This window comes from Elaeis guineensis, chromosome 15, assembly GCF_000442705.2.
Source record: "Elaeis guineensis isolate ETL-2024a chromosome 15, EG11, whole genome shotgun sequence".
Taxonomy (NCBI): Eukaryota; Viridiplantae; Streptophyta; class Magnoliopsida; order Arecales; family Arecaceae; genus Elaeis; species Elaeis guineensis.
The window spans coordinates 58160617-58304795 of NC_026007.2; the positions used below are offsets into that span (position 1 = coordinate 58160617).

A 144179-nucleotide genomic window follows, 5' to 3' on the forward strand; every position below is an offset into this window, starting at 1 on the left:
AAGTTGGACCTTCTTCTTCTACTCTGCCTTCAGTTCTGTCTTCAGCTCTTTCCTCAGCTCTCTCCTCAGCTCTTTCTTCAGAGCCCTTGATCCAACCACCAACAGTCTTTGTAATTCCCATTCGGTGTAGGCTGTGTTGGTTGAAAGTGTCCACATGTGAGAGCTTGGTAGGTGTCTCCCCTTCACAGCTAACTCCAAACCTCCTAAAAACTCTAGTAAGGGCCATACCATAAGGCAAGTGTGCCTTGGATCTGTTCAAAGTTTCTCTCATGGCCTCTATCATAAGTGTAGGGAGGTTTAAGGGGGTCTGAGTGATGATATGAAACATGACATATACATCTCTGCCAGATAGTAAGTCATGTCTACCACTCCTAGGAAAGAATAGTTTTGTCACAATCTGATGCAGGACCCTCATCTCAATGGACAGTAGCTTTGCTTCCAATCTGTTTAAACTTCCTGAAAAATCTTCTCCTAAGATAATTCTGATCCCTTCTTCTTTAATTGGGAGTTCCATATATGAGTATCCTTCACTAGGCAACTGAAGTATCTCTCCCAATATCCTAGAATCCAAACAGATGTCAATCCCCTTTACAGTTGAAGTCACAGATCCGTTTCCATAATTTAGGTTCTGGTAGAACTCTCTGACTAGATCAACATAGGTGACTTCCTTAAGAGAGCAATAAAGTTCCCATCCTTGATTTTTGATCTTGGTAGCAAAAGTAAAGCCTTCTTTCTCAAAGAACCGAAAATCTATATTTTTCCCGGTTTCTACTTTTCTATCAGAAAGAAGATTTACATTGGGGCTTATGGAGGGTTGAGAGGGACCTTGAGCAGGTACTGAAACTGGATTGGGAACAGTGGAAGACTGAGCATGCCTTTTCTTTCGGACAATTTCCTCAGGTTCTCGGATTGATTTCCTTCTTTGGGGAAGTTTCATCTTTGGAGCCATATCCAATAAGGTAGCAGACAAGAAGACTTGAATTCAGTGGAGGAGGGATCACTAAAGAGTAAAGAAGAATTTTGGTGGAAAAAAGAAGTGGATTTTGAATGAACGGTGAAGTTCTAGGGCACGTTCCACCCGCGCCAAACACTGCGAGAATGCACAGAAAAATCCTTTTCAAGGAGGCGATTTTTGGTGGAGAGAAGGAGGGAGAATTGCCTCGAAATTAATCTTTGAATTTGGAGCAAAACAGAAGTTTGGAGAGGACGGCTTTCGGAAGGAAGACGACGAGAAGATGAGTCGTCTCATAAACAGGTTTCCCGTTTTAAAAACAATGAACCCGATGGAAGTTGGTGGGATTTACAAGTTTGCCATTGAGTCGACTCATGGGGGTCGACTCATGAAGTTCAGAAAATCAGGAAAAATACAAATAAATTCCAGAAAAATTTAAAATTTTGGGAGAAAGAATTTTGCTCAATGATAAATTTTTAGAGTGATAAAACTGAGCTTTTGGAACCAGGATAGATGTTGAAAATTGAGCTCTAAGAGATTTTGACATCTATTCTTTGGAAATTGAGAAATTTCAGACAAATGGATCTAGAATTCCTAGATTTCTCCTAATTTCACAGAATCTTTCCTCACTAAGAACCTTTGTAAAGATATCAGCTAATTGATTTTCAGTGCAAACATATTCAAGAATTATATTTTTGTTTTGAACATGTTCTCTTATAAAATGATGTCTTATCTCAATATGTTTAGATCTTGAGTGTTGTATTGGATTTTTAGATAGATTTATAGCACTTGTATTATCACATTTTATTGGTGTTTCATTAAGTTTGATTCCAAAATCTTCGAGTTGTTGCTTAATCCACAAGATTTGAGCACAACAACTTCCGGCTGCAATGTATTCGGCCTCAGCCGTAGACAGTGCTACCGAATTTTGTTTCTTGCTAAACCATGAGATTAGGTTAACTCCAAGAAATTGGCAAGTTCCACTTGTGCTTTTTCTATCTAGTTTACATCCAGCAAAATCAGCATCAGAATATCCTAACAAATTAATTTGTGAGTCCTTAGAGTACCATAACCCTATAGTTTGTGTACCATTTAAGTATCTAAGGATTCTTTTAACAGCATTCAAATGAGATTCCTTAGGATTAGATTGATATCTTGCACATAAGCAAACACTAAACATGATATCAGGCCTACTTGCAGTTAAATATAATAATGAGCCAATCATACCTCTATAGTATTTTAAGTCTACGCTTTTACCTTCATCATCCTTGTCAAGCTTACATGAGGGACTCATTGGTGTGCCAATTGGTTTGCAGTTCTCCATTCCAAATCTTTTGAGTAGTTCCTTGGTGTACTTGCTTTGGGTGATGGAGATTCCCTCTTTTGATTGTTTGATTTGGAGTCCGAGGAAGAAGGTGAGTTCTCCCATCATGCTCATCTCGAACTCTCCCTGCATAAGCTTAGCAAAGTCTTGACAAAGGGATTCATTAGTAGACCCAAAAATTATATCATCAACATAAATTTGTATAATTAGCATATCATTTTGGTTTCTTTTAATAAATAGAGTTGTATCCACATTGCCTCTTGAGAAACCATTATTTAGTAGAAATTTGCTTAGCCTTTCATACCATGCTCTAGGTGCTTGTTTTAGACCATATAAAGCTTTATTTAATCTGAAGACATGATTGGGAAAAGCATGATTTTCAAATCCAGGGGGTTGTTCTACATATACTTCTTCAGAAATATATCCATTTAAAAATGCACTTTTAACATCCATTTGAAATAGTTTGAATTTCATAAAGCAAGCATAAGCAAGTAGAAGTCTAATGGCTTCTAATCTAGCAACAGGTGCAAAGGTTTCATCAAAATCAATTCCTTCTTCTTGATTATATCCCTTAGCAACCAGTCTTGCTTTATTTCTAATTACATTTTCATGCTCATCTAATTTGTTTCTAAAGACCCATTTTGTGCCAATTATTGAATAATCTTTAGGTCTTTTCACCAAGGTCCAAACATTATTTCTTTCAAATTGACTGAGTTCTTCTTGCATAGCATTAATCCAGTTATGATCATTTTCAGCTTCTTCAAAAGTTTTAGGTTCAAGTTGAGATACAAAAGCACAATGATTAAGTTCATCTCTAAGTGAAGAACGTATTTTTACCCCATGCATAGGATCTCCGATAATTAATTCCTTAGGGTGGTTGTGAACATACCTCCATTCCTTGGGTAAGTCATTTGTACCTTGAGGTTGTTCTTGAATTTCTTCACCTTTCTCATTTTGTTCATCTTCTTGATCCTTGTCTTCTGGAGTTGCTGAATCTTTTAGAGTGATCTCCTTCATACCTTCTATTAGTGGATCTGCATCATCAACACCCTTATTCTTCCTTGAAGGAAGATCGTTAGATTCATCAAAGACAACATGTATGGACTCCTCAACTACTAAGGTTCTTTTGTTGAACACTCTAAATGCTTTACTAGTGGAGGAGTAGCCTAGAAGGATTGCTTCATCTGATTTTGCATCAAATTTACCAAGTTTTTCTTTGCCATTATTTAATACAAAACATCGGCAACCAAAAACATGAAAATAGGCAATATTTGGTTTTCTTCCTTTCCAAAGTTCATAGGGGGTTTTCTTTAAAAATTGTCTTATTAAAGCACGATTTAAAATGTAACATGCTGTGTTAATAGCTTCCGCCCAAAAATATTTTGGAAGGTTGCTTTCACAGAGCATGGTACGGGCCATTTCTTCTAAGGTTCTATTTTTCCTTTCAACTACCCCATTTTGTTGGGGTGTCCTAGGAGCAGAGAAGTTGTGGCCAATTCCATTTTCATCACAAAAATTTTCAAAGTCATGATTTTCAAATTCTGTTCCATGATCACTTCTAATATTTTGAATTGAAAACCCTTTTTCATTAGTGACTTTTCGATGAAATTTCGTGAAAATTTGAAAAGTTTCATTTTTGAGAGCTAAAAAGAAAACCCAAGTAAAACGAGAGTAATCATCAATTATTACAAATCCATATCGTTTTCCTCCTAGACTAGTGGTTTTAGTTGGTCCAAATAAATCCATATGTAAGAGCTCTAAAGGTCTAGAAGTTGAAATAGTGTTTTTGGATTTAAATGATATTCTAGTTTGTTTACCTAATTGGCATGCATCACAAATTCTATCCTTTTCAAAATTTAATTTTGGCAAACCGAGAACTAAATCCTTTTTGATTAATTTTGAAAGAGAATGCATGCTAATATGTGCAAGTCTACGATGCCACAGCCAACTAGTCTCATTTATTTTAGCATTTAAGGAAACTAGGCATTGCATGTCTAATTTAGTTAAATCATTCAAGTCTACCATATAAACATTGCCATGCCTATGTCCTATAAATTTAATGCCATCGTTAATAGGACTCGTCACAATGCATACAGATGATTCAAAACTTACTTTATACCCTTTATCACAGAATTGACTAATGCTAAGTAAGTTATGCTTTAAACCTTTAACAAGTAAAACATTCTCAATGTATTTGGAGGGAGTGATACCAATGTTACCTATCCCGATGATCTTTCCTTTGCCATTATCTCCAAAGGTGACCATCCCTCCATCCTTAGCATCAAGCGTGATGAATTGTGATTCATCACCAGTCATGTGTCTCGAGCATCCGCTGTCAAGATACCATTTCCTGTTTCCTTCTTGGGATGCTAGACACACCTGCAAGCACAGATCAAGTTTCTGTCTTAGGTACCCAAGCTTTCTTGGGTCCTTTCAGGTTAGTCAGAATGGTTCCTTTTGGAACCCATATTTTCTTTGTGTTTGCATATTTGTTAATAAGACATGTGTATGATTTATGTCCTATTCTTCCACATTTAAAACAAGTAATATTTGTAGGCTTTTTGCTTGAATAATTTGCATAAATATCCTTCAAAAATTTTTGTTTCTTCAGGGGTTTATAACCAAGTCCAGCCTTATCATATATAGCTTTCTGATTATCAAGGATCATATTTAGCTTGTTTGAACTTAAGGTGAACTTATCTACTATAGATTTCAGTTTGTTAATTTCATCCTTAAAGTTTTGATTTTCTTGAATCAATGTGAATTTTTCAATTGAAAGAATTTCAGCTTGTTTCACTAAGGACTGATTTTCCAATTTCAGCTCTTTGTTTTTCTTCCCTAGTTTCTTTAATTCATCAATTGAATCATAGAAAGCTTCATGCAATTCTTCAAAAGTAAATTCACTAGTGGATTCAGAAGTTACCTCATTTTCATGTGCCATCAGGCACAGATTGGCTTGTTCGGTTGAGGTTTCCTCGTCGGAGCTTGAGTCATCACTCGCACTCCAGGTCGCCATCATTGCCTTCTTTTTGAATTTCTTTGGACCTTTCTTCAATTGAGGACATTCGGATCTGAAATGTCCTGGCTTCTTGCACTCGTAGCATATAGGGGTTTGATCTTTCTCCTTTTCTATGCTTTGATCCCCTTTTGTAAATTTCTTTCTCATCCCCTGTTTCCTTTTTCTTAGAAACTTCTTGAATTTCCGGGTGATGAGAGCCATCTCCTCATCCTGATCTTCATCTTCAGAGTCATCTGTTTCATAATCAGGTGAAGTTGTGGATTTGAGGGCAATGGTTCTTTTCTTTTTGATTTCATCCTCTTGATGTTGCATCATGCTAAGTTCATGAGTCATCAAGGATCCAAGAAGCTCTTCTAGAGGTAGAGTGTTCAAGTCCTTTGCTTCTTGGATGGCAGTCACCTTGGCTTCCCAAGTTCTTGGCAGTGACCTGAGAATCTTCCTTACAAGTTCACTGTTAGTATAAGATTTGCCAAGACTCTTTAAGCCATTGATTATATCAGTAAAACGAGTAAACATAGCAGTTATGGACTCATCATGCTCTATTTTGAACAATTCATATTTATGTACAAGCATGTTTATTTTAGACTCTTTTACTTGATTTGTTCCCTCATGGGTGACTTCTAACCTATTCCATATTTCTTTAGCAGATGCACAAGTAGAAATGCGATTAAATTCACTAGCATCTAGTGCACAATAAAGAACATTCATAGCTTTGGCATTTAATTGTGCTAATTTCTTGTCAACCTCATCCCATTCTTTCTCGGGTTTGGTTGACTCCTCACCATCTATAATCTTGGTGGGTGTGTGAGGACCATTCACTATGATACTCCACATATCATAGTCGAGTGCTTGTATGAAAATCTTTATCCGAGCTTTCCAATAGGTGTAATTAGACCCATTGAAAAGTGGAGGTCGGTTTGTTGATTGCCCCTCGGCTAGAGAAGTTCCAACATGGGTTGCCATAGATCTTTGGCTCTTTGATTGTTAGATCAAAGAAGGGCTAGAGCACTGGCTCTGATACCACTTGTTGCCCAGCTATGCAACCCAAGAGGGGGGGTGAATTGGGTTTCTAAAAATTTTAAGCCCAACAGATAACTTATGAAGAACAAAATAATGGCTTTAAATCAATATTAATTAACTAAAGCAGTATTGCAAGGATATAAATAAGATAAAGCGATAAAGCACACCACAAACACAAGGATTTATAGTGGTTCGGTGCTAACCTTGCACCTACGTCCACTCCCCAAGATCCCACTTGGAAATTTTAATCCACTATCCTTTGTATTCAACCCGAATACAAAACGTCGGAAACTCCGACACTAGCTATCCCAAGCTAGAATACAGGACGTCGGAAACTCCGACCCTAGCTATCCCAAGCTAGAACACTTGTTTCCCGGGTACAAGCCAACCCACAACACTCCGATTTCAGGTTCGGATCAACCTTTCCTTGTTTTGGAAATCCTCCAAAAACAAGAGCAAAAACTCACAAAGAGTAAGAATATTTAGAGCACAGATGAATACAAAAACAGCTCCTTAAATGAGCAAATATAACAATAAAAGCTTTACTCAAATGAAGAACCCCTTTTTCAGATTTTCTCAAGATGAATGAACGGTTGAACGCTTGAGAAGAGGTTGATTGTTGATTGAAGATCTCTTGAAAGCTTTGAACGATCTCTAGATCAAGGTTGAAACGATAGGCGTGAAGAATTCTCTCCTTGAAAGATCTTCTTTTTCTCTTTCACAATCTCTCTGGTATATTGTGGATCCTCTCTCTTTTTCTCTATGGATATTTCTTTGATCTCAGGCTTTTTCTTGCAAATTTCGGATCCTCTCTTCTGTTCTTCTCTTTTTCCTCTCTTTTCTTCTCTTCATTTGATTTCACGTTTGATCCGCTATTTAATCTGCAATTTCTTTCATCATTTAAAGCATTTTGTAGCATTAGAAGCAAGAGAAAATAATTTAGGCAGATAAAGAGCCGTTAGAGGATTTTTAGGAAGCATAAATGGCAATTAAAACGGGCAAAAAAATAGCCGTTGCTGACATTTCCCGTCGCAGGGGTCGACTCATGAGTCGACTCATGCTTCAGGAGTCGACTCATGAGTCGACTTCTGTTGCAACAGACCAGAAGATCTGATTTCTGAATTTTTCGGTTCAAATCAGCAGGGATCGACTCATGAGTCGACTCATGCCTTGTGGGTCGACTCATGAGTCGACTCACAGGTCGTGCCAAGCCAAAAAATCCAGCGTGCCATGGGAATTTTTTCGTGCCATTCAGCTCATAGTGCCATGAGTTGACTCATGAGTCGACTCATGCACTTCAAACCTTCATAACTTCAGAAATATTAGTCCAAACACAATGAAATTTTCATCAATAGATTTCAAATCATTTGTTCTACCAAATGATATTATCAAATCAGGATTTTAGCAAAATTATGATTTTGCCCTTGAAGAGCATAAGGACTTTTTCAATTGTTTGTATCCCTTCAATCTGCTTTGTAATCATCAAAATCAATCTAGGAGCAACAGAAGTTTTAATCTTCTATTCCACTGTGTTGTTTAGAAAAATTTTTTTAAAATATACATGCATGCCCCGACACAAAAGTTTAATGCTATTTTCAATAAATAAAGAAAGATTTATCTAATAGTTCTTAAACTAATTTGTGATCAAATAATATTTTATTAACAAAAATGATAATGTTTATCAAGTATAGGTCATTGTGTGCCATATGGGTTGGCTGTCCTAATAACCAAGGAGTATGGAGGTACTGAAATGGCATGCAGGTGTAATATAAAAGTACATTTGCACTGTACTTGATCCAACTGTGGAGCACTCTATTGTTAAGAGTAGCTTGCGAAGGATATGGGTATAAGTGTCTCTCCGACCTAAGATCACCATGGTGACTTACAAGTAACTCACTGTGTTTTGGTGTCAGACTATCTGTATTTCTAATATGATGACAAAAGATTTTTGGGTATAGTACAGTATTCGCAAAATCTGTGTAGGAGTCAAGATGGGATTGACCACTCCAGATTTTGGAGATGATGCCTTATTGTGTTTCAATTAAGCAAAATCTTGGTCAGGATAATCCTTATGAGCAGTCACAGAATTTATGAGGTTGTGACACAATGTGGCTGAAATGATTAAGAGTTGATAGTTTAACTTTGAAGTTATTCTGAGCATTGAGGATCAAAGAGATGAATTATATGATAATCATATGCCACAGGTTCTTGAATATTGCTTTGTAATGATTCGACACTATCCAAACATCGAATATCATTACTAGATGGTCACTTCGATTAGTATAAAAATTAATTTTGGTGCTACCGACTTAGTGTTCGAACCTATGGGATTAAGCATATAGAAGTTTCTGTCTGATCAGATGGTTGATCGATAATTATAAATCGTTGAAGGATATAATCATCAATGTGATTGATGATTAACCCTATGCAAAGATTACAATAAATAATTTACTAAGGGTTAATAAATTATAGGAAGACTGATTAGCAATTAGATTGCTGACTAGCTCAATTTAATTGAGCAATAAGGTCTGGATCAAGTCTAATTGAATTGGATTCATTTAGGTTTGATCCGATTAAGTTATGAGATAACCTAATTGCTAAGAGAGATTAGTTCCTAATTTGATCAAGATTTGGACTCAATTAATTTTTAATTTGATTAGAATTTAATTATTAAAATTTAGTGCCTAATTGGATTAGATTCACTCTTTTCTATTTAGGTCTAACCAAATGGATTTGGATGAAGACCAAAATAAATCAACTAAGAGTCCAAAAATTTTGGACTTCTCCCTAACGCCAACACCCTTGTGCCAACTTTCTTCTCCACATGATTCTCCATGCTAATTTGGTTTTAGTGTGAAGAAAATCAATGGTTCAACCCTTCACACATGCTCCCTCATCGCCCCACATGGATTAGGATAAGAAAAGTTCAAATTTGATTTAAACTATCCTTGTCTGGAAGTGATTTGATCTCTTCCAACCTCTTGATCACATGCCATAAAAGCCTTATGGTTTTGGCATGCAAAAGAAAGTTTTTTTCATGGTGATTTTTTGGGTTTTTGTGTGTGAATCACCATGCCTAGAGCTTACCTTATCACCCTCTTTGATATGGATTAAATTTGTTAGAGTTTAAATTTAAATGGGATTTGAATTCAAACTCCAACTTATTCCTATTTTTCCTTTTGTTGCCTAATATATGGATGCCTCTATTATGTGCAACAAATATGAGGGTCTTCACCATGGAAAAGAGAGAGCATTGACCATGAGTTCCATTAGAGAAAAATGGTGAGAAAAATTGAGGGGCGGTAGTCTTCTTTTGGGCATGCGAGACTTGAGGAGAGGCATCTCCTCTTAGGGTGAGATCCTTAGTGTTTCATCTAGGGCTTGGGTTTTCTGAGAGAAAAGTTCTCTTCTTCTTCTCAGATCAGTTATCAAGGGTCTCTGTAAGGAGCTAGCACTTTAGGAAGATCGATCAGATTAGACTTCGTATGGATATTCATATAGGTCGGATGCATGTGCGGCTAGAAGAACCAATAGTCCACATATATCAGTTGTGGTGATCTTCGATCTGCGCTCAGATATAGAGATCCGATCTCTATTTCTTTGTAGATATGATCTACTCCTTCAGATATGATTTGTTGCTATTTAGATTTAAATTATATGCATTATATCATGTCTTCGATCCTAGCAAAGGTGGTTTTTAGATTAGATTTAATGCATGTTAGATTAAATAGTTTAATCTCAGATTTTTCACTGCTAAAAATTTTAAGATATATGCATGAAACGGCCTACACTTTTCTTTCAAATAGTATCAGAGCCAGATTTCTTTTGACATAATCATATATGCATATAGATCTGAATTTTATGATTAAATTGATTGCATGTACTGACGCTAATATTGTCCTACTGTAAGGCTTATCCCTTATAGTGAAAAAGTTGTCCTAATTCATGCTGATCTATAATTAGATCTGAAAAGTGAAATCATAAAAATATTTAGATTAAATCTAAAAAGTGATTTATGATTTAATTTTCTGTTGGTTTTGATAATCTGAAATATGCAATTTGTTGCTGGTATGCCTGTCGAGTTGACTCAATTTTTGTTCGAGTTAACTCGAGTCCCTGACGAGTCGACTCATTTTTGTTGGAGTCGACTCGATAGACTCAATTGTGCAGGATGAGAATAATGGTTTCTATTCATCATTATGATGGGTCAACTCGGATCCAGGGAGAGTCGACTCAATTGTGGATAAAAAATTAATTCATATTTTATGCAATTATTTTATATACGAAATTATTTCATTTCTACACTTAATTGAGAATTAAAAGTAGAAACCAAGAGATCTAGAATTATGAATTCAAGATATAATGATATTGCATAAAATATGGAGCTATGGGATAGCTTGAATCAGATCATTTAACTGGATTAGACCTAGGGCTAAAATCAAATATGGACTAAATTATGAAATAGATTAAATCTAATCAAGAGTTGAATTAGATTAGATCAAGATGTCTGTAGATCAACCTCAATAGTTATAGCTTGATCAAGTCCATATTTTGATTTTAACAAATGGATCTTGATTACGGCTCAGTGGTTATGATTTGGATCGATAGATTAACCTGATCAATTCTTATTGACCAATTGGTGTCTATGATAAGTTTGACCATCTGATCGATGGTTTTAAATTGACAACCTACTTACTTGACTATTTTGATGGGGTCTAAGGCAAGTTTTGGCAGACCCTCCCACCGATCTTACTTATCTGGCTAACTAGGTCAATTAAGTTTGGAGTTTGGTTGGCTGATGATTTAAGCTAATCTATACCATTAAGGTTAATCAATTTGACTGATTTAGGTATCGCTGAACTAACTTTGTCTCTAATCCTCTTCAAAGACTTGGTGAAGTCAGTGGGAGGATTGTTGATTGTCAGTCTATCTCTTCTCTTGATTCTAAAATAAATAATTAAAATTTTTAAATTATTAGGTTCTTAAAATAAATAAGTTATAGGGATAACAAATTCATAGCCTTTCATTAAGGCGGATGGTAATGGGTCCAGTATTTCAAATTAACATTAGAGGCACTTTACACCTGGTGATTATCTGGATATTAGAATTATCATTTATTATATGATGATTCTATTGTACTATTTGATAAATGGTTGGATTGACCAGAGCTTTACTCAGATCTAATCATTCATTAGTTAGATTCACTGAGTATATTTATGTTAATGGTTGGATCTAACCAAGACTTTTAGTGGAGACACCTTATACCTGCTGAAGAGGTGCCTGGGACAAAATCATTGCTAGAAATTATTTGGAGAAATAATTTGTTAAGAACCTACCCATAGGCGCACATGGGTTTGCCAGAGCTTTACTCGGATCCATATACAGTCTATGTAGATTCTAGTACCTACTAAGAAATTAAGGTAATTCTTCGAATTGAAGGTAAAGACTATCAATTCGTATAAAATAGTAGAAGAATCTTTAAACTAAAGTTCAAATCTTTAAGATTAAATAATTTATATACTAATAGGTCATATGTTTTCTTTTTCTTTCAGTAATGACTGATAAATTATCGCTTCGCTTACTGTTAGACAATGACAAGCTTGTGGGACCCAACTTCAATAGTCGACATCAGAAGTTGAATATTATTCTTGAGCTCGAACTGGCCAAGAAGCCTAAAGCAAACCAAAATCAGGTAGAGTGCTTCTTTTATAAGAAAGTGGATCATTGAAAGAAGAATTATTCTTAATATCTTGCTTCCCTTAACCCTAACAGGCTAAGAAAAAGAAATAAGTAATTAGTTACTGATTAAGGTGCTTATATGATAACACCTTGTAATTTCTTTATTTATGATACTACTATCTGGATATTGGATATCGAAAGTCCAATTAATATTTACAATTCGTTGCAGAAACTTTAGGTAAGTAGAAAGTTTGAAAATGGTGAGATATTCCTAAATGTTGGAGATAGAAGTCATGTTTCAGTTCTAGCTTTAGAAATTATCGAGCTTGTTTTTAATTCAAATATCATCATTTAAGTGATTGTCACTATTATCAAACCTTTTTGATAAATGTAATCTGGCCAGAGATGATTATAATTTATCAATAAAAAAAATTATTGTGATATCATTATGAATGGTGTTACTGTAATGAGTGGATAACTGAGAAATAATATTTATATTTTATCACAGTCTGTTATTATAATATACACGTCTAACAAATGTCTTAAATTAGATAATGTCACTGATGCATATCTTTGGCATTGTCGGTTCGGTCATATAAATAAGAACAGGATAAACAGATTAATCAAAAAAAAAAATTTTGACATCAATGATTGTGAATCATTGCTGACCTGTGAGTCCTGTTTGCTTAGAAAGATGACTAAGTCACTCTTTACTGGAAAGGATGAGTTGGCCAGTAATGTTCTGAGTCTAGTACATACTGATGCATATGGACCCATGAACACGAGTGCTAGAGAAGGATATAAGTACTTGATTACTTTTACTGACGATCTATTTAGGTATGGGTACATCTATCTTATAAAGTATAAGTCTGAATCATTTAAAATATTCAAATGATTCCATAATGAAGTAAAAAAATAAATTGAGTAGAGCATTAAAACTCTTCGATCAAATCGAAGAGATGAATACCTTTTCAATGAGTTTTTGATATATTTAGAAGAGAATAGGATTCTCTCATAATGGACCTCTCCTAGGACACCACAACATAATGAGATGTCAGAAAGGAGGAATCAAACTCTGTTAGGCATGGTTCAATCCATGATGGGGTTTATAACTCTGTCAATTTTTTTTGGGGGTTATGCTTCAAAGACTGCTAGTTATGTTTTGAATAATATCCTAAGTAGATCCGTCACAAAAACTCCATATAAGATATGGATCGGACGAGGCTGACACTCTCTCACCTTAGGGTTTGGGATTGTCTGACTTATGTCAAATATTTGCAGACTGATAAGCTTGGATTCTGATTCGATAAATACTTATTTATGGGGTATCTTAAAGAAACTAAGAGATATTATTTCTATCTTGCTAACAAACAAAAGTGTTCATGGCTCTTAGGATAGTTTTTTTAGAAAAGAGTTCTTTAAGGAAGGAACTAATGCCACTAAGATCAAGCTTGATGAAATTTGACAGGTCAAAGAACCAACACAGATAAGTAGAAATACAGAACTAGATTTGATTAGATCAAACCTGGAGTCCATTGTAGAGGCATCTTTGAGGAGATCCGATAGAGTATTACATCAGTCAGACAGATACTATGATTTTTTGATCTAAGATGGTGATCCTATTGAACTAGATGAAAATAATGAGGATCCGACCACCTATATGGATGCCATGTAGAGAGCTAACTCTGATAAGTGGTTTGAAGCCATGAAGTTTGAAATAGAATTCATGAAGATCAATGATGTATGGATACTCGTTGATTCGCTTGAAGGGATAAAATCTATAGGGTGCAAATAGATTTTCAAAAAAAAAGAGACACAACAGAAAAGCTGGAGACCTATAAAGCCTATTTGATTGTTAAGGGATATCATCAACATTATGGCATTGACTATGACAAGATATTTTTTTTTGTGATATTGCTCAAATCCATTCGGATTATGCTTGCGATAGCGACGTATCTAGATCATGAAATCTAGCAAATAGATGTCAAGACAGCTTTTCTAAATGGAGAGCTGGATGAAGAGATATATATGATATAGTCTGAAGGGTTCACATCTACAGATGAATCTAAGGTATGCAAGCTTCAGAGATCTATTTATGGATTGAAGCAAGCATCTCAGAGTTGGAACATGCATTTTGATAAAATGATCAAAACATATGGCTTCATTAGGAATGGAGAAGAATTTTGTATATACAAATGGGCTAATAGCTCTGTTGTTATTTTTTTTTATACTTTATATAGATGATATTCTCTTAATTGAGAATGATATCCCAACTTTATAAAGTGTAAAGCTTTGGCTGCCTTCATAGTTCTCCATGAAGAATGTGGGAGAAGCATTCAACATCCTAAGGATGAAAATCTATAGAGACAAATCTAATAGGTTGCTTGGACTGTCCCAATCTACGTACATTGATATCGTACTGAAATGGCTCAGCATGATGAATTTCAAGAAGGAGCCGATAGGCCATAGAATTATTTTTTCTAAGAAAGATTGTCCGACAACTTCTAAAGAGAGAGCGTATGAGTAGAATTCTATATACCTCGATAGTAGAATCTTTTATGTATGCTATGACATGTACAAGACTAGATGTGGCCTACTCACTAGCTAGAGGTAGCAAGTAGATACCAGTCTAATCTAGATGAAAACCATTGAAAAGTTATAAAAACTATCTTTATGTATTTAAGAAATACTAAGAACCAATGGCTCATTTATGAAAAATCTAACTTAAAACTTATGGAATATACTGATTCTAATTTTCAGTCAGATCGTGATAACAGCAAAAGTATGTTAGGTTATATTTTTACCTTAAATGGAGGAGCAATTTGTTGAAAAAATTTCAAGCAGCATACTATAGCCGATTCTGTTTGTGAGGTGGAGTATACTGCGATATCTAATGCTGCTAAAAAAAATATTTGATTATGAAAGTTTATCAGCGAGCTTGGAGTGGCACCCTTCATCGATGGTCCAGTCTTTCTGTATTTGACAGCACTGAAGCCATAGCTCAAGCTAAAGAATCAAAGTCCCATTAGATAACCAAACACATTCTGCATTGCTATCACCTTGTTCGAGAGATCGTCGATTGAAGTGACGTCGAGCTTCAGAAGATTGATAGAAAAGAGAATTTGATCGATCCATTTACTAAAACCCTTGAAGTCAAGAAGTTTGATGAATACAAATGAAAGATGGGTATTCGATACTGTTTTGATTGGCTTTAGCTCAAGTAGGAGTTGTTGAGAAAAGTGTCCTAAAGCCAATTATCTATTTGTAGATGATTATGCTTATTATGTGAAAATTATATATGAATTAAAAATTAATAAAAGTTATTGGGTAATTCATCATAAATTTTGCATCTTTCTTGTTAAACTCCTTTTGTTATGACGAAGTCGTTAGAACTATTTTCAATCAATAAAGGAAGATTTATTGAGTAGTTCTTAAATTTATTCGTGATCAAATAATACGTTATTAATAAGGATGATAATATTTATCAAGTATAGATCATTGTGTGCCATATGGGTTAGTCGTCCTCATAATCAAGCAGTGTGGAGATACTGGTATGGCATGCAAGTATAATATAGGAGTATATTTATACTGAACTTGACCCAACTACGGAGCACTCTGTTGTCAAGAGTAGCTCACAAAAGATATGAATATAAATATCCCTCCGATCTGAAATTACTATAGTAACTTACAAGCAATTCACTATGCTTTAGTGTTAGACCATCCGTATTTCTAATACGATGATGGAAGATTTTTAGATACAGTCAAGTACTTGCAAAATCTGTGTGTGAGTCAAAATGAGATTGATCACTCCAGATTTTGAAAATAATGCTTCACTGTATTTCAACTGAGCAAAATCTTAACCAAGATAATCCTTATGAGGAGTCACAAGATTTATGAGGTTGAGATACAATGTGAATGAACTGATTAAGAGTTGACAATTTCACTCTGAAGTCATCTTGAGCATTGAGGGTCAAAGGGATAAATTATATGGTAACCATATGCCATAAATTTTTGAATGTTGTTTTGCAACGATTCGATACTATTCGGACGTTGGGTATCATTGCTAGATGGTCATTTTTATTAGTATAAAAATTAGTTTTTATGCTATCAATTTAGTGTTCGAACCTATGAAGTCACACACAAAAGTTTTTGTTTGATCAGATGGCTGATCGATGATTATGAATCATTGAAGTATATAATCATCAATATGATTGATGATTAACTCTATGCAAAAGTTATAATAAATAATTTTTTAAATGTTAGTGAATTATAGGAAGATTGATTAGCAATTAGATTACTGATTAGCTTAATTTAATTAAGCAATAAGGTCTGGATCAAGTCTAATTGAATTGGATTCAATTATGTTTGACCTGATTAGATTATGAGATAATCTAATCGTTAAGGGAGATTAGTTCCTGATTTGATTGAAACTTGAGCTCAATTAATTTTTGATTTGATTAGAATTTAATTGAGAAGGTTTAGTGTCTAATTAGATTAGGTTCACTTTTTTTCTATTTAGGTCTAACTAAATGGATTTGGATGAGGACCAAAATAGATCAACCAAGAGTCCAAAACTTTTGGACTTCTCCCTAGCGCCAACACCCTTGTGCCAACTCCCTTCTCCACGTGATTCTCCATGCTAATCTGGTTTTAACATGAAGAAAATCAGTGGTTCAACCCTTCACGTGCTCCCCCTCATCAACCCTCATGGATTATAAAGTTTAAATTTGATTTAAACTATCATTGTTTGGAAGTGATTTAATCTCTTCCAACCTCTTCATCACATGCCATAAAAGCCTTATGGTTTTGGTATGCAAAAGGAAGTTTTTTTCATGGTGATCTTTTGGGCTTTTATGCATGAATCACCACGCCCAGAGCTTACCTTGTCGCCCTCCTTGATAAGGATTAAATTGGTTAGAGTTTAAATACAAATGGGATTTGAATTCAAACTCTAACTTATTCCTATTTTTCCTTTTGTCACCCAATATATGGATGCCTCTATTTTGTGCAACAAATATGAGGGTCTTCACCATGGAAAACATAAAGCATTGACCATGAGTTCCATCAGAGAAAAACCATGAGAAAAATTGAGGGGCGGTAGTCTTCTTTTGGGCATGAGAAACTTGAGGAGAGGCATCTTCTCTTAGGGTGAGATCCTTAGGGTTTTATCTAGGGCTTGGATTTTGCGAGAGAAAAGTTCTTTTCTTCCTCTCAGATCAGCTATCAAGAGTCTTTGCAAGAAGCTAGCACTCCAGAGGGATCGATTAGATCAAGCTTCATATGGCTATCCGTAGAGGTCGGATGCATGTACAGCTAGAAGAACCAACAGTCCACGGATATCAACTACAGTGATCTTCGACCCACTCTCAGATATAGAGATCCAATCTCTATTTTTTTGTAGATATGATATACTCCTTTAGTTATGATTTGTTGCTGTTTAGATTCAAATTATATGCATTACATCATGTCTTCGATCCTAGCAAAGGTGGTTTTTAGATTAGATCTAATGTATGTTAGATTAAATGATTTAACCTAAGATTTTTCGCTGCTAAAAATTTTAAAATACATGCATGAAATTGTCTGCACTTTTCTTTCACGATGATTCTTATAGGACCTCCAATCTGATGGTGACTGAAAATCGAAATGCTTGATGGCAGACTGCTTAAGGCCGTAGAGGCCATCTCGAAGCCTCCATGTGGTCATCTCATCGAAGGTCCGACGGTCAACCTTCTCATCCTAGAAAGTCTCAAATCGGTAGTACTCTCGGAAGATAGAATCGAAGTATGTATGAATAAGTAGAATATAAATGTACCATGAATTTAAAAATTAAATATTTCTAACTTATCTAAAATATCTCTCAGGCTGCATCACGAGCTCCAGATGGCAAGCTAGAGAACTCATTCACCAGCCCTGACATCAAGCATCGGATGATGTCGATAACCACACGAGATATTCTAGGCTCTCTAAACATGCTGCAAAATTGATTTTAAAAAATAAATGTTAACTTTAGAATGGCTAAATTCTAAACATATTAATTGAAGTTATAGTACTTACGAACGACTCTGAACGTAGATGAGCTATCTATCCTCCGATCGAGTTAGAGGTACCGTGAGTCAGATGGATCCTTGATCATGGCTCTATGTCTAGGAGCCGATCGCTATTGCGTGTGACTGTAGAGTCACTGGTGACCCCCTATCATCCAAATCTGAGCATAAAATATCTAATATAAAGAATATTATATTAGTTAGTAAAGGATAAAATAATATAAACGAGAATATCTAAAGTGTTAGAGTTTACTGTCGGATGTGAGAGGTGCAAAATCATGCGAGTTGGATGCATGAGATCTCTCTCCTCCATAGCTCTCTCCTCAGCTGTGATGGCTCCGATCTCAGAAAGACATGATCTATAATCTCTGAAAATAAAAATAATTATGTATGATACTGAATTAATTATATATCAAAATAAAATAATTATGTATCATATTGGATTAACTGTGTAACAGAATAAAATAACTACATATTTTATTTATTTAATTGTATATCATGATACCTTGACTCTGTACCATGTTTATAAAAGTAACATCATATTTTTTATGCTTGGAGTAGGAAATAACATTATGATGGTTTGATTAGGAACTGTGGTTGACATAATTTATCTTGTTTTTAGAATAATTTTATATCAATTTATCTATATTTTGTTTTCATTCACGGGACCAGCAGACCAACATATTATCATGTACTACTGGATGAGAATCATTTTTCTGTGATATATTGTAGATGCTAACTAACAATCTTACATAATATCCGATCTCTTTGATGGAAGATCAATATCGATTGGTGGGTCTATGGATAGGTCTACTATGGTGCACCATCTACCGCAGATCATAGACAACATTAAAGAAGTTATATATAGATGGCAATGCAAGATTTAATTATACAATTATGAATGACAATGCAAGATTTAAAATGACATATTTGGTTGGCCAATAACCCAATGGTCTGTAACTAAGTTAATTAAAATTGAAAAACTAAAGAAATCGAAACACCTCAAGCCTAAATCGATACAGTGGGATATATTTTAATATACTCTTTTGATTCTCGAATGAATTATTTTGACATATTTTATTCGATAATACGGAGCTATAGAAACCTCCGACCCATCCATTGGATGATTAAATTGAATTTTAACCTCTTTGTACCAATCCCTTCCATCTCAAGTCTAAACCGACATAGAGGAGTATATTTCGATATACTTCTCTGATTCTCGAATGAATTATTCCTATACATTTCATTCATTGATATGGATGTATCTACACCTTCATCCCATCTATCAAATGGGAAGATTGACTTTTGACCCCTAGATTCCCTTCCTCCAACTCAAAATAGGGAGCGTAATATCCTAAATTTGAATCTTTCTTGTTTTTTGGCTTGATTCTGCCTTTCAAGTGCGCATTGAAAGAATGATGCCTTACAAGCTAATCAAATTTATATTTTGATGGGTTATTCTTTAATCTTCCTGACTCACGTAATGATATTTTATAAATAAATAAAAGATATTTATGTTTCATCATATGCTACATCTTAGAGCAATGATTTTAGAATTATGATGAGATCATACTTGTAAGACCTAAAACACTAAAATTTTAATCTAAAATATTCTTAATTGTTGGATCATTAAGTCAGAGATCAATATTTTCGAAAAGATTGGTACATCCTATGTATGCTCAATGGATATGATGATTAATCTCACAGTCATTTGTGTGAGACACTAATACAAGAATATGGGTGCTCATTAGTGAACGAGTCCACTGAATTGATCTGACTTGAAAATATCTTATAGAGTCTTACTTGTCAAAAGATGTTTCTTTTAATGGGAGTTGTGCAAGTAATCTTTTAATCTGAGACTATCATAGAACTTTATATACATGAGTCCACATTTTGGTTCATACTCATTCATGACTGAGTCATGTACAGGATGTTTTGGATATGATGGATTATATATATGGAGGTTGTGAGTAGGTCAATATGAAATTGATCACTCCTAATAAGTGGAGATCGCATCCTACTTACTCTAATCGAATAATGATTCAGAAAGTCTTTGATCAAAGTAGAATAAAAATTAAAAAAAAAATTTAATATTTTATTAATCAAATCATTATTATAAGATTGAGTGAGATATGAATATGATATTGGATTTGATATTTTTTCATGTCCAGAGTCATATTCAAGATGCAGGATGATTACATGATCGAATTGCATGGTAACTTACTACTAAAAGATATTTTTGATATTTCTATCAAAATTTTATATCTTCTGAATAGATATGATATATTGCTAGACGTCAATATTGTCTTGTAGCTTTGATCGAATTAAAGAGTTTAATTCAATTGTCAATTAGAAAGAGTTCTAATTATTAAAATTAGATGAGCTCTATTGGACCTAAACCGATTAGATTGAATTCTAATCAAATCAGATCAACTTATATCCAAACCTACTACTAGCTAGATGTGAAACCCAGGGTCATACACAAAGAGAATTGATCAAGGGTCTATTAGATTAGATCATATTTGCAGGATGAATATGCTAGCACATGTTGTAAATCCTAGCTCCTATGTTTGAATCGGATTCAAATTGGTTCCTAATTTGGGCTAATTAAATCCAATCTTCTTTTGGGTTTGATTTAGGTTGATCCTTGGCTGGTTGAGTCAAGGTGTTGATGCCACCTACCTGGCATCCCACGCACCAAAGATTCTCTATCTGGCGTGTGGAGATTTATTTTATGCAGTAAAGAAACATTGGCATCCCATGGGATGGGATGCCCCTTCCGAGCCTTTATCCAAGTTATTCCATGCTAATCTCTCTTGGGCATGGGTATTTGGTCAGCCATCAAATGGCTGGTTGAATGGATAAAGGAAGAAATCAAATTTTGATTTGTTTCTATCCTAGCCAAAACCCTAGCCGCCCATGTTAATCCATGCGCCACTTGGACTTAGAGTCCAAGCAGTTATGGACTCTCAATATTATTGCACGCCTATTTTTTCTTCATGCTTAATCTGAATTGGTGCCTCCTTTGTGGGCCATTGGATGGCTATAAGATGGATTTTCATCCATTAGATTTGGTTGGCGCTACTTATGAAGCCTTACAATGCATTAGAGAAATATCAAAGAATTATTTTTCGAAGAGTCCTTTTGCACGAAACGACTCTCAGATTCAATTCCTGATGCTTCCATGTATCACAGAGGCTTTAGATGGGCATGGGATTAAAAAGAGGGGCATGAGATATTGTGATGGGGTGTGAGACATCCATTGAATGGGGTGCGAGATGGTGCTGTATGTGTCCGGTCTCCATCTATAAAGGGAGATGCACCGAGGTTCTAATCCATCTAAGAATCCTATCTCTTCTTTTTTACATTAGTTCTCCTTATTGTCCAATTAGTCTCATCTTTCTCTTATTAAGATAAGTCCAAAATAGTAAGGACAGGTCTGATTTTAGAACAAGAGCCTAGGAAGAAAATTAAAGAAGACAAAGAGACAAGAAAGATAGGAAAAGGAAAGGCTAAGAGGAAGGAAGGAGAGGCTTAGGGGTTGTGCTGTCTGAAGAAATTTTTTGAAAAAGAATTCAGTATGAGGAACCAAGTTAAGGAGCGAGAGTCTTGATCAAGGTCTTATGTGGATCACTATTGGAGGGCGAACACTTGGATGCCTGGTAGAAGCTCTATAGAAATTCGGATATAGTGATTCAGATATTCTTCTATACCTTCCATAATATTATGCATATTTATATATATAATTATTAATCATCAAGGAGGTTCTGAATTAAGGTTTGATGGTTAGGATTTCATGGCAAAAATTTTGAAATCTGTGCTTAAGTTGTGCCATCATAACCCTACAGTGATATCAGAGCAAGCCTTGTTTTATTCCATCATATGTTTGTATGCTAATAATGTTCTATTGAAACATGCTATGATTTATGCCATGTCCATAATCATGTGATGATTATGTGTTCATATGATTTGATATGAATTGATGCATATATTATAGAATCATAAATTTAATTTATATGCAGTTAAATTTTATATGATTCATGTTAGAATGTGCATGAGATCGGTAAAGTCCTCATAAAAATTACATTAAGTTGTAGTGGTAGCAACTGTAGGTTAACCAATTCTTAATCAATTGATCAATTAGTATCTGAAAAAGTACCAAAGATAGTTATTTAATTAGGTCTGTTTGTTTATCTGGCCAACTTGTTGGAGTCTAAGAAAAGCTACAGGAAGCCTCCTATCTACTTACCTGGACAATTTGGTTAAAGCAATCTTAAAATTGAAAAATCCTAATATTGAAAATACTACTCGGGGTCTTTCTTCATGCTAGATCAATATTATGTTAAAAAATATAGTAGATTTGTTGTGCAACCATAAGACTTGCTATGGAGACAGATGTAATATAGTCCTGATATATATAAGATGCTTACGGCAATTTTGGATGTGCTGCTTTGTTGTGAAATCACAAGGATAATATTATTCAAATTTGATTGTATGAAAATAAAGGATCTAATTTAATAAAATATTATAGTTTGTTATGCAACCACAAGACTATGATTGTTTTAAAGATCAAGATAATGTTGAGAATTGCATGAGATGTAACTGAAAAAAAAAATTTATCTTTGAACTCATTGTTGTGCAACCACAAGTCTCTATGAGAAATTAGGATCTCAACCCCACTAAAAATTTTTTTTAAAATTTCTCGTTCATCATAGAAGAGCATTATGATGTCCGATAAAATAGTGAAAGACGTAATAAACAAAAATTTTTATTTAATTGTATATGTCATCATGAGTTGTCTGCTTATGTAATGTTCTTTAATTTATGTAGATTAGATTTTATATGGCATTTTTATTATCACTATGTGGGATCTTAGATTTTAATAAATTGATCGGTTTCAATTATGTGAACTGATTGAGAAATTTAAAAATTATACTCACTCAGAAAAAAATTTTCTATATCCTTGATGCCCCTAACCCTGAGCCTGTAAGAGAGGATGCTACAGAGGAAGAGATAGCCACATACAAGATGTGGCAAAATGATAGTCTTACTGTCAAGTGTATCATACTGGCCTTTATGAGTAATGAGTTATAGAGACAGAATGAAGGCATAGATTCTCAGTCCATACTGCTCAATCTTAAAGAGCTGTATGATGAACAAAATAGAACTGCTAGATATGAAATATCTAAGCAGTTATTTCATGCTAGGATGATAGAAGGCACATCCATACAAAACCATATTTTCATAGTAATTGACTTGATCACTCGATTAGGTCAATTGGATTTTCTGCTGAATTGGGAGTTAAGTCAGAATTCTGATCTGCAATCACTTCCAGAATCATTCTCTCAAATTGTAGTAAACCACCATATGAACAAATTGAATATCTCTTTGTCTGAGCTGTTGAATATGCTCAAAATAGCTGAGAGCCATATCAAGAAGGATAAGGCTTCACTTCTTCTTGTAGATGGGATCTCCAAGAAGAAAATAGGCAAAAAGAGTTCAAAGAAAAGGTTAAACCCTAAAAGTGGCATCGTAAAGAGGAAGAAGGAGAAGAAAGTCTCCAGACTAGATATCTGTTTTCGCTGTGGCAAGGCAAATCATTAGAAAAGGAATTGCAAGGCTTTCCTTGCAAGTGTAAGGCCTGGTGCAAGCATTTTATCAAGAAGCATGTATGTGATATATACTAATTTGTCATTAAGTTCTTCAATATCAAATTTTTGGGTATTGGATATTACCTGTGATTCTCATAAATGCAAGTCATTGTAGAGACTACAGGAAACTAAATCATTGAAGAAGTGTGACTTTGAGCTTTATGACGCTGGAAAAGAGACCCTCTAGGCTAAAGCTATTGGAACCTATCTCTTGAAGTTGCCTTCAAGAAAGATTTTCAAATTAGAGAACTACTATTATATGCCTAAGATCATTAGAAATATAATTTTAGTACCGCTATTATTGCAATAAGATTTTGAAATTAATGGAATGCGCAAGAGTTGCTTTATTTCTTTTTCTAATGAGCATTTCTGTGATGGTATTTTTGACAATAGTCTCTTAATTCTATCTCTTAATGACAATGTCTTTCATATCGATGAAAGTAAAAAGTGAAAGAGAGAAGAGGTTAACAATATCTTACTTTGGTATTGTCAGCTTGATCATATTAGTGAGACAAGAATTAACAAGTTATACAAAGAAGAGTTCTTTGATCCTTGTTGCTGCTCGATTCGGTCGAGGTTGGAGAGAAGGTGGTTGAGCCTTGTGCAGGGATGCTGGTGTTGGAGTGACCTACAAAATAAGTCCAAATCGAAGATTTTTACTCCGATGAAGACCCTGCGATGCTCAAGTCAGATTCAGAGAACAATAAGAACAGCACTGATTTCTCTAAGAGGGATTAATTGGCTTACCTTGATTTTCAGGACTTTGGTTGCTTATATAGAAGGTGTTGAATAGCTAGTCAAATAGCTGTGAAATCGTATGATTCCGAGATTGCAGGATCGTTGAGCATACTATTGTGGTTGAGATAATTCAATTCTTAATCGCTCTCATGAAATCAGAGAAGTTGGTTATGCATGAGTCTATCCACTCGGGATGGACAGCTATTGTGCATATCAAGAAGTGGGTCGGTCGTGATAACAGAGGCAACCCACGTACCAAGGCATTAGTCCTTGTTGAGGCAATGAAGGTAGCCAATGCATCGGACAAACCACACAGCAGATCAGATGCAAGCAGTTCTCCTTTGCATATGGCTCTATTGATCAGACGCTGGAGTGACCTGTAAAATAAGTCTAAATCAGAGGTTTTTATTTTGATGAGGATCCTTTGATGCTCAAGTCAGATTCAGAGAATAATAAGAGCACAAACGAGTTTTCTGAGGGAGATTGATTGGCTTACCTTGATCTTTGGGGCTTTGGTTGCTTATATAGAATATCATCGAATAGCTGCTTATGCAGCTGTGGGATCGTACAATCTTGAGATTGCAGGACCGTTGAGTTTGTCATTACGGGTGAGATATTTTAGCTCCTAATCACTCGCATGAAGTGAGGAGGCCGTTACTAACAATATACTGAATGAAGAATTTGAATATCCTTATTGAATATCTTCGAAGATCGTGCCTGATCTTTTGGCCTTCTTGAGTTGGGTGAGTGGTGTCACCTCATAGTATATGAGAGTTCCACCTATTAATTGCATAGGCTGTAGCTGAGAGTGTAGAAAGATTTTAGCCTTCATATGCTTCCATGTGGAGGTATTTATTATTTTTATCCTTTTTTGCATGGTGTGGATGGCTGCTATAGCATGAAGATGGCTAAGTATAGAAGGATAACTCAGCTTAGCAGGATAGCTCATCTCAGCATAGTATAGCTCAGGATAGCTCATCTCAGTATAGATATAGCTCTTCAGAGCAAGCATATGGCTCAGCATGCCTCTTCACAGCAAGCACATGGCTTGGCATGTCTCTAAATCTACATCTCAGATATGAATCTAAGTCATCCATGATACCACTATAATACTATCCCCCTACTTTTGAGTCTGAGAATCAGACAAAAAGAGTAGTACTAAAACAATACCTCAGACCTAGGAACGTCCATCCATGCATCCCATTACGGCATCTGTTCCTCATTTAATGCGGGCAGTGGAAGCAGCTAAGAAAAAGCTTGAATTTTGAGCTGATCTAAGGCCTTTTGAGCTTAGACCGATCTAAGCCCTTACGAATGACATGTTCACTCTGCTCTTCATACGAGGACATCTTGTGCTACTCTTCATATAAGCATATTGTGTTCTGCTCTTCTTCATGCGAAAGACAGCGTGTGCACTGTTCGTCTTCACACGAGAGGCAGCGTGTGCCTGTAGGTAGCATATGCACTTCTCGTCTTCATACGAAAGACAGCGTGTATCCGTAGGTAGCGTGTGTACTTCTTATTTTTATGCGAGAGGCAGTGTATGCTCGTAGACAGCATGTGTACTTCTTATCTTCATACGAGAGGCAGCATATGCATTTCTCATTTTTATGCAGGAGACAGCGTGTGTCTGTAGATAGTGTGTGCATTTTTTATCTTCTTGCGAGAGGCAGCGTATGCATGTAGGCAGCGTGCGCATTTCTCATCTTCATACGAGAGGCAACGTATACCCGTAGGTAGCATGTGCACTTCTTATTTTTATGTGAGAGACAGCATGTGTCTGTAGACAGCGTATGCACTTCTTGTCTTCACGCAAGAGGTAGCGTGTGTCTGTAGGCAGCGTGTACACTTCTCATTTTTATGCAAGAGATAGTGTGTGCCTGTAGACAGCATGTGTACTTCTCATCTTTATACGAGAGACAATATGTGCTCGTAGGCAACATATGCAGTTCTCATTTTTATATCATAAATGGTCCTTATCGATTAGCCCTCCAAAGGTCTCTTAGGGTCTCCCTCTACTTTCCATGCGACTTGGACTCTGATGGGATCTTGTAAGTTAGCCCGTCTCTAAGTCTCCGAGATTTGCTTGTTATATTGTAGATTGAGGGTCTTATAAGTTAGCCCTCTGAAGGTCTCTTAGGGTCTCCCTCTGCTTCTCGCATGACTCGAACTCTGATAGAGTCTTGTAAGTTAGCTCCACCTCTAAGTCGTCGAGATTTACTCGTCAAATTATAGATCGAGGATCATATAAGTTAGCCCTCTGGAGGTCCCTCAGGACCTCCCTCCGCTTCTCGTGTGACTTGGGCTCTAATGAGGTCTTGTAAGTTAGCCCGACCTCTAAATCATCAAGGTTTACTCATCAAATTATAGATCGAGGGTCTTATAAGTTAGTCCTCTGAAAGTTTCTTAGGGTCTCCCTCCACTTCTCTTGCGATTTAGATTATGATGGGCTCTTGTAAGTTAGCCCTGCCTCTAAGTCACCGAGATTTTCTCACCAAATTATTGATCGAGGATCTTATAAGTTAGTCCTTTGGAGGTCTCTTAAGGTCTCCCTCTACTTCTCGCATGACTTGGGCTCTGATGGGGTATTGTAAGTTAGCCCCACCTCTAAGTCGTCGAGGTTTGCTCACCATATTATAGATCGAGGGTCTTATAAGTTAGTCCTCCAGAGGTCCTTTAGGATCTCCCTCCGCTTCTCGTATGACTCGGACTCTGATGGAGTCTTGTAAGTTAGTCTCACCTCTAAGTCATTAAGGTTTGGTCCGGATAAAGATCGACAGACTTTGGGGGTCCTGAAGGTTAGCCCCCGCTTGATCCGACCTTTGCTTTGGTTCAATTTTGGCTTAGAGACTTATGGCCCTATAAAAAGAAGAGAACAACATAACGAACAAAGGATTTGAGAGCCTTTTACCGTGAGGGATTTCGTTTAAGAGTCCTCTGATTTTGCTTAGCTTTTTATTTGCCTCGGTTCGGCATACTCTCCACCTCAGCTTATCTTTGATTGGCTCAGATTGATCTTTCGATGACCCTTTGAGGCTAGTCTCTTGGAGGTCTTGAAGACCTATTGTTAAAAAAGAATAATACAAAATAATAGATAGGGTCTGAAAGCCATTTATCGTGAGAGTTATGAGCTCTATTCAGCAGCTTTTGGGTTTTTATTTGACTTCTGTTAATTATCTTAGTTTGGACTTATTTTTACTTTAGTCTGACCTGCATCTTTACCTCGGATCTGCATGCTTTGAACTTGAATTTGTATGATTTATCTTGAATCTGCATGCTTTAACCTTGGATTGACATGATTTACTTCAGATCTGCATGCTTTGATCTTGGATTTATATGATTTACCTCATATCTACATGCTTTTTACCTCGGATTGGCATGCTTTACCTTAGATCTACATGCTTTTACCTTGGATTGGCATGCTTTATCTCGATCTGCATGCTTTTACCTCGGATCTACATGCTTTGATCTTGGATTTGCATGATTTACCTCGGATCTATATGCTTTAACCATAGATTGGCATACTTTACTTTGGATCTACGTGCTTTTATCTTGGATTTACATATTTTTATCTTGGATTGACATACTTTACCTTGGATCTGCATGTTTTTAGCTTGACTCTGCATGCTTTTACCTTGGATTGGTATGCTTTACCTCGAATGGACCTTTATTTGGCCTTGGCTCGACTTTCCTTTTGGCAATCAGCTCCCTTGGGCCACTCCGAAAGACAGCAGCAGACTGCAACAGAAGCTTTCGATGAGCTTGGTGAGGCCATGGTCGAAGCAGTGCTTGGTTGGAGAAGCAGTGTCAGATCGGAGGTTGCAGAGAGCTCGGCTTATAGCTGCCTTAGCATGGCCACTGGCGCAGACCTCACCATCGCAAAGGAGGTTGGTGCCGCAGCCATGGCAGCACTTGAGGGGAAGCTTGGAGCCTTTCGCAGGGGAGGTCCTCGACACCATCGAGGGCTCGAACGAGTGAGGTGACCCCGTATCCACTCGATGCCAGTGCCATCAATGGTGAGATGCGAGCGGGGAGAGCGTGGAGGCTCGGATCCGACGAGCTCGATGCAAATAAAAGGGAGGCATGAGTGAGGGAACACCTCGAAAGCTCGGATCTTAGGGCATCGATACCAACAGGAGTTCTCAGGTCCATCCATTGGTGACCTGGATGCATCTACCAGCAAGATCGGTGGTGATGAGCTCGCAGCGGCCGCCAAATGCAGAAGGAATGGATAGGGGCTTCGAAACTGCTCGCGGGCGAGTTCTCTGGTGCTGTCGGAGGTGAGGGCAGACGTGGCAAGCTCGGAGGTGCTCGTGGGTGAGTTCCCCGACGCTGACGGAGGTGAGACATGGGGGAGGCTTTAGAGCCTCTGAAACATGTGGCTTCGACCGCACTGGGGGACTTCAAAAGCCCAAATCCGGTGAGCTCGATACCTCAACGCACCTTAGGAGCTTGGATCCGGCAAGCTCGGTGCAACTGAAAGCCAGGTGCATGTGGAGAAGACCTTGAGGCCGTGGATCCGGGGGACCTCAGCTCGTGTGGGGAGGAACTCAAGGCTGGAGCTCGAAGGGACCGACATCGTTGGTCAAAGGGAGCTGGGTGTGCAGAAGCGGCCACGGGGGCCGTCGTGACGGAGACCGACCATGCAGGGGACCTTAAACGCACCGGAGCGCAAGGGACACACGGGGGAGGCTCGCGGCCTCCCCTTCCTCCTCCTCCTTTGTCAGTGGGCCTCGAGGTTGGCCGAGCATGCGTTAGGCGCACCGGGGAGGCGTGAGGCCACTGGTGCCAGCATTGGCGCAGGCCAAAGAGGCTTGAGATCGCCAAGAGGAAGGTCGGCTGGGTGCATGATGGCTTGCGGCCGCCGCCTCCTACCCTTTTGCTTCTTTTCCTTTCTTCCCTGCTTCTCTCTCTCTCTTTTCTTTTTTTTCCTTTTGTTATATCATACTGAGTGATGGGACGAGCGTTATTGCGCATCGAGAGAGGCTTCGGCCCTCCTCTTCTCTTTTTTTTTTCCTTTGGGTCAGACATGATCTTTGACTTGGATGCTCATGGTCCCGTAGCCCCGATAGCAAGAAAGAAAATAAAATATGAAAACTCAAAAATCCCCAACCAAGAGAATAGGGATGGCAAAATTAATCCGATCCGATAGATATACATCCTACTCAAATCCGATCAAACCCGAAAAATAGAGTTTGACTGAGTTTGGGTAAAATCCGAAAACTATAGTATGGGTATGGGTAGGGTATGGATAGTGCTATTTTCTACCTGAATCCGATCCGAACCTATGAGTATGGATAATATCCGAACCCATATCCGAATACACACACACACACACACACACACATATATATATATATATATATATATATATATATATATATATATATATATATATATATATATACATATATACACACACACATATATGATCTCTCCCTCTTTCTCTCTCTCTCTCTCTCTATATATATATATATATAATTATATATATGTATGTATGTATATGTATGCATACATATATGTATGCATGTATGTATGTGTGTGTGTTAGAAGTGTGTATGTGCGTATGTATGTATTTATATATATATAATTGGTAATTCTATTTTTGATTGATAATATGCATAAAATTATTTTTCTTTTTTTTTGAGTATAGAATGGACGGGTATGGGTTGGGTATGGGGCGGGTATGAATTGGGTATGGGGAAATGGGTTACCCACGGGTATCCCCGAACCCGTTGGGTACGGGGATGGGTATCTCTTTTCTTATCCGATTGGGTATCGGGTAGGGTTTGGGTATAGGATATTAAGTTCGGGTTTGGGGATGGGTAGTATACTACCCGACCCAAACCCTACCCATTGCCATCCCTACAAGAGAATCTTGAGTTATGAAAAATTTCAACAATCTCCTCTTTTGCTGGATTTCAGTCTACTATAATTTTGGATATTACGATATTCTTTTTTATTTGAAGCCGCAATCTCCTTCTTTGCTTGAGCTGCTCAAGAAGTTTTTTAAAAATATAAATAAAAATAATTTAAGGATGAGAAATTTTCATATCTCCCTCCTCATTTTATTAATTTCTCCGCCTTCGTCATGGGCACGGGAGCAAGATGCATCTCCCATCGCACGTCATTATTCTATCATATTATTTGGATCGTAGTGATCCATGTGTATACTCACTGGATTGGCGCATTAAACTGATCCGCACTCATCTTCACGATCAACGGAGGTGGCGGTGCTGGTAGTGATGGCGATGCAGGGGCCTTGCTACCGACACGGGCTCCCTCATTTTTGGAAAGCATCATTGGAACGTCATAAAAAAATCTTGCGTGGCGCCATTGCATGCTCCCTTGGCTTCTCGAAAAATAGGCTTGAGCCCTCCTTCACGTGGAGGGGCCGGTTATTCTGATGCCAATGCATGATTTTCTCCAACATCGATGGTGGTTCGAGAGGCGGTAGATCACCCTGATTGCCTAGTGGTGATTTTCTTTAGTAGTATGTTACGAAAAGTAGGCTCTTCCTCTATCTGTTGCTGCTCGATTCGATCAAGATCAGAGAGAAGGCGGCTGAGTCTTGCATAGAGATACTGGTACTAGAGTGACCTATAAAACAAGTTTAAATCAAAAAATTTTACTCCGACGAGGATCCTCCAATGCTCAAATCAGATTCAGAAAATAATAAGAGCAGCAATAAGTTCTTTGAGAGGAATTGATTGGCTTATCTTGATCCTTGGGGCTTTGGTTGCTTTTATAGAATGTCATCGAATAGCTGGTTACACAGCCATGGGATCGTGCAATCTTGAAATTGCAGGACCATTGAGTTTGTCATTACGAGTAAGATATTTCAGCCCCTAATCACTCCCATGAAGTGAGGAGGCCGTTACTGGCAATATACTGAGTGAAAGATTTGTATATTCTCGAAAATTATGCCTGATCTTTTAGCCTTCTTGAGTTGGATGAGTGATGTCACCTCATGGTACATGAGGGTTCCACCTATTAATTGCATAAGCTATCAATTAGGAGCTAAGAGTGTGGAGAGATTTTAGCCTTCATATGCTCTCATGTGGGGGTATTTATTGTTTCTATCTTTTTCTGTATGGTGTGGGTAGCTGCCATGGCATGAAGATGGCTAAATATAGAAGGATAGCTTAGCTCAGCAGGATAGCTCATCTCAGCATAGTATAGCTTAGGATAGCTCAGCTCATATCAAGATAGCTCATATCAAGATAGCTCATCTCAGCATAGATATAGCTCTTCACAGCAAGCACATGGCCCGACATGCCTCCAAATCTATATTCTGAATATAAATCTGAGGTATCTATGATACCACCATAGCAATCCTTATGATTATGAATCATTAGAAACTTGTGAATCTTGTCTTATGAGTAAAATGATCAAGACTCCATTTATTGGACATGGAGAAAGCACAAATGAGTTATTAGGACTTATGCATATAGGTGTATATGGTCCTATGACAACTCAGACCAAAGGTGAATACTCTTATTTCATCACATTCACTGATATTTTATCAAGGTTCGGATATGTGTATCTTATGAAATATAAATCCAAAACCTTTGATAAATTTAAAGAGTGTCAAAGTATGGTCAAAAAATAAACTAAAAAGTGTATTTAATTCCTTCGATCAGATTGAGGAGATGAATACCTTTCTTGTGAGTTCTTGGATCATCTTAAGAAAAAAGAAATTCTCTCTGAGTGGATCCCTCCTTATATGCCACAGCTAAATCGTATAGCTGAAAGGAGGAATCGCACCTTATTGGTATGGTGCGCTCCATGATGTACTTTACAGAATTATTTATTTCCTTCTGAGATATGCCCTAGAGACTACAGTGTATATTTTGAATAGAGCACCTTTAAAATCTATGCCTAGTACTCTATATGAGATATGGAGAGGTAAGAAGCCCAATTTTAAGTATCTTAAGATTTGGGGTTATTCGACTTATGTAAAAAAAAAGTTTTGGATATAAGCTAAGTACCAGGATAGATAAATATTTATTTATAGGATATCCTAAAGTATGGGATACCTCTTCTACTATTCTACTGAACAAAAGATATTTGTTAGTAGGCATGCCACTTTTATAGAAAATGAGTTTATCCTACAAGGAGGCAGTGGGAGAAAAATTAAATTTGATAAAGTTCAAAACCTATAAATAGAAGCATAAAAAAATTTTCCACCAAAAGTATCCATTGATGAGGTACAATCACAAGACACACATCCTCTCCAAATGTCAGAAAGAGTGCGAAATACACCACTGAGGTATGGGTTCATTATTGAGAATAATGAAGCCCATATTATTGAGAATGATGAATCTTTGACCTATTCGGAAGCTATCATGAGTAGAGACTCAAACAAATGGCTAGAGATCATAAAATCTGAAATAGACTCCATGTACACCAATCAAGTATGGATTTGATTGATGCACCAGAGGGTGTTAACCCTATTCAATGCAAATAGGTCTATAAGAAAAAGATTAGAGTAGATAGCCAAGTTGAAACCTATAAAGTCAGATTGGTAGCTAAAGATTTTAGGCAAAAGTAGGGTGTTGATTATGATAAAATATTCTCACCTATTATCATGCTCAAGTTTATTCGGATTATGCTTGCTATAGCAGCATATCATAACTATGAAATCTGATAAATGAATGTAAAGACTGCCTTCCTTAATGGTTATCCTGAGAAAAAGATTTATATATCACAGCCAAAAGAATTTGCCTCAAGTGAGAGAGCAAATCAGGTCTGCAAGCTTAAAAAAATTATTTATAGATTAAAGCAGGCCTCAAAGAGTTGGAACATCTATTTTGATGTCACGGTCAAAGAGTTTGACTTCATCAAAAATATGGATAAACCTTATGTGTATAAGAAGATAAGTGGAAGTACCATTATCTTCTTAGTATTGTATGTAGATAAGATACTTCTCATTAGAAATGATATTTCAATATTACAATCGGTCAAGATATGGCTATCAAGTAAGTTTTTCATAAAGAATTTGGGAGAAGCATCCTATATACTCGGTATAAAGATATATAGGGATAAATCTAAAAAGATGCTAGGCTTATCCTAGTCTAAGTACATAGATTTTATGCTGAAGAGGTTCAGCATGGATGGGAGTAAAAGAGGTTACTTATCCATAAGTCAGGGCATGTATCTCTCTAAGAAGATATCTCCTAAGACACCTGAAGAGAGGAATAGAATGAGTTTTATTCCCTATCCTTTAACAGTAGGGTCAATTATGTATGCTATGCTATGTACCAGGCCTGATGTTGCTTATACTTTATGTATAGCTAGTAGATTTCAAGCTGATCTAAGAGAGAATCATTGAAAAGCAGTAAAAAAAATTCTTAAATATTTGAGAAGAGCTAAAAATATTTTTTTGGTATATGGTGGCTCTGATCTAAAATTAAAAGGGTATTCTAACTCTAGTTTTCAATCAGACTCAGATAATAGCAAATTTATTTCAAGATATATCTTTACTCTAAATGATGATGTAGTGAGTTAAAAAAATTTCAAGTAACAGACTGTAGCTGACTCAACTTCTGAGGTAGAGTATATAGTTGCAAGTAAAGTCGCTAAAGAAGCTATCTGGATAAAAAAATTTATCACTGAATTGAATATCTTCTTGAGATTGAGAACCCAGTACCACTTTATTGTGATAATACTGAAGGTGTTGCTCAAGCAATGAAACTGAGATCTCATCATAAGTCCAAGCACATTCTAAAATGCTTCCATCTCATTCGTGAAATTATCGAGAGATAAAATATAGTCATTAAATAAGTAGATATAAAGAATAATATAGTAGATCCATTCACTAAAGCTCTACCATAACAGTAGTTCGATTGCTATCTTGATTGTATGAGATTAAAATATAAAGACAATTGACTTTAGTGTAAGTGGAAGATTGAAAGAATGATGCCCTATAAGCCAATCAAAATTTATATTTTGATGGACTGTTTTTTAATCTTTCTGACTCATGTAATGATATTTTATAAATAAACAAAAAATATTTATGTTTCATTATATGCTGCATCTTATATTTTTTAAGATTATGATGAACCTTATAGATTAGGATAATGATTTTAGAACTATGATGAGATCATACCTGTAAGATCTAAAATCTTAAAATTTTAATTTAAAATATTTTCAATCGTTGGATCATTGAGTCGGAGATCAATATTTTCAAAAAGACTAGCACATCCTATATATACTCGATGGAGAGGGTGATTAATCTCACAGTTACTTGTGTGAGATACTAATACAAGAATATGAGAGCTCATTAAAAAATGAGTTCACTGAATCGATCCGACTTGAGAATATCTTATGGAGTCTTACTTACTTGTCAAAAGATATTTTTTTTACTAGGAGTTGTGCAAGTAATCTTTTGATCTGAAACTACTATAGAACCTTGTATATATGAATCCATATTTTAGTTCATACTCATTCATAACTAAGTCATGTATGAGATGTTCTGGATATGATGGATTATATATGGAGGTTGTAAGTAGGTCAACATAGAATCGATCACTGCTGGTAAGAGGAGATCACATATTACTTGCTCTAATTGAATGATGATTCAAGAAGTCTTTGATCAAAGCAGAATAAAAATTAGAAAGAGTTTCTAATATTTCATTAATTGATTCATCATGATAAGATTGAGAGAGATATGAATATGATATTGGATTTGACATTTTTTCATATCCAGAGTCATATTTGGCATACAGGATGATCGCAGAATTGAATTATACAGTAACTCATTATTGAAGGATATTTTTGATATTTCTATAAAAATTTTATATCTTTCGGATAGACATGATCAATTTTTAGATATCAATCTTGTCTTGTAAATTTGATCAAATTAAAGAGTTTAATTCGATCGTCAATTAGAAAAGATTTTAATTGTTGAAATTAGGTTAGCTCGATTGGACCTAAATCGGTTATATTGAATTCTAATCAAATCAAATCAATTTACATTTGGACCTACTGCTAGCTAGATGTAGAATCTAATGGGTCACATAAAAAAAATTGATCAAAGGTCTAATTGGATTAGATAATATTTGTAGGATGAACATGCTAGCACAGATTACAAACCCTAGCACCTGTGTTTGAATCAGATTTGAATTGGTTCCTAATTTGGGCTAATTAAATCTAACTAAATCCAATCTTGTTTTGGGTTTGGTTTGGGTGGACCCTTGGCTGATTGAGCTAGGGTGTTGGTGCAACCTACCTAGCATTCTATGCACCAGAGATTCTCTCTCTGGCGTGTGGAGATTTATTTTATGTGCTAAAGAAAAATTGGCATCCCATGGGATGGGATGCCCCTTTCGAGCCTTTATCCAATTCATTCCATGCGAATCTCTCTTTGGCGTGGGTATTTGGTTGGCCATCAGATGGCTGGTTGAATGGATAAAGGAAGAAATCAAATTTTGATTTGTTTCTATCCGAGCCAAAACCCTAGCCACCCATGTTAATCCATGCGCCACTTGGACTTAGAGTCCAAGTGGTTATGGACTCTCCATATTATTGCATGTCTAATTTTTCTCCATGCTTAATCTAAATTGGTGCCTCCTTTGTGGGCCATTGGATGGCCATAAGATGGATTTGCATCCATTAGATTTGGTTGGTGCCACTTATGAAGCATCGCGATGCATCAGAGAAACATCAGAGAATTATTTTTTGAAGAGTCCTTCTGTGCGAAGCGACTCTCAGATTTAATTCCTAATGCTTCCATGTGTCACAAAGGTTTCAGATGGGTGTGAGATTAAAAAGAGGGGCATGAGATATTGTGATGGGGTGTGAGCCATCCATTGGATGGGCCATGAGATAGTGCAGTATGCATCCGGTCTCCAACTATAAAAGGAGATGCACACCGAGGTTCTAATAAATCCAAGAATCCTATCTCTTCTTTCTTACATAAGTTCTTCCTATTGTCTAATTAGTCTCTTCCTTCTCTTATTGGGATAAGTTCAAAATAGTAAGAACAAGTCCGATTTAAGGATAAAGGCCTAAGAAGAGAATTAAGGAAGACAAGGAAGGTAGGGAAAGAAAAGGCTAGGAGGAAGGAAGGAGAGGCCTAGGGGTTGTGCTGTTCGAAAAAATTCTTTGGGAAAGAATTTAGTGAGAGGAACCAAGTTAAGGAGTGAAAGTATGTGTGGATCACTGTTGGAGGACGAACACTTGGACGCTTGGTGGAAGCTCTGTCGAAATTTGGATATAGCGATTCAGATATTTTTCTATACCTTCCATAATGTTATACATATTTATGTATATGATTGTTAATCATTAAGGAGGTTTTGGATTAGGATTTGATGGTTAGGATTTTATAGTAAAATTTTTGAAATCTGTGCTTCCACTGTACCATCATAAGTATGCAAAAGAGTTTGGAATCATGGTTAGAAATGAGCTTGTTGTAGTTAAAAAATAAAATAAAAACTTAAAAACAGTACTTAAATCAGAGACCAACAAAATAAATAAGAGAGAGAGGAAAAAAAGAAGGCTCAGATCTATCATTGAAAATAAAGCATTACAAGTTCCTCTGCACCTTTAATCATGAGGTGGCTGCAAGTGGTTGTCTGCAATGTAACAAACTATCCAAGCTTGCCTTGCAACTACAGCAACAAGAATAGAAATGCATCACCTCCATTGATCTCTCTTTAGACTCTTTCGGCACATCTCACACAGGCAGTCACCATAGCCTCCCTGAGCCTCCAATCGTCTCCTCGAGCCCCCTATCCCTATCCGAGCCCAATCCGAAAACTAGGAGTAAAATTTTTTTAAAAAAATAAAATAAAAACTTAAAAATAGTACTTAAATCAGAGAACAATAAAGTAAACAAAGGAAAGAAGAAAAGAAGATGACTCAGATCTGCCATTGAAAAATAAAGCATTGCAAGTTCCTCTACACCTTTAACCATGAGACTGCTGCAAGCGGTTATCTGTAATGTAACAAATCATCTAAGCTTATCCTACAACTACAACAACAAGAATAGAAATGTATCACCTCCATCAATCTCTCTCTAGACTCTTTAGGCACATCTCACGTAGGCAGTTATCGTAGCCTCCTCGAACCCCGACCGCTTCCCTGAGCCCCTCACCCCTACCCGAGCCCAGTCCAAAAACTAAGAGTAGAAATTTAAAAAAAAAATAAAATTAAAAATTAAAAATAGTACTTAAATCAAAGAACAACAAAGTAAATAAGGGAAGGAGGAAAAGAAGAAGGCTCAGATCTGTCATTGAAAAATAAAGCATTGCAGGTTTCTTTGACTAAATGGGTAGTATGGAATTACCCAATAACTCTTTTGACTGTAATCCAACCATATTATCACTATAATTCTTCACTCTATATGTTAACACTTGGATAATAAAAAATCACCAAACAAAATATCAAGAAACCACCAGAAATAAAGATCCAAAAGATTAAACCATTACATACTGATAATCGATGATCCGATCGGAGGGAGGTGGGCTGGGGGCTTGGGGAGGCGGCTAGGGCTTAAGGAGGTAAGAGGCAACCAAGGGGCTTAGGATCCGATAGATGGGGGTTCGGGGAGGTAGCCGTGAGGAGGGGGATCGGGGGCTCGGGGCTCAAGGAGGCGGCCGAGGGGAGGCGAGCCGGGGGCTCGGGGCTTGGGGAGGCATTTGGCAGCTCGAGGAAGTCGGATTCAGTGGCGGGGGAAAGAGGGGATCGAAGGCAGCTAGGAGGAGGTGAGTCGGGGGCTCAGGGAGGCGACCGCGACTCGAGGAGGCAGGAGGCAGTCGAGGAGCTCGGGATCCTACAGACGGGGGCTTAGGGCGATCGTGAGTTCATGTCGGGGACATCAGGGGTGGGGTAGGGGCTCGAGGGCCGACGGGGTGAGGTCACGGGCTGGGGGCGGCAGGATAGGGGCCGTGGGGCCGGGCAGTGGCTACGGGGCCGGCGAGGTCGACTCAGGGTTGGGTCGGGGCCATGGGGCCGACCGAGGCAGGGGTCACAGGGCTAGCTTGGGGTCGAGTCAGTGTGGGGATGAGGCCAATGGTGTCAGAGCGACCGCGGGATGCCAGAGAGACAGGAGGAAAGGGGGGTTGCAGGGTGAGGGCGTCGGCGAGAGGAGGATGAGGGATGGGAACGTGAGAGAATGAGCGGGTGAGCGAAATATTTTTTTTCTATGGTGGTTTATATGGCAGACTATTAGCGATGGCAAACATACCATCGCTAATGCCGTCAATAAAAATATTAGCGACGGCATATTTGCCGTCTCTAAAATCTGTCACTAATAACTATGACTCTATTCTTAAAAAATCATCTGAATATGATATAATTTTGAAATTTAAAGTTCATCTTCACCATTCATTATCTAAATAATTATCATTAGAGTATCGTCACAAAAAATTATCTCAATCTGATAGCCCTAGCTATATCGATCAATGAAATTTGATTTCGACGGTCACAAATGATCGTATGATGATCTGATAGATAAAAAATATCGATGGATCTAAAAATTTATCATGATGATTTTGGTGATATTTGTAGCAACTATCAAAATTTTATTTAAATTGGACATCACTATCATGGTCAATTTAGCACGAGATGATTTCGATTGTTAAATAAAAAATGAGTGATCAAAAGGCCAAATAGCATATGATTAAGGTAATTTTTTATATAAGTGATCTTTACTATTATTTTAATCATTTGTATGGTGATGATCATAAAATTCAAACTGCACATATATGAACCATCCACGTTATGCAGATCTTACAAAAGCACAAGTATAATTACTTAAGGATTTTAAGAATAAGTATCAAGAGATATAATTTTGGATTGTTTATATATACACGGTTTGAATTTTATGATCATCACCATATAAATAATCAAAGTAGTAGTAAAGATCATTTATCTAAAAAATTATATTATAATGGATGATGTTTGGCTTTTTGATCACTCGATTTTTATTTAATGATCCAAATCATTCCATACTAAATTAATCATCATAATGATGTCTGATTGAAGTAAAATTTTGATAGTATGCTATAAATATTATCAAGATCATCATTGTAAATTTTTGAATTTATCGATGATCTTTATCTATCAGATCATCATGCGGTCATTCGTGATCATTGAAATCAAATTTTAATGATCGACATATCAAGGGCTATCAGATCGAGGTGATCTTTTGTGATGATATTCTAACAATAATTATTTAGATAATGAACAGTGAATATGGATTTTAAATTTCAAAATTAAACCATATTTAGAGAAAAATAATTTTTTTTTCTTTTTACGATGGATGTTCCGTCGCTAATGATTATTAGTGATAGCATTTGTCGTCTCTAATATTTTTTGCACCATCTTTAATAATTATAATAAATAAATTTTTTTATTTTTTACGATGGACATGCCATCGCTAATAGTGCCATCGCTAATATTTTTCCACCATTGCTAATAATTTTAATAAATAAAATTTTTTTTCTGACGGCTAATAATATTAAAAATATTTTTTATTAGCGATGAGGAAGTGCCATCGCTAATAATTAAGAATCCATCTCTAATAATCTTGAAAAAACTTTTTTATTAGTGACAGTAAAATCACTATTGCTAATTACCATCGGTAAAAATATTTATTAGTACCAGCAAATTTGCCGTTGCTAATACTCATTTTTCTTATAGTGTTTATCCAATTCTATTAACAATGTTAGGATCTAAGTAGATAGTTGGGCTATATTACAATATATTTAAAATTTTGATGACTAATTGACACTTTTTAAACTTTCAGGGCCTAAGTATAAATAATCCAAACTTGAAAGGGTGTCTTTATATTTTTTTTCTTTTTTTTATGTATAATACTATATAGTTATGGGAAAAAAATGACTTTGAAATCCAACCTAAAAATCAAAACTATGCCACACAAGAGGATTAATCAGCATTATGCCCATTTAATACATTACAACAATTCGAGCTCTCGCCATCCAAAATTCAACATGAAGTTCGGTGATTTGGCAAATGAAGATTGATTGGTTCAAATAAAACTAGTCTACTTAGCAGTAGATTCGACCTACAAAACAAAAGAACTATTGAAGGTTGCTGGATCTACTCTGATGGGGGATTTTTTTGATATGTTGGTTAGGCAAAATTTTGATGCCACAGAGGAGATCTAAGAATACAAGCAATGAGTTAAGAGCAAGGTGAAGTTCTTTTACTTGGGGTCTCTTGGCTTGGTTTATGTGAAGAGGAGGGTGAGAGTCCATCATGATCTAGTTGCATGATCTTTAAAAGCATTGTTATACTCTTTTCTTATTGGCCACCCTAGAAGGTTAAATCCTTCTTTATCTAGTGTCCTGAGATCGCACTAAGTTGTAACCGCCCTCACCATTCAATTGGAGGTTTGCTCAGTCATTAATTATATACTTCATATGTTACTAAACCATAGGTTGATCGAGTTGATAGGTGTGATTTTAGTAGGTATCAAATCCAACCATATCAATTGCCCTTTATTTCTGAGCTTGAGCTACTCTCCTTGGCTCGAGTGAAGAAAGTAACAGGAGTCTTCTTCATCATATCTTTTTTTTTTCTGCTGATTGGGTTGTCTCATTCTACTTCTCTTAAAAGAGTTTCATCCTGAAAACTAAGAATCTTCATTCTCAAATAAGTGAGAATACTTAGTCTTCAAATTATCTTTACCATACTTTTACTATGCAATTCTAATCTAAACCCGTGCTTAACTAAAACTCAGTACTCTAAATCACTTTTTGTTAACCCTACAAATCGTAAATCTCAGCCTAATTTTCTATCCATGATCGAATTTATTACTCTAATATCATAAAATATCATACCCCAAATCCGTAATATAACACGTTTTCATGCTACCGAGGTGTACAGTCCATGATAATATGAAGCCTATCAATTATAATCAGTTAAAATTTATCACAAATAAAATATAAAAAAGATTCAATTCTATCACTCATCAAGCAGATAAATCAAGATTGATCTAGAGCATCTAAATCCAAAATCATATACCAAATCCATATATTAAAATTTATAAATAATTAACTATAAGCCCATGATCATCTAATAAACTAAGTTTCTACTATAAAACTCCTAAGCTTGCTATGCAAACCCCCAAGCCTAGATCCTTCGTTATTTTTAATCTTATTTCTCTATAAAATAAAAAAAATAAAGAAGTAGGAGCTACACCAGCTCAGTAAATAAAGCCTGTGCTTTTTTGTCAGATCAAGAATAAATTTTTCTATGATAATGTAATACTTAGAAAATAATAGATATTACAAAAATAAAATATTTCACAGAAACTTTACATTCAAAGATTCTCCTTTTCCCTTCCCAGTTGTTAAGCAAAAAAATCAAGTGGCCTTTAACCTTCCACACTTCCTCATTAATGGTGTGAGCCTTATTGTGGTGGTCACTATAAACATTTTGTAAAGAGGCAAGTCCGTTCTCTCACACTCTTGTCGTGGGAAAATGAGACTATGATAATGTTTAGGCCTCAAAAGGATAGTCAAAGTGAAAAATTTGAGCAGACATGTCTTGTAATATAGATGGAATTAGACAATGAAATAAAAAATAAAATTAATGTAGAAGTCAAGAACTAGTTTCATTAGGATTTTAGCTTTTTCATAATTATTTTTACTAGTTATGACTATTTAGAAAAATTCTAACCCTTTTTGACTAAAAGAGTATGGACTTCATTATCATAGATGGAGGACATGTTTCATGGTGGTAAAAAACTTAGAACCCCATTTTTGAAAATTCTTAACATTTTTACTTCTATTATTTCAAGGGATTCATGCTCAGCAGGTCAAGGAAATCCTTTTTTTACCTAAATTAAATTATACATACTCTTTAGACGATCTTGATGCCCCTCAAGCCTTGGGTTATACTAGAATTGTAGACTTAGATCTAATAACTACATCTATGTAATGCCGCATTTTTAGTTGTTTTTGATTTGAATACTTATATTTATTTTCCCTTAGAAAAAGAGTACATGCATGGATTATTTGTCACATAAAATTTCAGATATCTTTTAGTCTATATCTTTTAGGCAAGTGTTCTTGAAAATTTAAACCAAGTAACAAAACTTTTTAAAACTTTCCAAACCATTAAAGCAAAAAAAAAAAAGAAAAGAAGAAAAAGAAAAAGAAAAGAAAATTCTTTCACATTAATTAAAATTGATGGGAGTCTTCTTCTCGATTTCTCCAAAAGGCAGTTAATGCTGAGAGGGATTTGGGTCTTTCCTCCATTCTATTTAAGGACCCCCAACCTACCCTTTCCACCCTTCATTAGAGAATTCAAAGCTTACCATAGATTACCAAAGTTTTTCTTCTTTTCTCTTCTTCTACTTCTCGGAAGTCCATCACTGTGCCCACCAAAATTGTGGCCATAGCTCATCGAAAATAAGATGAAAAAATATTCAAATCCTCCTCCACATCCTCAGTTCATAGATATTGGGACTCTAGTCGGCTATCACCAAATTTTTTTTTGAAAATCGGGCATTTGATTTTTCTCCAATTTTTCATAGTTTTAATTGATCTTTTGATACCAATTGATGCCATTGACCACTGATTGGGGACCCCTAATTGCACTATCGTGGCCTGCATCACCAGCCAAAATCACCACTAGGGAGAGATTCACTTATTTTGGAGTGATTTAGGAATCCCCGTTTCACCATGGAACAAATAGTAGGAGACAAGGAGAGCATGTTGACGTAGGAAATGATTTTTATAAATACAAATATTGGAGTATATGAGTGTACTAATAGTTTGTTGAAGTGTATGTTGAGAAAATTTTAGGAGCTAAAATCATTTTCAAGAAGGTTCAAGCCATTACAAAGTTGGAAACTAAAGAAAGCAAGTTTTGGGAAGCTACGTTATGAGAAATAAGATGGTGGAAGCCAAGAGTCAACTCCCAATTTCAACAAGACCACTCTAGTATGTAAAACTCAAGTAGCATAGTTCTATGAGTCGACCCCAAAGATCCTCATGTTGACTCTTTTAGACAAGACAAAAAGCTATATTTTTTAGCTTGAAGCTCGAGTCAACCCTTAGTTTGTTGAGTCTATTTTCTCAGATAATAGAGAGCTATATTTCTCAACCTAGACATTAAGTCAACTCTAAGTTATCTCAAATCGGTTCCAAATCTAGTTTGAGTTAATCCAAGTTGATCTGAGTTGACTCGACTGCCTGACAACTCTAACTGCTAATTTTATAAAATTTGCAGAAACATGTAAAAGCTCTTCAATGGCTACTTCTAGCTTCCAACAGGCAAAAAGTCATTTTTGAACCTTCTAAGAGCCTTAAATGCTAATTAAACTCATTGATGAAGTGAGAGAAAGAGAAAGAAAGAAGAAAACAAAGAGAAAATTCAAGATTCTTTGAGAGTTCATTCAAGAGAGTGCAATCAATTTCCATCCACCAATCTCTTGAGATTTTAGAGGGTTTCAAAAAGAAGAAAAGAGCTTTAATTGTCAAGCTTTCTTAGCAACTTCTTCATGAGCTTCAATGACCTTTTGTTTTGCTCTTTAGTAGCTTTCTCATAGTGTTCATATTTTCTTTTTTATATTCTACTGTAACAAATTTTAATTAGAATTGAAACTTGGCAGAAAGGCCAATCCAAGTCTTGCATCAAATTATATCTTTGTGAAAGCTTAGGAGAGACTTTGTGAAATTATTTTGGTTAATTTTCACTGAGAAAATTAACTAAATTTTGGGTTGTGAGTCCAAAAAAAATTTTACTGTAATCTTGGAGAGATTATAGTGAAATTCTCAAGAGCACGCTTAAAGAATGGATGTAGGTATTGAGTGTGGCACCGAACCACTAAAAAAGGTTGTATTTGTGTGTGTCTTTATTGCTTTCATATTACTCATCTTTGCATTTTACATAATTTAACCTTTACTTCATTGCTTGTGTTACACCTTCAATTGCATAGTTTAGTTTTCAGTTGTAAAAGTTTTAAATTTTGAAAAATCCAATTCATCCTCCTTTTTAGGTTGTCTATCTATACAATAAAGAGAGAGAGAAGAAAAAAAAATAAAAGAAAACAAGAAAAGATAGTTTCTCTCTCTTCTTTTTCTCTTTCCTCTCTCCTCCACTTTCTCTCTTTACTTTTTTTTCTCTAATTTTTCTCTAGGTTGTTTCTCTCTCTATTATCTCTCTAGGATTTGTTAAATCTAGAAAAGAGCCCTCCTCAATGATCTTGATGGATCTTGTGAAAAGGCCTTGACCTATAGTTGTTGGGTTTGCATGCCAGTTCCCACCTTATTCTAGATTGGGCACCACTAGATTTCACTATTTATTGCATCCTTACATTCTAATATAACTTTTGATTTATAGTTAATCAATTGGATTGCTTAGATTAACATGGTCAGTCCTATAATGATGTCAGAACTAAAGTTTTTTTATTTTTAAGTAATCATGATTAAATTTTGATAAAAAATATAACTTTGAATATTAGGTTTCGAAGGAAGATTTTAAGATTAGTTGGACATGTCTTTTCTAGATTTTCATTTATATCATATTATTTTTGGCATCAAATAAATTGTTAATGATTCATATATAATTTATGAATTTTATGAAATTATGTTTTGAATAAAAAATTAATATAAAATTTTGAAGTAATATTTCTTAGACTATTAGTATAATTGTTTACTAATTTGATATCATATATGCATATTTTGATTGGATTATAGGATATTTTGAAGTAATATTTCTTGGACTATTAGTATAATTGTTTACTAATTGGATATTATATATACATATTGTGATTGAATTATAGGATATATATTATTCTATAAAAAATTTTTGAAACATATCGAATTTGGACTTTCAATTTAACTATGTTCTGTATTTTGCTGATTGAGGGTTATGCATTGACACTTTGATATTATTAAGCTTATTGTTCTGGTTTCAACCATATGTTTTCAACAAGATTTAAATATGGTATTCTAACCCATGCTTTAGGATATAAAGCCCACTTTATAGGGTATAGCGCGGTATTCCAACCCACTCCACAGGATATAAGTATGATTCTATTTCTGACTTAATTATAGATAGGGGTGAGCAAAAATCGAATCTGAACCAATCAAATCGGTGAAATCGAATCAAACCATAGGTTTGGTTTGGTTTAAAATTTTATTTGGTTTAGTTTGATTGATTTTTAACATATAAAAAATAAGTTTAGATTAGTTCAGGCTTGTCAATAACTAAAATCTTTCTCAAATCGAACCGGATCGACTTTAATAAAATGATGCATTTTGATTAGGATGTTATTTATATTGGAGTATTAATGTATTAAAAAATAATTCTGAATTTATGGTGCTGTTTATTTATGGTGTCATTTATCAATTTAATTTTATGTTGATTAGTCTTAAACTCTAAGTGACTTACTTACTGGATTGTTTATTTTTGTTGTAATGTGTGGAAAATCTTTATCTTAATCCTTAATGATGGCATTTATTTAAGAATTTTATTTTGTTGAGCTACAATATCTTATGTCAATTTAAATTATTTTACTTGATAAATTTTTTTGATGGTACTTTTATGTGAAAAGTAAGCCAGTCTTCATGAATCACAAAAAAAAATAAAAAAATAAATTGGTTTGGTTTGATTTCAATCTTCTATTGATCCGATTTGATTTCTAGAAATACCAAACCATTTAGGACTAGTTCGGCTTAGGTTTGAGCATGAAACCGGTCCAAACTGGATCGTGCTCAACCCTAGCTATAGGATATGAGATGATATCGATATAATTTAGATCTAATTTTATTATTATCTTTTTACAGGATTAGGATTATTAATTAAGTTTTAATTGATGTAAGACTTTAAAATTTTATTTATTAGTTGGATTTGATGATAACCAACCTTTAGATTTAGTTATTTAAATTATTTCTATCGTAATGCATTTGATATCATATTAGAATATCTTATATATTTATGAAAAGAGTTTTCTATAAGTATGCGGCGGTTGCCGTAACCTCTGGCTCGTAATCTCATATCAAGAGTGATATGAAGCTCAACATCATCTATTCTTTACTCTTTTGTGACATGCGACTACATATGATTTCTAACATGGCAAATTAAGAATTAAAATAATATTTTCCATCGAGTAAATTAAACAAAAAAAATCCTATATTTGGAGGGGGGGGTTGTGTTGGTTAAAAAAAAAAAAAGGGGAAGAATCATCTGCCACAAGTAACTTATAGCAAAGACATTAACTATAGCAGGCTAAGTCTAATTAGCATTGGTTAGCCTAATGGTAACACAGCTCATATAACTTCCATTCTTCAAATTTTAGGGTTGTATGAGGCAGAGTTGGTCAGGTTGGAATCATGAGAAAAGGTGATTTGAAGTAAGGTCTAATTATATTGGATTGTTAATATGAATTACATGCACGTATTAACATGAAATATATCACAAATAATGCATGACAAGCAGCCTATATGCCGGAGATATTGGCTATTTTAGGCTAGTGAAATTCTTTGTGCACCGTGGGCGGTGCAGGACTGCATGCACTGCCCGCAATGATTGGCTCACGCATGGGGTCGAAAGGAAAAAAAAAATTTTCACATGCCGCACCTCGACCCCATGTGTGAGCCAATCACGGCGAGTGGTGTGCACGTTCTGCACCACCCATGGTACACAAAGAATTTCTCTTTCAAGCTATATCGGTGCTTTTATATTTAGGTCTACTACTATATAATTACCATTTCAATACTTCCCTCCGGTGAAGACTTTTCCAATAGGATTGACCTACAAGGCTAAAATTCAGAGCCATCTATGCTTCCCTCATCATTCATTCTACTCGCATACTGCTAACTATGTTGCCAATTGATCATCATTTATTAAGATTTGATATCTCGAGATTCGATCCACATTGAGCCTATAGCAAAGTTTGTAACGAAAAATAGAGTCCAACGAGATCAAGATCACCCAAAATGGAGCTCGGACGGAGGAGATACGAGCTTTTGAAGTTGGCATGCAATCCGAGATAGTGGAGGACCGTCGGCGGCCGACGGTGGACCGGCGAAGAGGCTGGACATTGCCCAGGCGTGGCCAGCGTGCAGGGTGCGGCCTGGCGCGAGGGGTGCGGCCCGGGCCCAGGCGCCCAGCGTGGGTGCGGCCAGGCCCAGGTGCCACTAGGGCCTGATTTTCTCGATCCATCATGGACCGGGAGGTCCACGGCTAGGCGCGTGGACCGCAGAAACGTTTCCCAACTATTTCTCATGGTCCATGGCACTATATCATGGATCGGAGCATGATCGGACGATCTGGGAGGCTTGCGGTGTTGATCTAACAGCTTGGGGCTTTAATTGGATTTGATTAGGAGTTCTAAATCTAATCTAATTAAGGTTTAGGCCTTATAAAAGGCCCTGATCTTCTGAAACAGTGGTGTGGTTTGGTTTTTGTCACAGAGAGTACCCATGAACAGGTCCAAGGGTGGTTTTGTTTTTTGTTTTCTCACGGAAGAGGAGGTTTTGTCTTCTCACGGAAGAGGAGACACGGGATGCGGCGGACGAGCTTCACACGAAGATGAGGAACCCGAGAAGAAGAGAGAGAGAGCCGTATGATTGAGACAAGAAGGAGCTTCAGGGAGGCTTCTAGATAGCGGACATCGATCACTTCAAAAGTTCAAGGAGGTCTTCCAAGAGAGAGAACTTTTCTGAGAAAAATTTTTTGTGAGAGCGAAATTGGGTGTATGAGGATTGAGGGTGAGTCTCCTCTTATAAATTTTTTTTTCATAGTGAAGTTTGCATGCTCCGTAGAGGCGAGCCCTCTTGTGGTTGATCCACGTATTTTGATTGTTTTATTTTATTTCTTCTTTCTTCCTGCTACATCGTATGGTACTGAAAAGATCTTGTGAGGTGGTGTCTTGGCCAGACATCCACCCAACAAGTAGTATCAGAGTAAGACGGTACAAGGATGCAGATTGCAGCAGTGGTGAGCAAGACTGAAGATGGAGAAGACAGGAACAATCAAGATGGCGATCAATAAATTTGATGGTAAAAGCAATTTCTCCTTGTGGCAGGTAAGGGTGAAGGACGTGCTCATCCAACAAAGGTTGATCGATACTCTCTTGTGCGATGAGAAACCGACCACCATGGAGATGCGGGATTGAAAACGGCTACAGATGCAAGCGGTGAGTACCATCCACATGTACCTAGTAGATGAGGTGGTGATCCATGTGCTGAGCGAGACCTCTCCGACGGTGCTGTGGTCGAAGCTCAAGGAGTTGTATATGACGAAGTCTCTCACCAACACTCTTTTTCTCTGGAGACAGTTTTACCAGCTGCGGATGGCTGACGGATAGAACGTACAGGAGCATCTAAACCACTTTCAAAAAATCCTCACCGACCTTCTCAGCATTCGTGAGAATGTTAAGGAGAAGACTAGGGCACCGGTTTTGCTGACGTCGCTTCTCCCTTCGTATGAGTCCTTGGTGACTGCTCTTCTAGTGGAGAAGAGCACCATCAAGATGGACAAGGTCACCACGGCGATACTCCATAACGAGGTTCTCAGGAGGAAGAATCCAACTTCGAACTCAGGTGGCCGTAGCTCAGCTTTGGTGGCTCTTGGAGGAGCAGGAGGCAGTAGATGGAGCGACAGGAGATCGCGATGTAGGCGGTCCAAGTTCAGAAGAGACTTGAGCAAAATCAGGTGTTACCGGTGTGAAAAATTGGGGCATCTAGCCAGAGATTGCCTTCAACTGAAAAATCAGACAGTAGCTACTGTAGTGACGGCCGGTAACAATTCAGATGGAAATGTCCTAGTGATATCTGATGAGGTATCTACTTCTTTCCAGCAGTGGATATTAGATTCTGCATGCACTCATTATGTATGTTGCAGAGAGGAGCAGTTTGACTTCCTGGAGAATAGTGAGGGCACTGTATATCTATCAGATGGATCGAGCTATGTGATCAGAGGCATCGAGACGGTCAGCTGGAGGACACATGATGGTGCAGTGAGAAGATTGGGGGAGGTTCGATATATATCCGATTTCAGATGGAATCTTATCTCATTTAGCAGACTGGATTCGAGAGGCTACAGGACGGTAGCTGGTGGAGAAACCCTGAGGGTGCTACACGGCGATAGGATTGTGCTGGAGGGAAAGAAGAGGAGCAGAGGACATTATTATCTGGTAGGGAGTCCAGTGCGAGGTGGAGCTTCGAAAGTCAGGTGGAGCTTAGAGCGAGGTGGAGCTCTAGGTGGAGATAGATCGGGCATGAGACAGGAGACTTGGGAGGACAAGAGGCGACGTTACAAGGTGAGATTCCTGTTGCCGTAAGATGATGCCCCGAGCAGATCTCAGGTCAGAAGGAGCACAGTATATGATGGAGATAGGATCAAATGGCCTGGCTCGACTCCCATGTTTGCCCATCCATGATCAGCAGGCGATTGCCCCAGGGCATGGGAGCGAGGAAATTCAGAAGCTCTCGGAGTTAGGAGGAGGTCGAATATCGAGTCGAGATGGAGATTGTTAGAATTTGATGTCTCATGATTTGATCCATATTGAGCCCACAGTGAGGTTCGCGATGAAAAATGAAGTCCAACGAGATCAAAATCACCCAAAACAAAGCTCGGACGGAGAAGATACGAGCTTTTGAAGTTGGCACGCAACTCGAGGTGGTGGAATGTGGCCCAGGCACGGCCAGCGCATGGGCCAGGCGTGCAGGGCACTGCCCAGTGCAGGGCGCGTGGCCCAAGCATGGGGTGTGGCTCAGGCCCAGGCGCCCGATGCGAGCGCAGCCCCGGCCAGCGCGTGCAGGCCGGCCCAGGCCCAGGCGCCACTGGGGCCTGGTTTTCTCGGTCCACCGTGGACCAGGAGGTCCACAGCTGGGTGCATGGACCGCAAAAATATTTTTCAGCTGTTTCTCGTGGTCCACGGCACTATACCATGGATCGAAGCGCGATCGGACGGTCCGAGAGGCTTGCAGTGTTGATTTAACGGCTTGGGGCTTTAATTGGGTTTGATTAAGAGTTCTAAACCTAATCTAATTAAGGTTTAGGCCTTATAAAAGGCCCTGATCTTCTGAAACAGTGGTGTGGTTTGGTTTTTCCTGTAGAGAGTACCCGTGAATAGGTCTAGGAGTGGTTCTGTTTTTTGTTTTCTCACGGAAGAGGAGGTTTTATCTCCTCATAAGAGAGGAGACACGAGACGCGGCGGACGGGCTTCACACGAAGACGAGGAACCTGAGAAGAAGAGAGAGAGAGAGCCGTGTGACTGAGAGAAGAAGGAGCTTCATGGAGGTTTCTGGACAGCGGACACCGGTGGCTTCAGGGGTTCAGGGAGTCTTTCAAGAGAAAGAGTTTTTGTGAGGGGAACTTTCTGTGAGAGAAAAATTGGATGTACGAGGGTTGAGGATAAGATCTCCTCTTGTAAAATTTTTTTTTCATAGTAAAGTTTGCATGCTCCATGGAGACGAGCCCTCTTGTAGCTGATCCACGTATTTTGATTGTTTTATTTTATTTCTTTTTTCTTCCTGCTGCATCGTGCGGTACTGAAAAGGTCTTGGAAGATGGTGTCCTGACCAGACATTTACCCAACACTATTTTTAAAATAAATAAACATAAATCCCTCAAAAACTTTGCCTAACTTAATCAAACCTCCCTTTGTATAAACTTTACCCTAGTCTGCATCATATACTTAAAAACAAATTTAACTAAGATAGGCCAATCCCTATACCGAACTTCTATTGGCACCCTAATATATGTCAACTACATGCTACGTTCTATCGTTTTTGTTTTACAGTTTGTTATACTATTTTGAGAACAATTCATATAACATCCAATTAAATCCTGATATTTTTCTCATTTTCAAAACTCCGCCCCTCTGGGAAGAATAGTATAAATAATTACCTTACCCTAGATAACCTACTTTTTCATTTATTTTATTTAACAAAAACATTTTCTTTCAAATGTAAAAGATTTAGGCTATGTTTTCTTAGAAACAAACTAGAAATAAAGCTGAAAACTTAAGTCCCTTGATAAAAATAGGGCTTTAAATTTCTTCTCTAACATTCCAAGTACCTTGAAAATTAGGAGAATATCATCCTATTTCTTGTATCTTTTCTTTAGTGATAAGAATCTTGTGCCTTTTTTTTTCTATAGGTCAGATTGTTCATAAAAATCTAATATAAGTACAATCAAAAAGATCAGAGAAAAATATTCTTGAAGATCAAAGGTCACCAACATTAGTCTACACTATCTCTCCAATATACTTTACTGTATAGGAGGCTATCTAATTAGTAGCATTGTTGGTCTCATGATATATATTAAGGCTGAGTAAATAATCGAAACTCGAACAAATCCATCCAATTCGATCCAATAAACATCGATTTCGGTCGGTTGAAAGACATAAATGGGGTGGAATTGGGTGGAGATTTATATAAAATCAGTTATTTACGGTTGGATTTAATTCTTACATGTTTAATCCATACGAAATCAAATCCAACCGATGTAGTATTTCATAAACTCATTTTTATTTTGAGACGACGTCATTTAGATTTTAATACTTTATTCTAAAAAATATCTCATCATCAATTTGTATTCATGAAAATATTAATATTGAATTGTTGATGAAAACACATTAATTTAAGACAATTCTAAAGTAGAAGTTTTGATGAGTAAATCTTTTCTTTTCTGTTTTATGTTGTACAAGTTCAAAAATAAATTTAAAATTTATATTTTATAATATTTATATTTTTTTAATATTAAATTGATAAAAAAATAAATAAATTTAAGTGGGTTAATATTGGATTTAAAATCACGTTGGGTCAACATTGAAGTTCAAACTGATACAACCCATTCGAATCTGCTACAAATCGTTCATTTTGATTTTAAATAATTTATATATGATAAATGATCGATAGTGAATTAATTTTTTTTTTAATTTAATTGTATTTGATTGGATGAATTTTTTTTTAATCCGATCGTATCTGCCTCATATTCAATCCTAATATATATGATTAATTTTAATAAAAAAACAACTCACTGCCACATACTTAATATCGATAGACTGCCACTGACGATGGTTGTTCGCGCAACCACGCAACCAAACCCCGTGCCTCCTCAGGAATGGAAAAATAGAACAAGATGAGAAACTCTCCCCATTTTCCTCATGGCTATAAAACACTCCCAAATATATTGCGAATTTGCGATTGACTATGATACCCTTCACCGCAAGACCGGGGCGAGGGGCACCGAAAAAACGCGGAACACTTGAAAGCAAGTGTTGATCCGTACCAAATCCACAGGGAAAAAATAGGGCAAGATGGAGAGAGCTGGGTGATCGCTTGAGCTCATTAAAGGAGAAGAAGCCATGGCTATCTCTGGAGATCTGAAAGCCTTTGCGACCTTCGCCTCTTATCATCCCAAGCATCCCTTGCGGTCCGTCCTCTCTTCCTCGAAGGTCCGTTTCGTCCGTTTCTTCCTATCTCTTCTCAAGAAAAAAAAAATCGTCTTTAATCTTTTTTTTTCCTTACTTATTCTTTGATCCTTTTCATGGTCGTCCTTTCTGATGACCAAGTTCGTGATTCCTTGTCATTTTAGCTATAAAAAAAAAAAAAATCCAATTTTGATCGTTTTTCCTCTTTTAATTTGTTTCATTGATCAAAATCAAATTTCCTCCCATGTTATTGCTTCAGTTGGTGCACATTTGAGGTGTTTTTGCCGTTCCAGTGATTTGTGGTACTATTGCTATTGGACTCTGGTGATGTTTTAGGCGACATGCCCATACTATAAACCCTATTTTGTCCTCCCAATGAAGTCTCCACTTGAATCGCTCTATCGAAGTCACGAAGCAGCGGTGGCCTTTTCTGAAAAGAGGCTTCCCTGAATCGAATGTATCCATTCTCAAAAGAATCCGACCCTGTTTTACGAGATCATTTGGCTTGTGTCTTGGAGGGCGATTCTTGGCGCAGTGGCAAAGTTGCTCCATTGTGACCTAAAGATCGTGAGTTCGAAATACAAAATTATGTTCTCCTCATGGATGAGGCTGCGAATATTTGACCCTCCCCAGACCCGTCTTACTATATCAAATTCATCATATCACCCTGATTTTAGCCACCACTTTTCAGTCAGTCCTAGTGCTCCAGCATTGGAGCTGGTTTTGGACTCAAAGAGAAAAAGGCAGAAAGAATTCTGTTTTGCATTTTTGGTATGTCTAATTTGGAGCCATGAAGTTTTTGTTCACTCATTCAATCTGTCTTGTGAGAACTGTATATGAGTTATATGACACCACAACTCCATGATCTCCTGCAAAATAAGTATCCACTCAAGAAAAAAAAAAATGCAAGATAAGTAGTTCTATCTCGCCGGTTGACCTTCTAGGTTTCCTTTGTACCTTGTTGTGCAATACCTACCTCATATAAATGGTAATGGGTTTCTTTATCCTAGCATGGTTGTCATTATTCTTGACATCCACACCATTTTCGTCATCCCCAAATTCTCTGTCTGTTTCCATTCTCACTTTCATCATTGTCTCAGCTGTAACCTTCATTTCCACAGCCTCACCCAACTACTCATTTTCTTCAGCATCTGGTGTTTGAAAGTCCATCTCAAGTGACTTCTCTTATGGTGATAGTCCATGTCCAATAGCCTATTCTCATGTTTTTCTTATTTTTGGTTCCTTTTACTAAATGTAATGTTATGATGGCAACTTTTTATCTTGGGCAACGTTCTTTGGTTCTTTCCTCTTCTGCACACCATGTTAAAAAGTTTAAAAGATTTACAACCTTTGGATGTGATGCTAATGTCAATTATAGAAATCTGAGAAACCTTGGGCTTGGTTTCCAGATAATCATTTGCAGCATTCTGGATTTAGCAGTTAGATTGAAGAACATTTGTTGAATCACAGGCTACCATGTATTCACAAAATTGGTCTGCTCTTGGAACTGTTACATGCATTTCTTGCCTGTTAACTAGATCATTGTTTAGTTTAAGAAAATCAAAGACAGAATCTCACTCTAGTATGTGTCCAACAACAGATTTCGTATTGTTCTCACAAAGAGTCTTAACACAGGGCAGCATTTTGTTCTAGGATAAGCTTTCACTTGTTCAATCACCTGCTCGGATTGTAAGATGTGTATGTTGATGAGTATTGTTAACTTTTCTCATTTAGCTGGCACTGTATATGCAAGTGTTTTGGTACCAGTAAAAGAAAACCTCTGAGACATTTCCTTTCATTCTCTCCATCTTATACTTGTCTTTGCTACTTTTTTCATTTGAAACACGTCTGATGAGATTTGTATTTGGTAGGACCTACAAAGGCACAAGAAAAAGTTATGCGGTTGCCTCCTTAAACAGGAAAAGTCTCAATTGAACATTCAATAAATAACTGCTTGACTGTCAGAATGTAGTTATCTAGGGGGCTAAATCTATCAACTATCACGATAATGAATCAAAGTAACATGATGATTTAGTCATCCAGAGTTTTATGTTTTTCTACCCCACTATTTCAACTCAGTTTTACCTTAAGTTTGCTTTGATTTTCCATATAAGACTACCAAATTGCAGTAAAAAAAGCAGCCCAATTTTTTTTAACAAAAATGTATTCTTTAAATGTATCATTGTCAATAAAGATCCCCGTAATGAACTGAAAGCATTAAAAAAAAAAAAAGCTTGTATATTCAACAGTTTGCCTTTCTTTACCAGCATCCCATGGTCTGGCAGTCTGGAACAGTATGGTATGTGCTTTTCAGACGCTATGGTTGGGTGAGCATGATATGTAATAGGCAAACATGGTTTTCTATTTGTGGTTTTCACCTATGACTTGCGTGTGACTTCCAATTTGATTTCATCTATAGTCTGTACGGAAGCAATGTGCATCAATTTTTCTATGAAGCCTTTCTTGGCCACTTGCATCAGCTTGTTGTTGCTCTACTTGGCTGCTTTACCTATCAACTATATGTGCATGATGCATATATCAGTATATTTTCAAAATCTATTTAGGTGAAACTATGTAGGAAAATATAAACTGAACCAGTTCACAAGCTTTATCGATTTAGATGATAATGAAAATATAAACTGAACCAGTTCACAAGCTTTATCATATGAATGCTTTGTGGCATTCAATGATTTGATGATCATGTATGACAAGACCTCATGAAGCTCTCTTGGAGTTCAGATGTTGTCTCTCACTGGTCAGGTGTCAGTGTCCCACTATCGTGACATGTAGAAGAATTTTACACTCAATATCAGGGTTAACATACTAAAATTTAGGTTTTTGGCCGATGGAGTAACTATCCTGTTACTGTGGCCTGATTGTTAAAAAGGCACCAGAAGAGCATTGAAAGGGTGAACTGATTGAGTAAGCTTCTGGTGTCCACCTATTGAGTAACATGTTAAAAATTAAGTATGCTCATGTTGATTAGGGAAGAGTGAACTTATTAAGTATGCTCATGTTGGAGAACTGATTAACATACTAAAAATTAAGTGCTGAACTGATTGACCTATGAGCATTGGAAAAGTGAAAATTGTCCACCTGTTTCCCTCGATAGATGTCCTGCTAACAAGTTGCTCCTCAGACAGTCCTAATTTAAAAATTTCTTCTGGTGTCCATCCAAACTATGACTTCCAGAAGGGACGATATACTTTTTAACCTAGGCTATTGTAGAAATAAGTTGTGAATATGTACAGAGCTTAGCAAGCTTGGATCTAGTTGTTCGTGACTAACTAAGTTATCTTTATTTGCTTTTCCCTTTCTTCCTTTTTGTTTAGGATCACGATCTTAAAATCCCAAGATGACTCCATGTCCATGTTTATTTGTTGAACACAAAATTCACTGTATTAGTATTTTTTGCAAAAAATACTGCATTACTGCATATGTAGCTAAGTTTAATCATGCATTCCATTCTCTGTTTTCCAGAAAAATCGATATAGAAAATCATACATTGATGCAATCCATAATTTAAGTGTACTTTAAAGATTTAACGTGACATTAATAGCACAGAATATAAATAAATTGATTGCTTCTCTGGGTTCTACTTGACTGGTTTTTCTCTGTTCACTGTACTTCTATACTACTAAGAAAATGCACGATTGTCACCATTGTTGTAACTGTAAGAGTGAAGAATCTCTGACTTGTCTGCCTGTCTTATTGTAGAATATAAAAGTCATTGTTGCATTAAAGTGATTAGTGTTACCATGCAGGTGCAGCTTGGCAGATTTCTCAATGTAGGATCAAATGATCTTAAGATCACACCCAAATGGCCATATATGGAAACCCCAACTTCTAATACAGCTCACAATGGTCACCAATGCTTTGGATTTGGAGCAAACAAACTCTCCTCAACAACCATCACTCAAGATGCTGAAGGAATTCTTCTTGATGCAATTAACATGAACTTCTTCGATCGTTTGAGCTTGGCATGGAGGATTCTATTTCCCACCAGAACTGCAAGAAGAAATTCCAATGCAAGGATCGCAAAGCAGAGGCTTAAGATGATCTTATTCTCTGATAGATGTGCAGTCAGTGATGAAGCAAGGAAAAAGATTGTTCGGAATATCATTGAAGCCTTGTCTGAATTTGTTGAGATTGATTCTCAGGATAAAGTCCAACTAAATGTCTCAACAGATCCAGACCTTGGTACGGTTTACTCTGTGACTGTCCCTGTCCGGCGAGTGAAACCTGAATACCAAGATTCTGAGGAGGATTACAGGGGGAAAATAACAGGCGTTGAATATAAAGACACTGGGGAGACATCCGGAACTGTTGATGTCACGTTTGATTTCTTTATTCCCAATGAGAAATAATCAGTTTTCTTTCTTTATTTATTTCTTTCTTTTTTTCTTTCATGGAGAAAGATTATCATGCTTAGGGGTATTGTTCTTCATCTAGCTATTTGAATTTTCTTGTAACCTTTTGAACTCTTTTGGAACCTGCAGGTTGTATATATTTTTGAAATTTGTGATCTGACTTCGAGATTTATTTGGAAATGCCTACGGTTATCCCTTCATTGATCCAATGTTCAGCAGACATTGTTATACCATGCAACATTTGGACAAATCATATGTTTACATGTGAACTGGAAAAAGGAACTCTGATGTAACATGTCTATCCGCATGAATAGTATCCATGTTGGCATTGACATATTTGCACAATGTTTGCATGCATATAAACGGACTTAAGTGCATAAAAATTTAGTATATGCTTCAACAGATTCCATCTGTATCTTCATACTCTATAAAAGCTTCTGAGGTGTATGTGGAAGACTCTGCAGCATAATGTGCTAGAGACACTGATGCTCAATGCACATCTGACATATATTGATGTCAAGTGGAAGTAATATTTGTTCTGGAGCATATTGCTCCCAACTCTCACCTTTCTTTTATTCAGCCAAATTCTTATCAATACTGAAGCAACAAATTCATGTTTGTAATACTGCACGATGAAGTTGCAGCAGATTCTCCAATGCAGAAAACCTCCTCTATGCATCCACCGGGCAGTTTTTATCGGATATGGTCAAAGAGGTGAAGGATTGACTGGCTGCCTGTTGGGATAAAACAAGCTGAAGTACTGAACATCAGGTGGTTTGAGGTACTCATTGAATAAAACAGAGTGAATACTAATGTATCAAGTAGAAGCTTTTTGGAGCCCTCTCATCGTCATCCACACTTGCTTTAAGAGATCTACAATATGGGATTTTATGAGCTCAGGATTTCCCCATTGCCTGGTAAAGGGCAACCCAGTCTCCTCAATTATTATTTGGATTTTTTGCCCAATGATCTTCTTCATGCCCATAGAGAACCATCATACAATGCATCAAAGAGTTGCCTTTTTCCCTGAAAACAAAGCATGGTCCAAGGATACATGAAATGAATGGTCGCAAAGCAATGGTAAAAGTGGACTTATAGCATTGGCAACCTATTAAGAAACTTCACAAGATCAGTCATGAATTCGGTAGCTTCAGGCATCAAGTTGCTTCTATATCTGAGGCATTGGAGATGCAGCAAGAGGAGAAGGATCCTGTAAATATGATTGCATCATCCAAGGTACATAACTTGAAGGACAGGTTGAGCTGCCAATGCATTTGGCTTCTCTTTATCTACCTCTAATCTTATCTTCTTTATTAGCATCACTGTTATATGCCCAGAGAAATTTGGCAGGAATGTTGCCCACTAATGCGTCTTTGATTGGACCCTCCTGGGGATCCAGTATGCAGTTTCCTCAAGGTCTTGTTTCATCAGCTCTGTCCCAATGTTACCGTCCTGGTGGCCTTAGTTTGAACCATCATGACATGGTTGAGTCTGTTGATTAGAGCTCTGGCATCGCAGAACTGAACAGAGGGTGGTGACCAAGATCACGATGCTGGATCCTCCAGAGGGTTTACCCTGAAAATAGAAATTCCCAGATGCTTCATTTTGATGGCAAGCAACAGTCAACTCTAGTGATTTTTCCAGCCATTTGCAAACCTGTTATATGGATGGTTCTGCCAAGAAACCAATTTTTATGGACCTTTGATTTACCATTCTGCTGTGGTGCCACCACTATACATGCTCCCTTGCAGACCACTTTTTGCCAATGTAAATGTTACACAGATGATGTGTTATGGGCCTCGGCTGGTTCCTGTGGTACCTATCCAACCAGGTCCTGATAAGACTTCTCTTGTTTTCCAGCATGAGGGAGATGGAGCACCAACATTTTGTGGTGGTAATGGGCAAGGCTATGAAACGAGACATGCCGCCGTCCCATCCCATCCCATCCCGATACTTAAGACAGAGGATGTTCTAAGATATCCCCATCGAAACATTGGGACACTAGCAGGATAGTCCTATTCCGACACATGGGATAGTTATCCATCCCAATGTCCTACGGGACATCCTACTAGGACCTGAATCCTTAATACTGAGATCTACCTGCCAAATCTGGTAAGGTGCATTAGCATCACCATGACCTTCTCTCATGCTTCTAATGAGAATTCTTGATGGTACTCTAGTTGACTTTTTTCTTTTAATTGTTAAATTAGTCAAGTGGGACATTGCGCCAGCCTTTCCCGTGTCCAAGGTCTTGTACTCTGGAAGGATGTCTGGTTGCTAGGCACTGAAGTACAGTGCCTTGATGCTTGATGTTTCGACTGCTGACTTGTTAGTTGTCAAGCTAGGGCACCGTTTAGACTGTTATATTTTTTCCTTTGGTTAGTTTTTCTTGTAGGTAATTCTTAATACTTGTATATCAGAAATATGTAGCAACAATGGCATTTTTTTTTTTTGCTTCCCTTAGTTTAAACACAAAAAATTAAGTTCCTTGGGCAATATTTTCTTCCCTCTCTTATGATGGCTGTTGCACTGGCAGTATATGTTCTGAAGAACATTAATTTGTGATTCCAATGAAGCCTGTGTGTTTTATGTCTCAAGTTTCAGCATTGAATATATGAGTTATGCTGTTGGGTGTGTTGCAACTTTTAACCTTTTAGGAAATGGTGCTTGCAACAAATTCCAATTGTGAAATTCTTCTTCCCAATGTCTCACCTCTCCAAAACTCTGCGCATAATTAGTGTTTCTAGGTTTGCTTAGATATCAATATATCATTGTCATATTTTTAATATCAAGGCTATACTTCTGTCTAAATTGTACCATCAATTTTATTATATTAATTTATATGTCATATTTGGTCATATACTAAACTGTTGGAAGATGTCTGTCTCATGCATCTAGGTATTTTGGGACGAGAAAAGGCATTTAGAGGATGCATATTTGAGAAATGGGTTTGATCTGGCTTCTGCAAACCAGGAAACATGCAGGTACACGTATAGAAATGCACAAAATAAATTGAAAGAAATCAGTTGTGTGCTGAAATTATGAGGAACAGTAGATAAAGCATTGATGAACACTTTTTATAGGTTGCTGTGTTCTACTGTGCATTTCTTATATGTTCCATATATTTTTGATGAAATTGTTTAGATTTTTTTTGCTATTTGAGTAATGTTTACCACCTTTCTTTCATCCATTTTTCCAGTAATGCCAACAATGCTTTTTGACACTGCAAACTTCATTTAGGAGTTAACAGAATAATTTTAAGATTAGAGTACCATTGAGCATTGCCTAAGATATGGAACTGATTCTCTTTGCCCTTCTCTTTGCACTGGTGGTTTCTTTCAGAGATCAACAAACAAGTAGTAGGAACCATGGAGGGAATTATAGTTATGGCCATAGTGACCATGGCGGCATAGAAGGAAGCTGGATCAACTCAAAAATATGAGCTGCTGGCTGAAGCCATGTGTGCAGCCAAGCAGAGAGGCCAACATCACGGCCTGACCAACTGGCTGCATCTGAACATCGTGCTGACAGACAATGGAATTCACACAGGCATGAGCCAGCTGCATCACATTTACTCCCCAACAATTCCTTTGCATATACAAACTCATCAAATGGCTCAACAAATATGCTATATGCCATGCATCCACCACCTGTAGATTTGGTGTCATTCCAGCCAGGACTGCAATTCCTCCCATTTTCATATGATCACAGTGTTGGGTATCATTCATCAACTGAACCACTTGAGTTTGGATCCTTGGATCTGGTGCATCTATCGGGTGCCAAAGAAGTAATCTATCCAATGATGGAAAATCCAGTAAGTGGGCTATATGAGCAAAGACATGGCACATACTGTGGGGGTTCTCTACCATCTTCACCAGAGCAAGCCTCTTCACCTCAGCTGCAAAGGTAGTCCTAATTTCATTTTCCATTTTCCCTTTTCATTTTTTTCCTGTATATATTGTTGTTGTTGTTAGTTTTGAAACAATTGTAAAATTCTCTTTACAAACGCAAATAAAGACTTCTCGTGTAGATGATTCTGAACTTTACAGAAGGTTGGAGCTGAACATGTCATGCTCTAATCAATGTGGGTAACCGCAAGTTCTCCTGAAAATTATGTCAAATTTTGAATTAATTATCTTCCAATGAAACTAAATGAATGGTTTGAAAAATCGCAAGTCCAAATGGCTGCTGTTAATTATTTACTTGTCGAATCTCAAGTAAAGCCAAGTATCTAGTACCATGAGGCATAGAAGTCTGCTTCCAAGAAAATGTTGGGAGTTTTTAAATTGTAGGAAACAAAGGTACTAGAAATTCAGTCTGATAGACTAGCTCAAATAGCTGTCTGCTTTCCTGAGTATTTCAGGCTGTTTTACTATGATGCTGGCAATCACATGTTACTTAAAAATTGCACTAGATGTTTAAAAGTGGAATTGAATGAGATGATTGCAAGATCATAGGTTCAGGCAAGCTGTTGATATATATATATATCTGTTTGGGTAGTTCCAAATATCTGATAGATTGAAAACCCAATTATAAGTCTTCTTTCCAGATGATGTCAGCTTCCTTTACGCTATTGGCAATAGGGATCTGCCACAGCATGTAATATGTTTAGCAGCCAGATGCTGTTTTGCCTTCATATCACGTATAGTGACGCACATTTGGTAGATTAAAAGTCTCTGCTTCTATGGTGCTGAGGATGATGCTATTTCATGCCCATAAACTTTGATTGATGTGTTGATGTCTGGTTATCTTCCTGGTTTGTCAGTATTTTTTTTCTTCTTCATTGAAGTCATTCATCATTGCTGATGTGTGTTCTAAGAGGGTGCTTTTAATTTGTTTCTCCAAGATGGTGAGATGAGGATTCCCAACTCTAGTTTACCAACTGAATTAGCAGTGGTGGGAAGATGTATACAATTGTTATCATGTTTAGACATTGTTCTTTAGCCCCCCGCAGAAAATCTCAACATGTTAGTAGGGTTCTTCATTTCTTTGAATCTCCTCAATGATAACAATTTCTCTATTCCTCATTGCTTGGCCACTTGCACTGACCGCTAGGTGTGCAACTGAGGTATATGTATGTATGTATGTATACATATATATGTATGTATAGATATATATGTATGTATATATATATGTATGTGTAGATATATGTATATGTATGTATGTATGTATATGGATGTATGTATGTATGTATATATATATTATTAAAAATAGATATAAAGTTGAATTGACTTACGAGCCTTTGAGTCGAGTATCTTGCAACTCAAGCTCGATAGTAGCTGAGTTCAATTGAGCTTAGACCCAAGTCAAGCTCAAATAGGTGGTGAGCAGCTTGACTTGTTCGCACTCCTATCGACGCAAGGCCAACCAGGCAGCCGATATAGCAGCTGAGATGGAGGGATCAAAGTTCTGGATTCAGTTCACAATGATTGCCTACGGTTTTTATATTATAAAGCAATGTAAACGGTCCTGCCCACCAAGGAAAAAGCGTGAGAGAGATGATTGATCTTGAAGTTCTACTTATGAGAAAGTAAGCCACGGAAGTAACTTCTACCAAAGGAGAGGAAGTACCAGGATCTTTTCTTTTTTATCTTTTGCATCTGCTTTTCATTTATTTGATGGTAACAGAATATTACCATCTCTGCTGAAAACTATGAAGTATTTTTCCTGCAAAATTGTCTAGAAAATATCCAACTTTCTATTACCATCTCTGCTGAAAACTATGAAGTATTTTTCCTGCAAAATTGTCTAGAAAATATCCATCAAAAGTTGGACAGTATGTTCAGTTACAAACCATTTTTAACAGGAAAGAATAGGTTTAAGTAACTGATGGATGAATGTAATCTAATGGACCTAAATGAATGATAAAGTGTCTGACTGGATTTGATTATCCACATTGCTAATTGCAAATTACATTAAGTAAATTGCTAAAAACAATATTTGAATATTTTGAAGACTTATTACTTACGCAGAGTGATCATCAATTGAATAATAGTTGGGCATCTTATAGTCAAATGTTATAACATATAAATTATTCACTACTTCACATGGGTAACTTTACAAAGAATTTGCAGGGTCACCACCAATGTTTTTGCGTCACATGACCAAGTAACTGCAAATATATATGCAACTGTCAATTATAGACAACAAAATAAAAGGAATGGTTGCATTCTCCAATTCTAATTGCAGCAGTTCTAATTATAGCTGTATGTTTTACAAAAAAGTAATCTTCATCATATAGTGGTGATGCCTTGGCCTATTCAGAGATTGCCGAACCTGTTTTGTCATGACAAAGTTGAACAAAATTTTAGTTCAATTTATTTAGGAGTATATTATAAAAATGGCATTCCATTTTCACTTTTTGCAAGAATAGTTTTTTTTTTTTCTGATTTTGTAGAAAGAGCCATTCTGTTTTTTCTTCAACCAAAATACTCCTCACCATGCCATCTCTGAGCTAAGTCGTTTTCTTATCTCCCATAATTTTTGTAAATGGTAACCAAATGCGTCAACTGGAAACATATATAGAGCTTCCAAGAAGCTAAAAGATGTTATATCAAAATTTAAACATGATCCATATGTCTTGTTGAGTGTAACAAGTGCAGATCCTTTAGGTCATAAATTTGTGTAAATAAATATATGGTGATTGCACAACATCTACCTAATATAGGCATGGAAATTAAACGGATACATGATCTAAAGGATAGGGGTCAGGCTTGTCTCCTGACACAATGTAGAACCTGTATCATGCATAATATCTAAGTTCATAAGGTTGTCCATTCATTCTGTAATTTTGAGCAATATATAGTGACAGCATTTTTTTTCCCAATTAGGTATATATGAATTTTACTAGAGAATTCTATGAGGTTGTTTCCATTTTTTTTTTTTTTTTTTTTTTGATGTTGTTCTGTAAGATGTGCTGCTTAATTGTAGTCAGTGCAAAATTGGAAATGATTCTACCAATTATTCCATATTTTTTTCAAATTATTTTCTTCCATTACATTCCTTGATATGAGATCAATGCAGATGGAACTTCTCCTCGTCTCTGAAACAAGCTGCTTTCCTGTTGTTTTAAGTTTGTTTCAGCTTCTCTGAGATGAAAAGGGCATTCAATTCTCTCTTGCTACTGATTCTGCGAGAGGAAGACCATACTCTCCGATGAAGAACATTGTAAAATCCTCAGTAATCCTCTCCTAAAATAGCATAACTGACCTCCAAAGATAGTTTGGTTGCTAACTAAAAGAGTAAATCATAATTGACTTCTAAAGTATAATGGTGGCTCAGAAAAACATTATCTTCACTCCTAGTTCGGAGATTTCCGAATATTCGGTTCCTTGATTGAAGTGAGGTCTATGTTTGGCATCAGACCATAAATCTCTTAATTTCTTGCCAAGGCATTCATCAGAGCTGCACCAACCTTTAGAAATAGCATTCAACTGAAAAAGGCAATGGTCCAACCCCAAAGAATTGATATTCTTCCAACTAGGTATCACCCGGAAATACAATTGCAAGAAGTGGTTTGCAGCATGTCTTGCTTACATCAGACCTCATCTAAGGTATGTTGGACACTTGGATGTCTCCTGTGGATGTAAATATGTCTTATCTTCTTGAGGGGTATAAACCTTGCACAAATTAGTTCCATCTCCGCACATCTTAGACTTTGTTGAATACACCAGGGTGGATCCAACTCACAAGGACCGATAATCTAATGTCTGTTTAAACTCATCTACATGTCAATACACTAATCTAGTAACTTAAGTTAGTCCTCAACTAATACAAGACTCTTTGTTCCGAATGGTGATCAGTGTCACATCCTTAGAGAGCCTGCTTTGCTCAAAGCGACAAAATTTTACTTACCACCACACCCAAAAGCATAAGAATGGTCAGGAATGATTCAACTAGGAATGAGTCAAAAGAAGAAAAGACTCAAGATAATTGTAACAAACAGGTGGAATAATGAAAAGCTGGCTTCAACAGAGACTTGAAATCATGACATGGGCTCTGAGATAACATCAATGGATAATTGCCTTGGACTCGCATGAAATCAACAAGTCCACTGTAGGACTGCACATTGATGGACAACTTGGCATCTGTTTAAACTTACAGAGCTAATAAATGTTCAGACAATCAAATCAATTAGCTACAAAGCAAATATAATTTTCAAAATAGTCATATATGTAACATAAGCCTTGAAAAGTCATCTGCAAATCCGTAAATTTCAGGCAACATTATCGCTAACCAACCTGGCCTTGCTTATGAACCAGTTGGTAACTGAATATTGTCAGTGCTTTCAATGTTTTTTCTGTAGAGATAAATGCCTGCATCTGCCTGCAAGATTCATATGTTGCCACCTTTATGGATCAGGCCCTTAAATCCTATGAATGTTTTACCGTGTAGGTCAATTTGATTATCTAATAGGAGGTTAATTTTTCCAATAATAGGTTGATCAGCAGCCCATCACAACTTCATATATGATAAAATTGTCAAGCGACCAGAAGACAAACATCTCTTCATTTTATGGTGGGAATTGTGAGTGATGAGATTAGATAATATCTTTTACAGGCAAGTAGCTAGATTTATCTGATTTCCATTTACATAAGCAGTTGGATAAATGATGGAACAGATGATCACCAAAATGATCATATACAATACATAAATGTTATTGAGTATAATTCGAGAAAGAGTATTTTCTAACTTTGCCTTGAAACTATCTCCCTCTCCCTGTAAAATGAGTTTTTGGAGCAGGAATGCAGGCTATCAGACCATGCATTATGATAATAAGATCATCACTATATTGTGTAAAATCTAAATCTTCAGCAAACTTCAATTCATCTTTCATGACTAGCTTCACCATGCAAATCCAATTTCTACATTTCTGGGTTTACTCTTCCATATCAGTTACACCATCGGCTGGTTCAGCGGCTCCAGTGTTTGAGTTTCCCTGGCTATGCATCCTCAATGCCTGGGATCTGATGAATTCCTCAATTCTTAACTTAAGCTCGGTGTTGGGTATTAGCATGTCTTGAGTGAGATGGGAACGGCTAAATGGATCAGTCTGCATATAAAATATAACAACTTCCAATGTTAACCATAACAGAGATAATGTTGATGGCTTAAGAAGCAAAAACAGCCTTAGAAAGGAATTACATTATCACTAAGCAGATGCCTCTGGATGACCGCTCGATCTATGGTCACCCTTGATGAAGGTAAGATGACAGGATCCTTCATCAATGTGTACTGCATGATGAGATTCTATCAGTATGCATCGTAATATAAGGAATAAAGAATGGAGAGATGTAAATAACAAAGAATAGAGATATGAAACAGAATCATTCTTTTGCATTTTCCAACTTTGGGTACTACATGGCTCAAGAGTAGATAGAATTACTGAGCAACAACTGTAGATCAGCGTTGCTAAGAGCAATCATATTGAACTTGACAGGCATAAATACAATAGGAGCAACTTAGACCAACTTTATTTAAATAAAGTTTTCAGATGATTCAAAAATTAATTTGATTGTCTCCAAGGTTGGCCTTGCTGAGAGAAGCCAATGAGTAGCAAAGATGTGCAGAGATATGATAACAATGCAAAAGACATGTCATATTATGTGCCAAAAAAAAAATGTGCCCTATTAACAGTGTCCCTTTTAAGTTCTTTAAGTGTGAGGAGGGGGGATTAATATCATTACTCTCACAAGACAGGTCAACAAACTTGTCTAAGGGACTAGTCCTGATAGGCCATTGATGACATTGGCAATATAACTTCAAAAACTTATTTATGTTATTACACAACACACTGAAAAAGTTAACTTCATCCACAAATCCTTTTTCCTTGAAGACTACTGTATCAAGCAATTGAAGGAAAAAGATCATGCGCTGACATTTTAAAGAGAGTATTCACTGACCAGATTTGGACGTCTACTTAAATCTTTTACTCCAAACATAGGAGAATTTCTCACTCTAAAAGTTCAATAAGGTTACTATTAGACCCTTGCTAGTGGCTTACATGGGTTGGCATAGACTGGTGCCTTTATTGTGCCAACCTGGGATGGGCAGGAGTGTGACTGAAGCTCTGCCGTAACAAGACACCATCAGTTGGTACGGTGCTTGGATGGCCGGATGAGATGAGCATGCGTGAACGTGGCAAAGGCATGTGCAAAGGATCGGCACAAGCAGGCGTGTATTGAATTGAATGAATACACAAGCCTAAAAGATGTGCGCAGTGGGATATGCAACCCCGCATAGTCGGATGCATGGCCATGTGCTACAAGACGTGCGACCAGACATGCAGTAGGATGCATGGGCGCATGCTGTAGGACGTGCGGCCAGGCGCGCAACAAGTTGCGCAAGAGCATGCGGTGGGATGCATGGACGAGGAAGTGGGACTCATGTTCAGACGCACTGTGGGATGCAAGACTCATGCTAAGGGACATGCAGCCATGCGCAAGGGGACTCATGTCCAGATGCTGGATGGTTTTCCAGCAGTTCCAAACTCCTTGGAGCGATTGTCTAAACTTGCTAGTGGTTGACAATGGTTGGCAGCAATTTTGGAAAGCTCCCAGTGGTTGGAGGAGTTGTCCACTGCCTCTATTAATATTCATGCTCGCTGGCCATTTGTAGCAAGCCATGGGAGCGTCTCCTTAGTGAGATTTAGAGACTTTGGGTGGGTCCCTTGTATTTGGATTTTGTGGGAATTGCAATAAAGAGGTGTGTGATTTCCTCTGTCTTGAGTGTTTGCCTTTGTTTGACTTGGTGTTGCAACCCTTGGACCGGGGCTTGTAAGCTGATTGGACAGGGCATCCAGTGCAGCACAAGACTGAAGTTCTTGCGAAGAACTTTTATTGCAAGAATCGGCCCTACGACGATTGATATCAAAGCCATGTTTAGGTGCTCTGTTGGTGGATTTCCATCAAAGTTCTTGCCTCATTTTACTTAAGCGAAGGGGCGACGCTCATACCTACTGCTGGAAATAACATGGAGGCCCTTAGAGAAAGGATGATGCGGTTGGAGGCAATGATTAGGGTGTCTCAAGTTGATCTCGACGAAACCCTGTGGACACGGTTTGAGAACCTGATGGCCATGGTGGCTTTACTCCAGGATTCCCATGAATCAACACGACATCGGATGTAAGAAATGATGTTTGACATCAAGCCGATCAAATATGTGATGCAAAACTCTTCATGTGGAGAAGTTGATTAAGATGAAAGTTCCAGATCCAAAACCATTCAATGATACTCGGAGTGCCAAAGATCTAAAAAATTTTATAGGATATGGAGCAATATTTCAAGGCTGCTTGAGTTCCCGAAAAGATCTCAATCACTAACAAGTATCTTGCTGCGAATGCAAAACTCTGATGAAAAACCAAAACTGAAGATGCTGCTAGGCCATCCATTGAGACGTGGAAGGTGCTGAAATAGGAGTTGAAGGAGCAATTCCTTCCTTGCAACACGAACTAGGTTGCAAGGGACTCCTTGAAGAGACTGAGGCAAACCAGATCGATGAAGAAATATGTCAAAGAATTCAGTTCCCTCATGCTAGACATGAAGGATATGTTGGAGGTCAATAGGTTATTCAACTTCCTATCTGGTCTCCAACCATGGGCTCAATTGGAGTTGCGACACAAAGTGTCAAAGACTTGCCTACCACATTGGCTACCGTTGATGGATTGGTGGGTCTTTGGATCACTAAGCCCGACAATGATTTTTTTGGCAAGATCCGACCTATGGAGAAGAACCAAAAGAAGAAAATCCAATACAACAACGTCTGGAACAAAAGGACCAAAGATGTAGATAAAGGAAAGGCCAAAGTGGAAGGATCTCATCTACAGGAAGATGAAGATAATCCTCATCCTGATTGTTATATTTGCAATGGATCTTATTTGGCTAGAAATTATCCCAATAGAAGTAAACTCAATGCCATTATGACAAAAGATGACAAAAGTGGCAGATTTGATTCTGATGGTCCACCAAGAGTTGCACCACTGCAATTACTTGGTGCAATTTGTACGGTGAAGGCCAAAATTCATCCCAAACTGATGTTCGTACCTATGAAAGTCAACGGACATCAGATTTCAGTAATGGTGGACACAGACGCCACTTGTAGTTTCATGGCTGAAAAGATGGTGAACACATTAGGCTTGAGTGTGACAAAACACCCAAGTTGGATTAAGGCTGTCAATTCTTAAGCACAGGCTATGCAGGGCATGGCCTTTGGCATCCAAGTAGTCGTCGGCAGATCAAATGGCAAGATGACTTGATGGTGGTTCCATTGGACGACTTCGACATGATCCTTGGCAATGACTTCTTTATTGCTGCCAAAATGGCCATATTGCCACATCTATTTGGCTTGCTGATTAGCAATGAGAAGCCTTGCTTTGTCGCAGGGCATAGTATCCCTACCGATGCTAAAGTTCGCGAACCTAACGTGGAGATGGTCTCCGCTATGCAGATGGCCCATGACTCGAAGAAGAGCCAAATGACATACTTTGCTGCTCTCATTGAGTTGGGCCTAGAGGAGACAGCAGAGGTACCAATGGAGGTGGCATCAATTCTACATGAATTCAGGGATGTCATGCCCCTAAAGTTGCCAAAGAGGTTACTACCACAATGTGCTACGGACCACAACATTGAACTTATGCTTGGCACAAGACCTCCTACCAAAGCTCCCTACGAAATATCACTGAAAGAGTTAGACAAAATTAAAGAAGCAATTGAGAGAATTGCTATAGTCGGAAAAAATTCAACCATCCAAAGCCCCATTCGGTTCTTCGATGTTATTCCAAGAAAAAAAGGATGGTTCTCTCAAATTGTGTGCAAATTACAGAGGCCTGAACAAAGTCACTATCAAGAACAAGTACCCGATGCCCCTAATTTCAGACTTGTTTGATGATTGTCCAAAATCGAATACTTCACCAAGCTAGATTTGTGATCGAGATATTGGCAAATCAGAATTACAGAGAGAACCAAAGACTACTGTGGTCATGAGGTATGGTTTGTTTTTCTAATTATGCCATTCAACTTAATAAATGCACCTGCTATTTTCTGCAACTTCATGAATGATGTATTTTATAACTATATCAATCATTTTGTAGTTGTTTACTTAAATGATAGAGTCATATATAGTGATTCATTTTGGAAATATTTAAAGCATCTTAAACTTGTGCTTACTCAGTTGAGGGAACACTTTATACGTAAAAAGAGAGTATGAATTCTACCTCAAGGAAATTAAATTCCTAAGGCATGAGGTGGGCAATGGCATGGTGAAAATAGACCAAAGGAAGGTGCAGACTATCTTAGAGTGGACTGCACAAATGAAAGTGGCTAAATTGAGGAGCTTTCTGGGGTTAGCCAACTACCATCGTAAGTTTGTGGCTGACTACTTTAAAAAAGTTGCCCTTTTGATAGACCTCCTGAAAAAGAATCAGCCTGAGACATGGTCGCAAAAATGCCAAAAAGCCTTCGAGGGACTGAAGGTTGTTGTTTCTTCAGAACTGGTGCTAAAGTTGTTTGATTTTGAGAGGCCATTCAAGATGCATATCGATGCTTCCAACAAAGCCGTCGAAGGCGTGCTGTTGCAAGGACATCCAATTGCTTTTGAAAATTAAAAGTTGAAGGAGACAGAACACAAGTATTCTGCCCATGAAAAAAAGATGCTGGCGGTAGTGCATTACCTACAGACTTGGCGAGTTTATTTGCTCGGTACCAAGATTATGTTAAAGACTGATAATGTTGCTAATATTTTTTTTCTGATATAGAAAAAGCTTTCGTCTAGACAGGCATGTTGACAGAAATTCTTGACTGAGTATGATTTCAAGCGGAGGCATAAACCTAGTAGGCACAACCAAATTGCTGATGCCTTGAGTCAGAAAATTCAGAATGCTATCCAGATGGATCATGGGTACCAAAAGTTACTTCAACAAGTCCGAGATGGTGTGGCTCGGCGATATTGGATTGAAGATGGTCTGCTGATGGCAAAAGGTGGCAGACGATATGTCCCTGATGGTGGGAGACTCGGGAGGCAACTTATGAGAGTCTCATGACTTCCAATGGGCTAGTCACCCAAGAAGAGAGCACATGATGGCTCTGTTGTCCCAAATATTTATATGGTCGAATATAAAGGATGACATCGAGACCTATGTCAGGTCTCGTCTGGTGTGCCAACAAGACAAGGTGGAAAGGCGCAAAGAAGCGAGATTGCTGCAACCTTAGCCCATTGCGACGAGGCCATGGATTTCAATTTTCATGGACTTCATTAGCGGCTTCTCGAAGGTTGATGGATTGTCATCCATCATGATGGTGGTCGATCGCTTCTCCAAGTATGCTATTTTTATCCCAACCCGAAAAGCATGTCCGACATAGGTGCCTGCTGATTTGCTCTATCAAAATGTGGTGAAATATTTTGGCTTGCATTCAAAGTTTCAATAATCAGGATGCTTGGTTCACTGGAAAGGTCTGGACATATCTCTTTCAACTAATGGGATCTTAATTGAAGCTTTCCACAGCCAATCACCCGTAGACGAATGGTCACACTGAAAGGATGAATGCATTGTTCGAGTATCTCAAGTATTATGTTACAACCAACCAATGAAATTGGTTGAAGTTGCTGGGCACGGTCCAATTCTACTACAATCTTCATCGATCTTTTGCGATCGGATTCAGTCCATTTGAATTAGCTACCAGGCGACAACCTCTCACCCTCTAAAAAATTTCTTTACAGAAAAGAGGAATCTATCCAGCAACATATAGGTTCGTTAGAAATCAACAAGAGATGCCTAAGGAGGCACAAAACAGCTTCCACAAAGAAGCAAAGAGGATGAAGAAATACGCAAACAAAGGTCACACGCCCTTAGAATTTAGTGCGAAAGACAAAATGATGTTGAAACTAACTCCTCAAATATGAAAGAAAATCAGCAATAAAAGAGTCCATTTGTTGGGAATTCAGATCCTCTGATGCACCGACGTGGGACCTGATGATTAGCCAGCAACAAAGGATGAACATCTGGATTGAATGCGAAAGCACACACGAGTGGATTCGAAAGAGAAAGAGAGGAAGAAAGTATTTCTGAGAGAAAAGAGCTTTATTGCAATGCATTCAGCATTACACAACCTTGACCTATTCTCCTGTATATGTACTATACAATAGGATCAAGCTCCAAGCTCAAAGAAAAACTCCCAAACCCAAACAGACCCATATACAGTTTTGAACTCGTGAAACTGAGTCGGCTCAGCTGGGACTGAGTCGACTCACTTCAATCACTGAATCGACCCAATCCCAAATTGGATCAACTGCAATTTTACCCGCAGACACCCAAAAATTGTACTCTATGTTCTCTTTCGTAGTTAGTCAACTCACTCAGAACAGCGTTGACTCACCACTGAGTCGACCTACTTCTGGACTAAGTCGACCCAATTGCATGTCGGATAGAAACTCCTGAAACTCAGCTTTCTATCCTCAACCTCCCTGATACCTAATCGACCCATCTCTAAACTGGGTCAAGCCACTTGAAACTTAGTCGACCCAATATCAAGGTGAGTTGACTAAGTTGATGAAACTCTGCTATCCAGACTGGTTTTTCTACTGGCTTGCTCCCTTCTTCTCATGTTCCCAAAGCTTGGGAGCACCACACCTGAGCTCATATTCTCTATCTTGGTGCTCCAAGTCCTTATGAACTCAACTTTTCTCTGCAAACCCATCCGTGCTACACACATCTGAAAGCTATCTCTAAGGAGGACCTTCGTGAGTGCATCCGACTAATTCTCCTTAGTATGGACCTTCATCGGCTCCACTTCACCCTCCTCCACCAGCTCTCTAATCTTGTGGTATCGTATGTCTATATGCTTTATCCTAGCATGATAGACAATCAGCTTGCTCTGCTCTACCAGCTGCAGAACACTTTGACTGTCACTATACAGTATCACCTTGCTTTGCTCTACCCCTATCTTAACAATTAGCCTTCTAAGCCAAAGAGATTCTTTCGCAGCCTCTGTAATTCTAATATACTCGGCCTCTATAGTAGAAAAGGCCGTGATTGGTTGAAGGGTTGATCTCTAAGACACCGGTCCACCAAACATGCAGAAGAGGTATCCCGTAGTAGACCTCTTTGTATCAAGATCTCCAGCATAGTTTGCATCCACAAATCCTTCCAGAGGACCCGAACCTTCATATATCTCCCTAGAGTTTTCCTCAAATCCTCCCGGCTGCCCACCAAAAACCAGACCATAGTCTCTTGTTCCCTGTAGATACCTCAATATCCACTTCAATGCTTTCTAGTGCTCCTTCTCAGAGTTAGCCATGTATCTGCTAACCAAGCTCACTGCATGTGCTATATCTGATCTACAGCACACCATAGTATCCATCATACTGCCTATAACATTTGCATAAGGAACTCTATCCATATACTCTCTCCTCTTCTGATTGGGAGCTTTGATACTTGGAGAAAGATAAGTAGCTTGACAATAGTGTCTTAATAGATTTGGCCTTCTCTATCTCAAACTTCTCTAGAACCTTCTGGACATACCCTCCTTGTGACAAATGGAGCACTCCTTTGCATCCATCCCTGCAAATCTCCATTCCAAGGATTTTCTTGGCTGGACCCAGATCCTTCATCTCAAACTCTGATGATAATGCTCGTTTCAGCCTTGTCATAGCCTCTATGCTTCTATTGGCTATGAGCATATCATCTATATACAACAGTAGATACAGAGCATCCTCTTCATCTATGTCCTTAACATAGACACAGCAATCATGTTCACATCTTATAAACCCCAGACTCAAAACAAAACTATCAAATCTATACCACTAACGAGGGGATTATTTCAGGCCATACAATGACCTCCTGAATAAACACACCTTATCCTCCTGTCCAATCTCCATGAAACCATCTGGTTACCTCATGTAGATCCTCTCCTCCAAAGTCTCGTGAAGGAAAACTGTCTTTACGTCCATCTGCTCCAATTCTATATCATACTATGCCACCAATGACAACAATACCCGAATCGAAGTGTGACGCACCACAGGAGAAAAAATTTCAATGTAGTCAATCCCTTCCCTCTGTATCCCTTTCCTACCAGCCTTGACTTGAATCTGACTCTATCTTGTTCGGAAGGTGTTTCTTTCTTAGTGAATACCCACTTTGAGCCTATAGGCTGAGCACCTTCTGAAAGATCCACCAACTATCATGTCTGATTTTTTTCAATGATTCCATCTCCATCATGGCCTACATCCATGACTCATGGTCTTCTCTCCATGGCCTCTTGTATAATTTTCTGGATCTCCATTGGTAGTGATGAGAGCATAGGAGATAGCCTCATCAATGCCATATCTGATAGGTCTTCTGATGGTATGCTGGGGTTTGTACAACGCCACTTCCACTGGCACATTCCTCCTGCCTGAATTTTGGGGCTCCTCCTGCAACTCCACCTGAATAGCTAGCCCTCCATACTGGTCCACCTGAGTAAGTCCTCTCCTACCCAGCTCCACCTCAACAGGAATACTCCTATAGGTAAATGTAGATTGCATGCCATCTGCCTCTAATAGACCATCACAATCCAGCTTCACTTCTCCAGATTTACCTGTACCCTCAAACTTGTCCAAGATGCTCCTCATCGAAAATAACATCCCTACTGATCACTGGCTTCTGTAACTGAGAATTCCACAGTAGATAGCCCTTAACTCCTTGTGGATATCCAATGAAGATCAGCTTCTAAGATTTTGGATCCAACTTACTTCGTTCGGTTGCCTCCACATGTGCATAGGCTGGGCAATCGAAAACCTTCAGATGGCCAAGCTCCACCTTCTTTCCACTCCAAACCTCCTCTAAAATACCTCCATTCAGCTTGCGATGAGGGGACCTGTTAATAAGAAAATAAGAAAATTATGGCATCACCTCAAAAAAACTTTAGAAGTGATGTCTGCAGCCTCAAACTCCATGCCTTCTCCATTAATGTCCGATTCATCCTTTCGCGACACTATTCTGCTGGAGGGTCATCTTCACTGTGTAATGACGTTTGATGCCATTTTTCTCACAGTACCTCCTAAACTCTAAGCTACTATACTCCCCTTCATTGTCTGATCTCAAGCACTTCACCTGTCTCTCTGACTCCTTTTCTACTCAGCTCTCCAAGCTCTGAACTGGACAAACACATCTGATTTCTCCTTAATCAGATAAACCCACACCTTCCTTAAGTAGCCATTAATGAAAGTGACAAAATACTTTGCCTTACCTCTAGCTGATACAGGAGCAGGTCCCCAAACATCCGAGTGCACTAAATCAAGTGCTCCTTCGCTTCATTTGGTACTGTGGGAAAACTTCACTCTATGCTGTTTGCCAAAGATGCACGGCTCACATAATTCAGTACCCTCCTTCAGGACTGGGATCATCCCTCTTCTGCTTAGCTCTATGAGCCCTCGGTCACTCATGTGACCCATCCAATAGTGCCACAGCCAATATAAAAGTTGCACCTCCTGTACCGCTACTAGCACCTTTGCACTATCACTGATAACTGAGCCCTCCGTTCTGTAAAGATTGTTACTCAATCTTCTACCTCTCATCACCACTAAAGCTCCCTTGGAAATCTTCAAGCATCCACTCCCAGCCTAACTACTAAAAGCATAATCTTGCTCCTCCAAGTAACCAAAAGAAATCAGATTTTTCTTTAATTTAGGTACATGCTTGAATTAGATAATATACAGATGATCCCGTTGTACATTCTCACCCTAATTATGCCAACTCCGGCCACCTTACAAAGATGATCATCTCCAAGACTGACACTTCATCGATCTTCTGATAGGTAGCAAACCACTCCCGATGAGAAGTATAGTGGTGTGAACATGCTGAACCTAACGTCCACGTAGTATCACCCCCTGTGGATCCATCTGATACAACCAGCAAGTCTTCTCCACTGCTCACAGATGCTGTATCATCATCCTTGCTGGCCTTCCCCTTTTCTGACTTCAAAAGAAAACAATTCCTCCTAAAGTGTCCAGGCTGACGACACTTGTAACAAGTCAAATTCTTCCTCTGATCCCAAGATTTAGACCTACCCTTGAACTTATTCCTAGCCTTCACCTTTGATCTTTTCTGTCTCTCATTCACAGCCAAGACCTTAGAGCTAGAATCTCCTTTGCAGATCTTCTCCCTTTGCTCGTTGGATCTGAGCACACCAACAACCTCTTCATAGTTTAAGATCTCCTTCCCATAAACTAAGATTGTTATGAGACCGTCATAAGAACCTGGGAGAGAACAAAGTAACAACAGGGCCTGATCTTTCTCATCAATCTTCACATCCAAGCTCATCACCTCAGAACAAGCCTGATTGAACTTCTGAATATAGGCGACAAGATCTCCTTCGTGCATCCTCAGACTGTAAAACTGCTTCTTCAACCACAGCTTATTGGTCATGTTCTTCCCCATGTAAGTATTCTTCAGTCTCGTCCTGACCCCCTTTGCCGTGGTCTCTGCATAAATCTTGGGTAATACCTGATCGGCCAAGCATATCCTGATAGTATTCAAAGCAATCTCCTCCAACTCTTCCCAATCCTCAGTACTGATCCTATCTGATTTTTCCCTAACCAAGATCTTGTAGATCCTCTGCTGAACCAACAAATTTTTTATCCTTTGTTGCCACAGGATAAAGTTGCCCTTGCCATCGAACTTCTCAAAATCTACTTTGAATCTGCTTGGCACCATGACTACAAGCAAGCCACAAGCAATCCTAACACCCTTCTGCAATCACACACCAACAAAAAACAATCCTTCCAAGAAGATCTTATATGCCCTAGATCCTCTTACCAATCTTCTGTATCACTTCTCCATGTAATAATTCTCCACCTCAAATAGGAGACAACTACAAAGAAGACAAGAAGATTTAGGATAAAATCTGGTGTAGCAAATCCTGGATGCAGGAATCCTAGGCTTCTTCCTTTCCTCCACGCAACACCGCTCTGATACTAGATGTTGGAAATTCAGACCCTCTAACGGACTGACGTGGGATCTGATGATCGGCCAGCAACAAAGGATGAACACCTAGATTGAATGCGAAAGCACACACAAGTGGATTTGAAAGAGAAAAAAAAAGTGTTTCTGGGAGAAAAAAAGCTTTATTGCAATGCATTCGGCATTACACAACCTTGATCTATTCTCCTGTATATGTACTATACAATAGGATCAAGCCCCAAGCTCAAAGAAAAACTCCCAAACCCAAACAGATCTACATACAATTTTGAACCCGTGAAACTGAGTCGCTCAGCTGGGACTAAGTCGACTTACTTCAATCACTGAATCGACCTAATCCCAAATTGGATCGACTAACTACAGTTTTACCCATAGACATCCGAAATTTGTACTCTCTGTTCTCTTCTGCAGTTAGTCAACTCATCTAGAATTGAGTCAACTCACCTGCCACTGAGTCAATCCACTTCTGGATTGAGTCGACTCAGTTGCGTGCCGAACAAAAACTCCTGAAACTTAGCTCTCTGTCCTGCAACCTCCCTAATATCTAGTTGACCCACCTCTGAATTGGGTCGACCCACCTAAAACTTAGTCGATCTAGTATCAGGGTGAGTCGACTAAGTTGCTGAAGCTCTACTATCCAAACTGATTTCTCTGCTGGTTTGCTCTCTTCTTCCCTTGGCCTTTCTTCTTATATTCTCAAGACTTGAGAGCGCCACACCTAAACTCACACCATTAGGGTCTAATCCCAAGGTATGATGGCCCTTTTGAAATAGTGAAGATTGGGAATGTAACATATCGATTGCATTTGCCAAAGAGATTGAAGGTACATTTAACTTCTTAATTGCTTAAAATCTTATTATGAAGATACAGATCCTCCATGAAAGTAAGTGCAGCATACCCCATCCACCACAAAGCAGCAGCCTAATAAGGTGGAAGAGATATTGGACCACCGCACATTAGGACAAAGCAAAAAGAATAGAAAGACAGAATATTTGGTTCAGTGGAAAAAAGAACCAGAAAGCGAGGCTAGCTAGGAGAAAGAGAGCATGGTGGCAATTTGGAGAGAAGATTCAAGAGTACTTGTCACACCTTTCCGAGGATGTCGGGCTCTTCGAATGGAGGTGGTTTGTTAGACCCTTACTAGTGGCTTACACAGATTAGCGGGGACTGGTGCCTTTGCCGTGCCAACATTGGATGGGCAGAAGCGTGGCTAGAGCTCTCCTGCAACAAGACACCATCAACTGGTCTGATGCTCGGATGGTCGGAAAAGATAAGCATGTGTGAAGATGGGCAAAGGCACGTGCAAAGGATCGGCACAAGCAGACATGTGCTGAATCGGGCGAATGCACAAGTCTAAGTGTGCACAGTAGGACAGGTGACCCCGGACAATGAGATGCATGGCCATGCACTGCAAGACGTGTGGGCACGCACAGTGGGACATACAGGTGCATGCTGCAAGATATGCAGCTAGGTGCACAGCATGTCACATAGGCATGCACGATGGGATGCACGGACATAGTAAGTGGGACTCATGGCCAGACGTGCTGTGGGATGCGGGACTCATGCTAAGGTACACGCAAGCATGTGCAAGGGGACTCGCTTCCAGGTGCTAGATGGTTTTCTAGCAGTTCCAAACTCATTGGAGCAGTTGTCTCAACTTCTTGGAGCGGTTGATAATAGTTGGCAGCGATTTTGAAAAGTTCCCAGTAGTTAGGGGAGTTGTCCACAGTCTCTATTAATATTCATGCTCGCTGACCATTTGCAGCAAGCCATGGGAGCACCTCCTTAATGAGATTTAGAGACTTTAGGTGGATCTCTTGTATTCAGATTGTGGAAATTGCAATAAAGAGATGTGTGTAATTCTCCCTATATGCCTTAAGTATTTGCTTTTGTTTGGCTTGGTGCTGCAATCCTTGGGGCAGGGCTTGTGAGTTGGCTGACTAGATGAGGCGTCCAATGCCGCACAAGGCTAAAGTTCTTGCGAAAAATTTTGATGCAAGAATTGGCCCTATGACAGTTACCATGGTGAGGAAGTTCAATATATTCCTTAAGAAGACATTGCAACCACATTAAATAAACCAACTAGCCAACTAAATGGGTTATTCCAATTAAATATTCAACAATCTAATATACTTGCTGGATGATAGGTCTACATATTTTGTTCCTTGACAACTAAAAAAAATCTTCAAAAGTTGGTATAATAGATAAGAAGATATTCATGATCACAAACAAAGAATATTATTCATCTTTTTACAAGAATGTTTCCAACCTCCAGTCAACCTACAACGGCAAAATAGTTTAGAACATGAGGCTTCATAATTCTCTTGTCCATTGTCCTATAAGTTCAAGTAAAGGTTTTAGTTCCTTATCCAAAAAAACCAAAGCACTATCCAAAAGACATCTACACTCTATACATAATAAATAAAAGATCGATATGAATTAAATTATCTTAATTTTAAAAATTCATGGTTCGTATGAATTGGCTAATTTAACTGAGATGACCACAGGATGCAAATATTAGCTTCAGTGCAAAGTGGTGAATTAAATCAATATTTGAGAAGGGGAAAAAAGCAAACTAGAAATGAGTATAGAAGATTTTCAAAAATGTTCTTGCCATTGCAGTACTATTTTTGGATCTGAAGAATACTCCCGTGGTTCAAGTAGACATTTGTGAAACCTTAAAAGTTTGTATAATATTTCTTGTTTCACTTCTCATTTGTCCCATGATGAATAGAGCTCATTGTTAAACTTTTTCTTCCTAGTCTAGACTACTCGTTAATCTAGAAGCAGCTTGGAGGGTTTCAACCTGATTGTGTGAGCCTAAATTGTACAATTGATGAATTAGGTTTCTTGCATACCATTTGGGCTTCTAGGTTTTATTGTAAGCCCCTATCTTGCCCATAGTTGTCTTTGTAATTTACAGAAGATAATGTAAGGTTGAGATCAAACCTCCTTTTTCCCAAATTGAAGGATCATATGTTAATCCATAAAGTTAGCCTATTAGAAACAGACGAAATCTGTAAACTAAAGTTAAAATTCAAAAAAGGTAGCTTTCACATGGTTGCAGCCTTGCAGGTATGTAAACTATGTACCAGAATAAGAACATGCTTTCCAGCCTAAAGATCTATTTCATAGGGGTAATAGAAGCAAACTGCAATAGATTTGTATAAAAACATGCATTTTGGTTTCTTGTATGAGCTTACATATATATGTCTTGGATAAAGAAAACATGTACCTGGATTGGGTCTAGGAATTCATCAGGTATCTCCCCAAGGGCAGCCTCAGCATCCATTGCTTCAGAAGCTGCTTCTTTGGCTTTAACACCAAGCTGAACAAATTCCTGAACGATCCTTCCATCTTCGCCAATTTTCCATAAAATATCAGCTGCAGAAGCAAATAGCTGCAGCAAAGTGAAAGCTATCAGAACACACACTATTACTAGGCATAAAAAGGTTGATTTATGGCATAATTTTGTGCAGACAATAACAGCTCCTCTACAGACATACTTTCTCATTATAAGAGCGCCCATCCTTTGAGATTGCAGCTGGAAAGATTTTTTCCTTGTCACCCCTTGCAATATGAACATATATCTTGGCAATCTTCCAATGAACCATTCACAGATTAAGTTCTTATTCAGAATAAGAAAACAAGCTAGTTCTATTTGCACACTATTAGTCAATTATGTAAGAGATTGGATGAAGATTCAAATGTAAAAGCACCAAGGTCTTCTTGATACTAACTTGCTTTAGCAATTGCTTTGGTCTAAACTCATATTTTTCTGGATCTCTCACACTAAGAGATTTTCGTTGAGGGCCAGCAAGTTGTAGAAGGAAGTAGTTCAACATGCTTGCCACCCTTTCTACCTGAAATGAGGAGACAACAGATGCAAAATTTATTCATGCATAACATGAAAAAGAAGATTTTAGCTTGATGCTGTACTACAGAATATGAAATGAAAAATATATACAAGTCAAGACAAAAGAAGATGGGAGAAGACTGTTAAATTTATCAGGATCTACAAATTAGAAAATTAGAATACCAGTTAAAATAACAACCAGAAGAAGATTAGGTTTCAAGCAGTTGATTTATGTTATTTAGATGTTGAGTGTGATCAGCTGCTACGAGGTGGATCTGGGCATAAAATATGAAATATTTCTAGTTACAACTTCTGATTGGTCTCTACGAGGCAGCCAGTTTACTCTCCAGTGAAAAGTACATGTCTTGAAGAAGCAGGAAAAAATAAATATATGCATGGAGAACAACAAGATTCCAATTAATTGGTTGACTTCAGCTTCAAGAATCATTGGACTAAAAGAATGAACATGTGTTAGTATAAGTAGATCACCATTTCTGGAAGAAGAAAAGGAGCAGGAATTTGTTCGGATGTGAATGCAAGCATCCCAACATCCTCATTTGCCAACTTCATATCAAATCGAACAATCTGGTAGCATCATGTCGTAAATGTGTAAGGCAATGTCTGTCATCTATAGCAAAGTTCACATAAAGCATGGAGATAAAATATGCTTGTCAACAAAAAGAAGATCTATGAAAACTAATTAAAATCTCACATTTTCTCGTGAATGAAACAGACGCATTCTCTCCTCCCTCTCTTGAGCTGGCCTTCTTTCCCATTCTGCAGAATCAGCCATTTCTGCTTCTATTTCTTTGAGTTCAAGAATTTTATTTAAACTCTCATCAAGAAGATAAATGCTATCATTGATAAGGAAATTCAAAAAATTCAAATAAACTCCCTTCTCCTCTTCTCTAGCGATCTGTATCATTATACAGAAAGAAATTAAAATGCCGCAGCATGGGTAAATGTCCAATATTTAATAATAAAATCGGAATGTACCATAGAACTACTACCAAGAGGGTCATCTTACTTGTCTCCATGTATTGCGATGACTAGGCACATTCCACAGATATTCTAGAAGTTCAGCAATATTGTGGCGAATGGTGAACTTATCAAAGAACTGCACAAGTATGATACAAGCAAATGAACAAGCAAGAAAGAAAACAGTTCTCTCTTATGATTTGGGCCAATAAAAAATCATAATGTGAATAAAGAAATGTGAAACCTATTCTGTAAATTACAAAAAATACAAACTGTAAAATTTTCACCTGTGTATGAGAGCCAGTAAATTCAATGTCCACATAAAGTTTTAGAAGATTTCTAACTAAATAGTCAAGAGATAATTGATGCCCTTCAAAAAGGGAGGCTGTAGAAGATAAGCCACTGGAAGGTCAAAGAAACAAAATAGTTACATAAGCAACATTCACCCACAAACTCAACTAAGTAAATAAATCATGCATCTTAGCATTCAATGTAATGGAAATAAAGTGATCCACCTTCTTTGCGGCATCCAGCAATTCAATACTTCAACCATCTTGGCTCTCAGATAAGGATTTTTGACATAAGATGGACTTGCCATGAACATGATAATAAAATTCAAAAAATCATCCTGGTGGAAAATTAGTAGAACATGAACTCTGAGTACCACATCATGATTTGAAAGGTATGAGAAATTAATACAAAAATCCTCTCCTATAAAGAAAAAAATAGACATATTGAAAAAGTTTAGAAGGAAACCCACCAACACAACTCCTTCCAAAGCTCTTGGGATTCGAGAAGTTAAAATAAGTAAATCCACTGCATCATCAACAAAATGCTCTGGGATGCATGCAAATTCCATAGGGCATTTTGATGGCAATGGCATTTTAAATCCACCAACTAGACCAACCAACCACACAACCATTAATCTGTAGAAAGATAGCGCGCGTTGAAGCAGTGTCCCATCCTTCAATAAAAAGATGCATAATCAGGCATCACATGGATTTGTGCTGACCAGTAACAACTACTCTGAAAAGTGAGTTAAGATATCATGTGTGTGTTAAGCCAGCAAGTAATAACAACAACTAGAACCACACTTCAATAAAAGAAACTATCTTTGTCTTAGGAGGCCCAGGTTCAAAAATCCCCATTTTCTTGCACAAGTTTCTTGCTGCTGCTGACCAACTACTTTTCAGAAGAAGAATCTTTAAGTAACAATGATTGTTCTAGGCTATGGGCTGGCATATCATTTTCAGTTAGATCCATGCCTGAAAAACTTACATTTTCATCAAAATTGTTTAGCATCAGATGGTGTTCAAAGTTATTTGATTATAAATTTTACCCAAAAAAAGAGAAGGATACTTTTGCTGTATACACATAGCAAGTTGAATATCTTGAAAGAAAACTTGGTGAAATGCCCCCAAGCAAAAAAAAAAAAGGCCAATCAAATAATCCTGAACGGTAGGCCAGACACAAGACAGATGTTAAAAGTATGTCTTCCACAGCTTTGCTCAGAAAGCACTCACAAGTCGCAACCACCACACCTACTCAGCACCCCAACCAATACCAGCAACAGTACAATAATTTTTAGAGGTTCACTAGCAAGAAAAAATGAAGTCACAGCCATTCAGGTTAAGGTGCTTCATCACAGACGTAAATCAAAAGGACAAGTATGCCAAAAGGAAGATCTCAATACTAAAAAAAATCCATCAAGTAGTAAATATTCAAATCATTAAAGGGAAGGTAGTTATTCAATTTTTGGAGCAAGGGACTGCAGTCTCAACAAGTTACATATCCAGAAAGTTTCTAAGGCATACATTCTCAAATGACACCTTGTGCTTTGCATGTGTAGACAGAAGGTGTCATAAAGCAATCATAAAGGTTTGTTGTGATTATATGTAGGATGCAGATGAAATTTGTGGCAATAACAAGCCAAATAAATGAACCCACATATTGAGCAGATATTACATTCGCTTGAGTTATAAACCCAGATAATGAACATACGATTAGCACCTACCAGATACATGGTTTAAAAAATGTCTAGTTAGATAGCATTTGAATGCAGTTAGGTAGCAGTTGGCAGTCAAGTGAAAAAGAATCGATGCAAAAACTCATGATGAAAAAGATCATGCTGATGATGATGAAAGAGCAGTAGTTGTAATATGCAATATTTAATGAGTGCTACATAGAAAAGGATAACCATCTGATTTCAACAACATACTCTTAGTATCTGAGCTTCATAGCAGAGTTTGTCCTGTGATAATATCTCGATTGCTTTTTCCAGTCGTTTTATATCAGCCTCAAGTTGTGGAGAAGCACCTTGATCTCTCATGGCTTTATATGTAGATAAATCTTCTTCACACCTTGCTAACTCCTAAAATTTTATAAGCTAAAAAAACTATTAAAAGAATTTTGATCTAATACCAATGACCATAAAGAATAGGACAACATCTCTTTATGACTAAAGCCATTAGACTGCAGTATAAATTACCTTCATGTTAAGTCAATTAAGACACGGTTGACAGAAAATCAATATATAAGTTTGTCTTATATCTTGTGAATGTCAAGACTTCATTAAAGGCTGCTTTCAAATAACTACAGAGAAACACGAAGTTTTTTTTTAAAGGTAGTTTTAAATATTGGACATAATAGTCACCAGCATATTGATGTCCTAAAGTAAGAAAGAATGAAAATTATGTCATATGTTTTACTTAAGCATGCAATACGATGTATCAAGCTCAGATGTTCTGCAGTAATAATAGTGCAAAATGCATCCAATGCAAGTTGAATCTTTCAATAAATCAATGCACTTCCAGCTGCATGTCACACCCCAGACATTAAGTTGGATTTGCAGCCAGGCAGAGCCCATGCATGTGTGTTGCACATCTATAGCATAATCTATGCTGCTCCAAGTTGGAGCTTAGACTAAGCCTTGTGCACGGTGAAAAGAAAGGAAGGCTAGTTAATGGATGAACGAAATACCTATTCAGGGTAAGTGAAAAAGAAGATGGGAACCAGTTGGAAGTAGGTCAGCTAATTGGCACTCCTCTCCTACTTGGAGAGGTCCGCCTTCAAACCTGGATGGTGGCATGCCCATCATGTTTCTCCAAAAAGAAAAAGAAAAAAAGAAAAAAAAAAAGAAAAAACAAAAACCACAGAAAGAGGATAAGAAGAATTTATTCATTTCATGCGCATGCCTACGCTTCATCACACCACTAAAAACATGTCAAAAAAGAACAACAACATGATAATAACTAAATACATTGATTCTGAGATATATGGACTTAAGGACATTGTGAACAAGACCTTAGGTGAAAAAATCACACATCAAGTTGAAAATTCAAGATTTTGCATCCATAGCTTCTGCTAAAATAGTTTCATGGATGCCTATCATTTGGAAAAATCATTGTTTTAAGCAGTGATTTTAAAATATTATAACAAAAGCAATGGTTCATGAGGATCCAAATTAGATAATAAAATATAAAACAAATATAAGTAGCTCCCAGCATATATTGTGCATGCATAACATACAATCCTAAAGATGTTTTATGAATGGTCACAACCAAGGTATGCTGAACCGGTACCATCGGCCGTTTCGGTCGGCCGGCGGTACAGTTCGGTATGATTTCATACCATACCAAACCGACAATCCGAACCGGAAGAAAAAAAGAGAGATAGAGAGAGAAAGAGGAAAACAAAAAAGAGGGAGGGGAGGAAGCCGGCGGGGCCGCCGGACGGCCTCCGAGTGGCCGCCGTGGCTGTCGGAGGGCGCAGTCCACGCGCGCGGCGCCGCAGGCGCGAAACAGGGGCATCGCCCCTGTTTTGCAATTTTTTTAAAAAACATGGTTTTAAGTGAAATCGGCAAACGATTTGCCGGCTTCACGATTTTTATTTTTTTTAAAAAAAAATTCTTAAGTCGACAACCCAGTTGCCGACTTCATAAGTTTAAAATTAAAAAAAAAAAAAGAAGAACGGGGTGGAGCCCCTCCGGGGCTCTACTCGCTCGACCGCCCTCAAGCCGTCGGCGTCGGCTCACCGGCGACCGGGAGCCTCGCAATGCAGGCACCGTCCGTCCGATAGGTTCTCCACCCCCCCTCCGAGCGCTCTCTCTCTTTTTTGCTCTCTTGAAAGCCCTATCGGGCGATACGGGGCTCGAAAGCCCTCCGACGGCCGCAGCCGGCCACCGCTGGCCTTCAGCGGCTCCCACCTTCCTCCCTCCCCTCCCCTCTCTCTCTCTTTCTCACTTTCTGTTCTTTTTTCTTCGATACCGCCGGTGTACCGATTTTACCGGCCGAATCGTGCCGGTTTCCCGTCGGTCTGGTACGAGATGGGGTGTACCGGCCGGTTCGGCACGGTATGGCAAACTTTGGTCACAACAGTTCTTTTTTTTAAATTCTTGCTGCTTTAAGATCCTAAAATAAAAATTTTATATTACTAATTTTAATTTCTGACAAAATTAAATAAGAAAAAAGTCCAGACACTGTTATGTCAATGCCATAAGCCATTATATGCCACTACGAGAACTAATTGACCCTAATGGAGTATCCAAAAACAAATTATTAAAGTTTTTTAGTCTTCAAAAAATGTTCAGTTTATAGCTTATTGATGGTTTTAGTGCACAACTGTTTTTTTTTTCCCCACTATTCACAAGAAGGACGTGTACATCAATTCTCCCACCAAAGGTGAAAGAGGGTTATATGAAAGTGAATAACAGTATGGCCAGTTTTTGCATTATGGACCCATACCAGTGAGCATGGTGTACCATAACAATTTGTGACCATACACACACTTGGTATGTCCATATACCAACATATGGTACAATTGCCGTCCCAACTCCAACAAAGTAAGATACAATTAGCATACCATGCTGACACAACTTGTACCAATAAGTTAACAAATAAAAGGTCAGGAACCAAGAAACAAAAGGTACAATTTGGTAAATCCCCATCACCTAATTATGTTAACCCCTAAGAAAACAACATTTGAAATGTAGTCACATGCATAGGTGGCATGAAGACAACCAATAGAGATTCACCAAGTTGTATGCTATCACAGCATTTATACGAGCATGTAAGCAGTGCTCAAGAGTAAACAGAATGTGTTCTACAGCAGTATTTATCGAGATATATGAACATTCTCACAAATATATCCTCCAACTTACAAATGTACAAACACGGTAGCAAATAATGGCCTTATTGCCCATTTAACATTGCAAGAACTTCTATAATGGTTTGAGGCGGCTCCAGCTCCACAATTTTATAATGTGCCTTAAAAATTATGGCTGTTTAGTCATGTGTCATTATCATTATCTTATCTATCATAGGAAACACTACCTGACACAGTCACTGGACATACGATCTGCTATTGTTTTTTATATCTTATTCAGATACAAGCTTTTTTTATGATGTTACATTGTTATGATCCATTATTTGGGCTAACAACAACCATTATAATGCAGCGAAGAAACAACAAAGAAGATCCTTTAATTTTTGAATTTGGTCAAATGATAGTTCCCTATACTGTTCTTCAAACTGCTTCTACCAGTTTTAGGCCATATGTCATATTCCTGCATCGACTAATTAAAGGGGTGCCGCATGGATTTATAAGCCCGGGCCAGTCCTCTGCTCAACAATTACGGTTTTAGATTGTGAGTCCATGACAAGTGGTATTAGAGCCAGGTCTAATGTGCTTCACAGTCTTACTAGTCATGTGGGCCCTTACTAGGGGATACTAAGGTCAAGTAGGACTCAATAGTGTTGTGTGGGACCTGGGCCATGGATGGGTTCCCACCTCGAGTAGGAGCCAATCCATGATGAGGGTGTCACAAGGTTGAGTAAGCGAGATTGTCATAGTTGCACACTGGATAATTAAAGGGGTGCCACAGTGAGTTTATAATCTTGGGCTGGTTCTCCACTCAACAGCTTGATAGGGCTATGAGTCCATGACACAGTGGTTAATATTTGAACCATGGGAATTTAATCTTTGGGCATCTTACAATCACACCCTTCATAAATGGCATGCTCCAATTTTACATGGAATAGCAGGTTGGCAACAACTTCCAAGAGCCCCAGACATGCAACAAACTCACTTTAACTGATTAGAAAATGCTAACAGTGACCTGCAATTGCAGGTCTTGTGGTTTTAGTATGGAAAAAGTGGGTTTGGCTTTAAAAAATACTAATTTTATCATTATATACTCTGAAACATCTAATGCCATGCACACATTTCTTGTCATATAATTTATATGAAAATTTGATACCAGCAACTGTAAATATCATATTTTGCAAGTTCTACGATTAATGCCACCATTCAAGACAAAGGCAAAATAGTAAGAAACGGAGGCTGCAATGAAAAGAGGCAGGATAACCAGGCAAAGTTGAATGACATAAGCCAATAATGCAGATACTCTATAGCATACCTGAGCAAGATGTTTGAAGTCTGACAATGCTTTCATGAGACCCAAGTTAAGTACTCTTGCAGTCATAAAGAAACATTCACATATAAATGAATATTTATTCTTTCTTGAACAACCCATCAATGGCTTTGCTTTAGAAAGGGCAACACTCTCACTATTACAACCAGAGCTGGTAGCTTCTTGGGATTCTAATACACGGTTACCTTCCCCAATGTTATTGATATGCCCATCAGTCTTCTCACAGTTTGCATTATCTATCCATGCTGCAACCTCTTCAGATGATGCATGCATTGCTGTCAATTGTCTAATATAAACAGTGGCCACTAATTAGAAAACAAAATAAATAAGTCAGCAATAAAAATAGAGCAAATAGATTACAGACTCACCTAAATTCTAGACGATTGTTATAAAATAAATATTTTGGATCAATTTTGTCCCTTTTTGTTGTAGATGCATCTAGAAAGGGTTCACAAAGCCGAAGCATTACCGCACTAAGATTCACAAACATTCCAGAACTGGCACATGATATTGGATCAACCTGTGGCATGATTACATAACATGGTGATCACCATAATCAAATCAACAAAAGTGAAACATGAAAAAGAAGGGGGGGGGGGAGCACATAACATAAGATATTGAAGCGCATCTATTATACGTTCTTATCAATAATAATTTTTTGATCATTACCTGCATGCGGGACCTTGCTGAGTTTTTTTTAATTACCTCAGCAAGATATTCAAGAACTTTTTCCCTTGTATCTACATTTTTCAGTAGGGCAAGAAAGACTTCCCCAAGGCCATCATATAAAACATTCATGACTGTCCTGATTGTTGTGTAAGATGATAACAAATCAGCTGGTCGACGCGTTGATGCTTCAGAGAAGCATTGCTGGCTGTTAAATTATTAAAAATGTAAAGTAATGAGGAAAGAGGAAAGACATATATAATTAGCATGAGAACATGTACATTAGAGTCTTATTGAACTAAATACGTAATTGAGAATGTCGTCTCGTCTTGACAAGTGGAAATCATTCTTGTCATATTTTAAAAGCAGGTTAGTTGGAAATGATGTGGTCTACAAGGACATGTTTTTGTAGACCATGCTTCCAAAATGTGTTTCCTCAATGATTGGCTCCATATTAACCAGAAATCAAGCCTCCACTTACTAGCATGCATTTCTTAAAAGGAAAGAAGTTACCTTATTTTTGTTGAGATATACTTGAAGTATAGCCAGTTTTATAAGAGGGAAAGGGGCAGGTGATGAGTTTTGATATAATTATTTAGCAAATAAATTGAAACAGAATCCTGGATCACCAAAAAAATTGATATAGATAGTCTAGATATAAGAAACCTCCCATACTAAATTCCTTTTAATGCTCCATGTGAAGAAGTAGGTTAAGCATTTAAATATTTCATGATGACAAAAAAAAAAAAAATTCTTGGTACAATGACTTAAAAGATGCCTGCTGCAAAATATTTTTCTCACTAGAATATTTTTCTTGCCTAAATGTCAGCTGGTGAGAGATTGATATATTCACAAATAATAATAATAATATATAATTTATTTTTAGCAAACAAAAATTGTCGACAGAATAGATACACGAAATTTGTGAATAGCATGTGAAAATTATGTAACACAGTAAGAATTTAAATGCAAGAATGTGATTAAAAATGTTTGCACCAAGGAATTAACAGCCACTGGCACAAGGCCAGCCAATGGCAAACATGGCAAATGCCTCACCATGCTCTGCCACGCTGACACAGATATCATGCCATGCCAGAAAAGAAAAATGAAAAGACCAAGAGCCCAGTTATAACTAAAAATTACAAAGTGCCTTATTGTCATGCCAGCCCAGAACTGGGAATTTGGACTGGCCTAGCCTAGACCAACACTAGAAACCATGACTTGCACCATGAGTAATATAGCATTTAAGAAAGGCAACAAAGAGATGTTAAACATGACATAAATATGTGGGATAAGGTATCTTGGTTATAGCAAGCTAGTCTATAATCTAGCACTTGCACCCATTCTCCATTTGGATGAGGTACAAATTTCAAATCTCCGAAGGTGCTTTTCCAAGTGTTTGACCTACACAAATCTCACATCATTTCTTCAACAAATGAGCAATGGATTCCCAACCATTGTTCTATAAAAAAAAAAAAGGAAAAAGGAAAAGGGTTTCTTGATTAAACTATGGTTACAAGTACCTAAAAATCTAGGCAAAACTCCAAAAAGATGTTTTATCTATGCTTTTTCTGGTAGTGTTTTCTCTATCCCTTTGAGGAGGGGCCTTGGCGCAACAATATGGATGCTCAACAGTGGTGTTTTCTCTCTACATGCGGGGTAAGGCTGCATACATCTAACTCTCCTAGACGCTACAGTGGCAAGAGAGTTGTGCACTAAGATGCCCTTTAGTTTTTCCTCTATGCTTTTATTAGGTAGTATTATGTTAAGATAAAAGTATTAACCATTAGGACAGATTTAAATAGTCCTAAATATCTTACAATTGGTATACCCAAAATATGAACAGGAAACATATCTATTTACAAATATAAGTACTTTTCGATGTAGCGAAGTTTTATTTTGATTCAAAGGCTAATTTTGAGTCAAGTTCTGCTTAATTAGAGTCCTAGATTTTTGTAGGTGAATTGAGGATCCCTTGGGATTGGAAGCTAGATTTTTCAGAAATTTTACACTTCTAATTAGTGGCCTATCAGAATTGGCATTTCTTGTATGATTTATGGGCAGTTCATAATGAACTTGTTTCTTTTCTAGTTTATTCCACATATTTCTCTCCAGGTCCAAGTCCTCCAATCAACTTGGCTTCCTTCTTCTTCTTCTTAATCAACTTCTCATGCTATACATGCAACACTATTCAAAGTTGTGCTGCATTTGGTATGATGCTGATCTTGAAGCACAGGCATCCACTTTGAAATTCATGAACACATGGTGGATAACACCAATCATGACAAATAGTTTCAACAAGATGAAAGCAACCTTGATCAAAACTATTATGCGATCAGTGACATACAGCAATCTCTTAGTAGCATCCAAGAGAAACAAACTCAGCATACCATACAATTTGGTCATCTTAAGAGCCAGATCGACAAGGCATTATAAAAGTGAGAAAAGCACAATTCAAGACTTAAGACCAACCAAATCAAAGGGTTTAAAATCTCAAGCAACACTTGACCCCGTACTAGTACCGGCCTATTATAATGTCAGTAGGTGGTACCGTACAGTAAGATTCAACTTACCGAACATTAGGATGGTACCACATACTGGTTCAATACCGGTATGGCACAGTACGCCCAATACAGTATGGTACCATACAGCAAACCTTGATCTCAAGATTTTTCATCTCATGTTGGAAAAAGAATAGATCTACTTTTTAACAAGGAAACTAGCCCCTAGGAATAACCTAGGACAATTACCTGCAGAACTTAAGATCCAAGAGAACATTTGCTGAAATCCAAGATAGAGGATACCAAATGAGAATTTTTGATAACCAAGTGCCTACCACCTATAAAGCTAAGTCCTATAGACAGACTCCCTTTGTTTGTGATTCTTGCAGACAATGCAGGATGCATGTCAAACAGAGAGAAACTATATCCAAACTCTTTTCTGAAGATAGTGAAACACAATTTTACTTGATTATTTGACAGAATAGATTCATAACAGAAATATATTTATCCTCACCAGAAATGCTTCCATCTTATTTGCCACCATATTCAAAAAACTCCAACAATCAATCGGAACTGCATGTGCTGTTATGCATTTGGTCTTATAGATCCAAAAAGAGAGCACCACACTGTCCTCAGAATCATACTCCTTAATTTTTTTCACCTTGATTTTTCTTAGCATTTTGAAATGCTATGCATGAGCCTTACAAACATTTTGAAAATGCACTTCCATTTCATTACTTTTTCACAGCGTGTCACACCTTTGTATTTTTACTTTGCAAGTAAAATATGATAAACTCATCCCAACATTTCTTGCTCTCTATAACAGATTTATGTCCTTGTCTTCACCCTCATAGAAACAAATGGTGGTCAACATTTGAGAAATACTTCCTTTCTTGAAAAGACAGAAATTATAACCTCTGAAATGGTCACCATTTCCACTGAATTTAACCACCTAGTGTTGAAGAAAGAAATCATCCCATGACATCTCTTATGAAACAATCTTCGGTCAAGAAAAGATGCATCAACTCTAACAGTTTGAACAGTTACAAAGTCTGGTACGCTTGACCCAATTAGTAGCTCCTACAAGTATATTGTCTAGAATTATCACTCTAAAGTATAATTTGTGGTTTTTCAAATATACAAGATGCAATATTTCAATGAATGCATTTTTAAACAAAAATCATACACCACAAAATCGTCAAACTTGGTCAATGGCAGTAGGATGGTATAAAGCTTGCTAAGAGAACCAGCAGAAAAGACAAGATTGAGATTGGTATATGCTAAAGCTTGTGAGTTCCAAAGAATGTCCAACAACAAGGAGAAGATTTTAGTTTGTGACAATGGCATGGTCATTAAAATGTTTCCCCTAAAGGAACAAAGTTACAGAATATAATGGACAAGTTTATAGTGAAGCATGTAATTTAGGCAAAAATTCATAAAATGCAGGTTTAATAATTTTTGGCATTGAAGCATTTAAAGAAACAAACTACCACAAGAAGAGGGCCACATAAAGTAATAAAGTTATCAACTTTTTTTTCAAGAAACATGGTGTTGACATCACCACAAGGCTTGAACCATGGTTGCCAAAGTCAGAGGCGGTGTCAGGTAGGGAGCAAGAGGTGCTAGCGCAAGAGCAAGAGTGGGAGTGGGTAGGGGTGGCAATTTTATCCGACCCACTGGATACCCGACCCGACCCAAATAAGGTGGGTTTTATCCGATCCGACTGGAATCCAGGGCGGGCATGGATTCTAGAGAAAATATCCGAAGTCGGTAAGAGTGAGAGTGGGTAGGGTTGACAATTTTAGCCAATCCACTGGATACCCAACCCGACCCGAGTGGGGTGGGTTTTATCCAACCTGATTGAAATCTAGGATGGGTATGGGTTCTAGAAAAAATATCCAAAGTGGATTTGGATCGGATACAAGTAATGGTATGCCCCGATCCAAACTTAATCCAATATAACCTTAATATATTTCCTCCATTCAAAATTATAATGATTTTACATTGTTTACATATACCAAGCCCGACCAACCCCTCTTATATACCAATCCGACCTGACCCGCATCTCTATTTGACCCAACCCGACCTGAGACGGGTACAAAATGGGTATGGGTATGGGGTTTTACTTGCGGGGTAAAGGTATGGGCCAACCTGACCCATTGCCATCCCTAGGAGTGCGTGCTGATGCAGGGATGCAAATATGTTAGAAAGACATTTAATAAATGCTTAAGAAGCAAGTAGGTATTTGAGATTCTGAAAGATTTCAAAACAACTGTATTACACCAAGTGAAAGATTTTGGCTTCTAAGATTCTTATCCTAGACCACTTGCACATGAAAGAGGTGCCAATTAGGGTAAAAATGAACTGGATAATATCCATCTAGATCCATTTCCATAACGAATCTAGATGCAAATTTCAGTATCCGACTAATACATATATCCTTATCCATATCTATCAAAAAGAATTGGACAAGGATTTGGAAAAACTACTATGCAATCCATATTCGAATATCCAATTCTATTTCCAATCCTCTTTAGTCTTATATAGATCTCATGAACATTCAAAAAAAATATAGATATCTTTGATTTGGTGGTACATAAATCTCATTATCCAATTTATATTCATATTTATATCAATATTATCAATATCCAGTATGTACCAATACCCATTTAGAAAAAGATATGGATATGAATGTTAGAATCCGACTGATATCCATACCTATATCCGCATTCATCAACTAAAAATAGACACAAATATGGATGTACTAATACCTGATCCATATCTGATTTGCTTTCAGCCCTCAGTGCCAACTGAGAGAAAGCTGGTTGACAACATATTTATCAACATGAAGATGCAGGAGGAGGAGAAGGAACCTCAAAATAGCAAGTAAAAAAGAAAAAGGGGGCAGGGCATTTCCAAAAAGGAAAAACTAAATTAATATACTAGGAGATGTTTTAAAGGTGGCTGCAATATATGGGCAATAAAAGGACAGAATAGCACATATGAATATGCAAGCCATATATGCAGGTGTATGGTTGGTTAGTATTTAAATATCTAACAATAAATAGAATATATTATATAATAATAATAGTAATTTTTATGAATACCAGCCATATTAATAACAATAATATCTAGCAATTAGTGTGTATTACTTAATATTTGATTCTTAGTCAAAATAATGATATCAAAATCAACATATTGACAATGTTCTTATGGATGTAGCCAGACAAATCGAAATCCACATCCAACCAATTATTAGCTTAAATATACCTTATTTTTACCCACATAAAAGTGGCCACATATGTGATCTCACAATGCTAAATGGGCCATGCTTGTTGGTGCACAATGACAATTAAGCTACTGCAGCTGCACAATGCTGATCTTACTGTATATGTATCCTCAAGGTAGTAATCGAACAGCCCAACTGCATACAGAAGCCAAATATAGGTATGTGGTGTGGTTCAAGGGACTGCATATGCATATGCATAAGCCCATGTTTCTTTCTACACCAATCAGAGTTCACTTTACATATTGATATTATAGCACTGATAAGATGGCAAGTGCGCAATAGTCTAAAATCATCGTCAATGTGCTCAACTATTAAATTTCAGAAAAATGTTTTTGAGACCTCATAAACTGTTCATGGAGTGCATATGAACAGATTTGGCAAACAACCAAGGTTAGCACAAAACATGTATGGTGCTAATACAATAAACATGGCTACGATATATCTATATCTCCAAATGAAAAGTGTAGATCATTCAAAATGTAAAATCCAGATATCAAATTAGTGCTTCAGATCATTCCAAACAAAAACTTACCCAACATCTGGTTTACTCTTAAAATCCTTGTAATCAGGCAGGGCACTGACATGAAGAAAAGCTCCTACAATGCTTGCTATCTCAATCACCCTGCCCTCCCCGATCAGCAAGTAAGTCTCTTTCGGGATCCACCTGGGGTGATTCACCAAAGCCTTGGCACAATTTGGAAAGCCCACCAAAAAGAGCAGCGCTCTCAACGGCTGCTGAAAGTTTCCTAATGCCGAAACCCGATCGACACTCTGCTTTAATTTATCAAACAAGTCCACCATAATCGGCTCCAAGCTCTCAGCATCCGCCTCCCTGAAGAACTCTTCCAAAAATCCGGGCGGGCAGCTCAATTCGCCACCCAAGCTGTTTCCTCCGAACCCATCCATCGGAGTCGAAACCTCGGAGAAGATTAATGAGAGGAGCTCCGAAGTCGCAGAAACACCAACTTGACCCGTGGGCACAAACATATCAGGATTTCCGACATGGATCCTACAATAAGAGACGACCAATTTGCGAGCTTGTCTAACGGCGGATTCAATCTCCGATCGGACTGACGGGTCCTTCATCGAGGCCACCTTCCTACCCTCCTCATATGCCCGGCGATAGCACCCAATCAAATAGCGAAAGGTGGGCTCGGCGTCGGGGAAATTTCCGGAGAGGCGATCGACGAGGACTCTCTCCATGGAGTCTCGGGAGAGCATGAGGGGCTTGCTCTCGCTGAGGATCTCGGCGGCGGTGAGCTCCAAGTAGACAACTTTAGGGTTATTTTCTACAGGACTTGCGAGGGAAACGAGGAAGATCTTGCGGAGGATGATGTCCTCGATCTCCTGAGGGGTTCGCTGAGGTTTCCGGGCCGCCATTTGAAAGGGAGAGAGAGCTCGGAGTCTACAGAGATGGTGGAGAATTCGGCATCAGAGAGGAGAGAATGAGGGGAGGAGAGATCTGGTATGCGACTTGGGGAAGGAGACCCAGGAAGAGTTGGGGACAAAGGTTGGAGAAATTAGAGGGGAAGGGTTTTGGCAGGCAGCCAGACAGCGAGACGAAGGCAGGGATACGAATTGGATATTCACATTTCCATTGTCCATACTAATTTTATTTGACAGATACGTACGTAGATTCATCAATATACACATATAAATAAAATATTAAAAATATAAATATAAATATAGATATAAATTAGATAATTAAATTTTATAATCATATAACCAAATTAAATATATAATGAATCAAGTTAATAGTTTATCAATATCATTATTTTTTTTAAAAAAATTTATAAAATTAAACATAAAATTAAATATTGAAATATGGATCAGATAGTTATTTACAGTATGCATATATATTTTTCTTTAACACGTATGAATACGAATATAGATATTTGACTTGCTTCAATTTTTATTTATTTTTTAATAAATTTAAATACAAAAATAAATTTAAATATATATTATTTGATCCACTTTCATTTCCAAACGAAGATCTTTTAGAGAACTTACAAATAGGGCTAAATTCAGAGTGACATAAATATATTTATATTTATTTTATTTAATAAACATATATTGTTAAATATTTTTAATCTCACTTAATGATGTGGACATATTTTATTGGATGTCCAAAGTCTATGTGGTGGAACAATTCTAACTAATAATTTCTTTGTTAGTCTAATGCAAAAATTTATATCTATATCTACTTTAAATAGATATAGATATAGATATAATTTGGATGCCGGAAGCATGAATATAAATATGAATATAATTTAAATAATTAAATTTTATGATCATAGAATCAAAAATATTATCAAAGATTTATTTGGTAAGATATGTCAAATTATGAGGTAATCTGATGATTCTTAAGAATCACTTATCTGAAAAAATTATTACAAAGAAAAAAAAATTTACTGTGTTTACTTGGAGGAAAATTATTTAGAAAATGATATCAAAAAAATTACTAGATTTGATTGAAGATAATCATATATAGGGAATAAGCTAAATTTATAAATATGTTCATCAACATAAACTAATTTTTTATGCCAAAATTATATTATCATCTCTGATCAGTATTTATATGATGCTATAATCATATAACCTTTGCAAAATGCCACCTATATCTTTTCTTTTTCTAGCAAAATCTCACTATTGAATGAATTTGGCAAGGCATCAGAACAAAATCAAAAATTATATGTATACTCTAAAGTCAAATAATCTTATGAGGATTATTTGGGTTATTAAACTTAGTAAGCTTTAAGACATTCTAGATATAGTTCCTAAACCATTTCAGTTTCTTAATCATTTCAAGAATTCTTTAATTTTTAATGAGTTATGTATTTAGATTTAAGAGATAATTGAACAATAAATTTACTTAATATAGACTGCATCAAATTCACTCCGATATTGATTAGTGGAATCAAGTTTCATAGTAGCTGAAAATATATATCCTGACATTGATTGATGGAGAATTGAAATCCAAGTCTTCTAATTAATCAAATGCAAATCTCCTCAACATGGTTAGAACAATTTGTACATAGAAGGGTATATCTTCATTTATTTGCTTGTAATAGATTAACCAAGGCATGCATATTTAATAGATATTGATATTTGCAAGAAATATTCCCTGTGCAATGACCACAAAACTCCTCAACATGATTAGCTTAGTTCAATTGCAGATGGCTATGTGCTTAAAAAGTAATTTCAAATTTCTATCAACTATCATATACTTAAGGCTATATGCAGAGGGATACATGAGTTTTTGTCAATTGCTAACTATCAATTTCTGTCACCTATTAGAAGCAACATCAATTGACTTTATCCATGCTACACATCAATATCTATCAGCCTAAATGCCTGTCACCTACTTAAAATGATGGCATGACACAACCAGTGTTGCTTAATATTTTTAGTGGTTGCTTAATGTTTTCAGTGATGAATATTGCAACAATAGCATTTAACTTCTTTGAGAATCACGATATTGCTCATATTCACAACAGCAACATAGTTCATATAATATAATTCTAAATGTGCCTATCAACATAGTTTATAATATATCCATCAAAATAGTACATAATCATAAGTTCATAACATAGTTCATAATATCAAGTATAGTGGACTAAAAGAAAGATAGATAAATACCATGACATTTAACAAAGACAACTATCCTCATATGCTCTCCTCATATATCTTTGATCTTTTCTCAGTTTGTCTCTCTCAAACTCTAAAGAAACCAGTGAGCTCCTTGACATCCTTTCTAGCACCTTGCATGAAGCTACTTAACTTTTTCAACTTAGATGCCATGGTAGTAATCTTCATTCTTTGACCATGCTTTTCCTTTTTACCTTGAGGTTGTTTAGATGAGGATGGTGCCATATGTGAGGCTTATTTTGCACAATTGTTGATCAATGATGTCTGAGAGCCATTGCCATATATTTCTCTATCTTCTCCAAGTTGTTGGCTTAAATTCCTACATAAACACTTTTTAGGATTCATTTGTGTCAACATTAGTCTCAACATTTGTTTCCTCTATGCACACTTCATCTTTATCAATGGATTCCACAACATCAACAGTAGCTTCAACCCCTTCACCAATAGTCCTATCCTTTCCACATATTAATCCAAGATAATCATAGTAAGGAAATGGCTTGCTCCTTAACTCCTTTGCATGTGGATGGCTTTGAAAGGAGACGAAAAAAAAAAAATATCAAGAAGAATAATATTGAGAGGTGAGCATTACTTTAACATTATCAAAGACAAACATATATAATATGAAGTAATACAAATATAAGTTTAAAAACTAATCTTGACCTACAGTTCAAAGACATTCTCATTATAGGCTATATATTTATGACAATCATTCCAACCAAATCAACTACAAGTAAGCCTCAACATCTTATAAAATAAATAGTATTACCTTTTTAATAATTTAACCCATGACTCAATATAGGATTGAGCTTTCATGCCTAAATCAGGCATACATATCTTAATGAATGTCTCCAAGCGATTAAGACATCCACTTTTGAATGTGCCATTAACAATCTTCCAAGGGCCAAATTGCACTAGATCAAACAATCCTTCAACTAAAATAGCATCCTCTAATTGTCTCCAAGGCTTGTTTTGCCTTTTTTTGTCGCTTTTACTTGTTTTTCAGCTTATTTAGTAATAGGATTAGTATTCATGCTTAAAACATTAATAAAAATTTATTATCCAAATAACATTTTGATTGAGATTTCAATCTACGAAGAAAATAGATGATTTCATAAAGTTATAGAATAAGAACATATATAGAGACAGATTACCATCCAAATACAAATACAAGTCCAATATAATATAGTTTCATGACACATCGTTGTCCAAGTACAACAAATAATTATCCATATATGAGCATAATATGACGACTTCAAGACACATCATTGTCCAAGTACAACAAATAATTGTCCAAATACAAATACAAACATAACATCACATGATTTTATGACACATTATTGTCCAAACACAACACAATAGTGTCTATTTTGTTGCCATTCTGCAAATATTTGGTTAGTTAGCTAATCTTCCCAATCATTCCAAGCACTTGATGTCTCAATTATGATGATATTATCCTCAAGCAACTGACAAGTGGTCTCAAAGTCCTCATCTCTCAAGTCTGCTTCTATCGGATAAATATTTTTCTTTCTAATGAAATTATGGAGTAAACAACAAGCAATGATGATCCAACAGAAGATTTAATATCCCCACCTTAGCTTTGGTAGTCCAAAGCACCTCTCAATGATATTTTTAGCTTATGAATGTTTCATATTGAAAAGCTATGTAGGAATAACTGGTTGAGGTCCCAATTTTTAATTATTAAGGTAATATCATTGACCTTGATAAGAAGCAAGAAACTCCTCATAGTTGGTGTATCCAGCATCACAAAGATAGTAAAAAGCCAACGTAAAGTATACTTTAAACATCAAAGTTTTAAACAAAATTGAAAGTGAACACACAGTTTCATATTTTGTTGTGCAAACCGATCCTGCAGCATCTTTAACCCATTTCTCCTATAAATTGCATCACAAAAGATCCTATTATCATTTGATGACCCCTCCCATCTAGGCAATGTATATGAACTGTATGTCTTGAGAACAAACGTCCAAGACATTGGTGGCAATCTCACTCTTTCATATTCAAAACTTGGGTTTGTCTTTTTCACCCACACAAACTCTAATATAGGTCCACCTAATGCTTCTAGACAGTTCTTTAACGAACAAAAAGAAGATATGTTAAGCAAACAACCATCAATTAACAAAAAATTATAGGAATGAAAAACTAAAGAAAAAGAGTTGATCAAACTTGAACCACTTCCACTTCTCATCTGTCAAGTTCTCTAGCACTGGTTCTAGTTTGTTGAATAAATGGGAATGTAGGCACAAGACCACATTTAACACCTTAGTAAACTGCCTATTCATGTTCTTACTAAACCTATCAAATATAGTCAATACCACTCTTTTTTTATGGTAAGAATGAATAAGAACCTTTCCACTATTTTCTTCACTAAGACATTTCTAGTATCATAAAGCTTACCAATAATAGCAAGTATATTACACAACTTATAGAAGGACCCTCCATCCATATGTAAGTAATTAATACAAACCTGATAACACATTCCAATGATGATCCTAGTGAGGCATCTAAGATAAAAAGTTTCTTTGTATTCTTCCACTCCCTCATTATTAATATCACTTGGTGTGTCATTGTCTTCAGAATGCCTAAAAGCTAGGTAACAAACCATTAATACATATGCATAGATGATAATAAATATCATATTCATATAAATTGTCAAAATCATAGTGCAAACTTGTTTTCTCATTTTTCTATCCAAAAAAGGTCGAGCCATTTCTATTTATATTATCACAAAAAAAATCCATAATGGATCGTACACAAAAAAAAATGAAGCTACAAAAGTACATAGATAGTTCACATAATTTATGCTATAATCAAATAACAACCATATCGCAAGTGGATATAACAATAATTTAATCTGAGATGCCCCTATAGCATCTCGAATTTGGTTGGCTGGTGGTTTGTGTTGAGATTTGATACCTCAAGATTTGGTTTATATTGAGCTCACAGCGAGGTCCAGGATGACGAACGGAGTCCAACAAGCCCAAGAACAGTCCAAACAGAGTCCAAACGGTGAAAATACGTGCAAAAAAAACTCAAAACAGGTGGTACGGTGCATGAGACGGTGGAGGTCAGCGGCGGCGTAGCCAGGCCCAGCGAACGCACGTGTATGTGCAGGCACATGTGGCCCAGCATACGGGCGGGCCCAGCACGGGTGCACGTGCGGGCCGGGCCAGCACGTGTGTGGGTGCCCAGGCCCAATGCCCTGCACGATCCATCATGGATCGCAGGGTGCTGGGCGGTCTATGGAGGCCGCATGGACTGATCACGCGGTCCACGCATGGTCCACAGATATTTTTGCATGATCTGATGGCTCTAAAGCGAGCTGTTCGTGATCGGACAGCTGAGGATGACTTCGGGCGTGATCAGAGGCTATAATATGCGATCGAACGGCTCTGGTGCAAGCCGATCACGATCGAATGGCTATAGATGGTTCTAAGATTGATTGAGATTCAGTATTCTTACTGTAATAATATTTTTAAGATCTTGGAGCCTATATAGTTCTGATTGACAAGCTGTTTGTTGCGTTGGATAGTTGGTGAGTTCTTGGAGGTACAGAAAGGCTTCAAAAGAAGTTTTAGAGAATTTTTATGAAAATTTTGAGACTTCTTATTGAGAAACTTTTGTACAAGAGTTGAGTGGTGAGTTCTTCTTGTATTGATTATGTTTTGTTCTCTCATAGTGAAGCTTGCACGTCCCGTAAAGATAGACTTAAGATCGATCCACATATTTGTATTATATTTTTTATTTTATTTTTTTTTTCCTTCTGCTGCATCGTGTGGTACCGAATCTTGTACAATAATTGGTGTCGGAGCAAGATTATACCAGAGCATAGATTACAACGATGGTGATCGAGATAGAAGATAGAGAAGACAAGCACAATCAAGATGAAGATCAATAGGTTTGATGAAAAAAGCAATTTCTTCTTATGGCAAGCAAGGATGAAGGACGTGCTCATCCAACAAGGGTTGATCGATGCTCTCTTGTATGAGGAGAAGCCAACTACCATGGAGATGTAGGATTGGAGGCAGCTTCAAATACAGGCGGTGAGTATGATCTGCTTGTATCTAACTGATGAGGTGGTGATCCATGTGCTTGGCGAGATTTTTCCAACGATGCTGTGGTTGAAGTCCGAGGAGTTGTACATGGAGAAGTCTCTCACCAACATTCTGTTCTTCTGGAGGTAGTTCTATCAGTTACAGATGATTGAGAGACAGAGCATGCAGAAGCATCTCAACTACTTTCAGAAGATCCTCACCGACCTCCTCAGCATTAGCGAGAAAGTTGAAGAGAAAATCAGGGCGTTGGCCTTTCTAGCATCGCTTCTCTCTTCATATGAGTCTTTGGTGACTGCTCTTCTAATGGAAAAGAGCACCATCAAGATGGATGAGGTCACCATGATGATTCTTCAGAATGAAATTTTCGAAAGAAAGAATCCAGCTTCAAGCTCAGATGACGGCAGCTCAGCTTTGATGGTTTCTAAAGAAGCAAAAGGTGGCAGACAGAGTGACAGAAGATCACGACGAGGGCGGTCCAAGTCTAGGATGAGGGACTTGAGCAAGATCAGATATTATCGGTGTGACGAGTTGGGATATCTAGTCAGAGATTGTCCTCAACTTAGAGATCGGATGAGGTCTACTGCAGTGATGGTCAGTAGCGAGTCAGAGGATGATGCTCTAGAGATATTTAATGAGGTATCTACTTCTTCTCAGCAGTAGATTTTAGATTCTGCATGTACCTATCATGTATGTTGCAGAGAGAAGCAGTTTGACTCCCTAGAGTACAGTGAAGGCACTGTTTATCTACCGGATGGATCGAGCTATGCGAATAGTGGCATCAGAACAGTCAGCTGGAGGACACATGATGGTGTAGTGAGGAGATTGGAGAAGATCCGATACATATCCGATTTCAGACAGAATCTTATCTCACTGAGTAGATTGGATTCGAGAGGCTACAAGACGATAGCTGGTGGAAGAATCCTAAAGGTATTACGCAGCGATAAGATTATTCTAAAAGAAAAGAAGAGGATGAGAGAACATTACTATCTGATGGAGAGCTTAGTGCGAGGTGGAGCTTCAGGAGCAAGGAGGAGTCCAGAGTGAGGTGGAGCTCCAGATGGTGGATCGGGTACTAGATAGGAGATTGGAGAGGACGGAAGACTCGGATGGATGAGAGGCGATATCGCAGAGTGAAGTTTCTATTACCACAGGAGACTTTTTCAAGCAGATCTTTGGTCAAAGTGGATACAGCTCATGATGGAAGTGGGATCGAGTGACTTGGCTCAACTCTCATGTTTGTCCATCCATGAGATAGTAGACATGCTCCAAGGCATGGGGATGAGACAGATCACAGGCTCTCAAAGACAGTTGGAGGTCGAATATCGAGTCGAGATAGAGATTGTTGAGATTTGATACTTCGAGATTCAATTCATATTGAGCTCACAGCGAGGTCTAGGATGACGAACGGAGTCCAACGAGCTCAAGAATAGCCCAAATAGAGTCCAGATAGCGAAGATACGTGCAAAAAAAGCTCGAAGTAAGTAGCACGGTATACATGGCGGCGGTGTAGCCGGGCTCGACGAACGCGTGCCGCAGGTGCACATGGCCCAGCATGTGGGCATGCCCAGCACGGGCACGCATGAGGGCCGGCCCAGCGCGCATGCGAGCGCTCAGGCCCAGCACCCTGCACGATCCACCGTGGACCACAGGGTGCTGGGCGGTCCATGGAGGCCACACGGATCGATCACGTGGTCCATATAAGGTCCATGGATATTTTTGCATGATCTAACGGCTCTGGAGCGAGCCGTTCACGATCAGATGGCTGAGGATGACTTTGGGCGTGATCAAGCGTGATCAGAGGCTGTAGTGCGCGATCGGACGGCTCTGGTGCGAGCTGGTCACGATTGGACGGCCACGGATGATTTTAGGGTTGATTGGGACTCAGTATTCCTACTGTAATAGTATTTTTAAGATTTTGGAGTCTATATAGCTTCGATTGATGAGTCGTTTATTGTGTTGGATAGCTGGTGACGTCCTGAATGAGCAGAAAAGCTTTCAAAGAGGTTTTAGAGAGCTTTTGTGAGGATTTTGAGATTTTTTGTTGAGAGATTCTTGTACAAGAGTTGAGTGGTAAGTTTTTTTTATATTGATTGTATTTTATTCTCTCATAGCGAAGCTTGCACACCCCATAAAAATAGATTTGAGGTCGATCTATATATTTATATTATATTTTTTATTTTTTCCTGCTGCACCTGTGCTACTGAATTCTGTACAATAATTTGCAAAAAGATCTTGCCCCTTGGGCGAGAAGCTCTGGGATGTTTAGAGCGAGAAACACCATTTTCCTTTCCTTGCCCTCCCTAGTCTCCAACCCTTCTCAGTTCTTCTCCCTCCCTCCTCCCCCCGTCACCTCCCTCTTTTTCAAACACATCCTCCAGCCACCGATGCAATTGCTGTCCCCATTGGAATCATCAATGGAAGAAAAGCAGATGTTTCTCCCTGGGATGGTAAGCAGACGACGTGGAAGAAAGGAGGAAGATGGAGACCATTGGATCGGGGGCCTGGCATAGAAAGGGTACTGAATGGACGTCATGCAGCCTTGGGCTTCTACGCGGGGGCGAGATTGAGGGGATGGATATGACTTTCAGGCGCCAACTCAGTACCTTTGGGTAGAAGATCGCAGCAGCTTCCGACACATGTAGAAAAGGCAGCAATAGTCGAGGGCAACGGGAACAAAATGCCACAGAAAGTTGAAAGCTCCTCGAAAAACTGTGAGCAACGCCATGGTGCTACGACAGCGACTGCGAGAGGCTCATTCATTAAACTGCTGCAGTCGGATCCTACCAAAAGATGAACTACAGTTAGCCGTCATTCTCGTCAAAAATAGATACCCAAATCCTGATGGTGTTGTAGAGCATCGGAAATCCAGATCCCTGCAAACGGCTGGAAGCGGAAAGTGAAATCTAACCTTCCGCACTCTTATGCGGAGGCACTGCTCAACAGTAACTACACCAGCGACAGAACTAAAGGCTACCAACAACCACACAGCTTCTCCACACCGCTCTGCCTCAGTTACGCTGAAGCCTTAAAACTTGGTATAGCCAAGCCTGACCGCCGAACTAAAGGGTACCATGTAGATCTTTCTTCTGCCATCTCAGATCAACCAAACAGCGTACCACACTTATTTAGATATGGATACTCTAAAAATAGAACTGACGTCTCTCTGAAGAAGCCATATCTGCTCCCTGTCAAGCCTTTTAAAAGAGGTACTTGCTTCAAATGCGATAGTTCTGACCATAGAAAGTCTTGAGTGCAGGAACCCTATAAAATGCTTCCGCTGTCGTCGCTATGGGCACTCAGCAAGGTCTTGCAAGGTGATTCCCTCCCCAATCGCCCGCAAAAATCCAAATCCAAACACCATGGCCTCTTCTACTGCAAACATGCAGGAGAGTAGGAGTCCTCCACCTTCAAATCCATTCAATCAAACTTCGAAAAAGGTCTTCCTGCCTCCTTCCTGTCAGTTGACAGCAATTTCTAACTATCTCAATGGAGGAGCCTATGTCTAATCTTTTGGCAGACCCATCAAAGTGGATAATGTCTCAGCAACTCTTGCCCATGCTGCTCGTCGTTTAGGATCGTGGACAACCAGAAAATTATCCCAATATGAATTTTTGGTTTCCTGTCTGGATCATGGCACAGTGCAAAATCTCATGTCCTTGGGCCATATCAGAGGGGACGGATTCTCGCTTGTAAATCATTGGGATCCTTATGAGGGAGCGACTCAGCACAGGCTGAAGCTCAAGATCCATGCTTTGTTACTCAATCTTTTCCTCCAGTTTTGGATGGCAGATATAGTCACAATAATTATTTCTGGCTTCGGCGTCCCCTATCGTGCCAGTAAATCGATCTTGCGATGGGAGGACTTAACAAGCTTCGATATAGTCTTTTTTTATGAAGATTTTGACCAGATCCTAGAAACAATTGAGGTAAACACCGGTCAGTTCATCTTTAAAGTCTTTATTAAGATTAATTATGTGTTAGAACAGGAACCAAGCTTCGAAGACTCTATGATGGGTTCACTCAACGATCAAGATGACAAAGGGAATGAAGGCTAGGAGTTCTAGATTAATAACAACGTTCAATCTCCACAGGGTGGCTCGGGAGGCCAACAACGTCATCAGCACGGGGATACCCCTTCGGTACTAGAAGTAACTCAGGAGACAATGACCGCGTGAACTCCCAAACCCTTCAGATGTCTAACTTTGATAATCACAATATTATCAAGTCAGACATTGTATTAGAAGGATTGAACTTAATTAGAAAACTATTTAATTAAAGGTCCAAGAATTTATTCCTTAGCATATTTTTGATTATTCTCTGGCATATTCTTGTTATTTTCTATCTATTCTTGTTATTCCCTATCTATATTTGGCTCTACATATCTGTATTTATAGGTCTTTGTATGCACTCTTGATTGTAAGAAGAAAAATAAAAACAAATATCTCCTTCTCTTTTTTCATTATGGTATCAGAGCACTCAGGTTCTGATCCATTTTTTTCTTCCCCTTCTTAAAACCCTTCTCTTCCATTTTTTTCTTCTCCTTCTTAAAACCCTTCTCTTCCCTCCATTGCTGATACCGCCTCTACCGCCGCCACCGCTCCTTCTTCCTCCTGATTCACAGCGAACTGCTGCCGTCGCAGCCACCGCAGCCATCGCAGCTCCCTTCCTCCCCAACCGCCTCCACCGAGCCCATCATCCCCACCATCGACCCGTCGATCTCATCCGCGCCGCCTCCCACGACTGGGGTTTCTTCCAGATCACCAACCACGGCATCCCGCTCCCGGTGCTCGATCGGACCATTGCCGCCGTTCGATTCTTCCACGAGCTGCCCTCCGCCGAGTCCATCCGCAACCCCCTTCTTCCCAGTCACCGCAGCCCCCTTTCTTCCCGGCCGAAATCCCTCCGAAGCCTCTGCTTTTGCCGAGTCCATCCGCAGCTCGCCACCGCAGCCCCAAAATCCCTCCAATGCCTCCACCAAAATCTCTTCACGGCTGAGTACCCGACACCAGCCACCGCCTTCCTTGCCGACGGCGTCATCGGCGACGGCATCACCCTCGACAATCCCTTACTTCATGGGATACATAATCGGTAACAAATAAAACCACAGTTCCTTCTTTTTACATTTTATTTATTTTATTTAAAAAAAAACAAAAAGTAACAAAAAAACAACAAAAAAACAACAAAAAAAAACAACAAAAAAAAAATAAAAAAAATGGAAAACTTTTATGGCTAGATACTTAAGAAGCCTGCAGTTACGGTGTGTCCGGTGATTCGTGTGTTTGGTGATTCATTGATAGTGTATCTTCGGTGATTCGTGTGTTTGGTGATTCATTGATAGTGTGTCAGTGAGATTATCATTCGTATTTTGTTTGTATGGCCAATCCAATTACTATGCAAGATCTTGAAGGTCTACTAGATCGGCTTATTACAGTTGCCACTCGATCAGGGAGTTTGTCAAGAGATAGTGGATCACTGAATGCTCTTCAAGTGGCTGTAAAACTTGATGGCCCAACGACATATTTACAATGGGAGAGGAGCACTCGTCTACTTGTACAAGGGCGAGGTTTGGAGAGATATCTCACCGGCACAAAGAAGAAACCTGCTAATAATGAACAGGATATGGCTCAATGGAGAATGGAGAACTCTGCTATTCTGATATTTCTTCTAAATACCATGACACCGAATGTGGCCAGAAGTGTGCAATTGCTGGAAATTGCACAGGAAGTTTGGGAGACGGTGGCCCAAATGTTCTCACAAAAGCAGAATTCTGCTCAAGCATTTGAGATCCGTTTTCAATTACGTCAGCTTCGTCAGAGAGATTTATCTATCACTAAATATGCCACCGAGTTGAAACATCTCTGGTCTGAAGCTGATTATTATAAAACTTTTGTTCCACAATGCTCCATCAATGTTGATGGATTTCAGAAATATTTAGAAGAAGAATGGGTTTAGGACTTTTTATATGGTCTGAATCCGAAATATGAATCTGTCAGAGTTCAGCTTCTCGCTAGAGATATTTTACCTAGTTTAGGTCAAGTCTTCTCTACTGTTTTAAGCGAGAAGACACGACGACGAATGATGGAAAAGTATGAATCATCTTCTAACACCACACCTACTCTGGAACAGTCTAGCCACCAGGACGGATATCTTGACTCCTCTCTTTTTGCACACTCAGGTACTCCATATAAATTATCACATGCATTTACTTACGGAATATCCAACTCCTGGGTAATAGACTCAGGAGCATCTAGTCACATGACAGGGACATCTAATAGCTTTATTTTCTATTCACCATGTTTAGGACATGACAAGGTCCGAATAGCTGATGGATCCTTTACCCCTGTCTCAGGAAAAGGATCCATTGACTGTACTCCTAATTTAAGATTATCATCAGTATTGCATGTTCCATCCTTTCCTATAAATTTACTCTCTATCAGCTCTATTACTAGAGATTTGAATTGCTCTATCACTTTTTGACCTTCTCATTGTTTATTTCAGGAGCTGAAAATGGAGAAGATGCTTGAGGATGGTAGACTGCACAATGGACTCTATTATCTATCAACTGATGAGAAAAATATGAACTCTTCTTTGACGAGGTATGCATTGTCTGTTGAAGGTGCCACTTTAGAACTTATGTTATATCATCGTAGGCTGGGTCATATTCTTTTTTCTATTCTTAGTCGCTTATTTCCATCTTTATCAACTAAATGCAATAAAAATTTGTTAGTTTGTGATCATTGTGAGTTGGCTAAACACACTAAAGCAGTATTTTCTATATCTGAAATTAGAAGTTCTAAACCTTTTATTTTAATTCACTCTGATGTATGGGGACCATGTAGTACTAATACTCTCATGGGCCATAGGTGGTTTGTTACCTTCATTGATTGTTTTAGTCGAGTGACATGGGTCTATTTATTGAAGAAAAATATGAGAGTTTTAAACTGCTTTAAAGAGTTTCATAAACTTGTAGGTACTCAGTTTGGTGTCAAAATTAAAATTCTACGTTCTGACAATGGCACAGAATATATTAATCAGGAGTTCCGTGCGTATCTTCACACTCACGAAATTCTTCATCAAACCACTTGTGTTGATACTCCTGCTCAAAATAGAGTTGTCGAAAGAAAAAATTGGCACTTATTGAAAGTAGCCCGATCCTTACTTTTTACCATGCAAGTTCTTAAATTTTTGTGGGGTGAGGCTGTCTTGACCGCGGCTTACTTGATCAATCATATGCTTCTAAGAACACTCAGATTTAAGTCCCCCATATAATGTTTGAAAGGGTCTACTGATTATGTAGTCACTCCTAGGGTCTTTGGATATGTTTGTTTTGCTCACGATCATAGACCTTCAGTAGGAAAACTAGATCCACGAGCATTAAAATGTGTCTTTGTCGGTTATCCTGCTACTCAAAAGGGATACAAGTGCTATTATCCCCCTGAGCGGCGAATGCTTGTTACTATGGATGTTACTTTTCGAGAAACTGAAGCTTATTATGAAAGTCGTCTATCTGATAATAAGACACCAGAATTACTTCTTCCGAATGACTTTCTATACACACCAAAAAATTCTGATGTCCAGGAGAAGTATCATAGTAATGATGTTCAGAGGGAGCCTAGTATTGAGAAAGAAGAAGAGTCCAGTGTGCATTCACCACCAACTGCCCAGGTTCTCCACCGCTTGAAGCTTCTTCTCCAGAGTCTCCTAATGGTAACAATATTTCTACTACTCCTTCCATTTCTAATCTTAATATTCCTATTGCAAAATGGAAGGATACTCGCTCAATTATTCTTCCTGCTCGTTACCGTTATGATATCGCTAACTATGTTTCATATAAGAATGTGTCTCCATCTTATCAAAGCTTTGTAGCTGTATTAGACTCTGTCTGTATTCCTAGTACCTAGCAAAAGACTATGGCAGAACCTAAGTGAAAAGAAGCAATGTTAGAAGAGATGACTGCTTTATCCAAAAATCAGACGTGGGATCTGGTCACTCTACCAGTTGGTAAGCATCTTGTAGGGTGTAAGTGGGTGTACACTATAAAGCAGACTCCAGAAGGCAAGGTGGAAAGATACAAAGCTCGGCTAGTAGCAAAGGGCTACACTCAAATATATGGAGTAGACTATGATGAAACCTTTGCTCCAGTGGCCAAGATGAACTCTGTTCGAACACTGATATCATGTGCTGCTAATTTTGGCTGGGAATTACATCAGTTAGATGTGAAGAATGCATTTCTTCATGGAGATCTTCAGGAAGAAGTATACATGCAAATACCACCAGGATTTGAGACCAAAGCAACTATTGGAAAAGTCTGCAAACTAAAGCGCTTACTTTATGGTCTTAAACAGTCTCCTCGAACATGATTTGATCGATTCAGTCAGACTGTAAAAGAAATGGGATATAAACAGAGTAATGCAGATGATACTCTATTCTATAGGCATCTCAAGGGAAAGAAAACTATACTCTTGGTTTATGTTGATGATATTATAATAATAGGAGATGACCATCATAAGATTAAACAACTCAAAGAAAAACTAAAGCAAGCATTTGAGGTAAAAGATCTAGATCCACTAAGATATTTTTTGGGCATAGAAGTTGGACGATCATCCAAAGGTATTTTTCTGTCACAACGAAAGTATATACTAGATTTTTTTCTGAGACTGGGATGTTGGGGTGTAAGTCTGCTACTACTCCAATAAATCAGAATCATCGAACAGTGACAGATGGTGGAGCTCCTGTTGATCGAGAAAGGTATCAGCGGCTGGTTGGAAGGTTGATATATCTTTCACATACAAGACCAGATATAGCATATGTTGTCAGTGTCATCAGTCAATACATGCATGATCCACGAGAATCATACATGAAGAGAACTTTCAGAGTATTACGCTACCTAAAAGGATGTCCTGATCGTGGTTTGTTGTTCTCACAATACAACACCTTCCAGGTAGAGGGATTCACTGATGCAGATTGGGCTGGGTCATTGGATGATAAGCGATCTACTTCTGGGTATTGTACATATGTAGGGGATAATTTAGTTATCTGGAGAAGTAAGAAACAGTCAGTGGTGGCTAGATCATTAGCAGAAGCTAAATATAGAGCAATGGCTCTAGGCATATGTGAACTTTTTTGGCTTCAGAAGTTGCTTCAGGAATTACAACTTCTAAACAAATTTCTTCTTCGGTTGTATTGTGACAACAAAGCAGCAATTGAGATTGTAAGCAATCCGATACAGCATGATCGTACTAAACACATCGAGATTGACCGTCATTTTATCAAGAAAAAGATTAATCAGGACCAGATCTGCATTATCTATATTCGATTTTCTGATCAGGTGGCAGATATTCTAACCAAAGGACTTAGCTCATTGTCTTTTTCTGGATTGATTGACAAGATGGGTGTGATATCCCAGCCAAAGCCCAAACGAACAAAAAAAAAATAGAAAAATAGGGGAGAAGACTCTCGAAGGGAGTCTTCTTCCTCCTCTCACCGGCTCCCAATCGGAGTCGGAGACGAGCTCCCTCCGGCCCTATTTAAGGAGGAGATCCCTCCTCTCTCCTTTCCACCAAAAATTTTAAGCTCAATCGGCAGCAATCATCGAAAAATCCATCGCGGAAGATCGTCCCTGTGCTGTCTAATTTCTCACCGAAAAAGCTTCGTCGGCGACGGAGGTAAGCCTCCTCCCCTTCCTCTCTTCTCTCCCCTCCTTTCCGTGCCGATGTGCACGCTCGCCGGCAACCGGAGTCGCCGGATTTTGTTGTGGAAGAACCTTCCTTTTTGTCATTTTTCCGTCGCCGGTGGTCACCGCCGACCATCGATTTTGGCCTCCTCTTGCCGCCGGATCGTCTCCCCTCCTGCCGACGGCCGCCCCATACCGGCTGCGCCGTCGGCCGGCCAACCAACGAGGGGACCTCACGGTCCCCTATTTCAGCCCAAAAGAAACCCACGGGAAAGAAGAAAAGAAGAAGAAGAAAGAAGAAGAAGAAGGAAAAGAAAAGAAAAAGAAAAGAAAAAGAAGGAAAAGAAAAGAAAAAGAAAAAGAAAAGAAAAAGGAAAAAGAAAAAAAAAGAAAAAGAAGAAGAAAAATAAAATAATAATAATAAAATAATAATAAATAGGATTTTCTCTCCTCTTTCTTTCGTGAAGAAAAAGAAAAAGAAAAAAAAAAGAGAGAAAGAAAAGAAGAAAGAGAAAATTAAAATTAATTAATAAATAATGAGATAAATAATAAAATATGAGAAAGAGAGTTTCTCTCTCTTCCCTCTCTCCCTTCAGCCTGAACTAGTATTTTCTCTCTCTAGAATTGAACTTTCTCTCTCTACTTTCTCTCTCTAGAATTCTTCCTCTAGATTATTTCTCTCTCCTAAGATTTTTAAAATTTTGAGAAGAATGATGATGAATTTAAATGATCTTCGTGATGAATTTTTGATCCGTGATCGTCGGACGGTACACCAACATCCACTTTGATCAGATCAAGTATTTTTAGATTTTATTTCTCATGATCTTATTGAATTGTCCACATGATAATCTTAGCATGATTTGATCTGATCGATCGAATTTATTGAATCATATTGCCTGAGGAGTTCAAGATGAGTTTTCTCTCTCTAAAATTTTCTCTCTCTAAAATTTTCTCTCTCTAAAGTCATTTCTCTCTCTCGATCGATTTATCAATGAGAAAATTCTTTCAATAGTCCTGATCTGATTCTAATGAAGAATCCTGATCCATGATTGTCAGACAGTGTACTGGCACCCACCTTAATCAGATCATGAATCTTTAGATTTGATCATCAATGATTCCGATCTAGCCATGACTTGATTTGATCACGTTGATTTCATCAATCGAGATATTGGACCCATCGTAATATTAGATTGTGTCACCTGATCAATTCGAATTGTACCTCATGAATTCTCTCTCCTCTGATTTTCTCTCTCCACTTGATTTTATTAAATCGATGAAGAAACCTCGGTCCTATCACTTCGAATCCGATTTGATCTGATAATCAAACTTTGGATCATTTAGATCCTAATTAGATTTTGATTAGATTAAATTAGATGGTCGGACCCAATCTAAACCGTTGAAATATGGTATTCGTATTCTTTCTAATTATTGAAATTGATTCTGTATAGGATTGTGGATGTTTGATCATGGGATATCGCGATATGATCTACGAAAAAAATTTTTAGAAAAAAATTTATAGAATTATGTGGATTTATTGGAATACGTTTTAGGTAAGTAATGTTTCACTTTTTCTAGATTTATCAGTAAATTATAATATATTTTTCTGACATGATTTGTAAAACAATGCATGAATTGAATGAATGGTATTTTGTTATGAAAATATTTTATTTGAAATGTTATGATGAAGCATGATTGAACATATTGATTTCATGATGCATTATATTGATTAATTTCGATACTACATGATTATATATTTTATTATCGAAATTAGAATATGAAATATGATTTATGAAGAATTATGATATAAGAAACATTATGAATTGACAACCTGACTATGTAAAGGACCTTGCCAATGGGGGCATATACGTTGGTAATTGTTTGTCCTGAGGGTTTATGTCGCCAGTGAGACCAGCGACATGTCGCCAGAGAGACCAGTGATAAACCACCAGAGAGACCAGTGGTTCCGAAAGACTTTGCTGCCAGATGATTCGCAGTCTACCGCAAGCAGATACGCGGTATTATGATCCTACCACAGAGAAAATGTGGTCATAGCTCATGGTTGACGAAAAGAATTGAAGAACAAAAGAAATTGAAATCTCGAAAGAAACTTGAATTTTCGAAAAAGAAATAAATTTGGCATGAATTATGTTGCATAATTGAAATTAATTTCGAATTGATGAACTCTATATGCTTATTTTCTATAAATGATTATTTACTTAAATGCCTGATGAAATCTGTTGAGAAGTGATCATTGCTTACTGGGCTGTCTAGCTCATTACCTCCTATTTACTATTTTTACAGATGTTGAAGAATTAAGATGATACAAGATATGAATGGAAGAGTGATCAGAAGCAGAATCTTCATACTTTTATTTTAGGTTGAAAGGCTTATTGAATTTGATGCAAGGACTATGAATCATTGTTGAATTTATTGAGACATTAAGGAAAAAAATTTAGGTCGTTATGTTTTGGATTTAAATTATTGACTAATTATTCCGCTGTTGGTTTAAGATAACATGATAAGATGCCTTGCATGCTTATAGGAAGAATTTTCTATGAGTATGCGGCGATTGTCATGACCCTCGATTCACAATCTCGGGTCGGGGGCATGACAATGGAGCTTCGAGATATCTTCACCTCATCTTGAGGGGGAGTATTAGAAGAATTGAACTTAATTGGAAAACTATCCAATTAAAAATCCAGGAATTTATTCCTTAGCATATTCTTGATTATTCTCTGGTATATTCTTATTATTCTCTATCTATTCTTGTTATTCCCTATCTATATTTGGGTCTACATATTTGTATTTATAGATCTTTGTATGCACTCTTGATTGTAAGAAGAAAAATAAAAATAAATATCTTCTTCTCTTTTTTCATCGCATTGGATCCATCAAGGTATCAATTTGGACAACCTCTTAGCCCAACATCTCTGGATATTCACCTAATGCTCTCAGTCTGGGAATCCATCCAACCACTCTCTAGAAGCTGCTTTCTATTGTTCTATCAGCATCCTCATCTAGTTTCAAATTCAAATGCTCTCCTAGCGGACCTCTCTCCTCTAATGAATGCTGACAAGACAGTCTCTCATCTGACAATTGGCCGCGTCGTCAAGAAAATCCCACAGTTACCTGCCTGTCCTACCATTCCTACCTGCAGTGTGTTTAAACCATCCTATCATCCCTTTCAACAGCGCTGAAAGATGCAACAGCTCACCAACAACAGATTTTCTGGGCGACTCCTCCCGTCCCCTTCACGGCGAAAAGAAGTGCCCGTATAAGGGATAGAAAATTAAAACTGCTAGGTCTCAATGAATTGCATCTTAAATAAGAAGATCTCCTCTTCATCAACTCTCTAACTTTCAGTGTGATCCGGGACCTAGCTTCAAGCTGTGGTTTCCTTTTCTCTACAGAAGACGACACTGCCATCATAAGCATGAAAAGTTTGGAGCAAGCTCGGACGAACGCGCCAATCTTTACCAAATGAAGGAAGTTGGTTACTTTCAGATCCACTGGGTTTTTGTGGCTTTTGGGATGGGACTCATATCCATTTTGCTTGATGTACACTATACAAGCTACCCACCACAAAACCTTTTATCATATCTCTGGGTCTTTTTACAATTGTATCTCAACCCCCTATCTACAAACCATGTTACAGTTGTAGTAGTAACTTTTTCTACGAAAGTCGCCTGTAGCTATGTTCACTCCCATGTTTTTACTCTAACAGATATTATAGTTCTCGTAACTTCCAGATGCAATTAGTTTTTTGGAATGTGAGAGGAATGGGTCAAGCTGCTATGCATCGCTTGATCAAAAAAACCATCACTGACTCCAGCTGCCATATTGTTTGTCTTCAAGAAACCAAACTTAACCAAATTAATGCTCGTTTGCTCAGATCATCTGTGGGAGCCAGTTTCGATGAATTTCAATCCTCGAACGCTACTGGCTCATTTGCTTAGATTATTTGTGGGAGCTAGGTTTGATGAATTTCAATCCTTGAATGCTACTGGGCTTTCAGGAGGCTTGCTTACTTATTGGAACAACGAGCAAATCCAAGGACAACCACTAAACTGGGGCAGATATTCCATCACTACGAAGTTTACCAACACCAGCAGAAATCTCATTTGGATCATCACTAACATTTACGGACCACATGATAATCAAAACAGGCTGGATTTCTTCCAAGAGCTGAAGGATATGTTAGTAAAACTATCCAAGAACCATGGATACTAGTCGAAGACTTTAATGTCACAAGATTTTCAGCTGAGAGAATGGGAACCTCAGATAATCCAATGGCATCTAGACGCTTCAACAATCTTATTAATTTTCTGAAACTAGTTGAGGTTAACTGCCCGAACAGAAAGTTTACTTGGATAAATTTTCGAGATAACCCAAGCCTCGTCAAACTTGACAGATGTTTCATTTCTACAAGCCTCCATAATGTGTTTCCTCTAATATCTTTGAAGTCACTACCAAGAATCACATCTGATCACATTCCAATGCTGGTAAATCTCAACTCTACTCTGAAAACAGCTTCAAAAGGCTCCAAACCTTTTCGTTTAAAAAATTTCTGGTATTCCTATGCCGGCTTCGATGACCTTATCAAAGCATGGTGGGAAAGTGCTCCTCGACACTCTGATGCTATGACAAATATGGTTCAAAAATTAAGGTTTCTGAGATCTAAATTAAGAGTTTGGAGCAGAATGAATATAGAAAATATTTCGACGTAAAAAAATGAGCTTGCTCGCCGTATAGAACAATTGGATGAAGATGAGGACACACGGGGATTGTCTGGCGAGGAATGGCGGGAAAGATCCAACCTAAAACAGCAACTGAAAATGCTCCTGACTCAAGAGGAAACACTATGGAAGCAACGTTCAAGGCAACAATGGATTCATGAAGGTGACAGCAACACAAAATTTTTTCACTTCTTTGCCAGCAATCAAAGAAGGAAGAATCAAATCTCAGAATTACAATGTGATGGTAGAACAATATCTAACATTACAGAAATTGAAAAACTCTTCCTGTCTTTCTATCACAATCTACTCGGGGTGGAGTCAAGGGAAAGCATTGACACAGACTGGGAAAATTTATATCAAGGAGATCACCTTAGCCTCAACTTCCTTGATGAACCATTTTCTAAAGGTGAGATTAAACAGGCGATCTTTGGTTTGGCCAAAAACAAGACACCGGGCCCAGATGGTTTCATGGTATCCTTCTATCAGAGATATTGGGAAACCTTCAAACCAGACTTCTTGCAACTCTTTGCAAGTTTATATGAACAAACTATTGAAATTTCAAGACTGAATTACACATTTATTACTCTGATTCCAAAGAAGACTGCTTGTTCTTTAGTGAAGGATTTTAGACCAATCAGTCTTGAAAAGGGTATCATCTAAATAATTTCAAAGTGCTTTCCAATAGACTCAAACCGGTGATTGGGAGCTTAGTTTCCTCTTCACAATCAGCTTTTATTACAAGGAGGCTAATACATGAGAGCTATCTCTCGGCTTCTGAAATTATCACAGCCAGCAAGCGGAAGAAAGCCAAAGGATTTCTATGTAAAATCGACTTTGAGAAAGCCTTTGATAGTGTGTCTTGGAAGTTCTTGCAAAAACTGTTCCAGAAATATGGCTTTAGTAGCAAATGGAGTTCCTGGATCCAATCCATTTTATCCACAACCTCATCCATACTTCTTAACAGGTCACCTGGAAGTTGATTTTACAGCAAGCGGGAGCTCAAGCAAGGTAACCCTCTCTCTCCAATGCTTGTTATTCTAACCACTGATTTTTTGGCCAGGTCCATAAATCTTGCACAATCTCAGAATCTAATTGAAGGCATTGGTCCATCTGAAATTGTAAAAGGGTATTCAATGCCTCTAATTTGCTGACGACATCTTAATTTTCTGTGGTGCCTCCACCAAATACGCAAACATCCTCCAGTTAATTCTCTACTCCTTCAAGATGCTGACGAGGTTGAAGATAAACTTCAATAAATCCAATCTGATTGGGATCAACCTGTCGGAGGCAGAGAGCATAGGTCTTGCAGCCATTCTAAATTGCCTAACCTCTCACCTCCCTATTAAATATTTGGGGCTTTCTCGACACCACTCTCCCCTTCCTTCGAATCAATGGGGCTTTCTAGTTGAGAAAGTATCAAAAAAACTTTCGAGATGGAAGCGTAATATTCTTACAATGGCGGGGCGATTAACACTAGTCAATTCAGTGTTAAGATCGATCTCTTTATTCTGGATAGCAGCCTTGAAAATCCCCAACCCAACCATCGGAGGATCAACAACCTATGCCTTGATTTCATTTGGGGTGACTGTCGCACAACCTAAGACTCCATAAGTAGAATCAAATGCCTCGCAAACTGGCCCAACCTATGCCGCCCAAAAAAATTTGGAGGTCTCGGCATCATTGGTCTTAGAACAATGAACTAAGTGCTTCTGACGAAGTGGTGGTGGAAATATTATACTGAGACTGATACTCAATAGAAAAGGCTGGTACAATCAAACTACTATTCTAGAAAGCTTCCTGCAGAACCTTCCAAATACCTGATCCAAAATGCTTCTCTGATCTGGAAGGATATTTTGAAAACTTTCATGGTATTCAGGCAATGTACAACTACAACAGTTGAGAATGGTAAACAAACTTCATTTTGGTTTGACTGCTGGGCTGATGAAAAACCATTGTGTGAAACATTTCCATCCCTGTTTGCTCTCACTGTCAATCGGGATCTAATAAGTGTCGCTTCATTCCAGGCCAAGATCTGTATCGAAGCTAACTTCAAGCTACCACTGTGCTCCAAAGCTTATTCAGAGTTTGAGGTTTTAGAATCTCGTCTCAAAAATATAACATTATCAAGGCGGCATGACAAGAAATAATGGGGGTGGTCTTCCAATGGGCAATTCATAACACGAAGCCACTATCACTTCCTAAAACATGGGGGAATAACCTCTCAGATTGGGCTTATCATCTGGAAACTGCCAATACCTGAAAAAATGAAAATATTTGCATGGTTGTGTTATTACAACAAAATACTCACTGCAGAGAATCTGAAAAAGAAAGGAATAACAGGCCCAAAAACATGCCCTCTTTGCATTGATCAGCAAGAATCCACTGATCACCTCTTCACTCAGTGTTCCTTCTCCACTCGACTCTGGCTTCTAATGTTTAAATCGGACAAGCGAAGTCAGATTCCTTCAACCTACAGAGATCTCTGGAGCGCACATCGATCTACTGGTGAAGATAAGGAGGAAACTTTAGCATGGGATTGCCTACAGGCCATCTTCTGCTGGTGCATTTAGTTAGAATGCAACAAACGACTGCGTGCATTTGAGGCACGAGCTTACTCAGAAACTGAAAAATCTATTACTGGTCTATACAATGACTGGATGGCCAGAGTTGACAACCCTTTCATCAGGAAACTTGGCCAATCTCTTAATGCTATTGGGAGTTAAGATCGAATGGTGGTTTCAGATCATCTGACACCGAAGAAGTTAGACGTTTGTTCTCCTCTCAGGCGCCTAATCTCTTGTCGACTCTAGAAAGACTCTGGAAACACTCTGAAAACTTTCTGAAAAATCCTCTGAAGAAGCCAGGCGATACTCATCATCAGCGCCCGAACACAACAGGTTTTCATATTTTGATGGCACATCCCTTCGGTAGCTTTCCTTTCGAAAATACTTATTACTGCTCATCAGTTAATACAAAGGGGTCCACGAACTCTATTCCATCACTGTAGTTGATGGGATATTCACATGCAAATGCTTCTGCAGTTGGCTCGTCTCCAATGTAAGGATGTTAGGAAGGGCCCACTTGCTATATTGCTCATACATTTTACCACTCTTCGATCATTACCTACACAGTACTTTTTATTTAAATTAATAAAATGGTGGAAGCACCTTACTCCCCTCGTATCATTTCAAAAAAAAAAAAAAAACAACTTAATGTACAAAAAATAATATCATAATATTCAAATGTGTCAACAATGATGGCATTACATATGCTTATTAGGTAGAATTATGTTTGTGACTTGTCACCAAAAGCATCGTTTTATGATTGTAATTTAGTAAATAATCATATTTTCATATAATTGATTAAACTATATGATGTCTAAATAACGTACTCCAATATCAAAATGGATATAGTCCTGGTAGCTATTAGCCAAACCTTCATAAAGGCGCACTATGACCAAACCTCACTTGTTTAACAACTTCAAATGAAATCTTAATGACTTCAAAAGCATCATTTGTACAGAATATTTTCTTGATGAATGCAATTCGAATCATGATTTTCTCTAAGTAAATCAGAAACCACATAAATCCCTTTTCCTCTTCATATTATTTTCATCAATTGCACAAGAGAAAATAATTATCACCATCAAATTTTTTCGCATAGAAAATGAAATGGAACCTCCAATTCCCATGATGTTTCACACTTTCTTTTTTTATATGAGGTAAATCAAGGATCCCAAGGAAGCATGCGACCCACAACATCGTCAATGCAGGCATGTAAAGGTCAGTGCTACAAGAAAAACATGATGCAGCAATAAAACTGAAAATGCATGTTTGATAAGCAACCACTTTATGGCTTTGTCTGCAAAAGTCTTCAAATAATGAAATCCCTAACAGTAACATCCAAACAGATGTTTTGTAACTATGTAATGGCAAAAGGAACACCCCTTCACTATCTTGTTCCAATTGTCATGCACATTTTTATAGATGTATGCTTGTTAAGACTTAAGCAGAAATCTACAAGCTAGGTCTCATGATTAAAAACTATAAATTTAATATATTATAAATTATTAATAGATAAAACTATAAGAACAAGTAATCTTGAAGCATTAAAATAAAAGATCATGAACATAACCAATAAATATATGCCCAAATGAAAAAAAAAACAACTTTTATAATAGAAAAAGGCATGACAAAGTGAAAGAAAATCATAGTAAAATAAAAAATTTCTTCAAAAAAGCATAATAAAATAGTTGGAGAAAATAAAAATAATCAAAACTTTCCTCCGACTCTAAAACATCTCAAAAGAACAATCTGTAACAACCTAAAGAGCCTAGAATCCCTCAATGAAAAATCCCGATGTCTTCAATGAAAAATCTTCAAAACCATGAAGTCCTAAAAATAATCGCAATAAAAAAGAATCCAAAGAAAAACACAAGAAATAAGATAGATTAAATGAATACTTGAAGTGGATTTGTGATGGGTTTTGCACGAGAGAACGAAGAAAAGGTGGTCCTTCGATGAAAAATCTCCAAATCAAGCTGCGAGGAAGGATGTTGGGATCAAATCTGGGAAAGATCTATTTTTCTTGGATGAATATATATAGGAATATGAATATTGGTTGAATGCTCAAATTTCTATCCATATTCAAAAAAATTTAAATACAAAAATAGATCAGAATAAATATTATCCACTTTCACCCCTAGTTAGAGGGGATAAGGAGGAGAGGAAGGCATTTCTCTCTTCTCGAAGACTGTGGAGAAATTTGAGCTCTTATCTTAATATTAGAATGAAATGTTGTCGCATTGAGTCAAATTTAATGATTATCATAACCATCCACATATTGCACAATGGCCATGATACATCAAGAACTATATTGCATATCAGGCAGTGGCCTTATGTGCAAAACACGAGCTCAATATATCACGATCATCATGCAATGTATGAACCATCGTGATTGCAAATCGAATGATCAAGTTGAGAGAACTTGGACTTGATTCTTGCCTCCTCTACCAGGTCAATATCAAGAATAAAATAAAAAAACCTTAGCAATTGATTATCAAATTTTGATTTCTTTTATTTGAAATTCTACGGGAAGTGAAGCTCCACAGTGGAATTATCTGCAATCTATTATATTATTAAATTCTAATATTGAAACTTGAGGAGTTATAAGTCTCTGCCTTACTTTCACAGTTGCATGGAATACGGAATATTCTAATTTTAGAGTTATTAAAATGGAATCAGAATTTATATAAAAGCTTTTTTTCCTTTAAGAGCAGGAGATAGTTTTGAGTACAAAAGCAGCAGCAAAGTCCAAAGTATCATGGACTCCAATACCATATGAAGATCTAATCTATAAATATTAGCTAATAGATGGATGGACATTCATGAGTATATAAGCACCACTAGAGTTATTAATGTATCTAACATAGAGCTATTTCTCAACATCCTAGAGGTGACAGAAGAGTTGCAAGTTTGAAGGACTTAGAACAATCTAATAGTGGAAAATTCAAAATTTGAAAACTCAAAATTTTCAAATTAGATTTTTTTCAAATATGTTTTTATTTTATTTTTAGATTTTTTAGTTCCACATCGGAAGTGAAAATTTTTTTTTTGATCTTTATATGTGAAAAGGGTTTGGCTAAGCCCTTAGGGGCATTTGAGGATGTTTGAAAGAAAACCTTTAATATGTGCGCATGCGAATCGAATCGAACGGAGACGTGGATGCGGGCTTAGCACCATGCCAACCCAAAATTTTTTAATCTTTTATTTTAATGATTGTTTTAATATTTTTTTAACATTGGGTTTTAAATATTTTAAACATTAGCTTTCCGAATGTTATGGGCTTTTAATCCTTTTAATGTTGGATCTTAATTTTCAGAACGTTGGGCTGTAATCATCGGGCTTTTAGTCCTCTTGAATGTTGGGGTTTTATTTGGGCTATTTAATTTCTGAATGTTGGACTGGCCCAACGTTCAAAATTCAGTGGCTATAAGAAGGCCTCTAGAGTCCCTAACCCTGCAGGCAATCTGAGAGCTCAACCTATCATTTCTTCTTTCTCCTTTTCCAAGATATTTTTCTTAATTCTTCTTCTTTCTGGGTGCTAAAAGAGTTTTCATCAACCTCCTCCATGATCGTACTCATAGATGGAGGATACTCATCATATCTTGGGGTGGTCTTTCTAATATTTTCTGCACGAAGGACGCACTACAACAAAACAGATTATTAGCAACGAAAAATTTTCATCGCTAATAACAGATTTTCGTCGCTAATATCTATTAGCGACGAAAATTTCATCGCCAATTTTTTATCATCAATAATTCCGTCGTTGATAATATTTTATGACGAAAAAATAATTCATCACTAATAAAAGATATTTACAACGAATATTTTTCATCGTTAAAAATAAAAGATGAAAAAAATTAATCATAAAAAAAAATATTTACGACGAATTATACCATCGCTAATAAATAAAAAATTAATAGCGATGAAAATATTTTCATCGCTATTAATTTCAAAATTTTCGTGACTAAAAATTTATGTTATAAAAAATATTTTTTATAATGAAAAAGTTTCATCGCTATTAATTTAATTAATTTTTTTAAAAAAAATAAAATTAAATAATATTAGCGATGAAAAATTACATCATAAATAATTCAATTTGCGACGAACATTTACATCCTAATAATTATTGACGATAAAATTTTTTTTGTTGTTATTAATTATATATTTATTAAAAAATTAAATTATTTTAGTAAAATATTTTTGGCGATAAATCTTTTATCATGAATAATTCTGTCGCTAATAATTTAGTCATATTTTTTTTAAAAATTATGAATATATATTTTTAATTTATATGTATAATATTTTTTATAAATTAAAAAAATTAAAATAAAAAATTTTATAAAATAAAATGATAAATAAATTTTATTATTTTATTATATTAAATTAAAATTATAAAAAAAATTTGAAATAAAAAAAATACATCAATAAGCCATCAAATATTGGAATTTGGAGAACGAGCTGGGGACGGAGAGAGCTCGATGGAGCTCGGATCGGCTTGCTGCTGCCTTATCAGTTGTATCGTTTGCTCCATTCGTACCATCCGTTCTATCATCTGGATCTGGAGCTACTGATACTCGTCGATGCATGTAGCCAATTTCTAAGCTCGATGCTCAACCTGCTGTCGATCTATGATAGCCTGCTGTCGATCTTCGACAGTCTGTCTCTACACCTCTATCAGTCGAGCCTCGCATGCAGAATGAATGTCAGTCCTAGATGAGCATGAGGATGAGGGAGCAGTGATCCCATACTCTAAACTCCTAATATAACAGGGTCTCATATTGAGCACCTGATCACAAATCTCATCATCTGTGGATGTAGTCAAGCCCTCAAGGATAGGCTGGGATCTCATATCTGTCATACGATCCTGTAAATTAAAATTAAAATTATTTTAATTTTTTAATAAAAATTAGACTGCGAATGAAAAAAATTAAAAAAACTTACAAAGAGCTCCTGGCTCCCCATCGTCCACTCTTCTGACCGTCGCTGGTGGGTCCGCTGGTAGATATCGATCCTACCAGAAAGCTCGTCACTCTCAGTATCTCTCTGCAATTTGAGAATTAATTAAAAAAATTTTAAATAATTAAAAAATTATATGCTAATTAAAAATTATCTACTATGTGCTCTATATGACGAGCGAACGATCTCGAACCTTCATAATGCGGCACGATCTGTCTCGTCCGATTCACCGCATTCTAGACACATCGTCTCTGTAAAATTATCAGTCAAATTAGTAGATAATAAATTTAATTTAAGAATAAATGATTCAGTCATTAAACTCTAAAAAAAAAAGAAGTTTAGATATGTAACCTGATATGTCGGATCCTCATACTACCGACATATGGCAGTCCAATCATCTATGATGATGCTGTCATAGGGCTGCTGCCGCACTGCCTCCTCCCCATGATCCTACACCACCCGGTACCAATGCTGATGCATGTGATGGTCATAATCTTTGAAACACAAAGATAGATGAGTATCGATGGCTCGCCTCACACGATCTTCCTCAAAATCAATGATGTTGAATACACCTTGCCAATAACAAATATTAGAAGAATACTTTGTAAATTAAATATTCACAATATAATTTATTTTACCTATAAGTGGATGTAGAAAATCTCTCTCTGAGTCGGTAGAACGTGACACCAATCGAAGAGCATCACGGGGGTATAACTGTGGCATATGATGCCCAGCTCAGTCTGCCATGGCTCGCACCATCCCCTAATGGGTCTGGTATAGCCGGCTAGTATCTCGATCTGGAGAAGTTGTCCTGGGTGCTCGTATCTCCAACGTTCTAAAGCGAAGTTCTTCGATGGATCTCGCCCTCGCCTCACTATCGATGAAGACTGATCTACAATAATAATAAATAAATCATTAGTATGATCTAAATAAAAGAATCAAATTTTATTATATAAAAATATAATAATACCATTGGGACCCACCTCACTGGGATCCCCTGACAGTGGAGCTGGTGTGGTAACAGAGATCGGTGAAGGCGCCTCAACCTCCGAGGTAGACTGTGAACACGAACGTCGTCGTTTGTCTCTTGGTGCCATATCTATAATAATTAAGATATAAATAAATATAATATTGAATAATAATAATAATAATTAAATAATATTCTAATGAATATAATTATATCACATACCATTATTGCAAGACAAGATTGAATGAAGAATATAGATCTACTCATCAATATTCGTATCTTTCTCGATGTGTAGATCTTCCTTCGAATCACAGTTATCGATATATATGTCGTCTTCTATCTCATCATTATTTATGAACTGATCTTCGTCCTCCGACTCATCAAAATTAAATACAAAACTAGCTTCAACTTCGTTAGGCGGCAGATCAGTCCTATTCAAAGGTGCCATTACAAGTTCTTCATCAACTAAAAGCTCGGCTAATGTTTGTTCTTCTTATTGAAAAGCTTCCTCTTCATGTACATTTGAATTTTCATCTATCTTTAATCGGATTGGTATGTTATATACGTCTCTAAGTATTATTTTTTGTACAATATGCCAATTATCTCAATACTTTAGATCCTTCAAATATATTACTTGTTTCACTTGAGTTGTTAATACATACGGCTCAATTTAATGAAGTAAAAATACATGATTTTATCCATTTCAAATCATTACTAACAGATGTGGCCCTATCCCTTTCAGAAAAGTAATAATCTTATTATTATTATTAGTGGATATTTCACCTCATTTTTATGAAAATTTTGACAGCATCTCCCATGGTTCTCCAAGTATACGATGTGGATATGGTGCCTACACACCCTATCCACTATATACTTGGAGAACAATGAACAGATAACTACTGAATATCATATAATGAAATGAAATATCAATTATTAACAATAATAATATTATTACTTGTTTAAAAAATTCGAATATGAGACATTTAAGATTCGATCTCGATGAAGATCGACTCTTGAACGAAAATCTATGGCTCAATATAATTTAACTACTATCTTTGAACATACATTCGAAGATGAATTTTTAATTTATCAAAAAAAAAATTTCGTATTGAAATTTTTTCATCAAAAATTTTAATAAATTTTTTTAAAATAATTTTTTTTATATTTATAATTTCAGCAGCATACAAAATAGCACATAAAATAATTAAATTATAACAAGTAACAGCAATGTGCATTGTGTTAGTGAAAAAAATAATTAATTAAATAATTAAATAATTTTAGCAGTAACATTAAAAAATAATATATAATAAATATAATTAATCAAATAATTAATCAAATAATTAATTAAATAATATGCATCCCCCACCACGCAGGCCCGACCTGGCCCAGCCCGCTCGACCCGACCCAGCCCGCCCCGTCCCCATCCCCGTCGGCCCTGGCCTCGTCCACACCGGCCCGGCCCCATCCCTGCCGGCCTTGGCCCGACTCGAACCCATCCCCATAGGCCCCGACTCGACCCGAAATCGACCCGGCCCAAACCTGACCCGGCCCGACCTACCACGGCCAGGCCCGGCCCAGCCCGGCCTCGTCCTCGGACCCATCCCCGGAACTGACCCGGTCTGAACCCGACCCTACCAGACCTGACCCGCCCCAGCCTGGCTCGACCAGACCCAGCCCAGCCTCGTCTCCGCCGGCCTGGCCCTGTCTGCACCGGCCCGGCTTGACCCGGCCCACTCGTCCACCTTGGCCCGACCCAGCCCACCTATCCCGATCCTCGTCCCTATCCCTGTGCCTGCCGGCCCCAGCGCACCCATCCCCGTGCCTGTCGGCCCCAGCCCCGTCCACGCTGGCCCGACCAGGCTTGACCTGGCCCACCCGTCCATGCCAGCTCAACCGGGCCTCGGCACCATCCACGTCGGCCCGGTGGCCTGACAAAAGAACAAAAAAAAAATAAAGATGGATTACCGGCAGCCGATGCAGGCGCCGCTGGCTTGGCCCCGTCCCCGCTGACCTGGCCCATCCCTGCCGGCGTCTCCCCCATCCCGACGGCCCATCGGTGGCCCGAGAATGCCCCCCCCCCAAAAAAATAAAGAAAGCTTACCTTATCGGCAGATGCGACTGCGACGGCGATCAAGGATGGCAACGGCGGTGAACTCGACGGTCGGGAGAGGGGGCAGAGCAGAGAGTGGGATACGAGAGGGGGGGAGCGCGCGAAAGCACAGTGGGGGGATGCATCGGGGAAGAAAATGGGTTTCAGATGGGACTTGACAGGACATGATGTATTAGCGATGAAAATTTTCATTGCTAATAAAAATTTTCGTCGCTAATAATTTAAACAAAAAAATAATTTACGATGAAATTTTTTTTTTATCATTAATAATGTTATTGACGACGTAACTATTTTGTGTAGCTAATAGTTCTTGCCAAAAAAAAAATTTCCATTGAAAAAATTATTCTCTCTCCCCAAAAATATTATTTGCGACGAAATCATAGAATTTTTAATGACAGAATTCCATCGCTAATAGTTCCCACCAAAATATTTCCCAACAAAAAAGTTTTTTTAATAAAAAAATTATTTACGATGATAAATTTTCATCATTAATTACATTATTAGCGACGGAAAGTTTTTTTCGTCGCTAATAATTACTGAAAAAATTTTATTTTTTTAAAAAAATTAGGTTAATTTTTTTTTAAAAATATTGTGATAATTTCAAAAGATTCTAATGGTTGACAGATATGAGGATATTTAAAATTTTAAGAAATAATATTAAAGCATACAGCTTGAGATTTTCAAATTTTACATTATAGATAAGATGAAAGTGGACAGAATAAAATAATTATAAATGTAAAACTCTTTTTTCAGCATCTAGTCTTGCTGTTCAAGAACGTCGGCAGCAGAAGATAATTTTCAGACGCTATTGTCCTTCTGGGGTAATGATGCTGCTGTCTTCCATAACATAGCTCCACCTTAATCGATCATGCCTACTATTAACTAAAATCTTATTAGGGATAGTGTTGTTTAGTTTGACTACTTGTTCTATGTTTATGCTTAATGTAGGCATTTTCCTAGACTTCGGAACCATTTCATCAATTTGGGATTTTTCAGGTTAAAGTTTTGATTAGATCCCTAGTATTTTAAATTGTGTATAATCGAGCACATGTGGGTTGGATGATTCCATCTAGGCCTTGAAGTAACCAGTATGTACTTGTGACTTGCAACTTTGAATCCAATTAAGCATTTGTTTAGATAGTTAGGCCTAAAATTCTATGAGATGCATAAGCTAGCCATCAAATATACAGAATTATAAGCTGAGCTTGGCCTATTTTACCATTGTCTAGAACTGATTTTTGAGTTTCATAATGTTTTAGATCTAACAATTCAAATAGATCTTAAATTGAAATCAATTAAATTTTTATTAAAAAAATATTAGCTATTTTTAATATTTTTTAATTTTATTTTTTTTAATATTACTACATATTCATCTTAATATTCTACATACTTTTCTTGTGCACATATTATTTTTTAAAAACTATCTAATATTTATTTTTATAAATATAAAAAAATATACTATAATATATCTAAACATCCTTCAATAGAAAAGTTTTTTAAAATTTTTAAAATATTAGCAATGGAATTTTTTATTGTTAAAAAAGTCATTAGCAATGAAAATCTTTATTCCATCGCTAATAGTCTAGTTTTTGAAATTTTAAATTTTTTTATTTTTTAAATATTGGTGATGAAAGGTATACGTCATAAATAAGCAAGATTTTACGATGGTTATTCGATTTAGCATCGCAAATAGTAAATTATTTATGATGAAAAATTTTTATCATAAATTATCTTTTATTTTTAAATTTTTAAAATAGATTTATTAGCGATGGAAAAATCTTCTTCCATTGCAAATGTGCTTAATGATTTATGATGAAAATTTTTTACGTCCCTAATATTGTCATTTTTGAAAATAATTTTTTTTTATTTTTGACATATTAGCGACGAAAAAAATTCATCATAAATAAACAGTAATTTTTTGATAAAAATAAAATTTTCATCATAAATAGTTGATTATTTATGATGTAAATTTTTTATCACAAATATTTTGTAATTTTTAAATTTTTAATTTTTTTTAATTATTTACAATGATGGTAGTTTGTCATAAATAATTAATTATTGGCGATGTAATATTTTTATTAGTCACAAATAGCTTATCTTTTGAATTTTTAAATTTTTTTATTTTTCACATATTAGCGACGAAAATTTTCATCGTAAATGATCAATGTTTGGTGATAAAAAATTATTTTCTATCATAAATATTTTATTATCTACGATGTATTTTGATTTGTCACAAATAATTCTTAATTTTTAAAATTTTAAATTTTTTAACTTTTTTAAATATTAACGATAAAAAATTTTATCGTTAATAAGGCTTATTTACGATGAAAATATTATTTTCATCATAAATAATTAAATTATTTATGATATAAATTTACACCATAAATAATTTATAATATTTGTTATTTTAAATTTTTTATTTCTCTTCAAATATTAGTGACGAAAATTTTTAATCATAAATAAAGGTTATTTACGATAGAAAAATATTTTGCATCATAAAAATTAGAATTATTTATGATAAAAATTTTTTCATCACTAATATTTAGATATTTAAAATTTAAATAATATTTTATTATTTATGATAAAAAAGATCATCAAAAATAAATATTTTTTTTATGATGATACTATATTTTTCATCGCTAATATTTTTTATTTATGATGAAATAATAAAATTATTGTAAATATTTTTTTTATTGATAGAAAATATATTACATCATAAATAATTTTATTTGTGATGAAAAGATTTTTGTCTCAAAAAATATCATCACAAAAAGACCACTTTCTTGTAGTGGCAGAAATACACCTTAGGACAGTGCTGTGCATGCTTCCGATTGCATCATTTTTTTTTGGTTTAGTGATCTTCTATGAGTTGAATTATTTTGTTTTCTATAAAGTAGATAAGTATATTTTGTTAGTTTTTTTAGACTATATCTAGTTTAGTTCTAACAGTCTAAGGTGTATTCCTTGGATTATGTTTGAGGAGCTAATAAAGTGCTAATTCAAAACAAATAGAATATATTTTGTTAGTCTATTAGAATTAAAATCTGAGTTAGCATTTTTAAAAAAATCACTTACTACTTTTTAGATATATTTTCTATATTATTTTGTTGGATTTAATAAATAAATAAAAAAATTAAATAGTTCTAAAGATCATGCAAATACTGAGCAATATTTTTGGTTTTCTTTTGTAGCTCATTCATTTCATCTTTTCTTCTCTAATTTCCTCACCTAAACTTTTTAGAATGGGCAATGATGATGCCTCTAGTCTCAAGCCTAAAAAAATTCATGACTCGAGATTTGCTAGATAATAAGAACATCTAGAAGCTTGGCCCATAACCTTGCGCCTTATATCTACTATAAGGAAACATTTGTCTTATCCTTCAAAAGGATCCTCTTCTTCTGATTCAGACTCTAAACCTATAGTAGATAAATCTCAAGAGAAAATTGAGTTTTAGGTTTAGGATTCTTAGTTGTCATTCAAATAAATTGTATGAAACTTATAGAAAATATAAGACTGTTAGAGATCTATAATTTGCCTTAGAAGATGCCTATATTAGAGATAATGAAGGTATTCAAAGGTTCACTGTAACTAATTTTAACAACTATAAAATGATAGATAATGTTTCTATCAATGATCAAATTCATCAATTTCAAAACTATATTCATGAGATCCATAGGGTGATTTTGTGCTAGATAAAAATTATCAAATATCCTGTCTACTCGATAAGTTAATTACCACATTTTTTGTCTAAGTTTGTCCAAGAACTTAGAAGAACCCAAGAAACCCCTAGCCTCAGATTAGTCATCCAATCCATTAGAATAGAAGACCAACATCGACTTAGAGAGGCTAAGGACAATCAAATGCAAGCCAAGATAAACTTAACTGAGGTTGATTCTTAAGATAAGAAACCAAAATTATAAGGGTCATCAATCTAGACAAAACCACAACAATAAGCCTGAGTTTAAGAATTTTAAGCCCAAAGGTAAAGGTCCTAAAGGCAATACTAAACACAATAAATCAAAAGAGAACAAGAAGAATAATGATGGAAGATTTTGTTTTGTCTGTGGGCGAGACAACCATCTAGTTGCTGAGTACTATTATAGGACGAAACAAAAGATCATCACTTTTAAGAAGGGTTAACCAAACCAACCCAAGTCTCAAGTAAACATGATAGAGGCTGGACCTTCAAATCCTACTTTTAGGTTAGTAATCTTTGTAACTATTGTTAATCTTATCTTTTTAAATTTAGATTGGTGGCTTGATTCTGGAGCCAATGTTCATGTCTGTACTGATAGGGCTTGATTTTATTCCTATCAGAACTCAAGTGGAGGAAGTATAATATGACGGGACATCTATTAATATGCTAGGAGTTAGAACTATCAAGCTATAGCTTACATTTGGAAAGACTCTAACTCTACACGGTGTCCAACATATTTTCGAGATTTGTAGGAACCTAATAAGTAGATCTTTTTTGGTACAACTAGGCTATAAAGTTGTATTAGAATCAAATAAAGTTGTAATCTTCAAAGGAGAACTTTGTTGGAAGAGGTTTTGCATTTGACAGTCTTTTTAAAACTAATGCATTGCCTCTTTCGATTAATAAAAATCTTTTCTTATCCTTTAATCAATCTTATGTGATGAATACTACATCTTATGATGTGTGGCATGGTAGGCTAGGTCATGTAAATAATAGGTCAATCATAAAAGTATCTAATTTAAATTTAATTTCTAAGATCAAAATCGATCATAGTAAATATAAAATCTGTACACAATCCAAACAACTCAGAAAACCTTTTAAATCAATCTCAATTAGGAATACCTAAAAGTTAGAATTTATCTATAGTGATATATGTGATTCAAATAGGGGACCAATAAAGGGTGGAAGTCAATTTTTTTGTAACTTTCATAGATGATTTTTTTAAATATTGTTACATCTATCTTTTAAAGACCAAAGATGAAGTACTTAATAAATTTAAAGTTTATAAAGCTGATGCTGAAAATCAATAAGAGAAAAAGATTAAGATAATAAGATCAGATAGAGGAGGTAAGTATACTTCAAATGAGTTTACTTTATTCTGTGAAGAGCATGGAACAATTCATGAAGTTATAGGCCCTTACTCATCTTAATTTAATGGTGTGGCTGAGCATAAGAATCGAATTCTGCTGGACATAGTTAATACCATGATTATAAATTTTAGTGTATCTCAAAACTTATGGAAGGAGGCTCTTCTATCAGCCTATTTTATCCTAAATAGAATTCCATCTTAGGATAATGAGAAAACTCCATATAAACTTTAGGGATATGTACCTAGGCTTAGTTACTTCTGAGTGTGGGGGTGTTTAGTAAAGATAGAAATTTTTGAACCTAAAAGAAAAAAGATTGGATCTAAAACTATAGATGCTGTCTTTATAGGATATTTTCTTGATAGCAATATTTCTAGATTTCTAGTAATTAATTCTAAAATATTTGGAATCTCAAATGATGCTATCATTGAATCTAGAGATGCAACTTTTTTTGAAAATATCTTTTCTTTCAAAACTCGAATTTCTAGTTCAAATCTGACTCTTCATTTGATCATCTTTCTACTTCTCAACCTAATCATAATATTTTAGAACCTAATCTTGAACTTAGGAAAAGTAAGAGGGCTAAAATTTCAAAGAGTTTCGGTGAACATTTTATAACGTTCATGATTGAAGAAACACTAACAATATATCAAGATGCTATGAGCTCTTCTAAAACTCTTTTTTTGGAAGAAAGCAATAAATAGTGAGATAAAATTGATCATTGGAAACAATACTTGGATTCTTACTGATTTACCTCCTAGTAGCAAACCTCTAAGATGTAAGTGGATCTTCAAAAAAAATTTTAAGATAGATGGATCTGTAGAAAGGGACAAAGTTCGGCTTGTAGCTCAAAGATTTGGATGAAAATCTGAATTTGATTTCTTTGATACACACTCTCCTGTTGCTCATATCTCCACTATTCGAGTTCTTCTTGCTCTGGCTTCAATTCATAAACTTATTATTCATTAAATGGATGTTAAAATTACTTTTTTTTATGAAGATCTAGAAGAAAAAATTTATATGAGACAACATGAAGGTTTTCTATGCTTGATCAAGAAAATAAAGTTTGTAAGCTAGTTAAATCATTATATGGATTAAAACAAGCACCTAAGTAATGGCATAAGAAATCTGATAGTGTTATTCTTTCTAGTAGTTTTCAAATCAATGATTTTGATAATTGTTTATATTATAAGAAATGTGATGATCGATATATTTTTCTTTGTCTATGTGTAGATGATATTCTCATACTTGCACTAGATATTGATCTAATTAATGATATTAAATCCTTACTATCAAATCATTTTGACAGAAAGATCTTGGTCAAGCTGATGTAATTTTAGATATGAAGATTAATAAATCTTTTAATTCTTATTGTCTAACTCAATCTCATGATACCCAATGATTTTAGATAAGTTTGGATATTCTGATCATTCTTCTTTATCTACACCATATGATCCTAGTATTCAATTAGTAGAGAATACTAGTAACTCTATGAATAGAGAAAATTATTCTCAAATCATTGGGTCTTTATTATGTCTAGCTAATAGAACTAAACCTGATATAGCTTATGCTATTTTTAGATTAAGTATACCAGTAACCCTAGTATGTCTCACTGGATTGCATTAGAAAAAGTCTTCCGATATCTTAAAGGTATTATTTCTTATGAACTTAGATTTATTGGATACCCAGTTATACTTGAGGGATATAATAATGCTAACTGAATATATGATTCTTTGGATATTAAGTCTACTTTTAGTTATATCTTTACTCTTGGTGATAGTGCTATTTCTTGGCAATCTGTAAAGCAAACTATAATAGCTAGAAGTAATATGGAGGTAGAATTAATAACTCTTGACATCACATCCTTAGAAGCTAAGTGGCTTAAAAATTTATTATCATCTATTCTTTTGATACAAACTCTTATTCATCCTATATCTATTCACCGTGATTCTAGAGCTACAATTGATTTTTGTAAAAAGAAACTTATAAATTCTAAAACTAATAGACATATAAAGTTAAGACAAAAATCTATTAGATGGCAATAAAAGTATGATATAATAGTATTAAATTTTATAAAATCTGATCAAAATCTTACTAACTGCCTTACTAAAGGCTTGAATAGGATTAAGGTCCTTGAGACATCGATCGAGGGGGATGGGACTTTGCCTATAAAGGACCTTCCAATATTGAAAATCCAATCTCTGTGATAGAAGATCCCTTGAAAAAGGTTCAATGTGGTAATAATAAACTAATTGATTGGTGTTGCCCAGCTATGCAACTCAAGAGGGGAGGGTGAATTGGATTTTTGAAAATTTAATGTTAATTTAGAACTATGAGGATTAAATAACAATGAGCATGATATATGTAGAGAGTGATTTAAGCAAGGTGTAAAAATTAGATGCAAGAGTGCAAGAAGAAAAAAAAATAAGATAGAGAACAAGTAAGCATACCACAAACAATCAAGATTTACAGTGGTTCGGTGCCAACCTTGCACCTACATCTACTCCCTAAACTTCTACTTGAGAATTCAAATATACTAAACCGTATTCAACAAGAATACGACGTTGGTACCTTCGACTTTAGCTATCCTAAATTAGAACACTTATTTTTTGAGTACAAGCCAACCTAATATAATTCGATTCAAGGTTCGGATTAACCTTTCCACGTTTTGGAACCTTTCCAAAACTAAAGATCAACTCAAAAATACAGTATAACAGTTAATCACATAAAAATACAAATGTAGCTTCTTTAATGAGCAAACAAAGCATTAAATATACTTTACACAATAATGAAGAAGCTTTTCTGATTCTCCTCAAGATTGTTGAAGATTTGAATGAGCTCTTGAGGGGTTGGTGAACTTGAAATGAAAGCTTCTTTAACTTCAAGAAGGCTCTTTGCTTAGGACTGAAATGAATGCTTGAAGAACCTTTTCAAAACCTATTTTATTCCCTCCTTTAAGTGCCTTTTATAGCTTTAAATGATGGTGGAGAGTGATCTGGATAGTTTTAGAGCCATTGGAGATCATTAAATGAGCATTAAATACATCAAAATGAGTTGAAAAACTAGCCGTTATGAAGTTTTTCCATCGCAGGGGTCGACTCATGGGGTCGACTCATACACATGAGTCGACTCATGGGGTTGACTTCTATGGCACAGAACAGAAAATGATTGTTCTATAATTTTGACGTGCACAGCAACAGAGGTCGACTCATGCACAGGGATCGACTCATGGGGTTGACTCAATTGGGTGTGCCAGCCAAAGAATCAGTATGTCGTTCAGCTCTTTTTGACATGAGTCGACTCATGGGGTCGATTCAATTTTATAAATATAATTTTTTTTAAAAATACACATCCAAAAATATTGATATTGCCTCTGATAGATCATAAATCTTCTATTCTTGCTCTTGAGGCTTTCGAATCAGAACTTGATAAAATTATGATTTTGCTCTTGAAAAATAATAAATCTTTTTTTAAGTCAAAATTATTAGTAACCCCCTCAAATATTTTGTAATCATCAAAATCAATTCAAGGAGCAACAATCTTTCTCTTTTTGATGATGACAAAATACTTGAGCAAAAGCAGAGTATAACATATATAAGGCATTGAACATGAATTTTAAATTTATGAAGATGCATCACTTAAACATCATAGCCAGTTATTTGAATGAAATGCATCATGAGTAGTTTGAAGATCAATTTGAAATTTACTTATTAGATTATTTACTTTAAAAATTATGAACAATTTTGGTTCTTTGACACATTTGCTTTGATAATTTTGCTTATTGCTCTCCATTCTATTTCTCTATTGCTTATTGCTCGATCTCGATTTTTGATTCTCTACTCTTCCTTTTTGACAGCATCAATTAAGATCTTAAAGAATTTTGAAGAGAGAAAAAAAAAAAGATAACATAAAGGATATATTTTCTCTACTCTCCCTTTTTGATACCAAATTTTATTTCTTTACTCCCTCTCTTTGATTGTTTATTTCTCTACTCTCCCTCATTATAGCAATCATAAAGGATATATCAATTTACTCATATAGAAGATATTGCTATTCATAATATTTCATAGCACAAATATGAGTTATTTTTCATATCTCATAATTAAGATAATTCAATTGATCCCAATCATAAACATTCATTGAAATTCAAAGTATATAAATATATATATATCCAAAATGTGACTGAATACATAAGTATCCCAATACATATGAGTCAACTCAAAATACAAAAGTCATGGATAAAAACTATCCAAGAGTCAATCAGCCAATAAATACAAAGGCTATAAGCTAGAACCTAGACATAAAAGACTAACTATGCTGGATCTAATAGATATCATGGCTAGATGAATTAAAATCTGAAGAGTCAGAGATATGATGAGGAGATGTAGGATCAAATTCACGGGCACGACCTCGACCACGTCTGCCTCGACCACGGGTAGAAGTACCGGTACGAGCAGAAGGGCGAGAAGATCCTGGAGCCTGGGAAGCTATGAACTGTGCAAAGAGAGAAAGTCTGATGGTGTCTAATTATTTTAAAGCTCTCATCATGGACTGCATCAAGGTACTAAACTGAGTAGAGGCAGTCTCACTGGAGCCCCTGATCTCTCTTTTCAAAAAATTAAATCCACTCTCTAAAACTCCTCGAAGTCTAGCCGCCTCTGCAGATAGATTGGAGACCTCTATGATGTCCTCATGCGGCTGAGGATGGGCTAAAGCTAATACTTACCTTTACAAATCTAGAACTCTATCCATCAGTTTCAAAACACATCCCTCAAGCTTCTCAAGTCATACGGACTAAGCTGTGAGCATCTGAAAAGCAATAGAGATATGAGGGATCAAAGTCTGGTCTGAGTTATCTTGAGATGTCGACCTCTGAGCAAAGACTGAGGTGACAAACTGCTGAGATAAAATGAAGGCAACACGCTGGGACATCAGCTCAATCTGATCATCTGCAAGTCTGAACTCTGAAGGATGTACCCTGCTCCCTGACTGTGGAACTGAAGCATGCCTCCTCACTGACTCTGTGGGAGCAGCCTCGTGATCAGACACAAACTGAATATCAGAAGATGCTTTGTGATCACGAGGAGGTGAAGATGGTCCCTCCTCCTCTGCTCTCTCCTCAATACCCTTTGACCAACCGCCATCAGTCTTTGAAAAATCCATGCGGTGCAGTGTGTGGTGGTTGATGATGTCGGAATGAGATAATTTGATAACTGTCTCTCTCTCAAAACTGACTCTGAACCTCCTAAAGATCAGGGTGAGTGCCATACCATAAGGCAAGTGAGCCTTAGACCTGTTCAGGGTCTCCCTTATGGCCTCAAACATTAAAGCAGGAAGGTTCAAGGGGGTCTGGATGATCATATGGTACATAATGCAGATATCCTTACCAGATAAGAGGTCATGCTTACCACTCCTAGGGACAAAGAGCTTGGTCACCATGTGATGCAAAAGCCTCATTTCCACTGAAAGTATCTTGGCTTCTAATCTATTTAAACTTTCAGTAAAAGTTCTCCATAAGATAACATTAATTCCTTCTTCTTTGATTGGGAGCTCCATATTAGTATAGCCTTCACAAGGCAAGTGCAAGATTTATCTCAAATACACTAGATCAAAAATAATATCAACACCTTTCACTGTAGACTTTATTGTTCCATTGCAATAACTCAAATTTAAGTAAAATTTTCTGACCAAATTAACATAAGTATTTTTCTTTAATAAACAGTAAAACTTTCATCCTTGATTTTTAATCTTTGATCCAATAGAGAACCCTTCTTTTTTAAAGAACTTGAAATCTATATTCTTTCCGAGTTTCACTTTTCGATCAGAGAGAGATACCTTGCTTGGACTGATTGAAAACTATGTAGAAGCTGAAGCAGGACCTAGAGCTGGGATTAGAGCAGGAGAGGGCTTGACTGTCATTTTTTTTCTGCGCTCAGTCTCTTCCAACCTGCGAACAAATTTTCTTCTCTGTGGGAGCTTCATTTTGGGAGCCATTTGGACAAAAGAGACTTGCAAGGAGTTTAGGAGACTAAATGAGAGGTAGAGAGGAAAAGATTTTAGAAGAAAAAGTAAAAATTTTGAGGAGGTAAATCACTGATTTGGAGAAGAGGGGTAGAATCTAGCGTAAGCTCGAATCGCCCAAATGAGAAAGAAAGAGGCGAGAAAGTTGGTTCCTAAACGGGCGATTTGAAGGGTGAAAATCGGTGAGAAGAGCGATTTGAGAGAAATCTTCGGTTTGAGGGAGAAGACAGGAAGAGCTTTTGGTTCGATGGGAGGAAGAAGAAGAAGGGCTGAGTCGGCTCAAAGAAAATTTTTCAATAAAAAGAAAGCGTTCGAAGGATTTTGACAGAATTATAAGTTTACTCTAGGGTCAACCATGGGGGTTGACTCATGGCACAGAAAAATTCATAAGAATGATGAAAAAATTTGAAAAAATCTGAAACTTTGAGGAAAAAGTGTCTACCTAGAGATTGATTATGTGAAGTACAGTTTTGAGCTTTTAAGAAAAAAGAAGAGATGAGAATTAAGCTCAATAAATTTAGTTCAATAAATTTTTTGGCATTAAGAACTTGAAATTAGAGAGATACTTAAGCTGATAGATCAAGGATTCCTACTTCTCTTCTAATTTTACAAAATCTATCTTCACTTAAGGCCTTGATAAAAATATCAGCCAATTGTTTCTCAGTACATACATAGTTAAGAATTATATTATTATTTTGAATATATTCTCTTATGAAATGATATCTAATTTCAATATATTTTGATCTAGAGTGCTGAATTGGATTTTTAGTTAGATTGATAGCACTAGTGTTATCACATCTTATGGGAGTCTTATTGAGTTTGATGCCAAAGTCCTCAAGTTGTTGCTTAATCCACAAGATTTGAGCACAACAACTTCCGACTGTAATGTATTCGGCCTCGACCGTAGATAGTGCCATCGAATTTTGCTTCTTGTTAAACCAAGAGATAAAGTTAACTCTAAAAAATTGGCAAGTTTCACTAGTACTTTTTCTATCTAATCTACATCCAGCAAAATCGACATCTGAATATCCTATTAAGTCAATTGATGAGTCCTTAGAATACCATAGTCTTAGAGTTTGTATACCATTTAAATATTTAAGGATTCTTTTAACTGCATTCAAGTGTGATTCTTTTGGATTTGATTGAAAGCGAGCACAAAGACATACACTAAACATAATATCTGATCTACTAGCAGTTAAATATAATAGAGAACTAATCATGCTTCTATGAAATTTTAAGTCTATATTTTTACCTCCTTCATTCTTGTCAAGCTTACATGATGGGCTCATGGGTGTACCAATTACTTTGGAACCCTCCATTCCAAATTTTTTGAGTAGTTCTCTTGTATATTTGCTTTGAGTGATGGAGATTCCTTCCTTTATTTGTTTGATTTGGAGTTCGAGGAAGAATGTAAGTTCTCCCATCATGCTCATCTCAAACTCTCCCTATATGAGCTTAGCAAAATCTTGACAAAGAGTTTCATTAATAGACCCAAAAATAATATCATCAACGTATATTTGTATAACTAAGATATCATCTTGATTTCTTTTAATGAAAAGGGTTGTGTCTACATTTTCTCTTAAAAAATTATTGTTAAGCAAAAATTTACTTAGCCTTTCATACCAAGCCCTAGGTACTTGTTTTAAACCATATAATGCTTTGTTTAATTTAAAAACATGATTAAGAAAAGCATGATTTTCAAAATCGGGAGGTTGTTCTACATAAATTTTTTCAGCAATATATCTATTTAGAAAAGTACTTTTGACATCCATTTGGAATAACTTAAAATTCATAAAGCAAGTATATGCAAGTAAAAGTCTAATTGCTTCTAATCTAGCAACATATGCAAAGGTCTCATCAAAATTAATTCTCTCTTCTTGATTATAACCTTTTGCAACCAATCTTCCTTTATTCTTAATTATATTTTCATGTTCATCCAGTTTATTTCTATATACCCATTTTGTACCAATTACTAGATAATTTTTAGGTCTTGATACTAAAGTCCATATATTATTTCTTTCGAATTGATTAAGTTCTTCTTGCATTACATCTATCCAATTATAATCTTTTTCAGCTTCATCTATGGTTTTAAGTTCAAAATGAAAAATAAATACAAAATGATTGTATGCATCTCTAAGAGAGGAACGAGTTCTTACTCCATGTGTAGGATCACCAATGAATAATTTTTTGGGATGATTGTGATCATACCTCTATTCTTTAAGTAGATCATTTGAGCTTTGAGGTTGTTCTTCACCTTCATCCTCTTGTTTATTTTCATATTCTTCTTCATTTTGAATTATTGAGTCTTTTAGGGTGATCTCCTTCATCCCTTCTACAAGAGGATCTGCATCATCAATACTTTCATTCTTTCTTGAAGGAAGATCGTTAGTTTCATCAAAAATAATATGTATTGTCTCCTCTACTACTAAAGTTCTTTTGTTGAAAATTCTAAAAGCTTTGCTAGAAGAGGAGTAACCAAGAAAAATAGCTTCATCGAATTTTGCATCAAATTTTTTTAGTCTTTCTTTATCATTATTCAAAATAAAACATCGGCAATCAAAAATATGAAAATATGCAATGTTTGGTTTTCTTTCTTTCCAAAGCTCATAGGGAGTTTTCTTTAAAATTGGTCTAATTAAAGCATGGTTTAATATGTAACATGCCATGTTAATTACTTCTGCCTAAAAATATCTTGGGAGGTTGCTTTCACATAGCATAGTACGGGCCATTTCTTCAAGGGTTCTATTTTTTCTTTCTACTATCCCATTTTGTTGGGGTGTTCTAGATGCTGAAAAGTTATGGTCAATACCTTTTTCATCATAAAACTTTTCAAAATTTTGATTTTCAAATTTGGTTTCATGATCATTTCGAATATTTTGAATTGAAAAATTTTTTTCATTAGTAATTTTTCGATAAAATTTTGAGAACACATGAAAAGTTTCATCCTTATATGTCAAAAAAAAGACCCACATAAAATGAGAAAAATTATCAATAATCACAAAGCCATATCATTTTTCACCTAGACTAGTAGTTCTAGTGGGTCCAAATTAATCTATGTGCAATAGTTCTAATGGCCTAGAAGTTGAAACAAATATTTTTAGATTTGAATGAGACTCTTGTTTGTTTATCCAGTTGGTATACATCACAAATTTTATCCTTTTCAAAATTCAATTTGGGTAAGCCGATAACCAATTCCTTTGTAATAAGTTTTGAAAGTGAATGCATGCTAATATGTGCAAGCCTACGATGCCAAAGCCAACTAGTCTCATTAATCTTAGCATTCAAGGCTACTAGACATTGCATGTTTATTTTAGAAAGATCATTCAAATCTACCATATAGATATTACCATATCTATGCCTAACAAATTTAATGCCTTCATCAATAGGACTAGTTACTATGCATAATGAAGATTCAAAAATGATTTTGTATCCTTTATCACAAAATTGATTGATGCTTAATAGATTATATTTCAAACCATCTACTAATAAAATATTTTCAATATACTTGGAGGGAGTGATACTAATGTTACCTATACCGATGATCTTTCCTTTACCATTATCTCCAAAACTGACCATCCCTCCATCTTTAGCATCAAATGTGATGAATTGAGATTCATCACCAGTCATGTGTCTTGAGCACCCGTTATCAAGATACTATTTCTGATTTATTTCTTGGGATGCAAGATACACTTACATACAAAAATCAAGTTTTGACTTTAGGTACCCAAATTTTCTTGGGTCCTCTTTGGTTAGTCACAATAATTCCTTTTGGAACCCATATTTTCTTCACATTAGAATTTTCAGAGTTGTTAGAAAAATATGTATATGATTTGTGTCCTACTTTATCATATTTAAAGCAAGTAATATTTGAAAACTTATTGCATGATGAATTTATAAAGATATTTTTCAGAAGTTTTTATTTCTTTAAAGGGTTATATCCAAGACCGACTTTATTATAAATAGCCTTTTGATTATCAAGTATCATTTGAAGTTTATTTGAACTTAAAATGAACTTTTCAACCATTGGTTTTAACTTGACAATCTTATTTTTTAAGTTCAGATTTTCTTGAGACAAGATTAATTTTTCATTTGAAATAATCTCATTTTCTTTTAGTAAATATTGATTCTTTGATTTTAATTCTTTGTTCTTTATCTCTAGCTTCTTTAGTTCATCAATTAGATCATAAAATACTTCATGAAGTTCTTCAAAGATAAAGTCATTAGGAGTTTCAGTGTTTACCTCATTTTCATATGCCATAAGGCACAAATTGGCTTGTTCATTTGAATCTTCTTCTTCGGAGCTTGACTCATCACTTCCACTCCATAGAGCCATCATAACCTTTTTCTTGTACTTTTTGGGACCCTTCTTAAGTTGTAGATATTCAGACTTAAAATGTTCTGGCTTCTTATATTCATAACAAATAAGGGGTTGCTCCTTATCCTTCTCTTTGCTATGTTTTTCTTTTGTAGGTGGCATCTTCCTCATTTCTTATCTTTTTTCTTCAAAAACTTCTTAAATTTTTAAGTAATGAGGGCCATTTCTTCATCCTGCTCTTCATTTTCGGTATCATCGGATTCTTCATCAAGTTGAGCAGTGGATTTAAAGGCGATTATCCTCTTCTTTTTGACATCTTCTTCTTGATATTATTTCATGCTTAGCTTGTGTGTCATTAGCGATCCTAAAAGCTCCTCCAAGGATAAGATATTCAGATCTTTGGCTTCTTGGATTGCGGTCACTTTGGCCTCTCAAGTCCTTGGTAAAGACCTAAGAATCTTTCTTATGGGATCACTGTTAGAATAAGACTTACCAAGATTTTTTAGACCATTAATAATATCAGTAAAATGAGTAAACATTTTAGTTATTGATTTATCATGCTCCATTTTAAAGAGTTCATATTTATGCACAAGCATGTTAATTTTTGATTCCTTCACTTGATTAGTTCCTTCATGAGTTACTTCTAATCTATCCCATATTTTCTTAACTGACATGCATATTGAAATACGATTGAATTCATTAGCATCTAGAGCACAATATAAAATATTCATGGCTTTTGCATTAAGTTGAACTATTTTCTTGTCAATCTCATCCCATTCTTTTTCAGGTTTGGTTGATTCCACACCATCAATTATCTTAGTAGATGTGTGTGGTCTATTAATTATGATACTCCACATATCATAGTCAAGTACCCAAATAAAAATTTTTATCCAAACTTTTCAATAGGTGTAGTTTGACCCATTGAAAAGTGGAGGTCGATTTGTAGACTGCTCCTCGACTAGTGAAGCACCAACTTGAGTTGTCATAGATCTTTAGCTCTTTGATGGTTAAATCAAAATAGGACTAGAGCATCGAGCTCTAATACCACTTGTTGCCCAGCTATACAACCCAAGAAGAGGGGGTGAATTAGATTTTTGAAAATTTAACGTTAATTTAGAACTATGAGGATTAAATAACAATGAACAGGATATATGTAAAGAGTGATTTAAGTAAAGTGTAGAAATTAGATGCAAGAGTGCAAGAAGGAAAAGAAAATA

The 144179-nt window shown here is 36.9% G+C and overlaps 3 protein-coding genes across 4 annotated transcripts; 2 read left to right on the forward strand and 1 right to left on the reverse strand.

The window, feature by feature from the left end:
• The first annotated feature begins 52557 nt into the window (after positions 1-52557).
• LOC140850766 (cell division topological specificity factor homolog, chloroplastic-like) lies at positions 52558-57323 on the forward strand. 2 transcript variants are annotated; one of them, XM_073249352.1, is made up of 2 exons: positions 52558-52820; positions 56567-57323. In XM_073249352.1, the coding sequence occupies exons 1-2, from the start codon at positions 52731-52733 to the stop codon at positions 57161-57163; spliced, it is 687 nt and encodes a 228-aa protein (XP_073105453.1). In that variant the 5' UTR covers positions 52558-52730; the 3' UTR covers positions 57164-57323. The 2 variants fall into 2 exon arrangements, with proteins under 2 accessions (XP_073105453.1, XP_073105452.1); XM_073249351.1 differs by having other exon boundaries at positions 52578-52820; positions 56561-57323.
• Positions 57324-57478: 155 nt separating this feature from the next.
• On the forward strand, positions 57479-61392 carry LOC109504893 (uncharacterized). The gene is made up of 3 exons (XM_019846224.3): positions 57479-58402; positions 60065-60150; positions 60509-61392. Exons 1-3 carry the CDS (start codon positions 58355-58357, stop codon positions 60606-60608), a joined length of 234 nt encoding a protein of 77 aa, XP_019701783.3. The 5' UTR covers positions 57479-58354; the 3' UTR covers positions 60609-61392.
• Positions 61393-65657: 4265 nt separating this feature from the next.
• LOC105032245 (probable ubiquitin conjugation factor E4) lies at positions 65658-96353 on the reverse strand. The gene is made up of 16 exons (XM_010906630.4): positions 95367-96353; positions 89048-89252; positions 88747-88898; positions 88364-88664; positions 84167-84319; positions 82709-82912; positions 82464-82576; positions 82236-82350; positions 81998-82087; positions 81683-81886; positions 81460-81555; positions 80855-80977; positions 80621-80713; positions 80350-80514; positions 66311-66400; positions 65658-66218 (listed from the first exon to the last, which is right to left on the reverse strand). Exons 1-16 carry the CDS (start codon positions 96212-96214, stop codon positions 66045-66047), a joined length of 3126 nt encoding a protein of 1041 aa, XP_010904932.1. The 5' UTR covers positions 96215-96353; the 3' UTR covers positions 65658-66044.
• Between the last annotated feature and the right edge of the window lie 47826 nt (positions 96354-144179).

Excerpts from the sequence above, each read along its gene's own strand:
- LOC140850766 (XM_073249351.1), top strand. The coding sequence starts at position 52,731 with ATGGCTATCTCTGGAGATCTGAAAGCCTTTGCGACCTTCGCCTCTTAT. Across the intron at positions 52,821-56,560 it reads CCGTCCTCTCTTCCTCGAAG|GTGCAGCTTGGCAGATTTCT; the intron begins GTCCGTTTCGTC and ends GTTACCATGCAG.
- LOC109504893 (XM_019846224.3), top strand. The coding sequence starts at position 58,355 with ATGCAGCAAGAGGAGAAGGATCCTGTAAATATGATTGCATCATCCAAG. Across the intron at positions 58,403-60,064 it reads ATATGATTGCATCATCCAAG|GTATTTTGGGACGAGAAAAG; the intron begins GTACATAACTTG and ends TCATGCATCTAG. Across the intron at positions 60,151-60,508 it reads GCAAACCAGGAAACATGCAG|AGATCAACAAACAAGTAGTA; the intron begins GTACACGTATAG and ends GGTTTCTTTCAG.
- LOC105032245 (XM_010906630.4), bottom strand. The coding sequence starts at position 96,214 with ATGGCGGCCCGGAAACCTCAGCGAACCCCTCAGGAGATCGAGGACATC. Across the intron at positions 84,320-88,363 it reads ACTTCAAACATCTTGCTCAG|GAGTTAGCAAGGTGTGAAGA; the intron begins GTATGCTATAGA and ends ATAAAATTTTAG. Across the intron at positions 80,978-81,459 it reads CTTTTCTTCTTCCAGAAATG|GTAGAAAGGGTGGCAAGCAT; the intron begins GTGATCTACTTA and ends TCCTCATTTCAG.